Source organism: Lissotriton helveticus, chromosome 9, assembly GCF_964261635.1.
Source record: "Lissotriton helveticus chromosome 9, aLisHel1.1, whole genome shotgun sequence".
NCBI lineage: Eukaryota > Metazoa > Chordata > Amphibia > Caudata > Salamandridae > Lissotriton > Lissotriton helveticus.
Genome location: NC_136070.1, coordinates 902,234,953 through 902,379,131, shown reverse-complemented (window position 1 = coordinate 902,379,131; position 144,179 = coordinate 902,234,953). Strand labels below are relative to the sequence as shown.

The 144,179-nt window shown below is 44.8% G+C and overlaps 1 protein-coding gene across 1 annotated transcript; it reads left to right on the top strand.

The window, feature by feature from the left end:
* Window positions 1–25,487: 25,487 nt before the first annotated feature.
* Window positions 25,488–123,057, top strand: LOC144781974 (protein FAM98A-like). Its single transcript, XM_078661068.1, has 8 exons — window positions 25,488–25,646; window positions 56,711–56,859; window positions 59,119–59,253; window positions 76,671–76,855; window positions 97,339–97,419; window positions 114,587–114,703; window positions 120,587–120,757; window positions 120,975–123,057. The coding sequence occupies exons 1-8, from the start codon at window positions 25,606–25,608 to the stop codon at window positions 121,125–121,127; spliced, it is 1,032 nt and encodes a 343-aa protein (XP_078517194.1). The 5' UTR covers window positions 25,488–25,605; the 3' UTR covers window positions 121,128–123,057.
* The last annotated feature ends 21,122 nt before the right edge of the window (window positions 123,058–144,179 follow it).

Genomic DNA, 144,179 nt, shown 5'->3' with positions numbered 1-144,179 from the left:
AGCCTTATTTAACGTTTGACACCACCACCTATGAGCGCTTTCTCTTGATAAAATTCAGGCTAAACTTTTTCCATCGACTGATTGTATTTCCAATGAGAAATAACTGGGCAAGTGATTTTCCTCCTTGCCCATGTGATGACATCTCTATTCAGACAACCATGCATACTATTCTTTTTTGTAAGTTTTACACTGAGTCCAGAAAGAAATGGCTTATACCACCACTAAAACTATTGGGTTTCAGAAGATGTCGCCCTGCATTCCTTTTCTTACAGTTATTGGACGAGGAATGGCTGGCAAAGATCATTATCAAATTCCTGAAGTGTATCGTTCATCACAGAAATAATTTAGAATAATCAAATTAACTAAAAAGTCAAAAAGTAAAAAAGATCTGAACCACGATTGGGTTATAAATCCTCCATCACATAACAGCTTGTTCACAGCTTGATTTTAAAATTTGTATTATAAATTTTTATCATAAATTGTATTAATTAAGATGTCAAAAAGTTACAAAGTTTTTATACTAAATGTGCTTTTATGGTTTTGTACATAAAAAAAACGAATAAAGAAACTTTTGATTTGATTTGACTGGCATGGGTCCAGTGTGGAACTCCTTCGCACTTTACAGCTGTGGTAGTTACTAAAATCACTTGACGTGGTTTTCCCCACCTCGGTGCAAGGCAAGATTTTCGAGTGTGTTTCTTTAGCACTACCCAGTCACCTGGGTTCAGGTCATGTGCTGGAGTGGCTTGTCTGGCGACAGCGTCTTCCCCAACCTGGTGAGAGATAGAACGCACTTGGTCAGCCAGTTCTTTGCAGTACTCTAGTACCAAATCATCAGATATATTTATCAACTTGTGTCCTGGTACCCATGCTTGCCTCATTGCTCTTCCCATTAGTATTTCATGAGGACTCAAGCCTGTGTTCCGGTCTGGAATACTTCTGAGTCCCATCAGAACAAGAGGTATAGCATCTGGCCACTCTAGTTGGGTAGACTCATATATCTTTCCCAATCTTGACTTGATTGTGCCGTTCAGTTGTTCTACCACTCTAGAAGCCTCTGGGCGGTATGCACAGTGCAGTTTTTGTTTAACATTGAATGCTTCACAGATTAGGCCAATTATTTCATTATTAAAATGGCAGCCTCGGTCTGATTTAATTGTTACTGGAAAACCGAAACGTGGTATAAGCTCTCTGAGTAAGAGTTTGGCTACAGTGATGCTATCATTCCTATGTGTAGGGTAAGCTTCTACCCATTTTGAAAACAGGCAGACAATGTCAAGAATGTATTTTAGCCTCGACAAGGGGGTAACTGAATAAAATCAATCTGTAATCGTATGAAGGGACCCTCTGCCTTTCCAATCTTTCCTGGTAGCACTACAGTTTTCTTTCCAGGATTCATCTGTTGACAAATTAAACATCTTTGGCAAAGTGCTTCTGCTATGTTCCTTAATTTCACATTGAACCAACTCTGTCTGAACAATCTAATCATAGCATCTCTTCCCAGGTAGGAATCTCTATGGAACATCCTAGCCATAGGAGCAAGCATACAGTCTGGTAACACAGGCCTACCATCAAGGTAAACAATGACACCATCTTCAACCCTTCTCTGACAACCTATCTTTCTCCACTCTTCCTTTTCTTTTGGTTCTGCTTCATTTTGCAAGTCTCTCGCTTCTTCCCACGTTCTCACACCTTCAAGCAACATAAGTTGGCAGCTGTTTTCACCTACTTCAATTTTATTGTTTATAGCCATTTTAAATTTGGCACAATGTTGGGCTAACTGGTCAGCATATCGGTTACCAACTGTCACTTTGTCATTACCAGATTTGTGAGCAGCACACTTGACCACAGCCACTTCTTTTGGCAGTTGGATTGCTTCGAGTAAATCCTTTACATAATGTCCATTTTAATTGGAGTACCTGAAGAAGTCAGAAACTCTCTTTGCATCCATAATTGGCCATAGTCATGCACAACCCCGTAACCATACCGACTATCAGTGTACATGGTTACTTTCTAATTTTTCCCAAATTTGCAAGCTTTTGTCAATGCAATCAATTTGGCTATTTGTGCAGACTTGACTCCAGGTAAATAGGATGCTTCAATTGGACCCCCCAACGTACACACCGCAAAGGCAGCACTTAAACCTCCTTCCTCATGTCTCATGCATGAGCCATCTACAAATAGCTCATATTCAGAATCAATTAGTGGCTCTTCTCTTATGTCAGGACGTGGTTTTGTACTGTATTCAGTCAAGTCGATAGAATCATGTTCGACTTCCTCCTTCACCGCTGCAAAATGTGAATTAGGTAGCAATGTTGCTGGGTTCAGAATATTACACCTGGCAATGGTTACATTTCCTGCACCTACAAGAATACGCTCATACTTAGTCAGCCGACTAGGAGTGAGGTACTGGGTTTTTGTTCTGGTCAATAATATCACGACGGCATGTGGAACATTCACTGTTACAGGATGTCCCATAATGATTGCCTCACTTTGCTCAAGACTCATGCAAGTTGCAGCTACTGCTTTCAGGCAACCTGGTAATGCAGATGTTACTCGGTCTAATGTGGAAGAAAAATTTGCCACAGGTCATCTCATCAGACCATGAGTTTGGGTCAAAACTGAAAGTGCACAATTATCCTGTGTGTCACAGAATAGTGCAAAATCTTTCGAATAGTCAGGCATCCCTAATGCTGGAGCTGTACACAGACATTCTCGTCATTTCAGAAAAGCAGTCATGCTTTCGTCATCCCATTCTACTGGGTCCTTTGCTCTTTTCTTTGTCATTTGTATTAATGGCTTTGCTAGGACTGCAAATCCCACAATCCATTGTCTGCAGTAACCTACTACTCCAAGGAACATTCTGATCTCTTTCTGAGTTTGGGGTAAATTCATGTTTCTGATTATTCTGATTCTCTCTGAGGTAACCCTACTGACACCTCTTTCTATCTGGTGCCCCAGATATTTTACTGATGTGGTGCAAAACTGTAGTTTCTCAGGTGACAGTTTATGCCCCCCTTCACCTAAGTGGTTCAGCAAGGCAATGGTATCAACAACACAGTCATTTCGATTTTTAGACGCCACCAATAGGTCGTCTATATACTGGACTAGGACTGACTACCCTGGCAGTACCAAAGACTCAAGGCACTTTTTCAAAATCTGATTAAAAATCGATGGACTCTCTGTATACCCTTGAGGAACGCGATTCCAAACGTACACATGACTGTCGAATTCAAAAGAATAAAGAAATTTGCTATCTGGGTGTAATGGAATTGAGAAAAATGCGTGACATAAATCAATTACGGTGAACCATCCAGCCTCCCACGGTATCTGATACAGAATCACTGTTGGATTTGGCACAACTGGACAACAATCTTATTAATCTTTCGGAGGTCTTGTACGACCCTGTATTTGCCACTCAGTTTCTTTATTCCAATTATGGGCGAATTACATGGACTGCTCATTATTTCTTGTAAAATGCCCATTTCAACCAAACGTTTTATTTCTGCTGCAACACCTGCTTTTATTTCTGGGCTCATTTTGTACTGTTGAGTATTTGGGTAAACTGCTCCTTCCTTCACTGCCACTTTTATTGGATCGACATTTGCCATTAATCCTACATCTTTTCCAGTAAAATCCCACACTTTAGGATCTACAGTTTGTCGTAATTCTTCTGGTAAGTCATCTATAGTCAACTTTTTATTTTCAGTTTCTGTTTTGCTAACATTAATTTATAAACTCCATCTTCGTCTGGGGTTTGAATTTCAACACCACTTGGTGAGCAAAATATAGTGCAATTCATCAGGCACAACAAGTCTCGGCCTAATAAATTTACTGGCCTTGAGTCACATACAACAAATCTATGCATTTCTTTAAAATTGCCTATTTTAACTTCCATTGGTTCTGTAACTGGGGTACTTGTTTGTTTATTAGAAACGCCCACTACTTGGATCTCTTCTCCTGGGAGGGGGAGGTTTGGAATGCCTGCTGTACTCACAGTAGAGCGGGTAGCACCAGTGTCCAACAGAAAGGTGACATCATTTCCTTCAACCTTTCCTTCAATGTATGGACCTGACTGATCTACCGGCAAGGAGGCGCCAAGTACGCACTCCTCGTCCTCCCCTCTCAGGCACCGTCAGTAGCTGTCCTCACTGAAAAACATGTCACTCAAGAGAAATTGTGATGTCGCTATGTCTCTCTTTTCACTTCCCTCCCAATTTGTGGTGTCTACACTCTGTTGTGCTTTGCTCCTATAATTTGGCATAGGTGCTAAGGGTAACTGGTTTTGTATTACCTGCTGCTGTGGCTTCCGTGGCACCTCATTCTGTGTCTGTGGATTCAAATCATTAGTTTGCATATTACCATTTTGCACAGCCTTACACTTGTTCTTCCAGTGCCCCAACTTGCCACACCCATGACAAGGAAACTTATTCTTTGCTTCCTCTCTATTGATTTTTCCCCTTGGCTTACCCCCATTTCCATCATTTTGATTCTGATTATTGTTTCTTTGACTCAACTGAAGCTCTTGTTGCTCTGCTAATTTCACTTGTGCCCACATTACTTTTTCTTTTAGTTCTTTTCGTTTATTGTCAAGTTCGTCCTCACAATACTTTGCGTATTTCAGGATTTCATAGATCGGTTTGGCCTACCAGCAAATCTTATGGTCCTTTATCCATTGTGAAATTTCTGGCCTTAATCCCGTCACAAAACGATAGATAAAATGCGTCATATCCTTCATGTCAACATTATCCAATCCACTGTACTGTTTAAAAACCTGTAGTAAACGTTCATAATATGCATGTACGGATTCATCTTTATTCTGAGTGGTTCAATCTATTCTAGTCCAGTCGGTTTCCTTAGCAGGCACCTTCCCTTTGAGGTAGAGTATTACCTGGTTGTACTTTTTCATTACCTCATCAGAGGGTGCTCCTGTCTTTGGGTCTTTAGGGTACTCATCACTAGACCAATCAATAGCTATTTTGCATTCTGTCCACAGATCTACAGGTACAACAATGTCAAATAATCCATTTAAGTCCTTCAATAGACATTTTGAAACCTTCACAAATATCTCGACTTGTCTGTACCATTCTACAGGTTTTTCTCAAAGTTTTGGGAAATCATTTGTAAATGACAAAATATCCTGTCGGGACCATGGGACATGTACATAACCTCCACCTCGTACTTCCCTCATGGGACACAACCTTTACACCTTTTCTGTTTCTTTTAGAACATATTCAGATGCAACTTTTGATCGAGCCTCTTCTTTTTTCTTTGCCCATCTAGTTCTCCATTTTTCTATATCACCCCATTTTTGCAATAAGGTCAAAAGCTTCCTAATTTGTACCTTTCTTCCTGACACATTCATATTTTCCAAATCTTTGTCAGAAAATTCAGCTCGATATGGTTTCTGTAACACTTTAGACTTGCCAACGTCAATTCCCATATTAGCAGCCATATCTGTTAGTTTTTTGTGCACCACTCTGGTAATGCTTTTACATATGAATAATAATTCATCTTCACTGAGTGTATTTAACCTGTCCACACCCACATTCCCAGCCATCAATTCTTCTAATTTCATTCTTAGTTTATATATATCCAATACTTTTGGCTGTGACTTGGGTTTCTCTATTTCTCGTGACCATCTCTCTATTTCTTCTGGAATTACTACTGTGGCACTTCTTGTACCTGAGGATGTCTCAATCTGTACCCCTCTAGAATTTGTAGGGGTAGTTTTCCTAGCCGAGTCACTTACTGGTTCCTTTATTGGTAAGTTCATCAGGGAAATCACTGACTCACATTCACTTGTATTTGTATTTGTATTTGTATCTGGGTTTTATATCGCGCCAACTCACTGACAGGTCTCAAAGCGCTTCTGACCAAGTACAGCAACAAGAAACAAGAAGGGAAAATATGGAATATCAGCCAATCTTACGGGGATGTGAACGCGTCCTTGAAAAGTAAGGTCTTCAGGGATTTCCTAAAGCGGAGAAGATTGGGTTCTCTACGAAGCACCTCCGGCAGCTTGTTCCAGATGGAGGGAGCTTGGACTGAAAATGATCTACCTCCTTTAGTTGCCAGTTTAAAGCGTGGGCAGGATAGCAGAAAGGAGTTGGAGGATCGCAGGGCGCGTCTAGGTTCATACATTTCCAGCCTATCTTTTATATAGGCTGGGGCCTGTCCATGAATTGCTTTGTGACACATGCACATGCTCTTAAATTCGACTCTCTGCTTCATAGGGAGCCAATGTAATCTATAAAGCAGGGGGGAGGCATGGGTCCGACTAGGAACTCCGAATATTAGGCGGGCTGCGTCATTCAAGATAACTTGAAGACTTGCCTGATCATTGACTATTAATGGTTCTTTTCTTGGCTGAACTACAGGTGTAGCCATAACAGGAGTTTTCGGACTAGCTTGCTTATTTCCGTACAAAGGGAAAACTGGGCCAATAGTTACCGGAATTGTTAGGGCTTTAGGACTTGTGTTTAATTGGGAAATTTTCTGAATTAACTCACTCCTTTGTTTATTTAATGCTTCTCTTTCTCTGTCTTGTAGTACTTTTTCTAACGAAGTTTCATGCACTACTTGCGGAATCAGAGGTGGTTTCAAAAACGGAGCACTAGGATTACTCGTGCTTGGCTCATCATTATACGGTGGTGGATTTTTCATTAACAAATCCTCCAAATAATCATCTTCTGGGTTATCATTAATCATTAGGTTTCCTGTTTTGTCTGTACTTTTACTTCCTGACGGTTTTTCTTGTGTAAATACACGATACAATCCTTCCACCATCATGGACTGTCTCCATTGTTTTATTAGCTTGTCTCTAGTTTCTCGTGGAAACTTAGGGTAGAACTTACTCAACCCTTTGTCACGTCTGGGTCTATCTCGTTCAAAAGCTTCAATCTCCCATTCTTCTAGTGCCTCATATTGCGTTAGTCTGGGCCTGGGATTTAAGTCATTTATACGTGTCCTCAAATTAAATAGAACTCTGCCATTCAAAGTACCATACTTGGGAAATGCCAAAACTCTGTCATCTTTAGTGTATTCCACCCAATTCTCTAACCATACACAAGTGTGGTAGCCCCTGTCAAACATCATGTATGATGCGGGCGTATTTGGTAGTGGAATAATAATTCCTTCTCTGGTTTTAATTGGTTTATCTTTCTTAAAGAAATTTTTAACTCTCTTAACAAATTACATTTTTCTTTCACCTCCGTACATAATGTAAGGTCTGCCCCTTATCATCTGTTCTCTAGCAAACCCTAAGTATCTTCTATCAGATCGATATGCTTTAATTCCGGGATCTAAATGCCACATATAATTTGGAAATTTAAACTTTTACGATAACACTCAATTGTTTACAAAATACTTCCAATACCAGCACGTCTTTTATTTTCCTGCGACCAATCAAAATTTTGAATTCAAATAAATCCACCCAATAGTTGCGCGGCTTCTCTCGTGAGACTAGTTCTCACGCTCTTGTACTCAACCCTCCTTTACAATGTATTACCTCAGCTACACACCCGCTGTTTCAACCAATACCAGCGCGGCTCTGAGTGACGTCATCGCAGCACCGCAACTGAATCCCTCCTTTGCAAGGTAATACGAAAACCTAATTCCTTTTATTTTAAAGTGCAAATTGTATTAATTAACAACGTAAAAACATTTGCCACTGAACCTGAGTGACTAAATCGAAGGAAAGATATATTTCACTCACTATGAGTAAATCTCTTCCGTTTACTCTTCATATACTACGAGTAGATCCCTTCCGTCTACGCTTCATGCAAGCATTGGAGAACCTGCTACTTCTTTAGACTTATCCCTTACTGGAATATACTAAGACCAAAGTTTCACCAGAGAACCGCTTTGCTATCAATCAAGCTCAGATGAACCTGCTACTCCTTCCGTGTGAGCCTTTCTAGGTGATATCACACCAAAAGTTTTGCCAGCAAACTCTTTGCTATCATTTATTCATACATTCACACAGAAAATACCTAAATAGTGCTTCCGGTTCTACCTAACTATGCACTAATTTCCTCTAGGTAAATGACCTCACTCAGTGTGGCTTCCATTTACCACCCGCTATTCTGCCCCCGGGGATTCCAGACAAAACATATAACAGGTACGAACAATTTTGGTTAATACATAAAATCAATACAATCAATAATACATTTCAAATATGTAAAATATTTTTCCTTAAACAACTAACTAACTACCTACCTATCCTAACTAAACCCTAACCATCATACTGCTACCAAAAGAATATACTGATAGAGCGCGCAGGTCACCCGACTAGTCTTTTATCAATATTCGCCTGGGCCCATAATCAATAAATCTCACAAATTATACAGGTAACCTTTGCTCTACTATCAGTGTATTTTATTAATTAGGACTTTTAACCTATCTATACCTTGACTTACCAATCCACGTCACCGGTACCTAAAGTCCTAATGGATCAAGGGTGTTAGCATAATAGGAATAATAACATTTGCACTCATATAATAACCACAAACTCTGGAAGTTTTAAAATCTTTATCTAAGTTTCTTAAATGGTCATGATCCAAAGATTAAACACCAAAAGACTTTCCATTATGAAGATCAGAATCACAATGTAACTATGCAAAAGGTGTATTAAACTAATTTTGATCATTTAGCAATAGGGAAGGTAAAGAAAGGGAACATAAAATACGATCAAAACGTCAAAGCATTCAACAAAAGGGAGGGGGAAAAAAAGGAACATATATCAAACTTTATCAATAGGAAGGGTAAAGAGAAAAGGAACATCGAAATGCAAGTACTATTATCAAACATGTAACATTTAGGGAGGGGAAGAGAAGGAAACAAGTTAATGACGAACCCACATAAATTTATATTTACTTAGGAATGGTGTGAAGAACTAACCCTGGCCACAGGTCATTTTGAAGGACAGAACCCCGAAAGTTGTGGCCGCCAGTAGGCTAGCAGGTGCGTATCAGAATCAGGAGAGGTAAAGCCAAGTTGGATCAGGACAGGACGACCAAAGGTAAAAACTGGCAACCGCAGTTAAGTTGCAACGGCTGCGCTACTCCCTCTCTGCAGCCAACAGCCAGAACCCCGATTGGGTTATCGATTTCCCCGACAAAGTGCTTCGCCAGCCCTCTGCTCTGGGTCACTTATTGAGTGCGTTGGGTCAGTGACAGGTCAGCTATTCTGACAAGTCGGACAAATTAACTAGCTAAGCCTACCCTAGTTATACTGTTTTCCAGGTCAGTGTACCACCCCCTAATGTTGCAAGTGTAAGGATCCCCAATTTTGATTGGGCAAGGAATGAGGAGAGGTCATCACAACATACCAAAATGAAACTTTCTGCGTGTCATATTTAAATTTTTGTCCCCATCCACCAATTTTATTTTCTCATGACATCTTTATTCCACCCAACAATGAATGTTCTATCATTTGTTACATTTTAGTTCATATTAGAATTCTGTTTCCCCTGTGAAGTTCAGGTGGTGAGGTTCCCAGGCGCATCCTGGTCAAGACTGTCCCTGGAACTCATTCAATGCCATGACTCGATGAATTTTCAGTCTCTTGTGCGCAGGCTCAAAGGTTTCAATATGGAGTTGAGCGACCAGCGTCAGGCCCAAAATGTATTTATATGTAAAAATAGAAAAGAAACAGTTTAAGAACACAGAATAAAAGAAAGCACTGTATACCACTTATTTCTACTCTATTCCCATTACTTTATATTTTGCTATTGCCTTAAGATTAATCAGAACGAACAGCTTAGCAAAAGCAGCAGTGCAAGCTTCATGCATGCTGTAACACATAGCAGCCATTTTAATTCTAGTGCGCAGCAGCGAAAGATTCCCTTCAAAGCAAAGAGTACGTCATATCACGTGAGTATGACAGACACATGCTCAGTAGAAAATCCCACGTATGCAGCGGCCATATTAATGCAAGCGGATTACGGTTAGTAAAAGCACATATGCAAGCTTCCCTCGTATGGTATGTAATGCAATATTAGTAATACGAACATGTTGATTAATTTATTAACGTTCTGTGGAGAGGGTTGAGTACAAGCAAGTCGCGTTACATGCAAATCCTTTCTCCATCAGTAGGATGCACACAGGAGAGGTTTTAGAAGGTGGGATGCGCACAGGAGAACTACTGACAGGTAGCTAGAGAGCTACCAGTAGCTCAAAAGCTACTCATTGTAGAAGGCTGGACTAAGTGTGTTGTAGAGAGTGCCTAAAAATAGACAACATAACGGATTTCTACCACTTTTGCCTGGAGATGCACATATCAATGATAGCTGAGTATCTGCAAGGCAGGCGAAATTAAGTTGTTGCTGGTACCTCAGATACAGCTGGGTCCCAGTGAATGGAAACTGAACCACAATGTCTTTGGGGCGCTGATGTCCATAGGCAGATTCCCTCTCTTAAATTATGTCATTAGGACAAGGTTTATAAAAGTTTATCGTTCTTAGATGTTGTAATAATTATAGTATTGTCATTGATGACGATGCTGTCATTGCTGAAATCAGATGTTGTCTATACATGGTGTTATTATACTTCATACAATTTTACTATTCCCGAGTTGAGATGACGTATTACATAACATAATACAAGTATACTGAAAGAACTAGATAATGGATGTAGTTTGCCTTATTGGCTCAGATCAGAAGAATGAACAGTGAGTTGAAGAAATGTAAGCATCTCCTCGCAAGAAGAAAGAGGTAGAGAAGGAGTTGAAAGAGTGCAATAATTAGAACTGCTTGCTGAGATTGGTGCACTGTATGTTTAGTTTTTTGCAGTTTGTTTTCTGTATGTTTATTGGTAAATGTGGTTGTTTACTATTAAACAAATGTACTTGGAAAAGACTAGAATATAAAATAAAGGAAGACTTGCATAATTCTATTCTCCATGTCCTTTAAGAGAACTGAATTTTATTTCTTGATAGGTAATTTTTTATTGTAGTTTACAAATTTTAAGCCATGGCATTAATCTCACAGTCCACAGCTCTTGGAAAGGATTCCTAGTTGGTATACTTTGGCCATTCCCCTTTTAGAGACCTCCCCGGTCGTTTTCATCCCACTACGTAACTTTGGCAATGCTTAGCTTTTGTTCTGAACCATACTTGCCTTCTTTAATGCCACAGACAAGTTAAAAATGGGAGAGACTTGTCTCACGGCTAGAGCTGCCGTCTTTGGAGCTAGGGATCCAGGTTCTAGCCTCGGCGTCTGTTCAACATCTTCTGATTCTGGTCACATTTCTTAATCTCCCAGTGTGTACCAAAAAATGAATGTGTCCTTGTGTAACGTAACTGTGGTTGTTAAGTATGAATAAGGCAATAAAAAGGTGAATAAAGTATATTTATTCATACAAATATAGAAGCATCAGGGATACAGATCAGTCTGCTAAGAAAGCCCAAGTCAACTGTCTAATTAAACAGCATCTCCTCAACGGCCCGATCCGAGTGAGGACAGAACACAGGGATCGCGCTCCAAAGAAGACACATTCAAAGAACAACAAACAAGTTAGGCACGGGATAAAGCTGTGCCTACGGCTTACAGCTAACACGCGATAAAACAATCAATCAATCAATCAATCAGTGACACTTATAAAGCGCGCTACATACCCGTAGGGTCTCAAGGCGCTGGGGGGGGGGGGGGGGGGCGCTACTGCTCGAACAGCCAGGTCTTCAGCTTCTTCCTGAAGGAGAGGTGGTCTTGGGTCAGGCGCAGGTCGGTCGGGAGGGAGTTCCAGGTCTTGGCGGCCAGGTAGGAGAAGGACCTTCCTCCTGTAGTCGTTCTTCGGATGCGGGGGACGGCGGCAAGGGCGTGGTTGGCTGATCGGAGGTGGCGTTTGGGAGCGTAGAAGTTGACTCGGCTGTTGAGGTAGCTCAGGCCTTGGTCGTGTAGGGCTTTGTGTGCGTGGGTGAGGAGGCGGAAGGTGATTCTTTTGTTGACGGGGAGCCAGTGAAGGTCTCTCAGATGTCCGGAGATGTGGCTGGTTCGTGGGATGTCGAGGATGAGTCTGGCTGAGGCGTTCTGGATCCGCTGGAGTCTCTTCTGGAGCTTGGCGGTGGTACCGGCGTAGAGGGCGTTGCCGTAGTCCAGTCGGCTGGTGACGAGGGCCTGGGTGACGGTCTTCCTGGTCTCGGTGGGGATCCACCAGAAGATCTTCCGTAGCATGCGTAGGATGTTGAAGCACGCCGAGGAGACGTTGTTGACTTGCCTGGTCATGGAGAGGGAGGAGTCCAGGATGACGCCCAGGTTGCGTGCATGGTCTGTCGGTTTGGGTGCGGTGCCCAGGGCGGGAGGCCACCAGGAGTCGTCCCAGGCGGAGGGTGAGGAGCCCAGGATGAGGACCTCCGTCTTGTCCGAGTTCAGTTTCAGGCGGCTGGTCGTCATCCACTCGGCTACCTCTTTCATCCCTTCGTGCAGGTTGGCTCTGGCGGCGGCGGGGTCGTTGGTCAGGGAGAGGATCAGCTGGGTGTCGTCGGCGTAGGAGATTATGCTGAGGTTGTGTTTGCGTACGATGGCCGCGAGGGGGCTCATGTAGACGTTGAAGAGGGTGGGGCTCAGAGAGGATCCTTGGGGGACGCCGCAGATGACTTCAGTGGCCTCTGACTTGTACGGTGGTAGGCGGACTCTCTGTGTTCTTCCGTCGAGGAAGGAGATGATCCATTCCAGTGCCTTCCCCTGGATTCCGGCGTTGTTGAGGCGCTGCACTAGGGTGCGGTGGCAGACCGTGTCGAAAGCCGCGGAGAGGTCTAGGAGGATGAGGGCCGCTGTTTCTCCATTGTCCATCAGGGCTCGGATGTCATCGGTGGCGGCGATGAGGGCGGTCTCGGTGCTGTGATTGGCTCGGAAGCCGGACTGTGAGGGGTCGAGGGATCCGTTCGTCTCGAGGAAGGCGGCCATCTGCTTGTTGACGGTCTTCTCGATGACTTTGGCTGGAAACGGGAGGAGCGAGATGGGGCGGTAATTCTTGAGGTCGGTGGGGTCCGCTGTTGGTTTCTTGAGTAGAGCGCTGAGTTCGGCGTGCTTCCAGCTCTCCGGGAAGATGGTGGTGTCGAAGGATGTGTTGATGATGTCTCGCAGGTGGGGTGCGATGACAGCGTCGGCCTTGTTGAAGACGTGGTGAGGGCAGGGGTCGGTCGGTGATCCGGAGTGGATGGAGTTCATCGTGCGGATGGTGTCTTCGGTGCTGATCGGGGTCCAGGCGTGGAGGGTGGTGGTGGGGGGTGGTTGTTCGGTCATGGTGTGCGTTGGTTGGTTGTTGAAGCTGTTGTGTATGTCCGCGATCTTGTTGTGGAAGTATGAAGCGAGGGAGTTGCAGAGGTCTTGCGATGGGGTGATGTCGTTGTTTCCTGCGCTGGGGTTGGAAAGCTCTTTCACGATGTTGAAGAGTTCCTTGCAGTTGTGTGCGTTGTTGTCCAACCGGTCCTTGAATGCTGTTTTCTTGGCGGCGCGGATCAGCTGGTGGTGTTTCCGGGTGGCGAGTTTGAAGGAGGTCCTGTTGTCCGGTGTCGGTTCCCTTTTCCAGACTTTCTCGAGGGCTCGACAGTTCTTCTTGGAGCTCTTGAGTTCGTCGGTGAACCATGGGGCCTTCTTGCTGCCGGGTCTGCTAGGCGGGGTCCTCAGTGGGGCGAGCTCGTCCGCGCAGATGCTGATCCACTTCGTGAGGTTGTCGGCGGCCTGGCTGGGGTCCGCTGAGCTGGCAGGAGGGTGCTGGCTCAGGGAGGTGGCGAGCTGGTCTGCTGTGATCTTGTTCCAGCTTCTGCGGGCGGCCTGTTGCTGGTGTTGGTGGGTCGTCAGAAACACACGACAGAAGCACGTGTAATAGTACACGATATACATAACACACCTCCCCCCTTTATAAAAACAAAACAAAAAACGTAATTAACAATTTTTTCTCTAACAAACGAAATAAAATCCGACATCCACCTTGGTTTCCTTACTACTCTTCTACTTAAAACATCAGTACCTACAACATCAGTATGAATAGTATTTTCCTGAGAAGCATTATCACATTCCATTGCATTAATGTTGTCAGAATCTTCATGAAAACGATCATCACGGATTAGACAAACAAAGATCTTCCACAACATGTTCATCTAATCCATCTAAATAACTGGAATCAGAACTGGTATTCCCATCATTCTCAGAAACAACATAAGTTTCTCTGTCTGCCTTGCGAATAGCAATTCTGCTTAAATTCCAAACTCTATTATCAGAAAATCTCACAGAATTCTTCGAAACATCAATAACTTCAAATGGACCCATAAATTGACTCTCCCCTTTTTTAACCTTCCGTGGTTTTTTAACCTTGACTAACATTCCAATCTCAACACATGGATCAAGTTGTGAACCTTTCCTCTTATCAAATTGCTCTTTATTTACCAAATATGTTTCCGTCAATTTCCTCTTTACATTATTCAAATCCAACGTAGAAGAAGTTGACGGAATCAACCATGAAGGATTAGATTTAGTTCTAGGTAACCTCCCCCTCATGATCTCAAAAGGAGAACAAACTGTCATTGAATTCATAGTAATTCTATACATCCAAACTGTTTTGTGCACTTGCAATTCCCATTTGTCACACTCTAACCCTGCAGATTGTATGGCACTTTTAAGTACCCTATTAAACCTTTCAATAACACTATTTCCACTAGGGTTATATAATGAAGTAGTAGCATGAGTAATGCCAACCTTTTTAAAATATCGTTTAGCCTTGTTCGAAAGAAATTGCACACCATTGTCAGTGATGAGCCTTACAGGTAGACTTCAGTAAAAATGTCATCCAAAAACAAGAAAACAGAGTCAGTATCAATCTTCTCTACAATTTTGATACTAGGCCACTTTGAAAAAATGTCAATAGCTGCTAAAATGTATTTGGAGCCGAGACCAATTGGACCCATAATATCCATTTCAATGGTGTCCCATGGACTTTCAGGAATGACATGTGTGCCCATATTCGGTCTGAGGGTAACAAGAGATTTATCAGAATTTGCACAAACAGTGCAATTCCTAACAATGCGTTCAATGAACATATCCATCCCAGGCCACCAGTAAAAACTCTTTATAGATTGTTTAGTTCTAACAATCCCACTGTGTCCCTCATGACTCTGTAACACAATAGAGCGCCTCAAATTCTTTGGAGGAATTGGCCGGTCACCTCTCCTAATTACACTATTGTCACATGATAACTCACTCCTGATTTCCCAAAAACTTCTCAAATCTGCACTCATGTTTTTCATACTAGGCCAGTCATTAGAAATGTGAAAGGCAACCTGCTTTAAAACCTCATCATTGTTAAACTCCTGACACCACAAATCACGGTCAATGGACATTGCCCCTTCATCATGCACCATTGCAATATGCAAATCATCCCACTCACTATGAAGATTCTCTTTAATGGGCAATGGCATTCTGGAAAGAAAATCTGCAGTGACGTTTTCTTTACCAGGAACATACTCAATGGTGTAAACAAAATCTTGTAAACGCATCGACAAACGTGCAATGCGTGCCGAAGCCTTCAACATACCTTCAGTGGTAAGTAAATGTACTATGGGTTTATGATCACTTCTAATAATGCACTCTCTACCCCACACAAAAACTCTAAAATGCTCCAAAGCCCACACGCATGCCAAAGTTTCTCTCTCTATTGTGGAATACTTCTCTTCTGCCGGGGTCAATGCTCTAGAAGCATGTGCAATAATACACTCTCTTCCAGACTTATTTTCCTGAGCCAGAACCGCGCCCAAACCCTTGGAACTGGCATCAGTGGTAATTATCGTCATAAAAGAGGAATCAAAAGAAGAAAGGGCAGTGGCAGCACAAATGGCTTCCTTAACATCCCTAAATTCTCTCTCACAATCATTAGACCATGCGAACTTATTAACATTTTTAACCAGTTGTCTAATGTTGAAAGTGCGACATGAAAAATTTGGAACATACTTCGCGTAAAATTCAGTCAAGCCTAAAAAAGATCTAACATCATCTTTTGACAAAGGATGAGGAGCCGCTTTAATCGCTTCAACTAAGTCAGATTTTGGCTTGACACCCTCCTTACACAATTCATGACCAAGATATGTCACAGAATGTACTCCATATTTACACTTTTCATGTTTAATGGTCAAGCCATTTTCACTAAAAGCATGCAACACACCCTCAAGAGCGGACAGATGCTCACCTTCACTGTTACCAAATACAAGTATGTCGTCCTGGAAGCAAACCGCAATTTTACAATTAACCAAAATATCCTGCATAACACGCTGAAATATTGCTGCAGCAGACGCCAGTCCGAAAGGCATTCTATTATACCTGAAACATCCAAACGGAGTAATAAACGCCGTGAGGTCCTTGCTCTTATCCTGTAATTCAATCTGATGGTAAGCCTGAGAGAGATCCACAGTGGGAAAAAAATTAGCCCCTCCAACAGATGCCAACATCTCTGAAATGCGTGGTAGAGGAAACTGATCAATTATGATGGCAAAGATCAATGCAAAGCCTAACCTTGCCGTTGGCACGCCTGGCTACCACAATGGGAGAAACCCACTCTGAAGAATCAATTCTTTCAATGATACCCTGCTTAACTAAACCATCCAACTCCAACTTGACTTCATCACGCACAGATAAAGGAATGTTGCGTGCTTTGTGTATTTTGGGACAAGCATTCTCTCTCAAGCGAATCTCATGCTTAAAATTGACCAACTTCCCAATTTCTGATTTGAAAACATTAGGAAATTTTTTCAACATCAATTGACCAATACCATTCTGTTCATCAACAAGCATTACTGGTTCCGGACTATTGGGATTAAGGATAATGTCCAATTTTCCCTGGTCAAACAACTCAAGACCGAAGGACCCTTCTTTGAAACATACAATTTGGCAATACATTCGCGATTTTTGAATCTAAATACTAAGGTCCTGTAACCAAGAATATCAATCCTCTCACCAGAATACCCTTCTGGATTGATATCCTTTTTTTCCAAATGATTCCCAACTCTGTTATTGAACTGAGATCTCAAAACAGACTCATTGATAATAGAATAGGGCGAACCAGAGTCAGCATACATATCTATTTCCACTCCCCTAAAAGTCATCTTGCACAAAGGTTTCTTTCTAATGACAGCATCATCAATATTCAAAACAACAGCATTCGATTCCCTCACATTGAGTACAAAGGAATTAAAGTTATTCTCATTAGAATCATCATCCTCATCACTCACATCATTATACTCAATACATTTGACTTTGTTACCCCCCATGTTCCTTTTACACAAAGAAGTAAAATGTCCAATCAAACCACAGTTAGAGCATTTCTGCTTTAGAGCAGGACACGATTTAGAATAAGCCAAATGAGTTTTACTACTGCACCTAAAACATCTCAACTCACTTTTACTCTCATCACTTTTACCCTTAGGATTAAAAATTTGCCTCTTCTTAGAAAACTCAATCCCTTTGCTTGCCGTTTTAGAATTAATCTTTGAAACAATATCCTTACTAACTGTGAGATCATTACTTTTACTGTCATTAGCTTTAACTTGTTGAGCGCTCCTACAAGACAGTTCTGATTTCCTCACAATAGCTAAAATAGTGTCTAATTTCTCATCACCGTTTACCCATAACCTCTCTTGAATTGTTGAATTATTATTGTGCATCACAACCTGATCTCTAATCAATTCTTCTTGAAGTTCACCGAACTTACAGTCAAGAGATAAGGTCTTCAGAGCTGAAACATAATTGTCTACAGTTTCACTACTAAGCTGTTTTCTTTTTAAAAACTTGTATCTTGAAATACCAATGCACACTTTGGGTAAACAGAATTTGACAAAATCAAAAATAGCTCTTTCAAACACATTCATATCCCCACCACCTTCCGTCTTGGGTAACTGATTGAAAGCTTTGAGGCCTTCAGGACCTAAAGATGGTAAAAAAATACCCTTCTTCTCAGCTAGTTTCCTTTTCCCATTTGCGTCTAGTGTCTCAATGTAATTTAAAAAATACGCTTTCCATTCAATCCAAGACATACAAGGCGAACTACCTGCTGACCAAAAACATTGTGGTGGGGCCAAGGTATAACCCTGAGCACACATGACTGTTCCCTTAATAAAGCTTCCCCTCAAACAAATACAGGTAAATACAGTGTAAATAACCTACAGAACAGACATAAAGATAATTTAAAAAAATTAATACATCACCAATGAACAAAACATGCTGTCCAGAAAGAGCAACTCCTGTTAATAAAACACAAACAAAGAAAATACTTATTATATATAATTATTTTTTTAATGTTCGATGAAAACAGCAAATCCCAAAAGAAACTCGTAGTCCGGGCTTCAAAGTGTGGAAAGTACTTCTGATGAATCTGTACTTAGTTCGCTGAAACTAAACAAATTTCTGAAGAAACTGCCAAAACGAATGTGAAAACACGTTCGCAGCAATCCTGTCGAAAATGCCAGTTCCGTTAAAAAAAATAGGTACGTCGGAATCCTTGACGAATCAGCGAACAACACCGAGGAAAACAAACCGCGCATGCACGAGTATCCTCCAAAAAGACACAGCACGGCTTGGACCAGAGAAATGCCGGTGAGTAACCGCTGCACTTTTCAAATGATCACACGACCAAAAGACGCAGTCTCAAAGTACATGTAATCGGCAAAAAGGTTCCCACTCAAACAAATAACCACAGCAAACCCACATCAAAGGCTTAGATCAGTAAAGTGTCGGTGAGCAACTGCTGCATTTTCTTTTAAACGATCACACGCCAACAGTTCATCAAGAAGGCGTAGCTCCAGAGCAGAAAAAGCCAGCTAAAGTCCTCAATCGACTTTAAAACTTCAGCAAATCCACCCGAAGAGAGCTCAATAAAGTATTTTGCTTCTGTGGATTAAAAAATATAACATTCCTTTCATTAATCCACGAATCCTCAATTTAAAAAAAAAAAAAAAAATTTAAAATCCAACTTCCTTTCAAAATCCACCGATGCTTCTTCAAAATGCCCAGTCCTCATCACCAAATTCTATTTCAGGACAGGAGGCTCCGATTATGCTATTCTCATTTCTTTATTAGAAATGCCCAGCAGCCAATAAAACAAGTAAAAAAACACAATACCCATGAACACAAGGGTAACAACCATAGAGACCATAGAGTATATAAGGTCTTGTAGAGTGTCTCACTTCCTCTTTCTTTGCTGCTCCGCAGCCAGTTAAGTGCTTTTCTCTTACCTTATGGCAGTTTTGCTGTGTTTTTTCATTGTTTGCTAATTGGCGCTTTGCTCGCGCTGTGTGCCGCGTTCCTGCGCTTATGTGCTGCTTCTGTACTGCTTGTCAGCTGTTCTTCCGTATTTAGCGCTTCGCGCGGTTGGGAACGTGTGTCACCTCCCTTGTGTCTGGGCGCGTGGTGCCCGTGTCGTTTTCTTTTGTGGAGTGGGAGTTTTGGGGGTTTGTGGACCCGCACGCTTGCAGCGCGAGCTCCTCTCGCTCATTCCGAGGCAGCCGGTGTCCACGCATGCGCGGTTGCTGTTTCCGGTGCTCCGAGTCTCCTCAAAGGACAGCAGCTTCAAAGAAGGACGTCTCTTGCAGCGTCTACGCCGACGGCCGCAGAGTTAACCCCTGGTGACGCCGGTTGCTGGCAAAAGCTTCCGGCTGTATAATATTGGCATAGGCTCTGCCTAGAGTGTTTTCTACACGGCAAGCCCTCCCTCCACCTTCGAATACTTTTGAGCTGTTTTTTCTGCTTGTACAGTGGCTTGCTGCGGGGTTTTTGTCACTCCCCCTGATTTTGCCTTTGGCAACTATTTATTTCTGTCATCTTGTGGGCATATCTTCACTATTTGTGAATCATGAGTGAATACTATTACGAAGATGACGGTGACTATGATGAGGAGGCCTCTGAGTCCCTTGAACACGATTTGATGGAAGCACTTGACAGGGGAGTGCAACATTCCATGAATAAAGCGCTGGTTCGCGCTATTACCCCTCTAAAGAGACATTTGACTCACTATGCGCAGCAGCAGGGTTGGGTGCCTGCTTCGCGCAAGTCCGCTGCGTCCCCTGGTAATCCTCATGCCTCTGATTTTCAGAGGTTGGCAAAGTCCCTGTCCTCTGGCATGTCCAAATCTACGGCGGTTGCCGCTGATGATGATGACCAACTTTCCTCCTCGTCCTCTGACCATACAGATCCTCCTCCGAAGAAAAAGAAGTGCAAGGAGCATTTTGTGGATGCCCCCACTCATCCTCCCGTCCTTACCTTAGACCCCTCGGACCTTGTCCATCCGAACTCGACTGCTTGGCTCCCGTCTCCGGCGGTGGCAGAGTATGTGCAACAGCACATCCGTCAACCCTTTGAGGAGGTCCGAGCGCGCCTCCGTTCAGAGTGCCCTAGACCGGATCTGGCGGACCATCTGGCAGACACTCCTGAGGTGGACCCCACTATGGTGACTTACCTCCGTAAATTTGCTAAGGATCCAAAGAAGGGGCTGGACCGTTCTTGGCGTTCGTGTCAAGACAAGGTTCTTGATCTGCTGGGCCCGCTTACGAAGATTTTGGATCTCGGCTTCCTGGCCAAGGAGTCGTCTGCGTTGGTGGACCCAGATGAGCTTATCAAGTGGGCTCAAAGGGCAATTTGCCAGCTTGGCAACGCCAACTGCGCTATTTCCAGCGAACAGCGCCGTTCCATACTCCTTAAGCTTGACTCAAAGCTAGCAGATATTTCCACTTCGGAATCTGGTCCAGCTGCACAGGGCTTGCTGTTTGGTCAGCCTTTTTTGAAGGAATTTACCCAGTTTGTCAGCACCTTCAGTGGTTTGGACAAGGCACAAGCCTCGCTTCGACGGGCGTTCCGTCCGGTGTTCAGCAAGGCTGGACGAAATAGGGGACGCTCGTTCGGCCGTGGTTCCCAACAACCCAACCAAAGAGGGTATCAGCCCCACAGAGGAGGCAATCAGGATTCCGGTTATTCCCAACGCTCCAACTTCTATCCCTCTAGGAAAGGCCGAGGGCAATACAAGAAAGGACGTTCCGGCGGATGCTCCGGTGGATACCAGGATTCCACAACTTCAGGTGAGCCTGAATTCCTGCTTGCAGTGTGGTTCTGGGGGGCAGGATACGATTTTTTTCTAGACAATTGGCGCTTGATCTCCAACGATGCTTGGGTGGTTACCAACCCCAGCGTCAAACCCGCCCACCCTCTCCTCTTTGCTTTTCCTAACGGGATCAAGAGTTAATTTCCGAGGAACTAAAGTCACTTCTCTTGAAGGAGGCGATTGTTCCGACCGTGCGCCAGCCGCAGGGGTTCGTCAGCACGGTTTTTCTAGTGGAGAAGAAGGGAGGAGGCTCCCGCTTGGTACTCAATCTAAAGGAGTTCAACGGAGGGGTAGTTCACAGACACTTCAAGATGGAAGGGATCTATCTGTTGCGGGATCTTCTGCGCAAGAAGTACTGGATGGTTCGTCTCGATCTCAAGGACGCATACCTGTCCATTCCCATCTTCCGTCCTCATCGGCGTTTCCTCCAGTTTCATTGGTAGGGGACTTGGTACGAGTATCAGGTTCTCCCCTTCGGCCACTCGTCGGCACCCTGGTGCTTCACGAAACTTCTGAGGCCGGTCGTCGAGTCCCTGCGCAGTCGGGGGGTTCGTCTGATCATTTATTTGGACGACATCCTCCTTCTGGCGGATTGTCCGCTCAAGTTACTGACTCACCTGGAGTGGTCCATAAGCCTCTTGCAATCCCTGGGCTTTCTGGTGAACGTTCAGAAATCCGTTTTGAGCCCGACTCAGGTCATAGACTTCCTGGGCTTCCAGGTCAACTCTCTTACGTGTCAACTTCTGTTACCCAATCAGAAAATTCGGTATATCAGAAGGGAATTGACTTCAGTTATTGCGAAACCGACTGTGTCATTGAGGTCGTCAGCACGAGTTGTCGGTCTGTTAGCTTCTTCCATTCAAGCGATCTTCCCTGCCCCTCTGCATTACAGAGCTTTGCAGCGTCTGAAGATACGTCATCTCCAAAAAGGCCTCCGATATTCGGATCAAATTCCTCTCTCGGAGGAGGCGAGGTGGGAGATGCAATGGTGGCTAGATCATATGGAAGCTTGGAATGGTCAAGCCCTTTTCGGTTCCTCGCCAGAGGTGGTGATCGAGTCGGCTGTCAGCCGTTGGGGTTGGGGGGCCCGGTGCGGCCCAGTCTCGACCGGGGGTCGGTGGTCTCCCCAGGAACTCTCCCTACATATCAACTGTCTGGAGCTCCTGGCGGGCTCCTTTGCGATCCGTTGCCTCTCTCCCCTTCAATCCAACTGCTGTATACTTCTTCGCATGGACAACGTATCAGCAGTCCGCTATATCAACAAACTGGGCGGAACTCGGTCGAAGTTACTGGCGGAGATTGCCAAAGATTTTTGGCACTTTTGTCTGCAATAGAAGATCACTGTTATTGCAGAGTATCTCCCCTGCAGCCACAATCTCATTGCGGATTGGAATTCACGACACCTGAGGGACTTCAGCGATTGGAGACTCCACCCCCGTGTGTTCCGTCACATTCTCCGGACTTGTGGCCAGTTTCAGATAGACCTGTTTGCCTCCCGTCTCAACACCCAGCTCCCGCTGTTCTTCAGTTGGAGGCCCGATCCGGAAGCCCTCGCCACGGATGCCTTTCTGCAACCGTGGTCGACGACTCTGTGTTATGCCTTTCCCCCATTCATGATGATACCCAGAGTTCTGGCTTATACGAAACGCTACCAGGCAGAACTGATCTTGATTGCTCCTCTGTGGAGAGCTCAGGCGTGGTTCCCGGTTCTCCTGGAGATGACTTGTGCAGTGCCGTTCCTTCTTCCCCAGAAGTGGAATCTCCTGCTAGATCCTCTTCACAATCGCATCCCCTGATTCTGTCAGGCTCTCTCCTTCTACTGGCGTGGCGGATTTCGGGGAACGTTGGTCGGTCCCAGGCCTTTCTGCAGACGCTTCCAAGTTCATTAGTGACGCCTGGTCACCCAGTACCCACAAACGCTACAGTGGATCTTGGAGGCGTTGGTGTGACTGGTGTGTTCAACGGAAGGTTGATCCCGCTTCAGCGGATGTCTCTGTGATGGTTAATTTTTTAGCCTCCCTTGCTTCGTCTGGTTTGGCCTATCGCACGGTGAACGCCTTCCGTTCTGCTATTTCTGCGGGCCACCTCCACGTGGATGGTAAACCGGCGGGTGAACATCCTTTGATTGCTAAATTGCTCAAAGGTATCCGTCTGGCGAATCCTCCACGCCCTAAATACGTCTCTTTATGGGACGTGTCGGTTGTTAAGTTTTCTGGAAGCCTGGCCGGTCAACTCTTTACTGTCCCGTAAACAGCTGTCGGCCAAGCTAACTATGTTGTTGTGTCTGGTTTCCTGCAAGCGGGTATCTGATGTCCGTGCATTAGACCTGGCCGGGAGCAGCTTTACTCCTGAGGGCGTCACGTTTCAACTCTCTCGGCGTACCAAGACCAATACTGGGTTCATTACTTACCCAGCCTTCCCCGCCCATCCCAACCTTTGTGTCGTTCAATGCCTCAAGGATTATGAAGTAAGTACTTCTTCTTTTCGTTCCGATATGCAGGGTCAGTTGTTGATTGCTTTGCAGAAACCTTTTCGCCCCGTTACCCCAGCTACTTTGGCTCGGTGGGTACGATGGCTCATGGCGGAAGCTGGTATTGATGTATCTGTGTTTGGGTCCCATTCTGCTCGAGGGGCCATGGCTTCTAAAGCTTTCTCGATGGGTGTCACCTTGTTTGATATTATGAAAGCCGCTGACTGGTCCTCTGATTCTGTTTTTAAAACCTTTTATTATAAGCCTATAGATCATGTTGCTTCTGTTGTGGTGGATCAGCTTTAAACAAGCATAATCGGAGCCTCCTGTCCTGAAATAGAATTCAAAATTTGCAAACATACGTGACAAGAATTTTCAATTCTATTAAGGACAAGGAGGCGAGGATTATCCCACCCATTGTTGTTTACTCTTATTACTACTGTGCACATGTTAAACGATCTATTTGATTTTGAAATGATGCAATTATCTTGTGTTCTACCCCCCCCCTTCTTTATATGCTCATGTTACACGGAATGTGTATTACGGCTCGATGTCTCTTTTCAGGATCTGATCCCAAGTAACGGATCGAGGATGTCTGGATTTTCCTGCCTGCTCTTTCGGGGACTGTGGATTCAGTTTTCTTCTGTTATTTCCGTCCTGGAGTCTTCTTGTTCGTCCTGGATGGCGATGGTGTTTTTTTCCTTAATTGACTTTACCATGTTGGATTCTGGTTTGCTGGAACTGTTTCCTCACCAAAGAAAGAGGAAGTGAGACACTCTACAAGACCTTATATACTCTAAGGTCTCTATGGTTGTTACCCTTGTGTTCATGGGTATTGTGGTTTTTGACTTGTTTTATTGGCTGCTGGGCATTTCTAATAAAGAAATGAGAATAGCATAATCTTCGCCTCCTTGTCCTTAAAGGAATTGAAAATTCTTGTCACGTATGTTTGCAAATTTTGAATTGTTAAGTATGACTAAGGCAATAAAAAGGTGAATAAAGTATATTTATTCATACAAATATAGAAGCATCAGGGATACAGGTCAGTCTGCTAAGAAAGCCCAAGTCAACTGTCTAATCAAACAGCATCTCCTCAACGGCCCGATCCGAGTGAGGACAGAACACACGGATCGCGCTCCAAAGAAGACACGTTCAAAGAACAACAAACAAGTTAGGCACGGGATAAAGCTGTGCCTACGGCTTACAGCAAACACGCGATAAAACACGCGACAGAAGCACGTGTAATAGTACACGATATACATAACAGTGGTGCTCATCTTGTAAGCGCTCCAATACCTTCGGGTCCAGTTCGCACTATATAAATCTGCAAAAAATAACAATCGAAAGGAAAAACGCACTGCCTCCGTATATTTCTCTATTTTTAATAATTCTAACTAAGGATGCTCCAATTCACGCTTTCTAAATCTGCAAAAAATAATAACCGAGGGGAAAAACGGTCAGCCTCCATATATTTCTCTATTTTCAATAACTCTGAGGATGTTTCGGAAAAGTCACGATTTACTACCATAAGTAACTTGATGCATTTATTAGGTTTCTGTGTGAGAGAAATTAAATGTCTTTGTTAAACAGCGCCAGCAGCACCGCGCAGAAACATATTTAATCCGCCTATTAATCACCAAAGGCACGACTGCTGCATGCCTCTCCGACGTTACATTTTCTTTTCTGTTCGCACTGGGTTCAGACTCAACGGAGGGCTTCACATGGTAGTTGCTGATATAAAGAGGAGCCGGTGTACCTTGAGAGAAGTTATTTTTTACCGGAACTGTTCTCGACTACAACCTGACTGTGTTGGTTTTAACCCTCACGCGCCGAGACGTCACGCTGCTGTTGCTTAGGAGATCGCTATAATTTCAGTGCGGAAGTTATGAAACCTGAACAACCAAGATATGGTGCGGTGCCTCCGTAATGGCAGTAGAAAATGAAGAAAGACTCTGACAGTTCATTAGGGGGTGGGGAAAGAAAGACTACCGTTCAAGGAAACAGCGTCTGCGAGTTACAAACTGATGTCGTAATTCATTTATTTCGCGTATCTGATCAGCAATGGATGACGCCCGGCTGCAGGGCACCTTGACAGCCCTTGGGTAAGTAGCCCCTCGTAAAAGAGATTTTCCTACCAAACTTTGCAAACCGTTTTTAGCCAGCAGCCCGAAAGGCACTACACTAGAAGTCAATCCATTCTTCTGATACATTTCATTTGGAAACTCCGCACCCACTATTAGAGACCGTGGAACCGTCCCTGTACGGGTTCCCTGTCCTTTCGTTCCGGGCCCCCAACCAGCTGTTTCGAATCCCTGCTCACATGTTTGAAAACAGTGGTCGAAAGACGGGCAGTATATGGAAACTGAAAAAGTACTGCTAGTCCTGTGAGAGGCGTGGCTAAAAAGCAACATTTTCTTAACTATTTAGGTCTTGCTTGGCAATGCGTACGAAGTACGCATGCGCTAGGAAAAACCTAATGAGTATAGTATGGGGAGACCGGAACGGCCCCCGTCTAACATTGGCTAGCTCCATAAATGGAGGCTAGCCATTGGAAGACGGGCCTGTCCGTCAATGCCGGACCAGATTCGGGGGCGTTCCCGAGAATTTTTGGCTTTTGGCGACATCAGTCTCGGGAACGCCCCCGAATCTGGTCCGGCATTGAAGGCACACGCCTTACTACACAGGCCGTGCTTTGAACGGGTGCGCAACGTTTTGCTGTGTCCCTGAGGCTGAGCTGCCCCTTTAACTGTGAAGCGGTGTACAGCATCGGAAGACACGGGTGAAAGTATGATGCTTTTCAGGATCGGCAAAAAGGGGATGGTTTCTGCCAAGGGGCCAGTGTACAGGAAAGTCAATATTGGACCTCTGTGGGCCCCCTCCCCAGCCCCTCGCTCCCTCTTTAACTCATTGTTCCCTGAAAGCGGATTACTCGACACCGTGACAGGGCGCAGGGTGGCAGCGACATGAAAGGCGAGCTCTGGGAACGGTCCGGGCCTGGAGGCCTCGGCCCTCCCGCCAGCCGTGGTCACTGGCCTGTGGTCGTATGCAGCCTTTGGGAGCCAGGGGAGCGTGAAGCCCTTCAGAGAGTAATTAATGGGGCCAGAGAGAGGTTCTGGGGCAGGAGTCCGCGATATTCTGCTGCCATTGGAATTTCGTGTCTTTAAGGGATGCCTTCGTGGTGTTGTGCTTTTTTGCTTCCGAGGCGAGCACTGTTGGATGTAACTGAAATCGTGTCTGAGTCCAACCCCTCCTTGGCGTGCCTCGATGCTCTGTACTATTAAGTGGCACATGCAGGCCCGCGCTCTGTCTGAGCAATGTGCAAGCTGAGAATTATTTCTCTGTATTTTAATCTGAATTTTAGTGTATTATATTTGCGTGTGGTCGATGTTGGCAGCAGTTTCTATGTTCTCTCTTCAGGTTTTACTTTATTTCACTTCAGGGTGACGCTGGGACGTATAGTAAAACAGATGCATCTTTAGGAAGTCAGCCATACAGTGAAAACATGTACGCACGCCTGATTATCGTTGAGCAGTTGGCTTCTGTAACAGTCTCCTTGTTATCAGTTGTCGTTAAACATTTACAGAACACGATACTTCAATGATAACCCCCCTCCCATAAAATTGGAAAACATTCTTGTATGTGAGCATGCGCTGTACACAATGTTTTTCCAGGGGTGGGAGGGTGATGGACCACAACGACAGTTCCAGATCAGGCACGGCGATAAGCATTCCTTGTCCGGGATTGTGCGGCACTACGTGAGCCAGCTGAGAGGGCCTGGGGTGGGGGTGCAGGAGGGAGGGGGAGTGAAGTTTGACAAGCTGCGGCTCCAGCTGAGATGCATACACTTCAGGGAGGGGGGGCAGCAGGCGGGGAGGGGCCCCACAGACGCCCACCCCCAGCACCACTGCAATCCGCGATCCCTCACACTGGGGAGCAGCCCTGCTCTGGGTAATGTGAGCCATAGGGAAACCAATCATGAGGCGAGGGACCGCGTGTGATCTTCGGCAGCCCGTCACTCACTCTTCCCTTTCACCACACTCTCCTTCTCTCACTGACTCTCTCTCTTCTGCTCATACTCTCATCCCGTCACTCACTCTTCCCTTTCACCACACTCTCCTTCTCTCACCGCCTCTCTCTCTTCTGCTCATACTCTCATCCCGTCACTCACTCATCCCTTTCACCACACTCTCCTTCTCTCACTGCCTCTCTCTCTTCTGCTCATACTCTCATCCCGTCACTCACTCTTCCCTTTCACTACACTCTCCTTCTCTCACTGCCTCTCTCTCTTCTGCTCATACTCTCATCCCGTCACTCACTCTTCCCTTTCACCACACTCTCCTTCTCTCACTGACTCTCTCTTCTGCTCATACTCTCATCCCGTCACTCACTCTTCCCTTTCACCACACTCTCCTTCTCTCACTGACTCTCTCTCCTCTGCTCATACTCTCATCCCGTCACTCACTCTTCCCTTTCACCACACTCTCCTTCTCTCACTGCCTCTCTCTCTTCTGCTCATACTCTCATCCCGTCACTCACTCTTCCCTTTCACCACACTCTCCTTCTCTCACCGCCTCTCTCTCTTCTGCTCATACTCTCATCCCGTCACTCACTCTTCCCTTTCACCACACTCTCCTTCTCTCACTGCCTCTCTCTCTTCTGCTCATACTCTCATCCCGTCACTCACTCTTCCCTTTCACCACACTCTCCTTCTCTCACTGCCTCTCTCTCTTCTGCTCATACTCTCATCCCATCACTCACTCTCCCTTTCACCACACTCTCCTTCTCTCACTGCCTTTCTTCTGCTCATACTCTCATCCCGTCACTCACTCTTCCCTTTCACCACACTCTCCTTCTCTCACTGCCTCTCTTTCTTCTGCTCATACTCTCATCCCGTCACTCACTCTTCCCTTTCACCACACTCTCCTTCTCTCACTGCCTCTCTCTCTTCTGCTCATACTCTCATCCCGTCACTCACTCTTCCCTTTCACCACACTCTCCTTCTCTCACCGCCTCTCTCTCTTCTGCTCATACTCTCATCCCGTCACTCACTCTCCCTTTCACCACACTCTCCTTCTCTCACTGCCTTTCTTCTGCTCATACTCTCATCCCGTCACTCACTCTTCCCTTTCACCACACTCTCCTTCTGTCACTGCCTCTCTTTCTTCTGCTCATACTCTCATCCCGTCACTCACTCTTCCCTTTCACCACTCTCCTTCTCTCACTGCCTCTCTTTCTTCTGCTCATACTCTCATCCCGTCACTCACTCTTCCCTTTCACCACACTCTCCTTCTCTCACTGCCTCTCTCTCTTCTGCTCATACTCTCATCCCGTCACTCACTCTCCCTTTCACCACACTCTCCTTCTCTCACTGCCTTTCTTCTGCTCATACTCTCATCCCGTCACTCACTCTCCCTTTCACCACACTCTCCTTCTCTCACTGCCTTTCTTCTGCTCATACTCTCATCCCGTCACTCACTCTTCCCTTTCACCACACTCTCCTTCTCTCACTGCATCTCTTTCTTCTGCTCATACTCTCATCCCGTCACTCACTCTTCCCTTTCACCACACTCTCCTTCTCTCACTGCCTCTCTTTCTTCTGCTCATACTCTCATCCCGTCACTCACTCTTCCCTTTCACCACACTCTCCTTCTCTCACTGCCTCTCTCTCTTCTGCTCATACTCTCATCCCGTCACTCACTCTCCCTTTCACCACACTCTCCTTCTCTCACTGCCTTTCTTCTGCTCATACTCTCATCCCGTCACTCACTCTTCCCTTTCACCACACTCTCCTTCTCTCACTGCCTCTCTTTCTTCTGCTCATACTCTCATCCCGTCACTCACTCTTCCCTTTCACCACACTCTCCTTCTCTCACTGCCTCTCTCTCTTCTGCTCATACTCTCATCCCGTCACTCACTCTTCCCTTTCACCACACTCTCCTTCTCTCACCGCCTCTCTCTCTTCTGCTCATACTCTGATCCCGTCACTCACTCTTCCCTTTCACCACACTCTCCTTCTCTCACTGACTCTCTCTCCTCTGCTCATACTCTCATCCCGTCACTCACTCTTCCCTTTCACCACACTCTCCTTCTCTCACTGACTCTCTCTCCTCTGCTCATACTCTCATCCCGTCACTCACTCTCCCTTCAACACACTGCTAACTCTCTCAAATGCACCACTCTCTCTCACCCTAATTTGTTTTTTTCCTTCTTGGCTCTATCACTATTCATTATCCCTCCCCGACTCCTCCTGATTCTATAGAGCACTTTTCAAAATTTTGTGTAACCATCGTCCATTTGCGTGAGATTACGCTATTGGCATTGTAAATGACAATGCCATTAATTTATCTATTTTTAAAACCAACACATACATAAAAGATTTGTCATTGACAATGCCAATAGCTCTAACTTTGTGTGGCTGTGTGTGTGGGGGGCTCTGTGTGGCTGTGTGTGTGGGGGGCTCTGTGTGGGTGTGTGTGTGGGGGGGGCTCTGTGTGTGTTTGTCTGTGTCATTTGCGAGAGATAAAGCTAGTGGCATTGTAAATGACAATGCCATTTATTTATGTTAAAAAAACATAAATAAAAATAATGTCAAGAGCAATGCCAATAGCTCTAACTTTAACAAAGGCAAAACCATTGCATTGTAAATGCTTGTTTTTTCTGTAGTTATTTGCTCAAAACATATTTGATAAAACTGCGTACTTTGACATTTAAACGTATTTTATGTGGTTTAATAAGCATCGAATATTGACATTCGTGAGATTATCTGCCACCATGTTATAAACTGGGCACTGGTTAGAACATTCTGGACAAAGGGTCCAAATTACGAGCACAAATCCAGAACAAAGTGCGAGCTTTTATGGTCACACCCGTTATATACAGCTAATTGAAACATAACTATGATAATGAACAATTGCCACAATAATTTACGTTTGATAAGAGTTTCATAAATGTACATTACCTGCTATACAGTAGAGAACTTATAGAATGTGCCACCTATAGTGTCTGTAGTGACCAGAGGCGCACCTAGAGCCACATTTCGGGGGGGGGGGGGCTGAAACTTTAAGCAGTAGGTAGAGTGGCGCTGCAGGGGCTCATAGAAGGGGTGAAACATCAACAAAGCCTCTTTAACATGCACGTGGTCTTTTAAAGACCTGTGAAGTGCTCGGGTGCGGCTGCGTGTGTGCCCGGGAGCAGTCTGAGCCCGGGCTGCCACACACGACGAGGGGGGGGGCTGAAGCCCTTTGATTCTAATGGGTGTTGCACGCCTGGTAGTGATGTGCAGTCAGCATACTAGTGTTTGTCAGTGTATGTGATACACTGTACACCCACCCACCACAGACGTCACTGGTCACGTGACGCTGAGATAATAAAAGTGGCCGAGCGCACGTGCTCGGGGCCAGTTGTACCACCCCACTACCGTGTGTTGTGTGCTCCTCATTTACTCAGCATGCGGCCCTAGGGCCCCCACAACTTTACATTGGCAACGAGGCGGAAGCTGTGCCCCCGCGTGCCACAGCTGAAAATTGAGGAAAAGGGGGAGAGAGCTGCCCGCCTAGAGGGCACCCCCAGAAACCGGCGCAGCGCGCCGAGAGGCTCGCGGGGCGTGTAACAAGCCCCGGGCCTATATGCATATGAGGAGGTGACCGGGAGCCTACCCCGCACCTCATGAGCCTGCCGTGAGCTGCCCCCCCCCCACTCCCCGGGGGATGGAAGAGACAAGCGGAGCCCACTCGCGTCAAAGCGATTATCAGCCGGGCAGGCAGTGAGCCCGGTGAGTGTGCGTGAGGCCGTGGTGGAGGCAAAGTGACCCCGCTCCTCAAGTGACTGCACCCCCCCGAGCGACCAAGTGCCGGACGCGCCGCACTGTCGGAGGGCGTGAAGGAAACCGAGCGGGTGCCCACCCCACTTCAGAAGAGCCGCTGACTGCTGTGGCCGGCGAAAATGCCAGCGGGAGCGCTATGAAGCCAGCGGGAGCTCACCCCGCATCTGCGGCGACAGGTGAACTAAACTGTGCCCATAACTCGGCCATAAGTAGGCAGCGCCGACCCTCCCCCGCCCCGCGTGCACTGAGAGGCTGCTGCGGGCGGGGAGAGCAACAAGAGAGTGGAGAAGGCTGCGGCGACTGCTTTAGGTGTGGGCACAAGCGGAGCTCACCCGAGATCGAGAGTGCCCGATGAAAGCACAGAAGCAGACAGCCTCCAGTAGCGCGACCCCCCCCCCCATGCAGCATGTGAGGAGAGAAGCTGCGGTGGTGAGGGGTGGAGGAGAGGAAAGGACGCAAGAGTGGGAGTAGCGTTTGCCCCCAGGACTTAGCGTTGAAGGAGGCTGCCCAAAACGGAGCAGGCAGGCAGCACTTACGTTTCGCCCCCGCGCAGCGTGTGAACAGGAAAGCTGCCGCGGGCGGGCACAGCGAGAAGGAGACAGCAGGCAGCCTGTGGCCATGCAAAGCGGCCAGCGTGAACAGAAGCCAGCCCCCCCAGCGAAGCAAACAGACTGGCGGTAGCAACGCGTGTCCCCACACAGCCAGCGAGGTGCAAAGTGCACCAAGGGACAGTGAGCACACAGCGCTGCCCAGACATACGCTGCAGAGCCCCCACCCCCAAACAGCACCGAAAACACTGCTGCAGGACCTGTGAACAGTGGCAGCAGAGAGAGGCGTGCCCACCTGCGTTTGAACAGCCAACCTAGCAAAAGTTACACACATAAAGAACAATAGGAAGGCGCCTACCTGACTGTGAGTGCCTGTGCTCGGGTGTAAAATAATAAGGACGAGCCCAGGTCACCAGAAGCCTGCACCAGCATTCCTCCAAAGGAAGTCAGAAGGCGACGGAAAACTCGGTGAGGAATGAGCAGAGGACAGCACTGGAGACAACGCAACCCTGCCATCTAGTGGCCATTTCCCGGTATTGCAGGAAAGTATGGAAAACAAGCCTGCGACAAGCCAAGGAAATACCAGCAGCAGCACAGGACCGACTGTTGCAGTACGTGATTAAAGGACACAGATCACCACGGAAAGAAAAGAAAGACCACAGCGAGCGCCTGAAGAGTGTGCAAGAACACTGCCATGCCCGAGTGGCGCCAGATCGCTACACAGCCTTTAAGTACAAAAGGGAACGGCGCAGGAACGCGCCAGGAGTGCAGCAACTCCACACGGGATACTCAGGAGAACGCGCAGCAAGTGCGCCCAAGAAAGTAAACGCGGAGCGCAGTCATCAAGGCGCAAAAGGGAGGGACCAGAAGAAGGTCGACGGAGCGGTGGCGCAACCCTCCAGGAACACTTAAGCCTCGCCGGGAGAGTGCAGCGATGCCTCGTGGCCACAGGCTATCGCTGCAGCAGTATGGCGAAGACAGGAGCACCACCACACGGACCGACGGTGATTCCGGAACTCGGTAACCGGAAAGTGCGAAGGCGCATGAAGCAAATGCGCAGCAGTGCAGATGACAATGAAGCACTACAGAGACACTAGGCAGGAGCCAAGACAGTAGCCCAAAGCAAGTCACGGAAGCGAACGAAGAGCACATTCAAAAGCCGACCCAGTCTGGTCGCAAGGGAAAAAAAACGACCACCCAGTCTGGTTGCAAGGGGAAAAAAAACGACCACCCAGTCTGGTCGCAAGGGAAAAGGAAGCCGACCACCCAATCTGGTTGCATGGAGGAAGAAGTCGACCACCCAGTCTGGTCGCAAAGGAGGAAGAAGTCGACCACCCAATCTGGTCGCACGGCGGAAGAAGTCTACCACCCAGTCTGGTCATAAAAGAGGAAGAAACCGACCACCCAGTCTGGTCGCCAGGGAAAAGAAGAAGCCGATCAGCCAGATGGTCGCACGAAGACGCCAACCTGACAGAAATCGGCAGAGTGGACCGGCAAGAGGTCCAAGAAGTTTGACCAAGGCGTGGTCCTCGAACATGGACCAACGACACCACAAGTTAGCAGAGTAAACTGAAGATGAAGTGAAGGTGGCGACGCTAACTCGGGCGGTTGAGTGAAAAGAAGACAGTGTCCTAGGACTAGAACAAGACCAGGAAGACACGTGCAGAGGGCGCGCGCTGCACGGGGAAGCCTGGCCAGAGAAGATGAAAGGAGATCGGTCTAGGTTACATCGCAAAAAGAAGGAAGAAGAAATCAGAGTGGCACGCCACCACTGCGAAAAGAAGGAAGAAGAAATCAGGGTGGCACGCCGCCACTGCGAGGAGAAGGAAGAAGAAATCAGAGTGGCACGCCACCACTGCGAGGAGAAGGACGTAGAAATCAGAGTGGCACGCCGCCACTGCGAAAAGAAGGAAGAAGAAGTCGGAGTGGCACGCCGCCAGTGCGAGGAGAAGGACGGTGACAGGCACTGGAACATCTGAGTGCATTGGAGGACAAGGCCTTGGCAAGAGCACCAGCAGCACAGATCAAAGACATCTACCTACGAGCCATCTATCCACATGGCGATCGCAGAAGAGAGCAAGCTGGACTGTTGGCGACATCTACCTCTGGGGTTGAGCAGAAGATTGGATGGCGAGAGTGCTCAGGCATCTGGAGGCTGAGGTACTGACCACTCCACACCAGCCCGTGGCACCCCATGTAGCAGAGGCCTCAAGGGACTCTGGTGGCAGCAAGTCCCGCACGGGAGACAGATCCACAGCTGCGCGTCTGAAGGTCCCACGAGGATGAAAGCCTCGTGTGCAAGGAAAGGAGTCAACAACTCAACCTTCAGGTGGAACTAAGGACACAACGGTGAGGCTCGTGGCGCGTCCCACTCACGCTCCCGAAGGCTATGGTGGAGCAACACGACAGAAAGCACCAGTCCAGTGGAAGCCTGGCAAAGAGGGCCTCCCGGTCATCTTGTGAGAGAAGAACACCGGCGAGAGGGGCATCCTAGTGAGAAGGATGTTTGCACCTACTCTTTTCACCTGCCAAGAGACACTTCGAAGTCTGCCCGGAGACATCACCAAAGACCAAGACTGAGTAGGGGAAGCTAGAAGACAGACAACACCCATATAATCCACCCTTCCCTCCAACTACTCATCGTCACCAGTTGAGCGAAGCAAAGCCAAGACTGAGAACAACGTCCAAGCTGCGCAGACAGAAGACTGGAGCCGCCGAACAACTGCGAGCCGTGCCACAGCGAACTGTTGGTCCTGGATGCAGTAACTACACAGCCTGCAAGCAGCCACAGAGACTCGTTTGAAATCATGAGTCCAATGTTATATTTTGGTATATTTTCTTTCCCACAGGTTTTGGACTCTGTCCTTGGTTTTGATTTTCCCCCAAGTTTGGGAGGGATGTGGTGACGTGCAGTCAGCATACTAGTGTTTGTCAGTGTATGTGATACACTGTACACCCACCCACCACAGACGCCACTGGTCAGGTGACGCTGAGATAATAAAAGTGGCCGAGCGCATGTGCTCGGGGCCAGTTGTACCACCCCACTACCGTGTCCTGTGTGCTCCTCATTTACTCAGCATGCGGGCCTAGGGACCCCACAACTTTACAGTGTCGGGAATACCCACGGAATGAGGGCATTGGAGATGTAGCTGGAAGGTTGTAGTCTTCTTTATTGCGAAAGGGAGAGCCCGCCTTAACAGTGTGCCAGCCCGCCTTGCACTCTTCTACACGTCACTTACTGTCCCCAAGGGCTGCCCCGGACGTGACGTGAGTTAGCAGTTAGGAACATCTAGAGTGCGACACCACACATCTCCCCCTTAATAACATTACAAGACATAACAACGAAATACATCTACGTGTTGAACGCGTATACACATAGGGTCAACAACGGATCAACATGAGACAGTTTCCAACCACTGGCAGAAATTTTGGGCGGAGGAGCAAGCTGCGGGAGGATGGGGAAAAGGGGAAGTGACTGCCCAAGGTGAGAGGGGAGGAGGGGGGAATGAGGCTTACATATCATACTCACTGTTTTTCCTGTGTAACACCACTGTCCTACCCGTGCGGGTGCGCGTGAGAGTAACTTGTGGTGCGTGTGTTTCCCCTGAGCGGGAACTGCTTTCTTGTGTGCTCCCTTCCGGGCTCTTGTTGTGTGGGGTGGTAGCCTCTTGTGTGATATCTGGATTGTCTTTGTCATTGGTTATCAGAGGTGGTGTATGTTGTGTGGACTCGGATTGGTTCCTGTCTGCCATGACCCCTACATCACCCCTGTCCCCCTCATCGTTCTGTTCCTCTGTGGGCCTGAGGTGACGCCTCCTTCTTCCCTGTCCGATTCCCCTCCAATGTATCCAGTTCTAGTGGTGGTATTGTCCTTGTTCCACCCGATGACCTTGTTGCATTTTGCCATCCTGCAGTGCGACCACACTTTGCCATCACTCAGCAAGATTTGTAGGGGCTTGCTGAATTTGCTGTCTCATTTCTTTCCTAGGTTGCCCAGTTTCACCCGGACCCATTCACCTGTAGTCCGGGAGACTTCTCGTACTCTATGCCTCCTATCATACTTGGTTTTATAGGTTTTCTGTGCTTTCTCTAAATTGCTTCTGACCACCGATGGTGACAATTTGCTTTGTAGTTGGAGGTTCATCCAGACATGGTTGTCTCTGGTGAATGGTTCCCTTCCTCTGAGGATTTTGAACGGGCTGTATCCCATTAGGGTGGATATGCCCACAACGTGTTCTTGATTTCCGTTTCCCAGTTTTTTCCTGCGCTAATGGCCGCTTAAACGGAACCCATAATCACTCTGTTAAATTTTTGCACTAGGCCATTTCCCACCGGGTGGTACACTGGTGTATGTTTAGCCTTGATACCATTCCTCCTGAGAAAGGCCGTCCACTTCTCCAAAGTGAACTGGGGACCATTATCACTTGTAATCACTCTTGAGATGCCTTTCCTTAAGAACGTGTTGGTGAGAAAAGAAATGACCGCATCTTTAGTTTCACAATCCCCAGGTGGCCTTCGTGTTTTATGCTGAGGATGCGTCCACCAACTCTCGCGGAGGGACGACTTTGCTGCCTCTCAACAGAAAAATGGTGTTGTAGCTAATGGACAGTTTATTGCGTACTTCCCAATATTTTCTGAGTTAGTTTCTTAGATGCCTCTTCTTGGGCCATCCACGTGTCACTCATATTTTCACTTGCGACAGTATAGAATCCTTGTCTTAGGCTGTCTCCCAATCCTGGGCACTGATGATGTCCTCCTGGTCTGTTGTGAAAGACACACTGTATTTGTCCCATTCACTACGGATTGGTGCTCTTTCCCAGGCCGCTGAATGGCTGAGATAATCCGCCACCATATTCCTTTGTCCTGGCAGGTACTCTACGTCGTAGACAAAATCCAAGAGTCTGAGTGTCATCTTAGCGATGCGTGGAGTAGCCGTGGCGTTGCCACTGGACAAGAGAACCTTGAGCAGAGGTTTATGGTCTGTCTGGAGTGTGAATCGGGAACCCCAGAGGTATTGACAACATTTTTCCATTGCCCAAACGGACGCCAGCGTTTCCTTTTTGATGACGCTGAATTTCTCCTCCAAGGGAACGTCAAGCAAACCCTTTGGTTGTCTCCGTGCCGTCCGCGGAGTGTTGAGACATGACCGCCCCAAATCCTTTGTCACTAGTGTCGGTGGTCAATATGCTGGGAGCTGAGTCATCAAAGCCGTGCAGGGGAATGGCATCGCAAATGTCCTTTTTGATTTTCTCAAATTCCACGTCAGACTCCGATGTCCATAGGAACTCGTTCTTTTCCTTCAATAGTTAGCGCAAGCTGTGTGTTTTTGTGGCAAAATTTCGAACAAACTTGCTGTAGAATTTCGCTAACCCCAGAAAGGAGCGGACATCATCCTTGTTACCTGGCTTGGTTGCAGACATGAAGGCTTCAACATTTGCCTTCTTGGGAGAGATTCCTTTGTCGCTGATCTCGTGCCCTAAGTATGTGACGGTGTGTAGGCCAAACCGGCACTACTCCAGTTCCGCCATAAGGCCATTCGCCGCCAATTTCAGTAGCACCGTTCTCAGTTTGTCGTCATGTTCAGCTTTGGTCCTACCCATGACGAGTATGTCGTCTTGGAAATATAAGACGCCGCTGAGCTCCTTGAATAACCTGTGCATACGTTTTTGAAATACAGTCGCGGCGGACGCAAGGCCGAATGGCTAAATGGCATTCGCCGAAATCTGTAGCAGCCGAATAGGGTGATGAAGGCGGTCAGCTTCCTGATTGAGGGGTGAAGCGATATTTGGTGATACTCTGCTGTGAGGTCGATTGCTGAAAACCATTTGATTCCCTTGGTCTGGGCTAACAATTCGTTGCTTCTCGGCAGCGGGATGTTGTCCACAACTATGTTCTTGTTCAATTCCCTGAGGTCTATAGAGAGGCATACTTTGCCACTTGGTTTCCGTGCTACAGCCAGGGGGGCCAACCACTATGCACTCTCAATGGAATCTATGATGCCATTGTCTTCCAGGCGCTGCAATTCCATCTGCACCGCCTCTCTACAGTTGAAGGGAATATTCCGGACTTTATGGCTGACTGGTACTGCGCTATGCTTCAGCATTATTTTGTGCTTGAATTTGGACAGTTTCCCTATGGTCACGCCGAAGGCTTCAGGAAATTCGTATTGCCACCGGGACCCTTCCTGCAGGGATAGGTCACTCATCATTAGTACTTGAGTTTCTCCACTGTGGTTGAGTTGAATGCCTAAGGCCCCTTGGTCAGCCCACCCGAGTACAGAAGGCACCTTTTCGGCAACGTACAACTTGCCCATTGTTTTTCTCCCTTTGAAGTCGAACTTAAGTCATCTGAACCCACTTATGGGGATTTTCTCTCCTGTGAAGGTTACTGGGTGTACATTGGTGGGGTGCAGGTGACTCCCTACTGTGGTTGTAAAGTCCCTTTCCCAGATATCTCTTTGTATGATAGTGTACAGGGACAATGAATCTGCTACCATAGAAATCTACAACCCCCCAATGGTCAACATGCAGGAGAGTTTTTTCCGGCTGGTACAATCAACGCCCATCAAATGGTCTTCAATACAAAGAATACAATCATCGTCCCCACCCTGCCCATCTTCTACATCAGATTCAGACATGACACATTTTACAGTAGAGTTGCTGGGTTTACGTCTGAAGACTTTGCCAAAGTTGCCTACCAGCCACAAAATGACCATTTGACATGAAATGCAGGGAATCTTTTGTCCTATGCCATGTGAGACTGGCTACCGCATCTATAGCAACTGCCTTTTGTGTCGCTGGGATGTCTGATGGGCCCGGCTCGCTTGTGCATGGGTTTCTTACTCTGCTTGTGCCCGGTGCTGTGGTTGGGCTTGTCATTGGAACCCTGTTTGTCACTCACCATGCACACTGTGGGCTTACGGTCACTCTCCTGCTTAGCTGCCGCGGCACAGAGTTAGGGCAGTTCGGCTATTTGACTATCGCTATGATGTCATTCAGGGGTGCTTCCCCGCTGACCCATAATTTCTCCTGCACGCTAGTGTGCGCTGTACGCATGATAATCTGATCACGCACAAATTCATTGTGGAAGTGGCCACATTTGCAATTCAGTGCTTGTTTTTGTAGCGCTGCTACATAGTCTTCCACTGTTTCAGTGTCGGTTTGCTGCAGCTGGAAAAAATGGTATCTGTCTATGGCAGTGCAAATAACTGGTTGATAATGGCAATCTAAATCGTATAAGGCATGCTGGAACGCGTCCGTGTCCTCCACGTTCCTTGTTTACTTTACCATGCTTTCGTAGACCCTTAACCCTTGGATTCTCTTTTTATGTGTGCTAGAGAAATCCTCCTCCCCTTCATCCTCCAGGGCAGCCAAGTAGTTGAGGAAGTAGCTCTTCCATTCGGCCCACTTCATGACCAGTTCCCTGGCTTCAGTAGGAAGGGGACTGGGTTGGTCAGGGAGAAGGTCTGTGCGCACATCGTGCTTGAGCCGCTGCAGTGGGTATATGGAGACTGCTCCAGTGAGATGGGGGCTATTCACCCAGTCCCCGTGCTTCTGGAGTGCTTGTCCTTTGGGTGCAGAGGCGTCCGTGATTCCTCAGGGCTAATTGCGCAGAACATGCAGCAGGGAATGTCTGTGGGTCAACCTAGTAGGGTGGCTGCTGTGGACACTAGCTGGAGCGTACACAATGGCTCACTGATGACCTGGATTGCTGGTGTGCTTGACAGGCATAATGCGCGCTCCCTTCCTGCGCGTCAGGGCCAGCTACCGATACATGGTGCAGATTGTGTAGCGTGGGTGGGGCACTTGCTTTCGTTTTGCTGGGAGCGGTCACCAGGGGTTACTGGTCGTGACTGCGGTGGCGCTCCTGAGGAGGAGATGCCAAGAACGCTCCCTGTGTGTTGCGGCGCTGCCGCTCTCACTCTTTGACTGACATTGTGGGGTGCCCGGGGCCGCACCTGCGTCTCGCCGTGGTCGCCAGCCCGGTGCTGGACTCGTCGTGACAGTGCGTTGTGGGCACGACGCGGAGGTTCGTTCGACTCATCGCCAGTTTATAGTGTCGGGACCACCCACGGAATGAGTCGTAGCTGGAAAGTTGTAGTCTTCTTTATTGCGAGAGGGAGAGCCGGCCTTAACAGTGTGTCAGCCCGCCTTGCATGCACTTTTCTACAAATCACATCCTTTCCCCACGGACTACACCGGATGTGACGTGTGGTAGGAACATCTAAAGTGCGACACCACACAACCCAATGACGAGACTATAGGAGAAAGTCCACACAGTCGCTTGCTCTCTGAAAGCAGTTTGGTTTAATACGCAGAAGTGTTGCAAATAGTGGGCAAGGGTAGCGAGCAAGGCTGACCGACGACAAGTTGATTTGCTTTTCAAAAGTGGAGCTAGATGATGCATTTGTTTTGCAGTCTATTCCAAACATACCAGTATACCCGTGGCACTTTGCCATCCCTTTGTATTTCCTATGAAGAGAAGGAGAATACCAATGTGCAATCTTCAGGCAGCATCATTAGTAGGGCTTCTGAGTTTGAATGGCTGCAGAACCAATTAGCTCTGGTGTTGACTTTCTCACCTCTGTAGGTCTTGCAAGGGCACCTCAGGGTGCAAAGGCGACACCCATCGCAGAGAATGTACTGCATGGTGTTCATACACAAGTGTCCTGAGAAAACACATTTCGCTTCGATGCTGGGAAGAAAGTGTGCAGTTCGGGAAGTGGGAAGCTTGGGTTCTGGTGGAGATCCGGCATGTTGGTGATTACCAAGCTAAAGAAGAAGAGAAGCAACTTAGGGCAGGCAGAGTCGTGACTGGTAGGGCATGCTGGACTCTGAGGAGAAGAGATTGGAGGCAGATGTGACAGGCTAAGTGAATGTGGGGAAGCAGGCCACACTCTTAAGCGAAGTGATCCTGGGCATACAGTTATGTAAATGGAAATAGGGCAGGCAGGCCAGGCCATGTCCGGAAATACTAATTTTTCCACGACTAGCACTTCCCCTCACGGTGCAACAATACGGGTGGAGAGGTGTGATGGGTCACTCTCCCCCCTCCATAGTGGACTTGCCTAGGACCTGGGGTGCCTTGCTCTAACCTAAAAGTACTAAGACAGGAGACAGCAGCTACTTTGTCTTTTCACATAGTTACTGTCTCACCATTGCCGCCATGCTCTGCTTCTCTGGTCGCATTCAGTTTTTTGTCATAGCTGCTAGGACTTATGCAGGACACATGAAGCATGGGTGCATGCCGTCACTTCCTACACGTAGTCCCCTGAATTTAATGACCTTAGATGTTATCGTTGAAAAGCATTATTTTTTTGTTTTGAAGTTGGCATGCTGCCCTCTCAGTCAACCCACATGTCAGAGTGGCATTCAAAAGCAAACTGCTTAGTCTGTGACCGGATTGGGGAAATCTCCACATATGCCAGTCTGCAATTACTTCGCAAGTTAAAGCAAACTTGCCTGCAATCACGGACATATGAAATCTATAATAGGCTATTTAATGTTTGATACACAAAGAAGCCAAATACTGGACTGTCAGTGATGATTACAGATGGATGGTCAGCCTAGTTAACTTTTAAATACAAAATGTGAGACAGACCTTTAACACAAGTAACATTTTCTACGCATTGCTGAGAGCCATCTCAGTAGAGTAGGTACCTGTGGCAAACATTATGTTCAAAACTCTACAGTAAGTTAATTAACTCACTTGCTTTTTCTTGATATAATTGTACCTGTGACTAGTATGTACCACACATATTAGACCGAGCTTTCATATTAGGATCCCAATCTGTGGTTTGCAGAATACACATTCATTTTTGCAGAAGGTGGATTCATATTCACCCACTAAGTTGTCTGTCGGGGATTAGATTGTTTGATACTCAGGCTACACAACAGGACTTTGAATTAAGAGGCAGTTGAAAGGTAAAGAGACTAAGAGTATGATGGACATCGGGGTAGTGTTGTTTGTACCAGCTTCAAATACAGTCTTCGAAGGCATGCTAGGATCTTGGGATCTAAAGTCCTTAAAGACTTCCCGTAAAAAGTTCTACTAAGGTAGCATGAACACCTGGCCCTTGTTCCTTAAAATTAATGTAGCACCTTCCACAGACAGTTGATGCTGCTCAGGAAAAAATTAGAAATACAGTAACTTTTGGCATACAAGGTATATATGCAAAACAAAATGATGCCATACTTATACACATTGTGCATGGATTTGGGGTGGCATATTGTTGGCCTTGGCCCTACTTGTAGGAACTGATTCAGGATTTCCGGGGCAATCTGTGTACTATGCTCAAATTATAACAATAATTTTTTTTTTTCAACTGGTGTAGTGGAGCTTTAGGCTACTGTTGAACCCCCAAATTGAGCACCAAGTGCACCTGTTTAGCATATGATCTGCTGGGCTGTGAACTCGGACTGTTGAAGGTTTATTCCCAGAGGTAGTGTGAGGTAGAATCTTAGAACTTAATTAACGTATTCCATACCAGTCAATAACTCCTTGTTCAGCCAGTGCTTGACTTAAGAAAAGAAAGTATCTTAATCCGGCATACAACTATTCGTATTCAGGAAATAGTAGAGGGCCAAAGGAAAAACAAGTACACACAATTTACAGGGGACTTTCGAAGGGAATTAACACCCATTAAACTGGAAGAAATCAACAAGTTTTAATCCATCCATATCCATCCATACTAATATTATAAAGAGAGAGCCCAAACCTTTGAGGCGGGTAATCTCAGTAACCACAGCACCAATCACAACACCCAATACAGCGTACAGCGTTGGAAAGGGCAGTTGCAGCAGAGGACATAGGCTATGCAGACGGCCACCATATTTTTATTTTTTTTGCAGAGTTTTATATAGCGCAAACTTGACCCCAACTGAAACAGGTATCATAGCGCTTTACATAGCACCAGTTACGTTACATGAGGACACGCATTCATTTTTGTTAGGCACGGGGAGATTAAGTGATTTGCCCAGAATCACAGGATGTTTGGCGTCGTTACCAAGACTCGAACCCAGATCCCCAGGTCCGAGGTCGAGCGCCTTAGCCGTTAGGCCAACTTCTCTATACATTTAAAAAGTAAAATAACCGTGCCAGCAAAGTAATCCCTTGTGGGCGTGTTTGCGTTGTACTGTGGGCGTGGGCTGGGGGCGTGACTAACGCTGGGGGGCATGTGGTACAGCCATCACATCGTGGGCCTGTGGGCGTGTGCTGGGGGCGTGACAAGCGCTGGGGGCGTGACAAACGCTGGGGGCGTGTGTCCGCCCTTCATGCCATGTGAATCGTACATACAAGCGCCAATTACGTTGCTGCGCAGCATCAAGGGGCACGCTGGGGGAGTGACACGCTGGGGGCCTGAGAAACACTGGGGGGGCGTGTGTCCGGCCTTCATGCCATGTTAACGCAATTGCGCCGCATCAAGGGGCACGCTGGGGACCTGAGAAACGCTGGGGGCGTGTGCTACGTTCCGCCCTTCATGCCATGTGGGTCGTACATTAATCAGAAGATTGTCTGCTGTGGCCGTGTGCTGGGGGCATGACAAACGCGTTCACCTGGAGGCCTGGTAAGTAACGTTACTGCAGCCTCTCCTGCGCGCTGTTACTGAACTCTCTCATTCAAAGAAATTACACGCGCCTGCTTCCATCAACCAGGGCTCTAGCCGGGCCCAGGCGGCTGATCAGTACACTAATTACACGCGCCTGATAACATCAACCAGGGCTGCAGCTGGGCCTCAAGCGGGGGAGCACGCGCCTGCTAATATCAAACAGGCCTGCATCTGGGCCTCAAGCGGGGGAACACGCAAATGAGCGTGTCTGCGGGGACAATTACTGCCGCCTCTCCTACTCGCTGTCACTCAACACTCTCATTAAACAGATTTACCCGCGGCTGATAACTCTCTCATTCAGCGACATTACACGCGCCTGCTAACATCAACCAGGGCTGTAGCCGGGCTCAGGCGGTGGATCACTACACCAATTACACGCGCCTGATAACATCAACCAGGGCTGCAGCTGGGCCCTCTCCATCCCTATTCTAATGAAACAAAAAATGTTGTCTACCGCGAGATTTTAAAGTAAATTGCCCTTGCCAAATACACACATTACACACATTCTATTTCATACCTGGACAACGTCGGGACGGGCTGCTAGTCTGTGTATGGCATAACATCAGTGAGTATTATATTTAGGCCCTCCCCTGTGCTGTTGAGCACATTATTCTGGCCCTGGGGCTGCTATTAGGTTAATATTGAGATTGTTAGAAGTTGCACGGTCATGAAGCTACAGGTGTAGCAGCCCTACTGACTTAGGAAAGTTATTTCCTTGGCAATTATGGTTTTGTACAGTACATTGACTAGTTGTGGGCTAATGGGCCTCTTCTCTGTTTGGGTGGCTGAGTTGGGGCACTGCTGCTGCTGATGTGCATGCCACGTAATGGCTCAGAGACCAGAGGTACTGATCGCCCTGTCTCTGCTGCCTTTCTCAGCAGTCTCTGTTGCAGATGTTGGGTACCTACAACAGCAGAGTAAGGATGGGCCTGAGGGGAATAAGTTTATAGACCTACTAGCATCTTGTCCCCCAACTATACTTTTCAACACACGGAAGATGCCACAGGTCTTAGTGCAATCCAGAAACAACTAGGAACCTATAAAGTATTCATAGGAGGAACTGGAATCAGAAGATTGTTAAAGAACAGGAAAGATACAGATGACAGGAGAATCTAAAGTGCAGTCCAGAATCAAGATTTAATCCAGACTAGAAAGTACCCATCAGCCCACTCAGTAGTGGAACTTCGTCATCTGGGATTTTCTGTTTGAAAATTGGTGTCCCAAAAGCACTTCCTCATGAAGAGATTGAGGCTAGCTCCGGACCCAATGGCTGAACCTTCAACCAGAGAAGACGACAGAGTCAGAGGCTGATAGGGCTTTGTTGCAGTGCTCAAAGAAAGAAAATGTGAAAAAGGAAAACTAATCCAAATGATTTAAAAATGCCTATCTTGATGTCAATGCGAAAACTTTATTGGGTGTGCCCATCAAGATGGTATGATTAAAAACAGAGTGATAGTAGCAGAAAAAATGGTTTGCTATTTACCATAGATGTAATCTGGTCAACATGTTTCAGCCTTAAGAGGCTTTCGTCAGGACCTTTGACTCACTACTGCAACACTTACTTCGTGTTCTGTGAATAACAAACTACAGACAATCTTACGGGTGGTATGTCTTCTCCTGTCAAAAGATATAAAAGAGAAAAAAGAAAAAACAGAACAGGACAAAAAAAGGACCACACAACAATAAGTTATGGTCATTATAACAGTCATCATGTACATATACATTGATTTGTACAATGTGTTCTTGTTGGCAACTTACCCAAATTTTAGGGATGAAGAGCCTCACCTCACCTGGCGACTGCTCAGGCTAAGAGAGGCCACGCACTAGAAAGAATTATTTAAAATGATATATTTCAGTCCATCAAAGGGTATTCCAGGTAAGATACAGGCAATTAACTTAAGTAGCCATAGGAAAAAGTGACGTTTATTATAAAAGATACATAATTCAATCACCATATCTATATAGTTGGAATGGCAATAAAAATGAAAAATGTGCATCCATTCTACTTAAAAAAACCTAAAAAACGTTTAGTCCTCAATGCATTATTATCAATTGTAAGCCCAGACATGTTGAGCCTATGCATCTTAAATTAGATGAACAATCACCAAAAGGAGGGACCCATGCAGTCAAACGCTGTCATCCCTGAGGATGATGTATTCCCCATAGTACAAGCTTACTTCAAATGAGCAGACACCCAAAAATACGGACACCTATTACAGCTTGGCGCGCACCCACCTCTCCGTCGTTACCTCGGGCTTATTCTGAGCCGAGGGGGAGGTGATGACCTGGTGCGAGTCGTAGGATTAAGAAAAGAACTAGCGGACCAGAGAGAGACTCCCCTCTAACAGCGCTCTGATTGGTTATACGCGATGTGCTCGCGTCGACCAATCATGTGTTGTAAAATGGAGAACACAGTATGCTAATGTCAATTCGCGTGTCGTTTCCTGTTGAGCCACACAATTGACATTAAGCGGACCGCTCCGAGAACGTAGAGCGGCTCAAACCTGATTGGTCCTGGTGTTGTGACCGGAGGTTGGATGGCCCGCCAATGCCCTTCCGTCTTATGATGTATACTGTTTGGAGAAACCGCCAATATCCTTCCATCTTGTGATATACAAACATTAGTTATGTTGTTCGTATGCAGTATGTAAAAGAAAAAAAGAAAAAAGGATGTCGCAAAACCTCTTGTAAGACATCCTATTTGTCATATTACCCTTTACAGAAAATGGCAGTCGTCTCAATTCTTGCCAGGATGTCGTATATAAACTAGTGCGGCGTGTGTTAACTGTTGGAAAGCCAAGATGACGTAAGTTGGCTTTTCCAAGACACAGGGCACAGTCCAGTCCTGTGAACACTGCAGGTCACCATTTAGAATACGACCTCCTACAGACAGTACCAATCATCTTATGTACTTGTCAGAAAGCTGTGGTTCATAGTGTGGCATATATACGATGTGGACCCGACCAATGATGGCACAAGTTGCCAACAGTGGCCGGTGGTCTCTGAAAAGCAGCACAAGGTCCACTTCTATTTGGTTTTGAATTTGCAAAACTGTGAGAAACCTATAAATGACTCAAAAAACAGAATGGGGAACCTACCATAGCTTACAGTAGTTCCTATTAATCATTCTCAGATCAATGATTCACGTCGCAACCGGGATATTCACAGCTGTAACCACGGAATATCATCGTTCAATCCCTCTGAGTCACATTTTAATTTATAAACCCATCTCTGTTCTTTCCTTAATAGGAAATGGGAAACATCCGTGACATGTAGGGGTATGTAAGGTTGTTCAAGCACCAACCACTGTAGCTCATCTGCCTGGTGTTTAGCAGTGAGAAAGTGGGATGTCAGACGGGTAGCTTGTTTGTTGCGCCTGATTGTGCTCTTATGTTCTTGTATACGTAGCTTGATCTTTCTTGTCGTCATCCCTATGTATCTCAGACTACATGGGCAGGTGATTAAGTAAATAACTCTCTCACTGTTACAGTTGGTATGGCGTTTTAATACCCATGGTCGAGTCGTACCAATGTCAACACTCAGAGTTCTTTTCGTCTGTGGACAAACTGAACAGTTCCCGCAGGGGTGGTGTCCCTGAACTGGAGGGAGGTTCCACAGAGTGGGGATGAGTTCCTCAGTGGTTTGTCGTGGTCTTGTGTGGACCAATTCGTCTTTTATATTGCTTCCTCTTTTAAATGAAAAAAGTGGCAGAGGGATGTTATCTCCGGTACTGTTCAAAATCCGCCATTTTTGTCTTATTATTTTCTGAATCTTGGAGGACGAGGTGTTGAAGGTGGTCACACATGCCAATCTCTCCAGAGGCGGTTTTCTAACCGGGGGAGCTAACAGTGCCTCCCGATGGTTGTTCTCAGCACGTTTTTTGGACTTTTTGATCAGCGTGTCCTGATATCTCCGAGTAAGTAATTTAGTTGATAGATCTTTCGCTTCGGAGTGAAAATCTGTTTTGTCTGAGCAGTTCCTGCGGACCCTCAGGAACTGGCCAAACGGAAGGTTCTCTCTGAGAGAACGAGAGTGATGACTGTCGAATCTCAACAGCGAGTTTCGTGCCATAGGTTTGCGGTACAGAGTACTGGCTAAATGTCCATCTTTTGGAAAAATTAGCAGGTCCAAAAACGGGAGTGCCTTTTTGCTATGGTCCAGGGTGAACCTTAGGTACGGATTCTGACCGTTAAGCCAGTCCTGGAAAGACAGTAGAGATTGTTCATCTCCACGCCATACTAGCAAAATGTCGTCAATGTACCTTCTCCACACCATCAACTGTTGATGGTGTGGATTGTTGGTATTGAGGACACATTGAGTTTCAAAATGGTGGACATATAGATTTGCCAAGCTGGGCGCAAATTTGCTGCCCATTGAGGTACCCGATATCTGAAGGTACAGGTCATTTTCAAAGGCAAAAAAATGTTCTGTCATTGCTATCCTAGCCAGTTCCATTATGAAGTGGATCGGTGTTATGGTGTCTGGGGCAGAGTCTTCCAGAAGTTCTCGTACTGTTTCAAGTGTCTCCATTTGGGGTATACAGGTATACAAAGATTCGACATCAAGGCTTGCCAAAATGTCTGAGTCTGTGTCGAACCGTACCTCTGGTAGTAAACGGAGTACATCCTTCGTGTCTTGTAGGTACGATGGCATCCTTTTCACCAGTGGACTGAGAAACACGTCCACAAACGAGGACAAAGGCTCTAAGAGAGACCCTATGCCCGAGATAATGGGACGCCCAAGTGGTGGTCTCGTTGGTTTATGAATTTTGGGCAAAGTGTAAAAGGACGGAGTGATGGGAAATTTGGTGACTAAAAAGGTTAGCCTTCTGCATTGTAATCCAGCCCTCTGTACTGGCTTCTTCCACTAGATTTTTGATCTCATTGGTCAGTCTCGTTGTGGGGTTTTCTGCCAGCGGAGTATAGAAAAGGGTATTTCCTAGTTGCCTGAGGCACTCAGTCCTATATGCAGTGGTATTTTGGACAACTATGGCACCCCCCTTGTCCGCTGGTTTTATCACAATGTTGGTGTCTCTTGACAAGGTTTCCAGTGCGCTCCTCTCCAATTTGGAAAGGTTTTGATAAATACCTTCTTTCGAGAAATCAAGTGACTTCAAATCATGTAGCACTGCTGCCTCAAAAGCACCTACTCTGGATGGTACTTGTTGGAGTAGGGGCATGAAGGTGGACTTAACCCTTAAACCTGTGTTTCTGTCGATGGTCAGATCTTCCGTTTCTTTTTCTTTAAAGAGGTAATGTAACCTCACGGTTCTGAAGAATCTCTCAATCTCCCCTCGAATTTGAAAGGAGTCTCCATTGTTGGTAGGCACAAAACCGAGCCCTCTGTTAAGTACCTTCTGTTCATTCATGGTCAGTGTTCGGGTGCTAAGATTCACCACGAGGTCTTCTTCTGCTTCCGGACCTGTTGTTCCTGACCTCATTTGTTGCGAGACATTGGATTCTCTGGTTCGTCTGCCCATTGGACTTGCCCTTGTCCTCTCCGTCTGCCTCGATTCCAGCCCCGGCCCTGTCCTAAAAAAGCCTGGCTGTCAAAATATTGAGGCTGCATTGGATAGTGTGACATTGGAGGAGGAAATTGAGGATACCCCCATGGGGCTGGTGGCCACCATGGTCCTGGTTGGTACATATTGCCTCACCCATTGTATCTGCGATTGGCTCGAGTCTGGCGACCTTTTCCTCTCCATTGATTGGTGTTACTTCTCTCAGTGTCAGATGATTCAGAATCTGAGGAAGTGGCATAGGAGGAACCATTTGTTTGTTTCTGTTTGTTTGAGTCATTTGGGTTATAGTTCTCACTTGTATATGGATATATCTTCTCATGTGAGAACTTCTCTAGGTCTTTTTTGAATTTTTCTATTTTCGCGAAGAATATTGGGTCTCTGTACTCTTTATTGGCTTTATTTGAGTCTTCCTGTTGTTTCTCAAATTTTTTAGTTGTTAGAGTGGTTTTTATCTGCCCCTCTAGGACTTGTATTTCAACTAAGATGGCATCTGCTATTCTTTTGGCCGTTGTGATAATTAAAATGAGCCAGTCTCTAGTACAACGCCACGCTATTAGTGACCAGTCTTTAATAAAGGCTTTATCTGTTAAGAAAAGCCTAGGTGCGTTCGTTACTATCAGTCCTGTGGGTGCGCATTTACCATGTAGATATTCGGCCATTATCTGTCCATGTACTGATGTTCTAGAGAGACTCTTTTTAAGATTAAGTACTGTTTCCCAATCTCCTATTACTGCCGGGGATGTAGTCGGGAGTTGGTCTAGCATGCTAGGGTTCTCGCTTAGAATGGATGACAAAATCTCATCGTCATAACCTAGGCCACCGAAGTCTGCCATGGTATCACTGGAAAAAGATGGACAGAGAGATCAAAGTACTTGATTACAAGCACATTGGTTTTATACAGAAGGCCCGCAGCCGAAGCTGCACGAAATTACATACAACAGCAGAGTAAGGATGGGCCTGAGGGGAATAAGTTTATAGACCTACTAGCATCTTGTCCCCCAACTATACTTTTCAACACACGGAAGATGCCACAGGTCTTAGTGCAATCCAGAAACAACTAGGAACCTATAAAGTATTCATAGGAGGAACTGGAATCAGAAGATTGTTAAAGAACAGGAAAGATACAGATGACAGGAGAATCTGAAGTGCAGTCCAGAATCAAGATTTAATCCAGACTAGAAAGTACCCATCGGCCCACTCAGTAGTGGAACTTCGTCATCTGGGATTTTCTGTTTGAAAATTGGTGTCCCAAAAGCACTTCCTCATGAAGAGATTGAGGCTAGCTCCGGACCCAATGGCTGAACCTTCAACCAGAGAAGACGACAGAGTCAGAGGCTGATAGGGCTTTGTTGCAGTGCTCAAAGAAAGAAAATGTGAAAAAGGAAAACTAATCCTGTATCTTACCTGGAATACCCTTTGATGGACTGAAATATATCATTTTAAATAATTCTTTCTAGTGCGTGGCCTCCTTTAGCCTGAGCAGTCGCCAGGTGAGGTGAGGCTCTTCATCCGTAAAATTTGGGTAAGTTGCCAACAAGAACACATTGTACAAATCAATGTATATGTACATGATGACTGTTATAATGACCATAACTTATTGTTGTGTGGTCCTTTTTTTGTCCTGTTCTGTTTTTTCTTTTTTCTCTTTTATATCTTTTGACAGGAGAAGACATACCACCCGTAAGATTGTCTGTAGTTTGTTATTCACAGAACACGAAGTAAGTGTTGCAGTAGTGATTCATAGGTCCTGACGAAAGCCTCTTAAGGCTGAAACATGTTGACCAGATTACATCTATGGTAAATAGCAAACCATTTTTTCTGCTACTATCACTCTGTTTTTAATCATACCATCTTGATGGGCACACCCAATAAAGTTTTCGCATTGACATCAAGATAGGCATTTTTAAATCAATTGGATTAGTTTTCCTTTTTCACATTTTCTTTCTTTGAGCACTGCAACAAAGCCCTATCAGCCTCTGACTCTGTCGTCTTCTCTGGTTGAAGGTTCAGCCATTGGGTCCGGAGCTAGCCTCAATCTCTTCATGAGGAAGTGCTTTTGGGACACCAATTTTCAAACAGAAAATCCCAGATGACGAAGTTCCACTACTGAGTGGGCTGATGGGTACTTTCTAGTCTGGATTAAATCTTGATTCTGGACTGCACTTTAGATTCTCCTGTCATCTGTATCTTTCCTGTTCTTTAACAATCTTCTGATTCCAGTTCCTCCTATGAATACTTTATAGGTTCCTAGTTGTTTCTGGATTGCACTAAGACCTGTGGCATCTTCCGTGTGTTGAAAAGATGTTGGGTACCTGTCTTCTGAGTGAAGAGGTGGGGCTGCACAAACCAAGCTGTGCAGAAGGCGCACTCACTTGTGCTTGATGAAATGATAGTAATTGCTGCAGTGAGTATAGTGAATGGTCTTCTATGGAAAAACACTGACTGCATTTGCACTGGTCTCTAAGACCAAGCCATCAGGGCTGCTTTGGCTGCGTGTGAGGTAACTACCGAATACTCCCACATCTTCTTTGTAACACCAAGTTAAAGTGCTTCTGGCTATACTGAAAAACTCGGAATGCACTGGCTAGTCTCAGGATTATATTCAGGGGAGTCTGCTGAACCTGACCTACTAATTGCTTAAGATCTTATAATATTGGATTATGTGACATGGTGAATTTTGTTAGAAGTCGATTTTGCTGATAGTAACCTGGGGTTTCACTGGCACAGGAGGAATGTGAAAATGTTGAATACTAGGCTTGTTAGGTCTCGGCTAAGCGCGCGGAAGCGCGTTCTCGCCAGAGACCTTTTGTCGGCGTGTCTGCTTTCCAGGAGACAATCCTGGCCGCGCGCATCTCCTTGGAGGCGATTTGAAACTGGCACGCGCACAAGTACGAGCGCTCAATTGACTTTGTTGCAAGTTTCTTGCAATGAGCGTTTAGAGTGCGGCAATGCGCATTTATAGTGCGGTTAAACGTGTAACTTTCAGTTTCTTTTAAGCAGCGTGTTTCATGGCATGATCGAAAGTGCTCCATATCGTAAGGTGTTCCGAAAGCAGCGTGTTTCAGGACATCAGCGACGTTGTTTAAGGAAATGCTGCGTGTTTGCCTAAAGGGTCTGTTCTTTAATAAAAGCAGCATGTTTAATGGCATGATCGAAAATGCTCTATATCGTAAGGTGTTCCGAAAGCAGCTAAATGGCATTATCGAAAATGCTCCATATCGTAAGGTGTTCCGAAAGCAGCGTGTTTCAGGACATGAGCGACGTTGTTTAAGGAAATGCTGCGTGTTTGCCTAAAGGGTCTGTTCTTTAATAATAAAAAGCAGCGTGTTTCATGGCATGATCGAAAATGCTCTATATCGTAAGGTGTTCCGAAAGCAGCTAAATGGCGACGTAGTTTATAAAGACGTAGTTATATAGTGTGACGTTATTTGAGAAAATGCTGTGTGTTTGCTTTAAAAACACGTGCTTTAATGTGTGCAGAGGCAGAGCAGAGAGATGTGCTTTAAGATGACACGTTGTTTAATAAAATGCAGAAGCAGAGAACATAGAGACATGCATTGAATAGCGGCACAAGTCATGCATTGAATAGCGGCACAAGTAGAAAACAGTGGCATAAGCATACTATTGAAGCATAAGCAGGGAACAAAGGTACATACAAAGAACAGATGGTAGGCAAGGACTAGTGGACAGTAGAGGGACAGCAGAGGCACAAGCAAGCATAGAATGGAGATACAAGCATGGAATAGAGGCACAAGCAGAAGCATGGAATAGAGGCACAAGCAGAGAACATAGAGACATGCATTGAAGAGCGGCACCAGTAGAAAACAGTGGCACAGGCATAGTATTGAAGCATAAGCAGGGAACAAAGGTACATACAAAGAACAGATGGTAGGCAAGGATTAGTGGACAGCAGAGGCACAAGCAGTGGTCAGTGTGGCAACTGATTGCGAATAGTGGCACAAGCATACAATAGAAGCATAGAATGAAGATAAGTAGAGAATATCGAGACATGCATTGAATAGCTGCAGAAGTAGAAAACAGTGGCACAAGTATACAATAAAAGCATAAGCAGGAGACAAAGGTACATACAAGGAACAGATGGTAAGCAAGGACTAGTGGACAGCAGAGGCACAAGCAAGTATAGAATGGAGATACAAGCATGGAATAGAGGCACAAGCAGAGAACATAGAGACATGCATTGAATAGCGTCACAAGTTATGCATTGAATAGCGGCAGAAGTAGAAAGCAGTGGCAAAAGCATACTATTGAAGCATAAGCAGGGAACAAACGTACATACAAAGAACAGATGATAGGCAAGGACTAGTAGACAGCAGAGGGACAGAAGGTACATACAAAGAACAGATGGTAGGCAAGGACTAGTGGACAGCAAAGGCACAAGCAGTAGTCAGTGTGGCAACTGATTGCAAACAGTGGCAAACACCACACACGCATGCGCATACACACAGACACACACACGAGCGCCCATGCACGCACGCACATACAGACACACACCCCCGCACACATACATACACGCGCGCACACACACATGAGTGCACCGCCCCCCCCGCACACATACACACACACAAGTGCACCAAGACCCCCCCCCAGCCCTTTTTAATTTACCGGGCCAATCTCGGGGGAATCCGCCCTCCGCACGCGGCAGGGGCAGGCACCGGGCATGTGCCTCGTGCCCCCTCCGCATAGTTCACGCTGCGGCTCTTGCCAGCTCGTTTCCCGGGGCTCCCTCTTGGTCAAGGGAGCCCCCCAACACTTGAGCAACCTCCTGCTGGCGACCCCGGGGCTCTCCACCGCTCACAGGAGCCCCGGGCCGCGATACGCATTTACTCCGCCTGCTTCCTCTTCCGGTCCGGACGCGGCCCCGCCCCCGTCACAGGCGACATTGCCTGACTTCCGGTGCGTGCGCGGCGGGATTCCAGCGGCATTTTCTGCCACACAAACCTTGTTTTTATTTAAAAACGGCCACAGTTATCTGGGGACTCTTGTAGTTCACTATCCCCATGATTGTGACCAGTCGCTGGTACCAACCTTAAATATTGATTTCGTGAGCTTTCTTTTGTGGAAAATAAGTTTCTGTTCGCCGATAACACATAGTAGTACATCTAGCGTATTGTTCGCAAAAGAGAAGTCGAAAAACACAAACACAACCCCAGCGTTATTGCATGAAGAGGAGTGTCTCAGGTCAAAGGTGAGTCGGGGTTGCAGGCATGGTTCATGACACCAACAGTCCTTGAACAGCAGTCTTGCCAACACAGACCTCATAAGCGGCGAAAAACACAAACACAACCCCTGCGTTTCTGCATGAAAAGGAGTGTCTCGGGTCAAAGGTGAGTCGGGGTTGCAGGCATGGTTCATGACACCAACAGTCCTTGAACAGCAATCTTGCCAACACAGACCTCATAAGCGGCTGTGGCTTGTAGAGAACACGCATCCTGTGCGAGGATAAGGACCACTCGGCTTCGTGTAATAATTATGTAATCAAGTGTCTGGCTAAATCAAACTATTACCATCTGTGTCAGCTGTTTCTTGTCCAACCTATACCAGAAGGTCAAGGAAGCGCGGGCCTAACTTACATTCTTATACAAAGTACCCAGCTTCCTAGTTATAAGACCATACTCTCACCTTTGACACCGTGAGCCCTACAACATATCTGATCTGGAGAAGTTGCAGACAGAGCCAAAGAGCCGTAGTGAGTGTCAGGATGAGAAAACAAGCATTTGCAATACAATAGGTCTCACATTTGCGAGAGTTTAAACTATTGGCATTGTAATTGACAATGCCTTTTATTTACGTTTTAAAAACCAACACATAAATAAAAGGCATTGCCATTTACAATGCCAATGGCTCTAACTCTAACAACTGCGAGACCTATTGCATTGCAAATGCTTGTTAAGTGTTGTCTTAAGTAAAGATAAAACCGGAGCTGGAGACATCATAAAAGATGCACATGAAAAGGAGATCCTTGGACTCTGTTGGTTCCATGAAGTATGTATATGAAAACACTGTACTGATGCCAGTAGGTGAAGAGAGAGGCTAGGGAATCTAAATTGGTTCCCGTCTAGAGAGAAGCTGATATTAGACTAAGAGCAATCGAGTCAAGGATGTCTCTCCAGATAAAGTGATATGAAGCATAAACACTGAATCATTTGTGGCCTGCACTGCATATCCCAGCTTATAAACTTAACTGTATGTCTCCCAAAACATGTTGTTAGGAAACATTTTGCTCGGAACATGAGGCAAAATGGAGCTCTAAAAGGGTTGAACCAACCTTCTCTGTCATGTTCACTGAAAAGGAAAGGGCCACGTTCTGATATAGAGGTAGCCTGATACTTTAAAGAGTCGGAAACAGATGCTGCGTATCCCACAATTAATGTAGATACCAAATCATGTCATGCTTTTCTTTTCTGCTGCTTATCAGTTCTGTCAGACGTTAACGCCTTAGAGTTGTTGCTGATCCATTTATTCAAATTAGAGAATATAGCTTGTCTGGCACCACAGACTTGAGACTGTTCCTCTGACTTGTTGGAATGGACGATCGATGTAGCTGGAGGGGTATGTACCATTTTGGTAATGATGCAGTGTAGCATTACCTGATACCCTGGTGGAATACGATTCTTTCTGCATCTAGGGTGTCCACCATGGACCATCACTCCGACGTTAGTGCATGTCAGTACTTTCTTGCGCATGTCACTAGTAAGTCTTTGAGGCATCTCAGTCCCACTTCTAATATGGTCTAATAGTTCCTATAGGTCATGCCCCAGTGCTAGGCTCTGTGGGCACCTTAAAGCTAGACCTGATGATGGGTTGTGTGCAAACTGTGGAAAGCTCCAAGACATTGTAGGAGGTTCATGTTTGAGCTTCTAATGAGATGGCACGTCTGAAGAGAACCAGTAACTCCAATGCAGAGCCTGGGAAAAAAGAAGACTACTTGGTCTCATCTTCTTTTGTTTCTTAACTGCTGAACCTATGCAAGTCCCATGGGCCGGCTTTGAAAGCTGTCTATCCACCAACCAAGTCTATTCTGAAGAATCTGCAATGAAAGGGAATCTTGTGAGTGGGCTGAAGAAAACTGACTTTGCTGCATCTGTGGGTAATGTGAAAGGAAGAAGGTGAGTGGGGGTAGACCACTGTGATACTATATTCCAACGAGCACCCATTAAAAAGAATGAGCATGCAGTTACTCGCATCTCTTGTTGAACAGTGATTAAATACTGTGCAATGGAAGCCAACGAGGGTGTGGATTAGACAAGGCTGCAAATATTCTCAGGCATATAATTGTTGAAATCATTTACTTTGCACAAAATGTGCTCCTCTTCCTCCTTTTTTGCTGTATGGATATCACAGGAATCTAAAGGAAGAAGGACTGGATTACAAGTTCATTACATGGGCTGGTGGGAAAAGATTGATAATCCTAATATTGATAATCTTTTTACAGAACCCACCACAAACAAAATTATTTGTGCTTGGAACCCATCACTTTTTTACCACCATCAGAAGTTAAGGCTTAGCTGCCCCTGCTACAATTCTATCTTTTAATCCTCATTCTACATACACATTCCTTCAGTGAGACAATCCCAACTGCCATGGCCCTCGCACATGTTCATCCAGTGTTTACCATATGTTTTTCTTACTTCCATGTTTCCCTAAAGATACAAAGGACCACTTTTGGAGGAGGCTGACCTTCATGGAGCAGTTACGCTCGGAGCCACATGCCAGAACTTTGCCAGTTTGTGTGTATGGCTAATATCGGAGATGAAAGCGGTTTGTCTGCTGGAGGAAGATGTCAGTCCAACTAGTGGTGAGCATGGAACAAAATGCATTTGTTTTTCTGAATTTTTATAAATAGCCTGCCATCTACTCGCCTCCTAAACATCACACAATACTACCCCATAAACAATATAAGTGACCCCATATTTTAATAAAATAAATTTTTCCTTCTAGGCGTGGTGTCCAGCTAATGTCCTCTGAATGGTAAATTAATTGCCTTTCTTCTGCAAGGGATAATGCTTGGTCATTTTTTCTTTATGAGGGCTATTCGTGAGATTATTATTTTCATTGTGGACCATCTTGCTTTTGTGTAAATTTGATTTTTGCTACATTAGAGAATTTCATCACCCTACTAGTATCACTTGTTTTAAAAAAAAATCTAAATAATCGTGATCTGCATAGCTAGGGTAGACAGGTCAGAGTTCACAATCAATTGTTTATACTAAGTTACAAAGGGTGTCAAACAATTTGTTTATTTGTGGTGTTCTCTTGGGATTTCCCCGCTGTTCATATTGACGGTACAATGTGCAAGTAGGCTGAATTTGTTTGTTCCTATTACATCCAGAACAGATGGGAGCCTTGTGATGGCAGGGATATATTTGAGAATTCCTCTAGTTTTGGTATTTGGGAAATCCCGCATTCCTCATCTGAAATTATAAATAGCTTGCACACTTTCTTTCTGCACCAGGTCCATTCTCTGTCAGATCTTGCTTCACTTGAGAACCTTTTGGCTTTCCAGAAAATAAAGACTGCAGCCTAGGATTAGTATGGATGTGATCTGGAAGCTGAGCTGCCGATTTAGATACATGGAGACCTGGGTACTGATTTTAGATTTGGCTTTTGACTAAAATAATGTAATTCTGAGCAGAACACGTATTTTCAAAGTGCCTAAAATTGTAAAGTATGTGAAATAGAATTGTAAATATGTGAAATGTGTAATAGAAATATGTAAACTCCCTATTTGATGTCCATTACCTCACAACCAGCTTTGCTCTTTATAAATAAAATAATTTATGTACACATATTACTAGTATCTGAGATCTAGTACTGTTTATCCCAAGTCCATTCAAATATGATGGACTTGGGCAAACTGATCATGCTGTCTTTTCCAACTACAAAATCTGAGGGTAGAGTGCATTCAATGCCTCCGAAAAGAGGTAGTATAAAGAGGACCAAGAGGAGTACAGCTGAACTAGTTGACCAGGCTAGAGCTGTATCAATAATTCCCACTCTGCATATATGTCATGGCCCAGTGACTCAAATCATCTGCTTGCGGACCTTCATGAATCTGACTTGAGGTTAGCTTTGCAGTAGGGCACTAATGGACAGTCAGCGTGCGAGGCATGGAAATATGAGCCAGACTGCATGATTAAATCAGAGCCACTAGTTAAGAGAGCTTGACAAGTTTGACTGATTTTAACAGGCTGCAACAGTTTCTACTACTATCTGAGAATGTTCCTTGTTTCTATTTATTAGCTAAGTAAGTTAATGCAAGGAACCATTTGTATAGTTTAGGTCTCAATGAGTCAGGCTGTTCTCTTCAGTGCAAGCCAAGTCAAAAATGCGGAGATGTACTTTTTAAAAAGTGAACCAGTTGTGAGTCTTGCATGCCTCTGTGTGACTAGTGTAGGCTTCTCTTCTCTATGTAACTAACAGAAGCCGATTTCCAAGATGGGACCTCTATCAGATTGCAAACGTTTAAAACACTTTAGGATTTAGATGGTTTTTGTAGGAATCCTCCGTTGAGTTTTGTTCCTCATAACTCACCAAAATCAGATTTTCCATGATTGTATGCATTTCAGATTTTCAGTCGCTCTTTACAACTATTGCTTTTTTGCTGTTTACCTGCATCCTAATATTATTTTCATATTCTCTCATACTTTCCTGTATATTTAAGCCTGTTATCCTTGATCCATTTCCACAAGTACTCCCACTTTTTAAATATGTATTTATTATTCAATACATACTCTCCTGAGTTTGCATCATTCTGGTTTAAACGTTATCGAATTGTGAATCCTTGCTATCTTCTGTAAAGAAACCATGAGCTTTGCCCAACTACTAATAAAAGTGAGCACCATTGTAACTTTTGGAATTTACAGCTTACCTAGTGGAGGGCTGTCATCACGGACCAATCTTGTTCACTTATACTTTGTACAGATTGAATACATTTCTCACACTATCCCATTCAGTTGAAGTATTGTATGGATTATATATTGTAGAGTGTGAGAGTGCCTTCAAGTTTTGAACGTTTCTTGCACAGTCTTGAAAGTAATCTGCGTTCTCCCAACAGGTCCAGAGGATGCGGATACCTTCCAATTGGAAATGAGTGGTGTACTCAGTGAGTTGTGCTGCCCGTACCCCACGCTGACCACAGGGAGTGTTACTTCCAGGCTCACCACTATGGAGAACTGCCACATACTGCTGAGTAGGTGAAATTTAACTTCTTTACTGTAACAAAACCGGTGTGGCGAGGGGGGATAGGAAACTATTAAACAACAAAAATAATTGCAAGGGCACATGGTACTTTCCTAGAAAATTATTATGAGTTTTATCATGTACTGATCTTTTGAATCTCCATGTGAGCTTTCTGTCACACCCAGTTTCAAATCCACCTAAACTAAAGTGGTTTCCAGGCCCTAACACGTTCCTTAGTCAAATATTGCTCTCTATATATGGAACCAAACAGTAAGGTTTTCAATCCTTTTTTGTTGTTGTTGTCTAAAGGAACATTTTGAGACTCTCTCATCTCAGGGCAGAGCCTCTTCATATTACACCTCAGCACTGTCTGAGGATAAAATCAATTAAATATCTACCTGCAATGTTCTCTGCAGTTGTGAAGAGCGGCTTTGTATCCCAATGACAAGACTTTGAAGTCTATATGGGTGCCATTAGGCAATCAATGGAGGCTTCATCGTATGCGACTGATATAGATGTAATGCATTATCCACGTTGCCGCCGTTGTTAACTAGTTTCGGATTCTTTAGAGTCATGTATCTCTCATTTTGTTGACTGAATTGAAGAGAGAGTTGCTGTATTATAAGCCCGAACCCAAAATAACTGTAGTGAGAAAGTTATGTAACTTCACCAGTGCCTTTATGTAAAAGTTGTAGTTTTTGCTCAGTTGATTTACATATTTGCTGGGCTGAGAGTAAAACCAAATCCCATTGTCTTCACTTTCTGAGAAATCTAATTTGGCCTTTCTCTTTTTATTACATGTCACAGTCACATACTGATTTGGACAAGATATATCAGAAACTGATTAATAGCAGTACAATTTATTTATTTTTAGTTCAAAAGAATTTTATTGGTAGTTTCAGACATAAAAAGAAAAACATAGCAACATAATAAGATGTCTGATGGCAAACAGAGGAGTGTGGTACATACAGTGGTGAGCAAAAGGTTCCAAGGCATACAATTGAGAAGTTAAATCGAATAAGAGCCAGAATGAATGATAAGAAGTACCCATCAGCAAACATAACAATAAATATTACAGCATAAAACAATAAGATAAATGAAGCAACAGTTACATGGTACAGCACATAAATTAGCAGAGTCAGCCATAGTAACACTTGATTAGTCCACAATTTGTCGTCTCGAAGGGAAGTGAACAGCAATATGTACATTCCTGCAGGAAGGTGAGTCCGTCACGGGGGTAATGAGGCATGTGAGGCCAAGACGTCGGCTAGATGGTCGAGGTAACGAGGGATTGGCTGAGGGAGGCTTGTGTGCACTAAAGTAATTGTCAAGAGTGGTCCATAAACGTCTGTGCGGGGGGCGCCAAAGAGATTGCAGAAGGGCCGTATTTTCTGCTCTGCGGAGACTAAGTACCCAGTTTAACCAGCCAGCATAGTTTGCTTTCCGTGTGTCCTTTCAATTATTAAGGATCACTTTTTTTGATTGCAGCGGTGAGTAGAAGATCAAGCAGGGCCTTATCATCGTCATTGAGGGATTCACTTTTGAGAAACCCAAAGACTAGGTAAGATAATTCCCTAGGTGGGGAGAAAGCAAAGACTTTATCAGTAAACTCAAAGATTTTATCCCAGAATGGGGCTACACATTCACATTGAAGGATAAGATGTTCCAGGTCGCCCTCCGCACAGTTGCAGTTCCAGCAGAAAGCGTCAGGCCTGATATTGTGGGCAAAAAGACACGCCGGCGTCCAAAAGGCTTTATGGAGAAGCCAGTATTTAGTTTGGGATAATGTGGGGCTGATTTTGTGACGCATGCAGGAATCCCAGGTTTTGGCCCAGTCTGTATCTGAGATAGGGAAAGCATGATGTCCAGAACTGTTTGATAGGAGTAGTGAGATTGGAATGCCGTGGTCGTAGGAGTTTATAAATCCATGACACTTGGTGTCCAAGCCTGTTTAATCTGGTGAAATAAGACGGAAGGGAGGGAGGATTAGAGGAGAGATTTGCTTTGGTGATTGCTCTTTTTATGTCCAAAAAGTTATAGAACTCAAGGGAGCTAAGATTAAATTTGGATTGAAGGTCCTTGAACGATAGAGGGTCTGCACCTTCGTAGAGTTGGTGAGGAAAATAAATGCCTTTTTCCACCCTTAGGCAATTGTATAGTGGCTTGCCTTTGTAGAGCACCGTGGGGTTATTCCATATTGATTCCCATCTTGAGCGCCTGATGGAGGCCTCAAGCATTTTATCCACTTTGAGAAGGGCTATTCTTGTATTTCTAAAAATAGGTCTTGAGCAGATGATTGAGTTCAGTTTAGTGAACAGGGCAGACGCTGGTGCTACATTCTCAAGGAGGGCCTTCTCTATCTCAAGCCACACAGGGAAATAGCCCTCTGGTGGAGATAGCCAGTAAGAGCCCTGTTTGGCAAGAAATGCAGTTTGGTATCTTTTGAAGTCTGCTAGGTTGACTCCACCTGCAGATTTGTCTAGGCGAAGTTTCTTCAAACTAATTCTAGATTTCTTCCCTCTCCATATAAAATTTGTGATTGTGACGTCTAATTTATGATGAAATTCCGGGGATAACGTAAGAGGCAGCATGGTGATCAAATAGTTGACTAAAGGGGAAATCATCATTTTGGCGGTTTCAATCCTTCCCCACCAGGTAATAAAGGGGGGGTTTCCACCCGTCTAATAGCGTTTTAATTTTATCCAAGGTTATTTTTTCGTTACGTTGAGGGGTTTCAGCAAGCGTGCTCCTAAACTCAACCCCAAGCTATTTAATGAAGCCCGGTTGCCAGTATAGGCCCGAGTTACCCAACATGTCCTTTGTACTGAGAATGTTTAACGCTTTAACCTCAGATTTATCCCGGTTCAGTTTGTAACCGGAATGTGAGGAATATGTTTCTATGGTGGACATGAGGCCCTCAATGGAGGATTCTGGCTGTTCAGTGACCACAAGGATGTCATCTGCGTATCCCGCCAATTTCACTCGCAAATTACCGAATTCCACCCCTTTGATGTTTTCGTTACTCTTAATGGCAACTAAGAGGGGTTCAAGGGCAAGAAGGAAGAGGGCTGGAGAGAGGGGACAACCCTGCCTAGTACCTGGTTCCAGACGGAAAGGTGCGGAAAGGGAGCCGTTTATGGCAATACGGGCTGATGGGGAGGAATATAGAGCCATGACCATATCTATAAAGGGCTTCCCCAAGTTAAAGGATTGCATACAGTGTTGAAAGAATAGCCACGACACCCTATCAAACGCTTTTTCAGCGTCGAGGGTGATGGCAACGGAAGGAGTGGCAGTTATTTTGGCTTTCTCTAAGACATGCCAGAGTAATCTGGTGTTATCATTGGATAGCCGGTGTTTGAGGAACTCCACTTGCGAGTTACCAATTAGCTTGGGGAGAAATGAATTCAGTCTGGTGGCTAGGATTTTAGCATAGATTTTACAATCTGAATTTATAAGGGAGATTGGTCGATAATTTTTTGTCAATAGGGGGTCTTTCCCTTCTTTTGGAATAACAATTATGGTGGCCTCGCTCATAGAATCAGTGACAGCACCCTTGGACATAAAGGATTGGAAGAGGGTCAAGAGGACCGGGCTAATAGATCCCACAAATTCTTTATAAAAATTGTCTGAGAAGCCATCAGGGCCAGGGGCTTTATTGTTTTTAAGGGATTTGATGGAAGTGGAGATTTCCTGTACTGTGAATGGGGATTCCAACTTGGGGCGATCCGCCTCGGAGAGTCTAGGGAGGTCTAACGAATTCAAGTATTTGGTGCAAGCATAGTTTCAGTGCCTTGAATTTGTTTATCCATACTCCTGCTCTTTGGCTTAGAATTGCATTATATTCATACTTTGACTTAGTGAGGCGGTCTAAGATGGAGTTATTATCAAGTTCAGCTGCGTGAGAGATCTCTAGAGCTTTAATATCCTTCACAAGGATTTCCAGAGCATGATTCGTTTTTTTGTTCATTTGGGCTCGGATTCCAATGATAACACCCCTAATCGTGGCCTTAAAAGCATCCCAGACGACCGAGATGTCTGAGTCTGGAAAAATGTTCAAGGTAAAAAATTCCCGAATGGCGGTCTCTATTCTAGTCTTATTTTCAGGGATGGGCAGGATGTCGTCATTGTAACGCCAACGCTTCGGGGGGAGGATCGAGTGTGAGCCTATAAGCTTGGCATGGATACAAGAGTGATCCGAGATTAGTTTGGGGGCAATGTCAGTTTCCTCTATGAGGTGAGTGAAAGGGCTGGAAATTAAATTGTAGTCGATTCTTGAGTAGGAGTTGTGAGGGGCCGAATAGAATGTGTAGTCTCGGCCGTCTGAATGCTGTAGGCGCCATGAGTCGTGTAGATTGTATTTGGAACACAGACGGGTCAGAATATCATGGGAGCGAGACGCGTGGTATGAGCATTTGGATTGGCGGTCTAGGAGGGGATCTAGGGGAAGGTTAAAGTCACCACCGACTATTAAAAGTTCCTCTTGGGGGATGTTCTCCAAAGTATATGAGACAGATTCCCAGAACTCCGGGACATCCGAGTTAGGACCATAGATGTTTACTACATGAATGGGGTCGTCGCCTCTCATGAGGTGCGTCACAAGCAGTCTGCCATCATCGTCATGAGTGTGTGAGGAAATAGAGATGTGTGATTTTTTTGCGATAAGGGTAATCACTCCTCTCTTTTTGTGAATCGCGGATGAGCAGAGGGTGTGCGAAATCCAATGTTGGTTAATGAACGCTGCATCATCTTTTGATAAAGAAGGATGACGTCGCCCTTGGATTTAGCTAAATGTCAAGGATTTTTTTTACGTTTAACTGGGTGGTTAAGACCCTTGACGTTTAAAGAAACAATGTTTAGATTTTCTACCAGTGATTTGTTGTGAGTCATCTAGACTGCGTTTATCGCAAGGGAAGTGGCTAGCACATTACGACTGGGGTTATGCGAACCAATGGGCACATGTATTAACAGGCGGGGGAGTGACCAGGCAAAATCGGGACCTGTGAGTTCCAGAAGACTTCTGAAAGCAACGAGCGTGTGTACTGGTGGGCTAAACACATGAAACAATTGTGATACTACTTTTGATGTCTGTGCTGTACAAAACAAAGGAATAAAACAAAACCATACTGAAACAACCAAATTTACAGAAACCCCTTGCTCCTCAAACCCACCCCCCACCCTCCCCCCAATATCCCTAGCCCCAATATCCCTAGCCCCCTTCTCCCCCTGGTACCGGTAACTTATAGCTCCGGTAGGACTGTAAAAGAGCGATGTAGTAGAACAGTGTGTACAGATGATGAAACAATATGAAAATCTGGAGGTGCGAATGGTGCTGTCAGCAAGAACAGTGTTGGTGTAGAGAAAACCAACTGAACCGGCAGACCCCAATTTAAACAACCAAGATAAAACCTGCTAGAGGTCATGACAGTGTATAACGTGCAGGAGTTGAACATGAGTACACAAAAGCACAAGGAGAGCACCCCAAGGGGTATGAGCCCCCTACTGGAATCTTACTATGCGGACCAGTGGAGACTTTATAAACAGGATTTAAACAAACCATTGACAGCGATTACAATACATGACCAATCGCCCGATTGAACTGTCTTGAACAGCGATGATATCTCACCAGACCATGATAAATAACGTCAACGGTGAGCAGATTCATGTGCTTCCGTTTTCCGTTTGTTGGAGGCACCGCTTGAGGGGTCCATGAATTGTGGAGGTGAGTCTTCCAAGTAGCATGAGAGGTCATGGGGGTTTGAGAAGAAGCGAGGCTTACCATGGTCCGTGATGTTAAACTTCGCTGGGCCTGCAAATGAGAATTGAATATCTTTTGACTTTAGTCTATCTCTCAAGGCCAAGAAGCCTTTTCGTGTCTCGACCGTCTCTTTGGAGAAGTCCTGCGTGAAGATTATGCGGTGGCCTTCCCAAGTGATGTGATGGTTCTTCCTTGCAAATTGCAGGATGGCCTCAGCATGCTGAAAGCGAAGAGGTCTGCAGATCAGAGGGTGGGGGCCTTTTTTCCCATGGGATGGGAATGTGAGCTCTATCCAGGTCCAGACCGTGAAGGAAGTTAATTCCGGTGATTGATGGGATACAGGCTTCCAGAAATCCCACGCAAGATTCAGCGTCTTTTTCTGAATCTTCTGGCACGCCCAAAATTCTAATATTACCCCTCCTATTACGATCTTCCAACTCCGCGGTCTGTCGTTTCAGATCTATTGTGGTATTTTGTAGGTGTTGTATGGCTTTGCATGACTGCAATGATTTATCTTCCACGTCTCTTATCCTTTGTTCCGCTTCCTTAATGCATTGATTCATAGAGTTCATATCCGCTCTGATTGCTGTGAGTTCTAACTGCATAGAGTCGGTTTTGCCTTTTGTGGATTTGGCTAAGTCATGGACCTCCGCCAATTTCTTAAGGATCATGTCTAATGTGCTCGTGATGTCAGCTTTAGCTTTCATAGGTGAATCAGACAGGGTAGGGTCCGGTCTTACTTTCTTATTGTTCTTAATGTCCCTCTCCGCCATCTTGCAGGATCGCCTGAACCAGGGGAGGTCAGGAAGAGACAGGGGCAAGGCGACACCAAGGACACTGAAAATTAATGACTTCCGTGTAGTGAGTTGTAACCTCCGTGTTATGAATTCCGATTTAGTGAACTTTGGAGCAAGGCGAGGAAAGGAGCAATACTGTGGATATGTAGCTCGGGAGGATATCCACGTCACTGACGAAGCTGACCGACGTTGATTTAATAGGATCGGCTGCAAAATTCACTCGTGTGCCGGTGTGTGATCCCCACTTTGCTGGCGTGGAAAAGATGTAAAGCACAGCTTCCTCAGGCAGAGAATCTACAAAGAGACCTGTTGTTGGACTGAAATCCTGTGTTTAGAAAAGTGATGCCTGGACACAGGGCAGAACAGAACTTGGCAGTCAGGTTATGGGCACAGGAAGCAGGCCACAGTGAGCTACAGACACTAGTAGGCTCTGGCAGATTAGGTAGGCAGTGATAAAGTGGGGAAAGCAGTAATCAATGGCTGGGAAAAAAAAGAAAACCTGTCTGCAGAGAAGGCAGATTAGGCACTAAACAGCACTTTTGGTGAGAGTTGTAGCCCCTCCAGGATTTAAATTAATAAATGTCAACACTTCGTTTTAGGGGCACTGGGCGTAGACAACGATCCTCGGCTTAGGCCGACATCAGTATTCTTTGTGCTCTTCGTGCCTTCTTTATGCGCTGTAGCCGCCATTTTGGAATCAGGCAGTGAGGAGCAGTATCACGCTCGAGGGACAATGCAGCATTGAAATCAGCAGCGATGGGGCATCAGGCACTGGGCAGACAGAAGAGGCACAAGGGTCAGCTCAAATACAGGGTTGGAGCAGAAGCGGAGTCCCCAGCCGTGTGGCCGCCATTATAAGGTCAGGCCGGGCAGTTCTTCACTCCGTGTGTGAGACCTATTTGGGGTAAGTCTTTGTCAGCGGATCATGTGCGCGTTATGTGCGGGCCGCGCTCACCTTTATAGGTCTGTCCGTGGCTTAGATTGGGGCCGGCAGGCAGGCAGGCGGTCCGGGCTAAGCTCCCGTGCATGGCGGCGCCATTTCTAGGGCTGCCTCGTTGTAAGAGTCGGCTGCTGTCCGTCTCGTTTCACCGCATTGCCAGAGCACCAATTCACTCCTGGGTGCGCTAGACAGTATAGCGGTATCGCGGAGCTGCAAAACCGATGTAATAAGGCTCCTGGGAATAGTAAAGTCGCTATACTGTGCGACGAGCGACGGCTTCAGGCGGCCATCTCCACTGCCGTCCAAGCCACGCCCCCAGTTCAATTTATTGAGCGTTAAGGATAAGATAACTGTCAGTCTTGCACAGACTTAATGTAATTCATTTAATGCATTGGCATCCTCTTAAGTACTGGTCCAGGGCAGAACTATTTCCAGCAAATGTATGGAATCCCATACAGGTTTTTTCTTTCAGGCAGAAGGACATTTTACATGTTTCAGACAATAGCTTTTGTGTGCTCTTGAGTCACTCAAATATAAGTTTTATGAATCGGATCTGAATCATAAAGCACATTTTGGGCACTCCACCTAATCCATTCTTAGTTTGAAAGCCCCCTCCCCCCCACCACCACCACCACCAATCACCCTTTTCCCTTTGATCAAACTCTGTCAAACATGTCCAACTAATACTATAAATGTTATGGTTGCCTTTCCCATTCAGTGCTTTTTTGTTTTGGTGAACTTGCATCCAACTGTGAAGTAAAAGACAACTTGTGGGTTTTTAATGCATGTGCGCCAGTGTAATACATCTGTATTTTTCCTCACGACCTCAAGACAAAGAAGGAGCATTGATTGAAGACAATTTTTTTTTTTTAAAGAGCAGGTATCCTTTAGACGCATTTACAGCAGATACTCGCTTCCACTCCCTCTCTAAGTCTGCAAACAAAGGAAGTAAGATTTTAAAAAAGCAGCACAGCTTGGAAGCTGATGCTGCAGTATACATAAGTGGGTAGGTCAAATCTCATCTACTTACATATATCTCTCCTCAATTTGTCATGCAGATGGGACCGAGATATACTTGCAAAAATGTATTTACAAGCAGTTGCATGGCATGGCCATGACCAGATTGGTTTAACATTTATATACACCAGGCCTGTGAGACTAGGGATGGGGAGGAGGAAAATAAATGTAACATTCGTGGTGTTGTACAGTAACCAGGAAACAAATGTGTACAACTCAATAAGGGCCAAATGCACAAAGGCGTTTTCTGTCGCAAATGGGCCCCTTTGTGAATGTTTGTAAAACATTTTTAAATGACGGCAGTGATCCCAGGGACCACTGCCTACTCTTAAAAAAAGAAAATTACACAAAAAGTTTAAGAAAACTTTTCATTCTTAAACTCATCCCGTTTTTCTTAATGAAACGGACTACATATCAACAAATATATATTGCTTTTTTAAAAGCAATCACAGACATGGTGGTCTGCTGACCCCAGTGGCCCACCATCCCTGTGATTTTAGCGATTCCCAACCATACCTATGCACGCAGTATGATTAAGGCAACAGTACCAAAAGGCAAAAAACATTCAATTCTTGAAACTTACCTAGCTCCAAGACTTTAAAACTCCATCCCAGACTACCAGGCTAGGTTCTAACCTTCTTGCATTTCATAAGGGTCTCAAAACTCACTTCCTCAGAATTTAACACCCCTGCGGCCCGATTACTGATCAACATCTACCTCCTTCCCTGCTCTAGTCCCAGGTTTTATGAACGCAGTCATAGGCACAGTTATCGGAGTGAAGTTCAGACTTTTTTACCTCTCTGCTTGATACTTCCTTTCCAGACCATTTTCCTGTTACAAACATATTTTAGGTAGAGTCTTTGCCCATTGTGTTCTCTGTAAAGCTCTCTTCATTCCCGTCGGTTAAGTCTGCACTGTACAAATAATTTAAATACATAAATATTTCACCCTTGACTGGAATCCAGGCAGCATTAATGGTATTGGATTATCCAGTTCTTTAAGTGCATCCCGGAAAAAGGAATACAAAGCCCTGCAATACATACAGACACATAGGCAGCATCACCATCTTGACCAATGCAGTGTGCCTTTCATAGACAATGACAGTGTCACCCAGAAGCCGACTAAGCAACCTAGACCCTGTAGTACTCTTCCAATATTCAGATCTAGCTAATTACATGTTTAATACTTATGCCAAGATTCTAGAATTCTTTTGGCTGCCACATGAGATCAGGTTCATACGTTGCTTCCTGGCATGCCCCATCAAAAACCTACTGACAAGTCAGAACTTATGCCAATATGCGTGGAGATGATACAAACCTCAGGTGAGGCATGGAGGCCACTGCGTCCCATAGGCAGATCAGGTAGATCATTGTAATGTTGGCATAGAGAGTCACATCATGATGGGTTTCACGAATACAGCTTCTCCCTGTCTTAACTACAGCAGAACACATATGCCAGCAGTTCCATTAGTAGGGTGAGCAGCTGTGGCCACAGCAGGCAACCCTCTTGCCTGTCCTGCTCCATTGTCCATCTCTCTGAGATTTCACTGCCCATTTACAACCTGGATTTTGGCAATATGGAGAAGTTTCATTCAGTTTATGAAATAAGGCTCAAATAAATTCGTGCAGGACTTGCAACAGGAACCTCCGAGTGAGTGTATTGAACCGTTTCTCAAAAACAGGCGATGTGGTCCTTCTGGTCTTGAACGCTCATTAAAAGCAACACAATAATATCAATCATATATGATCACATATTCCTTCAAATTCAAAGGAAATATTCAGATTAAGGTAGGTTAACATCGCTGGGCTTCTAAATTCCTGAAATCAACTGGTTAATTAAAGAAAGTGAATATGGCTACTATCGGGTGTAGCTGATGCTTCCCATCCTTCCACGATTCAGAAAAGGGGGTGGTGATGAACAGAGTGTCTGAATTAAGCAGACCACTCTTACCCAGTCCAAAGATCAGGGCTTGATCCATCACCGTTATTTATCTCACTGCCCCATCCCAGCTCAGAACCTGGCTATATGCAAATTAGTCTGTCCCTGGCCCAGTGCATCATGGGAACAGGGCAGACCAAACTACCAAGCCAATTCTTCACCAGAAAGGAGACAAGCTACCGGGGACCGGTTTCTGGCATTTCAGCCTCTTCGGCCCGGCTTGCTTGAATCCTGATGGAGCAGTGAGAAAGGGACTCATGTCTGAGTATACCCTGCCACACCTGTAGTGGCCAAAAACGATTCAGAAAAGGGGGTGGTGATGAACAGAGTGTCTGAATTAAGCAGACCACTCTTACCCAGTCCAAAGATCAGGGCTTGATCCATCACCGTTATTTATCTCACTGCCCCATCCCAGCTCAGAACCTGGCTATATGCAAATTAGTCTGTCCCTGGCCCAGTGCATCATGGGAACAGGGCAGACCAAACTACCAAGCCAATTCTTCACCAGAAAGGAGACAAGCTACCGGGGACCGGTTTCTGGCATTTCAGCCTCTTCGGCCCGGCTTGCTTGAATCCTGATGGAGCAGTGAGAAAGGGACTCATGTCTGAGTATACCCTGCCACACCTGTAGTGGCCAAAAACGATTCAGAAAAGGGGGTGGTGATGAACAGAGTGTCTGAATTAAGCAGACCACTCTTACCCAGTCCAAAGATCAGGGCTTGATCCATCACCGTTATTTATCTCACTGCCCCATCCCAGCTCAGAACCTGGCTATATGCAAATTAGTCTGTCCCTGGCCCAGTGCATCATGGGAACAGGGCAGACCAAACTACCAAGCCAATTCTTCACCAGAAAGGAGACAAGCTACCGGGGACCGGTTTCTGGCATTTCAGCCTCTTCGGCCCGGCTTGCTTGAATCCTGATGGAGCAGTGAGAAAGGGACTCATGTCTGAGTATACCCTGCCACACCTGTAGTGGCCAAAAACGATTCAGAAAAGGGGGTGGTGATGAACAGAGTGTCTGAATTAAGCAGACCACTCTTACCCAGTCCAAAGATCAGGGCTTGATCCATCACCGTTATTTATCTCACTGCCCCATCCCAGCTCAGAACCTGGCTATATGCAAATTAGTCTGTCCCTGGCCCAGTGCATCATGGGAACAGGGCAGACCAAACTACCAAGCCAATTCTTCACCAGAAAGGAGACAAGCTACCGGGGACCGGTTTCTGGCATTTCAGCCTCTTCGGCCCGGCTTGCTTGAATCCTGATGGAGCAGTGAGAAAGGGACTCATGTCTGAGTATACCCTGCCACACCTGTAGTGGCCAAAAACGATTCAGAAAAGGGGGTGGTGATGAACAGAGTGTCTGAATTAAGCAGACCACTCTTACCCAGTCCAAAGATCAGGGCTTGATCCATCACCGTTATTTATCTCACTGCCCCATCCCAGCTCAGAACCTGGCTGTAAGAATTGGTTGTTGTAGTCTGGTCTGCCCTGTTCCCATGATGCACTGGGCCAGGGACAGACTAATTTGCATACAGCCAGGTTCTGAAACTGGGATGGTGCAATGAGCTAAAAAACGGTGTTGGATCTAGCCCTGATCTCTTGACTGGGTGAGAGTACTCTGCTTAATTCAGAGACTCTGTCCATCACCACCCCTTGTTGTAAATAATTTTGTCCACCCTAAGCGTGGAAGGGTATACTCAGATGTGAGTCCCTTGCTCATTGCACCATCAGGATTCAAGCAAGCCGGGCCGAAGACGCCTGAAATGGCAGAAACCGGTCCCCGGAAGCTTGTTTCCTTCCCAGTGTAAGAATTGGCTGTTGTAGTCTGGTCTGCCCTGTTCCCATGATGCACTGGGCCAGGGACAGACTAATTTGCATACAGCCAGGTTCTGAAACTGGGATGGTGCAATGAGCTAAAAAACGGTGTTGGATCTAGCCCTGATCTCTTGACTGGGTGAGAGTACTCTGCTTAATTCAGAGACTCTGTCCATCACCACCCCTTGTTGTAAATAATTTTGTCCACCCTAAGCGTGGAAGGGTATACTCAGATGTGAGTCCCTTGCTCATTGCACCATCAGGATTCAAGCAAGCCGGGCCGAAGACGCCTGAAATGGCAGAAACCGGTCCCCGGAAGCTTGTTTCCTTCCCAGTGTAAGAATTGGCTGTTGTAGTCTGGTCTGCCCTGTTCCCATGATGCACTGGGCCAGGGACAGACTAATTTGCATACAGCCAGGTTCTGAAACTGGGATGGTGCAATGAGCTAAAAAACGGTGTTGGATCTAGCCCTGATCTCTTGACTGGGTGAGAGTACTCTGCTTAATTCAGAGACTCTGTCCATCACCACCCCTTGTTGTAAATAATTTTGTCCACCCTAAGCGTGGAAGGGTATACTCAGATGTGAGTCCCTTGCTCATTGCACCATCAGGATTCAAGCAAGCCGGGCCGAAGACGCCTGAAATGGCAGAAACCGGTCCCCGGAAGCTTGTTTCCTTCCCAGTGTAAGAATTGGCTGTTGTAGTCTGGTCTGCCCTGTTCCCATGATGCACTGGGCCAGGGACAGACTAATTTGCATACAGCCAGGTTCTGAAACTGGGATGGTGCAATGAGCTAAAAAACGGTGTTGGATCTAGCCCTGATCTCTTGACTGGGTGAGAGTACTCTGCTTAATTCAGAGACTCTGTCCATCACCACCCCTTGTTGTAAATAATTTTGTCCACCCTAAGCGTGGAAGGGTATACTCAGATGTGAGTCCCTTGCTCATTGCACCATCAGGATTCAAGCAAGCCGGGCCGAAGACGCCTGAAATGGCAGAAACCGGTCCCCGGAAGCTTGTTTCCTTCCCAGTGTAAGAATTGGCTGTTGTAGTCTGGTCTGCCCTGTTCCCATGATGCACTGGGCCAGGGACAGACTAATTTGCATACAGCCAGGTTCTGAAACTGGGATGGTGCAATGAGCTAAAAAACGGTGTTGGATCTAGCCCTGATCTCTTGACTGGGTGAGAGTACTCTGCTTAATTCAGAGACTCTGTCCATCACCACCCCTTGTTGTAAATAATTTTGTCCACCCTAAGCGTGGAAGGGTATACTCAGATGTGAGTCCCTTGCTCATTGCACCATCAGGATTCAAGCAAGCCGGGCCGAAGACGCCTGAAATGGCAGAAACCGGTCCCCGGAAGCTTGTTTCCTTCCCAGTGTAAGAATTGGCTGTTGTAGTCTGGTCTGCCCTGTTCCCATGATGCACTGGGCCAGGGACAGACTAATTTGCATACAGCCAGGTTCTGAAACTGGGATGGTGCAATGAGCTAAAAAACGGTGTTGGATCTAGCCCTGATCTCTTGACTGGGTGAGAGTACTCTGCTTAATTCAGAGACTCTGTCCATCACCACCCCTTGTTGTAAATAATTTTGTCCACCCTAAGCGTGGAAGGGTATACTCAGATGTGAGTCCCTTGCTCATTGCACCATCAGGATTCAAGCAAGCCGGGCCGAAGACGCCTGAAATGGCAGAAACCGGTCCCCGGAAGCTTGTTTCCTTCCCAGTGTAAGAATTGGCTGTTGTAGTCTGGTCTGCCCTGTTCCCATGATGCACTGGGCCAGGGACAGACTAATTTGCATACAGCCAGGTTCTGAAACTGGGATGGTGCAATGAGCTAAAAAACGGTGTTGGATCTAGCCCTGATCTCTTGACTGGGTGAGAGTACTCTGCTTAATTCAGAGACTCTGTCCATCACCACCCCTTGTTGTAAATAATCCCATCCTTCCACTTCATATCTGACAGTTCTGGCATGTTTAGCTCTTGATTGCACTGTTGAACTGGGTTCAATACGTTAGGGTTTTAAACTTTAGTAGGCGTGACGGGTAATGTAAATCCATGCCCAGGCAAGGCGTTAGACAATCCTTTTTTGGAAAACATTTACTATTTTAATGTAGCACAGCCCAGAAGTACCTTGAACAACCGTACATCTATGTCGGAATGTTCCAGACCCTCAAATTGTGGAATAAGCTGCAGAATTGTCCTTACATGTGGATGTAAATCACAGTCTTTTGTTGACATTCTCAGTGATTGGGTTGTTAGTGAATGCAGTCCTTAAATTGTGGAGGTGGTGGGCACCAGCATTAATTTTTGGGTTTGCGTCTTTTTTCCCATCATCAGGCTTTGGCATGGAGCAAGAGAGGAAATCACAAAAGTGAAAAAAAAAACGTTACAAAGGGAGAAAACTGGGATGAAAAACAATCTGCAAGCATGAGATAGAGACATGACTTTTTAGGTGGTGGAAAAAAAGAGGCATGGGTGGAATAAATGCTGTCTAGCCTTGGTACTCGGCGATCCTGTCGTTCAGCAACTCCAGCATTGGCCAGTGCCAGTGGCGTGCCCTTTCACTTTTTTTTCTTCAAATTCATGTCTATCTAAACAGGACAGAGTTGGATGCTATTTCAGAATTAAGGATCACACCGTCTTCAGTGACTTGACTCAGATCTTCAATCTTCTACCGTTGGTGTGCTGCCTTGATATTCGTGCACTAAAGTCCGCTGTGCTCTGTGCTATAATAGGAAAGAGGTTGTTGTTCAATGACAGACATAGGGCATGTCTGAACAGAGCCCTAGTGATGCTTTGGGGAGGTGTTTCTGAAGTATATATGCCATCTTGACCTAGGATAGGGTCCTGCCATTCTTTCTGTGTTCGGAATCTTACATTTAAGTGCTGGTTGTGGATAAATAGTTGCCTTCTGGAATGTGGAACTTGAGCACCCCAGTTTGAAACTGTGTTTCACCTTGGTTCCTCTTGGGCTGGAGTACCAATGTCTCTGGATTTGATAAGTGCACCAGGCTAGTAAAAAATGTCTTTAAGGACCTTTTGTATGGGATTTTAGACAAGGGCGCTAAGCTTCAAAATGCTGTTTCATTCTGTTATAAACATGCTCTTCACATTCATTTTAAGTTTTTCGTTATTATGATGGTTCATCCAGATAAACAAACATGTAAATATTGCAGAAGAAATACTTTAATTCTTGTGCAGAGATGCATTTGACACTAATTCAGCAATTGTGACACTTGAAAACCATTATCAAGTAGTTGTTTTGTTGGCATTCTATTAACTTAGGTTGTTCTTGAACCTAGCGTTTAAAATATGTTTCAAATTTTATTAAAAGTACCACTGAAAACTGCATAAATAGCAATGTAAGGCTGTCCAAAATGCACGATTTTGAAGGTTAGCTTGAGGCCCTATAACCCTGAAACCTCTTTGATTAAAAAAACATATAGACCTCGAATAATCTAGAAACTAAATGGAGCAGTAAAGGAATTTTGGCACGGTCAGGATGGCATATTTATGTTAAATGTACAAGTTATACATAAAGAAAGGTGTGTTTAAAATCATTTTAAACCTTAAAGCTACCGCAGCACAGCTTCTTTAATTTTAAACTTTATTCCTTAATATGTGCAAGTAATTTACACATGGATTTGGAAGCCTTCAAAGGGTGGTTAGATACTAGTTCCTAATTTGTTCCTAAATTATGTTAAGGTTTGGTTTGTAATAACTTTGTTGTGTTCTTATAAAAGTGTCTGTGTTTAAAGCCTTGATCACTGTGAGTTCACCTTTGAATGTCTAAACGGTTGCAGTACTCGCACTGAGAAAAACACTATTCTTTCTTATTTGTAAACTTGGAGGTGGGCTTCAATGCATTTATATCAGCCTGTGGAAATTAACTTGCACGGGATAAATCCCAAACGTGTTATTTAGAGACATTTCCGACTGTTGGGGATTTGAATTTTATGATGTACTACTTATTAGTTGGAGCTTATGACAGGGACTCTAGCTAGATACCTCTATTGCAGTTTGCTGATTGTTTGACTAGACAAATCTCGGTCAATCATAACAGTCAGGTGGCTTTCATGATGGGTTGGATGTTATTATTTAATTGTACCCTGTTTTAGCAGAAAAAGGTAGTCTCCTCTCTCCAACGCATTGCTTTTATTTTAGCATCCAGATTTTGATAATGTGGTAATAAATTTTGGGGGAAGTCATGAGCGACCTTCAAAAGTATGTCCCCATCACCGTCCACGGTTCATGGTGACCTGTGTAGAGCCAAGTGTGATGATTGAAACCAAGACTATAGCTGAGTTCATTTAATGTTCCTCAGCATTGACTGCGCAGCTATCGCACATTACCTTTGAGCAATCAGGGTGTGGATTTCCCAAAATATGAAGTACACTTTGTGTTGATTCACCCAAAACACTATGGTGGCTTTGAATAGGGTCTGAATGCCCCAACCGGTGTCGTTATGGGGCACAGGCATATTTGTGGGAAGACTGTGGACCACAGGTGAGGTTTGGCTCTGAAGGTGATGTTGTTGATGTACAGTTCACCTGTTTCTTATGTTAAATGGCAGCTGTATTCTGTTGAGGGCTGTTTAGCAATTTAAAGATTTCATTTTAAGGTCCTTTGAGGATGTGTGCTGTATGTAGTGGGTTTCTGCACTCCTTAAACGAGACCAAGTCATTGTAAAAAGTGTCTGTCGGTGTTACATGAAAATATACTGACTGCCATGTTTCTGTGAAACGTGCAGGTGTGAGTATTTCTGATACCTTTTCATGTTCCCGTTGCAGCTGATCCATACCCTGAGTTATGTCATGTTTGACTCTTTCAGCTAGGTAGTGTTTCCTTCATCCTAGCTCATGAGCATGATGCCTTGGGAGATCTTTAAAATATTATTTTAACATTGAAAAGCATTTTATTCAGGGGCACTGAATGAGCTACGTCATGAGCGTCTCTCCGCGTGAATGCCTGGGCGTCTCTGTGGCACACAACCTTTATCAGTAGTGGGCATGGACCCAATGTTTTGTGAGTGCCCTGGAAGAGAATGAAGTCAATAAGTCTTCTTTGCTGCACTTTAGCCCTCTATAAGGTGAATTAATGCAGTAATGCAAGCTTCCCAACCATTGCATAACGGGTTTCACAGTGCATTCTCTCTTCAGCCTTTCTCTGTTCAGAACTGCAAGCTGCCAGGCTGCTGTACAGTCGACAGGATGCTCCGCCCAAACAATCAGAGGAGAAAAATGATGTTGTCCATGAAGAGCTACGGCTAATCCGAGAGGCTCTGGGCATGCCATCAGCCCCAGACACTCCTGAATTACAACAGCTCAGTGAGGTGGAAGCCAAGGTAAGAAAAGTAGAATCCATAAAGCAAAGATTGAGAGTGAGTAGTTTGTAATAAACTTAAAATTGAAATTAGAATATTTGCAAGGGCTCCGAAGTAGTGCCAATAGGAACTACTTACGAGAAACACACTGTGTCCTTGAAAAGGAACTCCAGTCATTAGAAAATAAATAGGGAGCACTCCTACCCGCAGCGCCCAAAGCAAGAATTTCCCTTATTTGTTCAACTAAGTTCATGTTTTAATAAAACATTCAAAGATTCATAAGCTCCAATATGTTTTTATGTATTTTTATGAATAATGTTCATATTGCCCAGACCTCATAGAGGTTGTTTGTTACTTACTAAAGGGGTGTAGTCAGTATGTTGAAATGGGTATTCTGTGGATCATGTTACATCCGGTGACAGAAGACATTGAGCAATAATTTTTATTGGAGTCCCATAAGCTACCGTCGATATAACTGGTGAAGTGTAGCCTAAGGTGTAAGATATTGTCTAAGATTGTGTCCTCTTACGTATATATTTATATTTAGAGAGAAATATTTTCTTCTTAATGTTAATATCAACCACCCAGCAACAGTTGCACTTCATTAAGGGCGAAATATTCTTCAGCCAATCTTCACTGTTGTGTGTGGTTGGAGATACATTCGCACTTAAGTGACGTGAATGTCTGGAGATTCAGTCAACAGTACCACTTCCATTTCGTGCGTGGTTGGAGATACCGCCACTCTTCACTTTTCTCTGTCGCTGGAGATGCATTTAACGGTCACATTTTACTCCTGCTTGAGCCTGGATAAACAGCCACGCTTCACTGTTGTTCATTGCTAGAGATACATGCTATACCTTGACTGGAGGCAAGGATTATGTATATTCTTCCTTCACTTTTTTAAACAGCAGTTGTTCCAAAGATCACTTTTCTAACACAATCATAAATACATTTCCAAATAACATAGGGAAGAGGTAAACAACAAAGTACCAAACAGTCCTCCAATCATGTTCCTCTGTCCATAATAAACCTATATTCAAACTCTGCCTCTATCTTTGCTGCTTATTCAAGAGATATTTTTAATTCTGTCTATGTGATGTGCCTTGTTACTGTTTTTTTCACTTTGTGGACTGTATTAAGTGACTGTCGTTTTTTGGCACTAAAATGTGTGAGGAGCATCCTATTGAGCGGTGAGACTAGCATGTTAGATTAGATTAGATTAGATTGTATAAAGCGCGTAGTCACCCGTAAGTATCCCAGCGCTAAGATCCGTACATCTGAGGGTCACTGGGGCGAAGGGAGAAAGCGTGAGAGCTCTAGCTTAAGTAGAAGGGCGCACTGTAGAGCAGACTCTCAATGTCTTTCCCTGTTAGTGACCACCAGCTCCATGCTCAATGTGTAGACGTGAGGGGCGGTCCCTCTCAAGCAGTCAGACGTCCCGTGTGCACCGGAGCAGAGTACTCCAATATTTAGATATGGTAAGAAATCTTATGGCAGACACTCAACTCTCAGTAACTAGTTTAATTAAACGGATTCTACTCCTGATGACAACGCTTGCACGGTAAGGTTAATCTTGAGCTTCTGCATTTGGGGAGCAGAAAATAGAGCTGATCAGTGGATTTAAATGCAAATAGAACAATTGATGGACAGAATGCAGAAAAATGTCATATATTCACCCCAGTACAGAGATCTGGGCCTAAATCCATCATTATTTTGCTCACCATGCCATTCCAGTTTGCACCCAGCCATACGCTAATCAGTCTTGGCTCTGTGCCCAATGGGAACAGTCCAGCCCGAACTGCCAGGCCAGGTCCTCCCTGGACTGGAAACAAGCATCCTAGAACTGGTTTCAGGTTTTCACCCCTCATCAGCCAGAATAGCTTGACTCCAGTGGCATGGAGAGCATGGGACCCACGTCTGGGCATACCCGTCCCATTCGGGGTGACAAATGCAAAAAGAACAATGACTGGGTTCAAATTGGAGTGGTGTGGTGAACAAAAGAATGATGGATTTAACCCAGATCCTTGTGACTGGGGGTGAATGTTTTATTGTCCAGCATTCCTTCCATCAATTGTTTCTTTTGCATATGTCACCCTAAGTGGGAAGGGTATGCCCAGACGTGGGTCCCGTGCTCACTACACCACTGGATTCAAGCTAGCCTGGCTGATGAAGGGTGATGCCCTGAAACCGGTCCCAGGATGCTTGTTTCCAGTCCAGGGAGGACATGGCTTGGCAGTTCGGGCTGAACTGTTCGCACAAGGAACAGAGTCAAGACTGATTTGCATATGGCTGGGTCCAAACTGGGGTGTTGTGGTGAGCAAAGGAATGGTGGATTTAACCCAGATCACTGTGACTGTGGGTGAATGTTTGCATTGTCCAGCATTCCATCGATCAGTTGTTTCTTTTGCATATGTTGCCCTAAGTGGGAAGGGTATGCCTAGACGTGGGCCCCGTGCTCACTACACCACTGGATTCAAGCTAGCCTGACTGATGAAGGGTGATGCCATGAAACCGGTCCCAGGGTGCTTGTTTCCGGTCCAAGGAGAACCTGGCTTGGCAGGTCGGGCTGGGTTTTTCTCACAAGGAACAGGGTCAAGACTGATTTGCATATGGCTAGGTCCAAATTGGGGTGGTGTGGTGAGAAAAAGAATGATGGATTTAACCCAGATTCTTGTGATTGGGAGTGAATGTTTGCATTGCCCAGCATTCCATCCATCAATTGTTTCTTTTGCATATGTCACCCTAAGTGGGAAGGGTATGCTCAGACGTGGGTCCCTTGCTCACTACACCACTGGATTCAAGCTAGCCTGGCTGATGGTGTGGTGAGCAAAAAAATGATGGATTTAACTTAGATCCTTGTGACAGGGGGTGAATGTTTGCATTCCGTCCATCAATTGTTTCTTTTGCATATGTTACCTTAAGTGGGAATGGTATGCCCAGACGGGAGTTCCGTGCTCACTACACCACTGGATTCAAGCTAGCCTGGCTGCTGAAGGGTGATGCCTTGAAACCGGTCCCAGGATGCTAGTTTCTGGTCCAGGGAGGAACTGGCTTGGCAGTTCGGGCTGGACTGGTCCCACAAGGAGCAAGGTCAAGACAGATTTGCACATGGCTGGGTCCAAACTGGAGTGGTGTGGTGAGCAAAAGAATGATGGATTTAACCCAGATCCTTCTGACTGGGGGTGAATGTTTGCATTGTCCAGCAATCTGTCCATCAATTGTTACTTTTGCAGACAGTGGATTTAAATAAAACAATTTTAATGAAGGGCGACCTCAGTAAATCTGCATTAAATGACTGATCTATACAGGTGAATATCCTACTAGTTCTAAAATGACCTCTTTCAAGGACTATTCATATTTTCAATGCCAGGAAGAGTGGGTGGCAAAGTTGTGCCCAGCTGGGCTATCTTTCCCAGAAGATTTAGAATGGTCCCTATCATGAGCAGTTTTGGAGACTCTCAAGCCTATCAATGATAAACTGCTGATTCAGGCAGCAGGGATAAGGATCAGCAGGAAGGTGCTGAGAAGGCACTCAAATACTAAGCGGAGCGCCCGGAAGAGTTCGGCAAACTCAAGGAAACATTCCATAAGAGAACATACATGTTTAAATATATATCTTTCTCCTGGGAGGCTGATAAAACCAGGGAAAATGACAACCGGGCTCTCCCAAACACCCACCCCATGATGGGGTCCCCAACCAGCGAGGATGTGGATGTGACATCCGGTGTGGAACCAGATTAAAGTTGTGGGAGCTTTTGTGCATTAATCAGATTTCTATATTATTAATAGAGTGCTAGATATTAATCTACACTTGTATTAACATGTGTACATTGTGATTATACTATTACCTATAAAACAGTTTTGCCATTACCTGTTGAAGTGCATTTTCCTGGTCTATTCTAACTAGGCCTCAGCTAGGATACATTGCCATCTTGTTTGCGAAGAAGAATCTCTAACATGTGCTTAGTATTGTATTTTTTTCTTCAGGTGCCTTCTGCTCTCTTGCAATATTGCATTCATTTACAATGGTTCACTATTTGTTATGTAACTAGTTTGTTCTGGCACCACCGGATGATATTAGGTCAGAGGGGACTGAATCCATATCCATATAGTGGGTTAGCGCTTCGGTGGTAAGGCTGTATGATGATTCAAAAGTCCTATTTCTGTTTTGTTGAAAATCTTTTTCTTTTGCCCACACCATGATGAATCTGCACTTTCTATCCTTGTCTATGAGGACATTTCCTACATAAACTCTCGAATTTGTGTGTGAGCGTGATGATTTCAGGTGCTATTAAGGATGCTGTCCAATTTCTTGCAAATGTTGCTGCAAATTGGGGATTTTAATCTAGTTTTAGTTTTGCCTGTTATTCTACATTGTCCTATTACAGAAAGTCTTCATGGTTTTTTTCATGCACCAGAATTTTATTTAACTCGTATTGTACCTTGTGAATTTTAGGAATCCTTATGAATGGCTAATTCTGCTCTAGAACTCACTTATTGAGTCTGTCTGTATGTATTTTACTGTATTTTTTGATATGCCGATTTTGCACCTTATCTTGGGGCACACTGCAACTGTAATTGAGGTTAACACCGTCCCTGGTCAACCCATCGTGGGTGTTCAGTTGATGTAACTTTTGAGATGTAAGATTTTAGGGGCACACTGAACCCACAGATGTGACGCCCATCACCACGTTGCAGCATATTTTGGTGTCCGGGACTTCCCCCAGCCTTAGAGGCTGAGACTAATTATATTAACACTTCGGACATGTTTGAACCAGCTTTACCAACCAAGATCCTTGGAGTGGTCACCGATTTCAAAGGTAGCAGAGTATTGGGCAAAAAAGATTAGGCAACCTATGGATAAAAATGTCAGAACACAAATTCGAGCTAAATGCCCCAGACCATCATTGGGGGACAAACTGACGTCGACACCATGCATCAACAACATGTGCACTTTTCTGGCAAAGTACATGAAAGTCCCCCAAAAAAGAGATCAATTGTTCAAAGAGGGCCTCACAGGATAGGCTTATGAATGTAGGCTGGCCTCTCACAAAGATTCTAGAACTAGCTGAGGAGCCCATGTCCTCAGAACATATCGTGTTTGCAGACATAGTGTCAGGATATGCTCAAAGAGCAGTCTGCATGTCGTGGAATGCTAATTGCACTGTATCCATGGAGAGTAGACAATCCCACCTAATTAAGGTAGACCTAGTTACATCAGAGGCTGGCTCCATAGCCTAAAGTAGCGTGTTTGGAGATCTCTTGAACTTTGAAAGTTCATGGCAACCTTCTCAGCCTTAGAGAAGGCCCAGACCTGAATAACAAAAGTCTCTAGAGAGAAGGTTTAACCAGGTCCATAAGAGGCAGGGGATGCTCCTCCAGTTGTCCCTTTCATCAAAGCCTGCTAAGAGGACAATCAGGGCAAAACAAAGAATGGGAAGACAAACTGCAGTTCAGCACTCTTCCCGTCAGATGGTCATGCCAGAGGCCGAAGAATCAGGGAATGATTCAAAAGACGAGCGAACACCCCAAGAGGTTATACAGGTAAAGAATATGCATTTTTCCCTGCCAATATTAGAAAGGAGACTGACAGGGAGAAACCAGAAATAGAGACCAAGGGAGCCATTTGCAGATGGGTATTGCACTGCTAAGCGTTTTGAGCCAAAGCTTCTCAACGAAAAAAGATGAATGGTGTAAACCAGTTGTAAATGTGAGACAGTTCAACAAACTGCTGATAAACTTCTGTTTCAAGATGAAGGGAATTCATCTGTTATGAAATGTACTCCCCCTGGGAACTTCAGAGTCAGGCTGAAACTGAAGGACCCCTACTTAGCTTTTCCCATCATTGCTCCACATACACATTTTCTTCAATTGACGCCGAGCTATCGGATGTACAATTGTCGGTTTGTTCCATCTGGACTGTAATCGGCCCTGTGGGGCTTCACTAACCTCCTCCGACTGGGGGTAGAATACTTGAAAATGAGAGACATCAGGTTCATTGTCCTCCTGGGTGACATCCTTCTCATGGATCACTGCCCACGGCAATTAAAGTACAACCTGAACTGCACTATTGCATTGCTTCAGGACCTGGGGTTATTAATAAATCTGAATTCAGACCTAATTCCGAAGTGATCCATGAGTTTTGGTGGCAGATATCAGCCATCCTGTGAAGAAGATGGCTGTAATCAAGAAGGATTTGAGGAAAGTTCTCAGAAGAACGATAGTGTCCCGCAGTTGACTGGCCAGGGTTGTTGGGATTCTGGAGTGTTCCATTCAAGCCATTTTTCCATGACCCATTCACTACATTGCCCTTCGGAGGTTGAAGGCAGCTCATCTTAGAAGGGGCATGAGGTAGTTGGAGAAGATACAACTGTTGCAGAAGGTTAGCACGGAGATTCATTGGTGGCTGGAGCATATGGGTGCCTGGATTGGAAGGACAGTCTTTGGCTCATATACAGACAAAGTGATTAAATCAGATGCTATTCTGGAGAGGGGGCTGGATGCAGCAACATCTCCATGTGGGAAGTTTGAGAGATGTGAACTGCACATCAACTGTTTGGAGTTACTGACATTGGAAATCAGGTCTTTGACGAAGGACAAGTGTCCTGTTTTGTGGTGCTAAAGATGTAAAACATGTCTTCAGTGAAGTACATCAACTGAATGGAAGGCCAGAGATCCTGGATTCTGGTAGAATCGGCAAAATATTTAGGCATTTGTACCTTGAGAAGCAACTTCCTATCTCGGCTGTGTACCTACTCGATCAGAATGTAGTGGCAGACTTAAACTCCAGATTAATCCAAAAAGTAAGCGAATGGACGCTGAACCATGAAGGCACTGATGCGGAGGAAGGGTTCCCTGCAAAACAGCCCTCTTTACTTCCAGTTTGAACAATCAAACACGAGAGAACCTCAGTTGGAAACCAGATCCAGGGGCAAGAACAGTGGATGTTTTCCAGAAGATTGGAGTGGGGCTCAGAGGTATGCTCCATGCTCTCCCCCACCTCTTTCACCCTGATAGCCAAGATATCTTCCAAATGACACGTCAGGTATTCAATCTGATTATGGAGATTCTCATATGGAGTTCACAAGCCTTTTTCCCCAGATGTTGCTGGGCTATTGTGGGATTTTCTCGTAGCTCTTCCCCATCCTCCCAAACATTCTGACAGATTAGCAATTACACACTTTTGGTTTGAGGAGGTTTTCTGAGACTAATGGTGAGGAGGATTGTAAGGGAATACTGAACGGCCTAGAGCCTTTCAGATTGTGCAGAAGCACTCAGCCAGCGGGCCTTGGCAGAAGGCACTGCAAAAAGATACAGGTCTGAATGGAGGAGATGGGTATATTGCTGTTTGGAAAGACAATTGGATCTGGTAGGGTTAGGAGTTGTTCATGTCCTGTATTTTTTGTCAGCACTGATAATTAACAGTTTGGAATACAGACCTGTTAACACTTTCATATCATCTGTGCATGCATAGCACCTTCCAGTGAACAATTCGCTGGTGGGTGAACACACCTTTTGGTCTATAGGCTAATGAGGAATATCCAGCTCACTAGACGCCCAAAGTCTAGATATTCCAATATTTGGAATGTTAATACAGTTCTTAACTTTTTACTTTAATGGCAGAACAATGATTTCTTATCCTGAAAGCTGTTGTCAGCAAAACCGGCGATTTTATTATGCTTAATGTCTTGCAGACACATAGTTGTGATGCTTGTGTATTGGACAAGTTGGCCCTGTGCTTACTTCAGATGAGGGTCACCTTTACTATCACCAGAAGGGCCAAAACAAATAAATGATCCATGTATTTCCCTGCTTTTGAGGAAAAGCCCAAACTGTGCATGGTCATTTGTATTAAAGCTTGCGAAGAAATAATAGCAGAGTTAAGACCAGCAGGGGAAACCCAACAGTTGATTGCTGTGAGGGAGCCTTTCGAGGCAGCTTTTCCCCTCAGTCGCTAGGTGGGTAAAGTGGATCATGTAGGAAGCAGGGGTACATGAGTGAAAGTTTTGCAGAACACTTGGCTAAAGGTGCAGTGTCTTCTAACACATTTACTCTGGGGGGTGCCTTGAGGATATTATGAATGCAACAAATTGGTCATCCAAATCAACTTTCGTGAAGTACTATTTTAAACTCACTTTGGTAGTAGCATCTTTTATGGTAACTAAGCTTAGAACATGCATAAACCTCTCCCCCGATCCTAATGCACAATGTAAAATTTCCTCGTTAACAAGAAGGAAAGTTTAGTTGGGCGAAGATTGTACCGCCCAGGGATCTTTGGAGATAGGTCAGATCCTCCCACTGGAAAAAAAGCTTTTTGGAGTGAGTCATTTATGTCAGTAGACCTGGTTTCACTCACGAAGGGCCACCTGTTCTTCGCCAGGGCGACTGAGTAAATTACTCCATTGCCCTGACAGAGTTACCGCCTGCCAGGTTTAAAAATGCCCTCTGGCACAGCAGACATTTCTAGCGTTGACAGGAACCGCTGTCATGCCCGTTCCTGCCAATGCATTGTAATTTTGCTGTACGGGTCCCTAAGCAAGACAGAACTGTATGGCAAATTTACCATATTTTTAAAATATTCAAAAATAAAATCACGAAGCTAAATGTATTTTTGGAGAATAAAAAAAAACAATGCCTTCTATCCTTGGGAGATTCCTCACATGTCGAGGGGGGCATTGAAGTTTGACCGTGACAGAGATGGAGTAATTACCGCCGTTTTCAAACTGTGGTCCGCCTACACTTAAATCGTCCATTATGATGGAGTTCCCTCTTCGCCAAGATGTAAATCGATCTCAGTATTTGGTTTTATCGAAGCTTGCTTATCTGAAGTGGTAAATGGAAAGCAAATCCATATCCATACTAATATTATAAAGAGAGAGCCCAAACCTTTGGTGCTGTGGTTACTGAGATTACCCACCTCAATCACAACACCCAATACAGCGTTGGAAAGGGCAGTTGCAGCAGAAGGACATAGGCTATGCAGACGGCCACCATATATATATATTTTTTTTTGTGCAGAGTTTTATATAGCGCAAACTTGACCCAAACTGAATCAGGTATCAGAGCGCTTTACATAGCACCACTTACTTTACATGAGGACACACATTCATTTTTGTTAGTCACGGGGAGATTAAGTGATTTGCCCAGAATCACAGGATGTTTGGCGTGGTTACCAAGACTCGAACCCAGATCCCCAGGTCCGAGGTCGAGCGCCTTAGCCTTTAGTCCAACTCCTCTATACATTTAAAAGGTAAAAGAACCGTGCCAGCAAAGTAGTCCCTTGTGGGCGTGTTTGTGTTGTGCTGCGGGCGTGGGCTGGGGGCGTGACTAACGCTGGGGGCGTGTGGTACGGCGATCACATCGTGGGCTGTGAGCGTGTGCTGGGGGCGTGACAAATGCTGGGGGCGTGTGTCCGCCCTTCATGCCATGTGAGTCGTACATACAAGCGCCAATTATGTTGCTGCGCAGCATCAAGGGACACGCTGGGGGCGTGAGAAACGCTGGGGGCGTGTGTCCGGCCTTCATGCCATGTGAACGCAACTGCGCCGCATCAAGGGGCACGCTGGGGGCGTGAGAAATGCTGGGGGCGTGTGCTACGTTCCGCCCTTCATGCCATGTGGGTCGTACATTAATTAGAAGATCGTCTGCTGTGGCCGTGTGCTGGGGGCGTGACAAACGCGTTCACCTGGAGGCCTGGTAAGTAACGTTACTGCAGCCTCTCCTGCGCGCTGTTACTGATCTCTCTCATTCAACGAAATTACACTCGCCTGCTACCATCAACCAGGGCTCTAGCCGGGCTCAGGCGGCGGATTAGTACACTAATTACACGTTCCTGATAACATCAACCAGGGCTGCAGCTAGGCCTCAAGCGGGGGAACACACGCCTGCTAACATCAAACAGGCCTGCATCTGGGCCTCAAGCAAATGAGCGTGTCTGCGGGGACAATTACTGCAGTCTCTCCTACTCGCTGTCACTCAACTCTTTCATTAAACTCTTTCATTAAACGGATTTACCCACGGCTGATAACTCTCTCATTCAACGACATTACACGCGCCTGCTAACATCGACCAGGGCTGTAGCCGGGCTACCAGATTCCATTGTGTAAGCCGGAGTTACAAGTTGACACAAACAGTTCCCAATGACGTTGCTATTGCCGATTAGCTTTTTTCAGCTTTGTTGCAGTCAGTGCCAAAAATGTTACGAGGCGGCAGTTTAGCTGTACTAAAGATGGATTAAAGCACAGCATAACTGCCTGCCTACAAGACCTGACACCGTGCTGATTGAAGAATGGCTTCAATAAAGTTTTCCGTAGGTCTTTTAACTTCTCACAGATGCATATGATGTGGATAAGGTTCTCCACACCACTGGTGCACAAACGACCGGGTTGGTTACCAGCCCTCCTTTCCCAAGGTGGTAGAAGCGAGTTTATTGCGCCCACTCCTATACGGAGCCGCAAAAATCTTTCCATGGTCGCAATTTTTATACCAGCTTTGAGATAGGGTTAGGGTTTGAGAACGTTGTAATTGTTTAGCACAGCCCAACCGTGAGCTCGTTTAGATAGCACTTTCTTGTCCTCTATTGATGAAATTAGTCTTGTTGGTTTGTGAGACTAAAGATAGTATTACTACACTGTTGTGCATTACTGTAGATACATTTAACTGTCACATTCCAGAGATGTGCGTGGTTGGAAACAGATGTGCAACATGTTAAAGTTTTTTTATTGTAATTTAGACTAAAATGTTATTGTTGGGTGCCTCACCTCATGTCGTTTTCAGAGATAACATGATAACAGCAGGAGAGTTAAAGGGTGAACTGTGAAGCAAAACTGAATGCCTTTGAAATACAGCAGCTAGCCATAGTGATGGGGCACATTAGGGACCAAGAGTAATTGGTGTCAAAGTCTTGAGAAATTCCTATTTTCACACTATTCAATTGATTGATATCTTCCTTGTATAAAGTGGTGTGTTTTCCTCATCTAACTCCGCCATGACCGGTCCCATGCCCAGCTGCACAAGGAGAAGAGTTATGTGTGGGGCTAGCTACTCCACCATGTAAAACCAATTCTAGCTATAGAAACATCAACCAAAAAGCAGAAAGTCATCCAGGCTTTGGGGAGAAAGGAATCTCCTTCACAGGGAGCTAAGATGCCTTGTGGTGAAAGCTAGAAATCCCTGGAAGCCACTAAGCCAATCCACCTTCTTTTGATCACGAGCATCACCATGTGAAACATGGAATGTGAGGACCATGCACGAGAGAGGCAAGACTGCCCAAGTGGCAGCGAAGATGAAAAAAAATAATCTTGCCCTGCTTGGCACAATAGAGACCAGATGGACACAGTCAGGACAGAAAATACTGGCTCCAAGAGGAACCCTCTGTATTCTGTGCTCAAGGAAGAGAACACCCCACATACTCGGGAAGTAGTACTGATGCTAATGCCAGTAGCCAACAGAGCTTCCGCACAAAGAAAAATAGGTTCAACATGAATGTGATCCAGTGCTATGTACCTACAAATGACAGTAAAAAAGAGGAAAAAGAACAATTTTAGAAAAGACTCCAGTCCATCCTAGAGAAATGCCTTGAGAGAGACATCACCATACTAATGGGGGACCTCCGTGCCAAGATTGGAAGCTACATCATTAGATACGAAGAAGTAATTGGCAGCCATGGCAATATGAACAAGAATGGTGAAAGGCTCGTAGATCTGTGAGTCTGATAATAGGCGGGAGTGTATTCCCACACAAAAGAATATACAAGGCAACATGGCTGTCACCAGACCATTCAACAGAGAATCAAATCGACCATGGATGCATTCCAAGAAGTTCCGGAGGTCCTTGCAGGATGTGCGCGTGATGAGTGGAGAGGGCGTGGCTTCCGACCATCACCTTGTCATGGCCAGGCTACAGCTGAAGAAGCGTGGATGGAACCGACAAACCAACACCAGCGATATAACTCCACCCTCCTCAAAGAGGGACAGAAACAGACTGAATACTGTCATCCTCAGTTATTTCCACTTCCTGTGAGAACTAGAGGACGACAAAGACTCAGTAGAAAGTTAGTGGGAGAAGATCAAAGTAACAATGACATCAACCTGCCAGGAGGTATGGGACCTAAGAAACACCAGCATAAAGAATAGACCCTCACCGAAACTCTCCACGAAATCCAAGAGAAAGAAAAGGAAAGCTGCAGTCAACACTAGCCGTACATGGACAGAAAAAGCAAAAGCTCAAGGCAAATATACCAAAATCAACAAGGAAACGAAGAGAAGCTTAAGAGCAGATAAATCAAGATTCATCGATCGTCTTGCCACAAAAGCCCAGGAAGCGGTAAGCCATGGAAACTTGAAAGAACTCTACAACATAACAAGGAAACTTTCCAGCAGATGTAGCAAGCCAGAAACACCTGTTAAGGACTAAACTGGGAAGACAATTGTGGGTAGCGAAGGCCAACAGCGAAGATGGGTTGTGCACTTTGAAGAACTGCTGAACCAGCCCCTGCCACTAGACATACAGGCAGCTGATTAGGACTTGCCAGTCGACTGCAGCAAACCAACCAAGGAAGAAATACAAATACAGAATCGGCAAAGCAAGGGCTGCCTTTAATCAGCTAAAGATCTGGAACTCCAAGGATCTAATGATGCAAACCAAGATCCGGCTTTTTAACACCAAAGTAAATTTGGTCCTTCTGTATGGAGCAGAAACTTTGAGAACAACAGTGGCCACCATCAACAAAGTCCAGACCTTCATCAACACCTGCCTAAGGAAAATCTTCCACATTCGCTGGCCAAACTCCATCAGCAACAATGACCTATGGCAGTAGACTTTCCAACTTCCTGCTCATGAAGAAATCATGAAAAGACACTGATGCTGGATAGGTCACACCCTTTGCAAGCCTGCATCAAACACCACCATGCAAGCCCTGACCTGCAACCCCGAAGTAAAAAGGGAAAAAGGAAGACCAAGAAACACCTGGTGCTCAGGCCTCGATGCTGACTGCACAGAGGTGTGTTACACCTGGATTCTGATTGAAATAAAGGCCCAGGACCGAAGTGGCTCGAGAGTCATGGGATGGCCTATACCCCAGAAGGGTTCGTAGGCATAACTAAGTATCTTCCTCATTTGTTCGAAAATGAATTCCAAATGTTAGAATCAGCATGGTTGGAATATAAGGGCTGAGGTGTTTTTAGAGTTTGGTATTAGTCTAGTAAGTTTCCTGTGAGCATGTACAATCTGAAAAACATTGTCAAAGCATGCTGGATCTAAGTTAGTAAGAAACGTATACAGTACTTCACAGCAGATTTTGAATTTTCTGGTATGCCAAAAAATTCTAAGGTTACCCTATCTATTTCTGCCCTCTAGTGCAGTGGCCTCTCTTTCCACGACCTCGACCTTCTTTGCAAGTATGTCCGTTGTCTTTTGAAAAGCCAGCTGAGATGCCTTTGTTTTACTTATTCTTGCTTTAGCCTCATCTGTACTTACTGCCCACTGGCACTTTGGAATCTCATCTCTGACCTAATATTTAGTTTGGCAGAAATTCAATCTTCAATTTCTTGCCTTGCGTAATGTCATGTAGGTATTCATTCTTTGCAGGATAAGTTATTTTTTCGTATTCAAGTCTGGCTTAAATTTGATAGGTAAATCAAGGATGGGCAGCGCTTGTTTGGTTCTCTTGTTACCATGCAGTTTTCTCTGCATCCAGCCATTTTGCTGTTCCACAGCGTCATTGCCAGGGGAAATTGAATAAAATGGGATCATCTGAATTGCCTCTAGCTATCCTCCAGCTTAATCCAGGCCATAAACAGACACCTCTGATTTATGGCAAGTCGTAAAGTTCAATGGGGGAATGAATGCAACGACTTTAAAAGGACAGAGTCGCAGCATGCACATAACATTAAGGCATCCAGCAACTGTCAGGGGGTTAAATGGCATATGGACAGATCATTAGGAACTGCTGAACTTCTACTCACGGAGTCCTACACAGTATCACCTCAATGCAGAAAGAGCGTAGGTGCAGTTTGCCGAACAGCACCCAGACAATGCATGAAAATATTCTAATGGCGAGTGAGATTTAAGATTCGTCCCAGAAAAATCAGTGGCAGCTGCAGAGGCTCACATAAAGAACCATGCCCCCAGATCTGGTGACCAGCGTATCGTCCCAATACCAATCAGTTTACCATTGCTTGAATATGTTTCTCCCGCACCCCTGAGTGTGGCAGGTCACAGATTTATCTCGGCGTCAAAGAGCCAAATGCCTCTCTTTGTTCTTTGTACTGGGCCGAGTGATGCCGTTAAGGATACGGGCGGACGGCGTTTCGAGTTTACAATTGGGTAACTTCCTGCTGAGATGTTTGAAGGAATGGGCAAAGTGGGCTCTGGTCCAGGACCCTAGCCTTTTAAAAGGTCCCAGATGGGGGTAGCTCTGTTCAGAGTCTTGCCCGGATGACCTTGAATAATTCTTAAACCGATTGTTTTAAATACCGTTTTCCTTTCATTTATTTTGAATATGGGTAATGAGGGAGAGTCTGTTACAGAGATTTTGCAGAGAAATGTTATGTTTGTTTCATGCAGCATCAATAAAAAAATCTTTTAGATTAAAACGGGAACTCACATATGAGAAATGGGAGGGTGTCCCAGAGATTACTTACAGTAATGGAGAGCTGCTGCTGCTTTACAATATTCAAAATACACATCACTATCCCTGAATATTAGATGTGAGCACATTTAGACCAGTATGCTTGTGCACTCTCAGTGACATGGCCAAAGAGTGCATGAAAGAGCTAAAGTTGGATTGTGAATTCAAACATGTTCCAAACTGGGGTCCCCAAAATACACTTGGTCCAGGTGCCCAGAAAATCGCTAATATGTCCCTGGCTTTCTGGAGTGAGCCTGGTTCCCCGGTGTATCCTATCATATTTGAGGGTCAGTATGGGTTCATTTGGAGCAATACAATTAGTTTGTTGTGCCCGTCACCTAGAAGTTTTACACCTAAGTTGCAGTCTTGCTGGGCGCAGACCAAGCCCCAATCACCCCTCCGTGGTTACCATTAGGTAGCTTCCTGGAGTGACCCAGGCTCTCCAACAGGGGTGCAACTAGACCCAAATTTTCTTGAGGGTTGTGGGCGGCTGACACTTCAAACGCTGGAGGCGAAGCCAAATTCAGCCTTGGGCTTAAAATAGTTTCGGGTGACCCTTCTGCGTATTTTACAGTTTCATATAGGGCAAACTCGACCTGAAGGTATTGGAGCACTTTACATGATCACCAGTTACATTACACAAGGTCACATTAATATTTATTTTTTGTTTGAGGCATGAGGAGATTGAGGGCCCCATTTGCCATAAATTCAAGCAACGCAGCAAGTCACCTTACTGCACTGCGTGAAAGGACAGGAATAAGCCATATTTAACATTGTATGACGCATTCTTGTCTTTCCTAGCTCTGGTGCACTTTTGACTGTCTAGCAGCAATGCAGACATCCTTGCGCCATGGTGCAAGGGTGCCTGCTTTGTAGGCATGATTGTTTTTTTGCAGGAAGGGCTACCATCCTGTACAAAAACAATTGAGAGAGGCATTTTCCTCTTTCAATGTGTGCTGCAGAAAGCAGCACACTTAGAAAGCAGAAAAAACAAGGAGAAATAGACACATAGCTCCTCGTTAAGCCTCCCCTAGAGAGTGTAGGATTTTGAAGCATTCCAAGGTCTACCACTAATGGTAAATCTAGGAATGCCCCAAAATACATGGGTAAATGTGTCGGAACACCACCTCTCCGCCCATGTAATACCTCCCTGGGGCGTAGTAACACAGGGCAACAATTTGTGCTGACTTGTAGTACTCCACATTTACCAAGCCATGCAGGGCCATGCAAGGTGGCCTTGCTTGGCCTGGTAAATATCCTTCAAGGTTTTGTGCCACCTTTGCGCGCCTTTGCGGGGCAGAAGCGCAATGCAAACCCATGATAAATATAGGCCTAAGTGATTTACCCAGGATCACAGGATGTTAAGCCAATGCCGAGACTTGAACCTGGATCCCCAGTTCTTAAGCTAGCAGCTCTGGCCCTAATGATACATCCTCTCCTTGTTATAGTTATTGTACAAATGTGCATAGGGGTCAATTTGTGGCTAATACATGGCAGATAGTGCATTTTAAAGCGCACTGGACCTCTAGCAAATCGTACTGGAAGATTATGGCAGTCATTTAAGGAGTTTTAGCAGTACAGATGGTAAATGTTGTATTTGACTACACATTAAAAAGGTTTAGCTCGTATGACGTGGCATTTCTGGTTTTAATTTAAATTTCAACCACAATTGTTAATAAATTATAACAATTCTTAGTCTTTCAGCACACTTCACAATTTCTCTTCATTTTCTCTATAATAGTTGAATTTGGCTTACAGTCCCCCGTATAGCTGCATCTTGCAGCTCTGCCTCCATCAGTTTCCATGTGTGAATACTCATGGGTACATACCACAGGCTAGTGTAACGAAGAGCAGGTCTGATATGGTCATAAGTACCCTGCTACAGCCATTAGCTTCATCTGCAGGGAATGCTTCCGGTATGTCTGTGCCACCACCAGTTGCCAATGAGCTGTCTCCTGAATCACTGGTGCCATCCAAGCTCAAGGATTCATGAAGTGCAACCACTGCTGCAGCAATCCTCTCAACTTGTGCAGAGTAGAGTATGGTCTGCCAAGGTACTGTGGTTTTCTCCATTGCGATCACACTTTTATCCTTCAATGGGATTAATACATAGGTCTTCCACAGTTTGTAAGTGCTTCTTTTTTTAAATTTTTTAAGAGAGTTTTATATAGCGCCGAACTTGACTCGAATCTGGTATCAGAACGCTTTACATAGCACCAGTTGCGTTACATTAGGACACATTCATTTTTGATAGGCACTGGGAGATTAAGTGATTTGCCCAGAAACACAGGATGTTCAACGTCATTGCCGAGACTCGAACCCAGTTCCCCAGATTCGAGGTCGACAGCCCTAGCCGTTAGGCCAACTACTCTCCCCAAGGGCTTCAGCCCATGTCCGCTCTGTTGATGCATCTGTAAAGAAGTGAGATTTCCTAATGTATAAGACTTTCAGGTTTCATGGCAATTATAACACGTGCTTGGCGTCTGATTAAAGAAGTAATTTCTTAACTTCCTGAAACATTCTCTTTTGTTGTTGTATCGCAAGTCATCAGTAAAAATCAGTACTTCTGCATTGCCAATTGTGTAAGCAATACAACTTAGTCTAAAGGTTTTGCAGGGGACCCAAGGTAAAAACTAGTTGTGGTGCCCTGACCAACAGAGTCTGGTTTCCCAGCTTGACCAAACTGTGTGACCCTGAAAATAGTTTTTCTTTATTGTTACTCCTTTTCCATTATCATCGAATTTAAGAGTGCCTTGAGATGAATCCGTTCAGAATGCTCTCTGTACAAAATCCGTTAATGTTCCCCTGCTATGACAACAATGAAAACCTTAGGAAAGAGGCACAAGATAACGGACTAGCTTTTTGGGTCAATTCTAAAAATGTCATCAAAGCAAAAGATGGAAAAATGTGATAGCTATGCAATGCCAATATTGTACAATGTCCAATAATGAAAACTGGTTTCAATCCCAGCTTCGCAGCTTGATAAAACTATGTGACCTAGGCAATTATTTTTTCTCTAAACTTCCTTTTCCATAAGCATACCATTTGAGCGTGCCTTGAAATAAATCAGTTCAGGATGCACACTGAACAAATATTCTAATTGTATATTGCTTAGTAGACAATGTTGTCAATCTAGAACAGTAAAGGTTTATACAGAAAGCACAAGACAAGTTACTTTGCTCTTGAGTCATTAATAAAATTTCCCCTTCAGAAGGGGTGTTGTTGAATTTCAAATCCAATGAAGGCCACTCAGTGCAGTGAAGTAATCAAGTGTGCTTAACATTTTAATTTCAAACCTTTGTACCTCTGCTTTAAACAAAGTGACATTCAACCAGCAACACTAACAGTAAGGGAGTCAGAAGGACGAGGCACAGATGAGCCGGGTCTGGTGGCTCAGTGGACTAATGCATCCACTGCAGGGGCCTGTGTTCGACCTCATGGTCACAGATTCAAATCCCGACAGGTCCACTCAGCCTTTCATCCATCTGAGGTCGATCAAATGAGTTCCATTGAGTTGGGTAATAATAAACATGTTATTCAGCGCCAAGATGCCTAAGGGTGAACGGGCGCTTTACAAATACACATGCTATGAGAGCTATTCTCTCTGGCACATCTCTGCTGTGGAGATTCATGCGACTTGTCTAGACCTCTCTACCACGCCCTACTGGTGCTGGCTGGCAGTGAGCCAGGAGATCCTTGGATGTTGGGCGTAAGATGTTCATACCTCACACTTTTTTGCAGAATGACGTCTCTGTCGCCATAGTTTCTCAGTTTAGCAATTATAGCTGTGATTGGTGCTCTTAGTGGCAATGGTGATACCAAGATTCTGTGTGTCCGTCCAACTGAGTAGAACTAAGTAGGACTTGGGTATAAATATTGTGCTGTGTCACAGTGTCCAGCTCCTGCACTAACCTATGTGGCTATCATTTATAAAGCCTCAGGGTGTACCAGATTGCACTATCATCTTTGTAGTGATACAGCAGTCTTTGGTACAATATCCGAACCTCACTTCCTTTGCAGCAGTTTTTGTAAGGTGGTGACCAATCTTTACGCAGTTGCAAGAATAACGCCCTTTGCTCCTTTCCCAAAGAGATTCTTGCTGAGGACGAGGAGTGTCTCAGGCAATAATCTATAAAGAATTCCTCTGGCCTCTCTCTGCCGAGCCTCTTTCCTTCTCATGCTGGTTCTGTCCCCTCTTCTCCATCTACCTCTCTCCTCCCACCAGCTTCTCTTCTCTTGCTGGTTCCGCCACTCTTACATCTACCTCTCTCTTCCCTCTCTTTTTATTTTTTCCTGCTTGTTATAAACTCTTCTATATCCACCTCTCCCTTCAATACCCTACTCTTTAACTTGTCACCTCTCCAGCCTCTCATCTTATGTCGCTGTTTCTGCCCATCATACAATACAGGTGGTCATGCCATTGAAAGCACGAGCCAAACTCAAACCTGAAGCCTGCTTCTGGCTCAGCTCAAGGTCCTGTTGGAACCTCGAGCCCATACCAAGCCAAGCTTTCATGCGGCTTTTTCCTGTTTTCCTCTTTCCAAGATATGGTGTTACGGTAGTCTCAAGGTTGGTTCAATAGCCTGTGATTCTGTGTAAATCACTTAGCCTCTCTGCCTATAAATAGTACATGTGCTGTTGTTTAATGTATCTGTTGCTTATGTAACATGCTTCACTACTTTTGGGTTGAGTTTTAAAAACTGCAGAAAAATGCATTCAGAGGTAAAAACAAAGCCTAAATATAAGGAAAGACAAATAGATGCTTATTTATTGGCTGATTTGTGCAAAGTGAAACCAGAACTCATCGATAAATCGCAGCTTCCTTACTTAAAAAGGGTGATCTTTGATAAATATTTTATTTCACCAAAGCTTGCTTTTCTTCACTTCTTGTGCCTGAAAGCAAAAATATGTGAGTTGAGACTACCAGTTGTACAAAATTATCACTTTGAACAAGTACTTCTCAGTGCAGTGCTATAATGTGCTCTATAATCTCATAGCTTCCAAATGTTAACGAAAGATATATGTTTATAATTATGAAGAGACTTTATCATATCTTACGTGATGTTTGTTGTATGATGGGGCCCCCTCTAGCCCTCCCACCACAAAAAATAATTGACAAAGCCAAATAGCTCTCACATACTTTGACAATTTGTTATAGCTATGTTGTACAGCAGCATGGCTGCTGTGCAGCATGGTTGTAAGTAAAAAAAAAAGTAAAAAACTATGGCGTAGCCAGCGTTGACCGCATCATAGCACTTTTTATTTCTTTCAGCCATGCTGTGTTCAACATGGCTAAAAAAAAGAGAAAACCAATAGATCTGGCATAGGAGAGACCTATTGGCTTTTACCAGTGATTATTTTGTTTGCATGCACAGCAAGTTTCGTTACAAAAATTGTCACTATGAGCAAAGGGCAGATTCTGTGTTTGAATTTGGGAAATCCTGTGATTTTGAGCTGACAACTCCTCCCTCGATTGCAAAATGTCTGGAGATGAGTAGATGTCAATGTTTGTCATAGTGGCTGCAGAACAGGCAATCCGAATAGTCTAACCATAGACGCTCTTTCTGATTGGTGGGGTTGGTGGGGGGCAGCCAATCCGAATTCCTGAACAGAAGGCTAGCAATCACACAACCATTTATGGTCTAAAGTTAGATACTACAGCAGTTTTTTTCCTGTCTCTGGGAACATGCGTTAATCCCAGAAATAGTGGCTTTGTTTGCATTTCTGAAAAAAACCCTCCATTCCTTCCTGTTCAGATTTTCTGAAATATTATTAGTTTGCTTTCTTACTTTGTCGCTTTTAAAAGTATTCTTTTTTCTGTTTTGTGTTTTCTTTTCCTTCGCAGCAACAGCTAAAATGTGCATCTTCCCCTTAGATATCCGAGCTACTGTCCATTGAGCCACTAAGTCCAGTGCTACAACCGCTGCTGAAAACACCGCTGGAGCCTCAGCAATGGGTACAAGGGGAGCGGGCATATTTTTACTTCTGTTTTTAGTTTGGCTGCTGTACTGTCTTGTGTCTCGCTAAATGTTCTGTTTCTTCACAGTTAAGGTTTGCCAGCACATTTAAAAATGACATCAACAAATAATGTTACTTACATGTAATAGGAATTATCCTAATTTGTTTTCCCTCGAAGGTTTTTAATCTATATTGTCCTTTTAAGACTCTTAAGCAAGGAAAAACCAAGAGAGAGAGAGAAAATAACAAAGGGTAAAGCTTAGTTATAGTTAGGAAAACTGTATTTATTCTTTCTGTACAAACCAAACTTAACCCCTTCGCTGCTAGGCCTTTCCCCTCCTGTGCTAAGCCTTTTTTTGGCGATTTGGGGTAGTGCGCGCTTAGGCCCCTGTAACTTTTTGACCACATAAGGTATCCATGCCAAATTTGTGTCCTTTTCTTCCAACATCATGGGGATTCTAAAGGTGCCCAGGGTGTGTAGATTCCCTCGGAGCGGTCCCAGAAATTAAGCAAAATACAGTGAAATTTTAGTTTTTTTTTCAGAAAAATTGGAAAAACGGGCTGCAAATGAAAGCCTTTGGGTATTTCCCTGCAAATGTTATCAAAAAAGGGTTTGTGGGGCTGAAATCTCCATTTCCTCAGCTTTTAGGGAATGACAGTCTTTTGTCAGAGAACCAACATTTTTCACACAGTTTTGGCATTTTTCTGGGACATAGCCTATTTTTGCTATTTTTAGAGCTTTAAACCTCCTTCCAGTTAATGGTAGAAATGAGTTTGAAAGCAATAATGGATCCTGGAAAGCTATACATTTTCGAAAAGTAGACTAATTTCTGAATTCAGAAAGGGGTAATTTGTCTAAATCCAGGTTTCTTTATAGAAACTAACAGTTAAATATTGGAATAATTGAAAATCTGTTGAAAAAAACAGCCTTCTGTCTCAACATTTTCACCAATAACTTCTTGTAATTTTGAAAGCTCTTGGAAAGCGATATACCGTTACATCCGTTTGACCTTCCTGGTTGTGGGGATATATAGGACTTGTAGTTTCACCAAGAACCCGACGAACCCAGAGCCAAAAACTGAGCAGCAACTTGCAATGGTATTTTATTTTTTACTGGGTATAGAGCACTTATTCTTGGAAAATGTATACATGGAAAAAACGGTATGAAAGACACCTATGTATTTCTGAATTGGGTACAAATTATAGAGTTTAGAAACAGTATATATTTGCACATTTTCAAAATTGGGAATACTCATACTAGCATGAGAATTATTGGTCATTTTTCAAAAAGATTTTTTTTTACACAATGTCTTTCATTGGGAAAGGAGAAATGCATGAAAACTCAATAGGTAATAACAATTGATTTACAAATCTGAATTACCCAAAGTCTCCCGATACAAACGGTACCTCACTTGTGTGGGTCGGCCTTGTGCCTGCGACAGGAAACGGCGCAAATTGCAACGTGGTCACACCTCAATTTTGCAGTTAAGAATTGACCCTTTTATGGCGAAGTGCCTAGCTGTAGTTTTTATACCCTAGCTCTGCCGGCACCTAGGGAAACCTAGCAAACCTATACATTTTTGAAAACTAGACACCCAGGGGAATTCAGGATGGGGTGACTCGACTGCCTACCACCAGGTTCTGTTACCCAGAATCCCTTGCAAAGCTAAGAAATTAACAAAAAAAACGCATTTTCCTCACATTTCTGTGGTGGAAAGTTCTGGAATCTGCGTGGATCAACAAATTTCCACCCACCCAGCGTTCCCCCAGGTCTCTCGAAAAAAATGGTACCTCACTTGCCTGGGTCTGCCTAGTGCCTGCGACAGGAAACAGCGCAATACGCAACGTGGTCGCACCTCAATTTCACAGTGAAAACGTGCCCTTTTTTGGCAACGAGCCTACCTTTCGTTTTTTAACCCTAGCTCTGCCGGCACCTAGGGTAACCTAGCAAACCTATACATTTTTGAAAACTAGACACCCAGGGGAATTCAGAATGGGGTGACTCGACTGCCTCCCACCAGGTTCTGTTACCCAGAATCCTTTCCAAAGCTAAAAAATTCCACCCAGAGTTTCCCCAGGTCTCCCGAAAAAAATGGTTCCACACTTGCCTGGTTCTGCCTAGTGCCTGCGACAGGAAACAGCGCAAAACGCAACGTGGTCGCACCTCAATTTTGCTGTGAAAACGTGCCCTTTTTTGGCAAAGAGCCTACCTTTTGTTTTTGAGCCCTAGCTCTGCCAGCACCTAGGGAAACCTAGCAAACCTATACATTTTTGAAAACTAGACACCCAGGGGAATTCAGGATGGGGTGACTCGACTGCCTCCCATCAGGTTCTGTTACCCAGAATCCCTTGCAAAGCTAAAAAATTGACAAAAAAATGAATTTTTCTCACCTTTCTGTGGTGGAAAGTCCTGGAATCTGCGTGGATTAACAAATTTCCACCCACCCAGCGTTCCCCCAGGTCTCCCGAAAAAAATGGTACCTCACTTGCCTGGGTCTGCCTAGTGCCTGCGACAGGAAACAGCGCAAAACGCAACATGGTCGAACCGCAATTTCGCAGTGAAAATGTGCCCTTTTTTGGCAAAGAGCCTACCTTTTGTTTTTGAACCCTAGCTCTGCCGGCACCTAGGGAAACCTAGCAAACCTATACATTTTTGAAAACTAGACACCGAGGGGAATTCAGGATGGGGTGACTCGACTGCCTACCACAAGGTTCTGTTACCCAGAATTCCTTGAAAAGCTAAGAAATTGGCAAAAAAATGCATTTTCCTCACATTTCTGTGGTGGAAAGTTCTGGAATCTGCGTGGATCAACAAATTTCCACCCACCCTGAGTTCCTCCGGGTCTCCCGAAAAAAATGGTACCTCACTTGCCTGGGTCTGCCTAGTGCCTGCGACAGGAAACAGCGCAAAACGCAACGTGGTCGCACCTCAATTTCGCAGTGAAATCGTGCCCTTTTTTGGCAAAGAGCCTACTTTTTGTTTTTGAACCCTAGCTCTGCCGGCACCTAGGGAAACCTAGCAAACCTATACATTTTTGAAAACTAGACACCCAGGGGAATTCAGGATGTGGTGACTCGACTGCCTACCACCAGGTTCTGTTACCCAGAAACGCTTGCAAAGCTAAGAAATTGTGAAAAAGAATGCATTTTCCTCACATTTCTGTGGTGGAAAGTTCCGGAATCTGCGTGGATCAACAAATTTCCACCCACCCAGCGTTCCCCCAGGTCTCCCGAAAAAAATGGTACCTCACTTGCGTGGGTGGCTCAAGGACCCGCGACAGGCAAGGGCCCCAAACCTAAGGAGGCGACATCAAAATAACCTATCACTAACCAACCTGGTTTTGCAAGGGGGTTCCCATGAGTTTTTGGCCCGGGGCTCGGCGGCCATCTAGGGAAACCTACCTAACCCACACATTTCTGGAAACTAGACATCCGGGGGAGTCCAGCGAGGTATGGCATGCGTGGGTACCCCAAGGTTTACCTACCCAGAATTCCCTGCAAACCTTAAAATTAGGGTAAAAAAACACTTTTCCATACATTTTTGCGTGGGATCTCCGCGCCGGCAAAAATGTCCTACCACCCAGCGTTCCCCTTGTTCTCCCGAGTAAAATGATACCTCACTTGTGTGGGTTCCCCAAAGCAGAACAGGCTAAAAATGAATTTTTAAAAATTGTAGTGTTTGGGATTGACAAATTAAGCACCTCACCTTAGTCACAGGCCTTTGGCCCACCCACACAAGTGAGGTATCATTTTACTCGGGAGATCAAGGGGAACGCTGGGTGGTAGGACATTTGTGCCGGCACGGAGATCCCACGCAAAAATGTATGGAAAGGTGTTTTTTTAACCTACATTTAAGGTTTGCAGGGATTTCTGGGTAGGAAAACATTGAGGTACCCACGCATGCCATACCTCCCTGGACTCCCCTGGGTGTCTAGTTTTTAGAACTGTGTGGGTTTGGTAGTTTCCAAAGATGGCCACCGAGCCCCGGGCCAAAAACTCATGGGAACCCCCTTGCAAAACCAAATTGTTTTGAATGAATTACGTTTTCAATTTCAGAGCGTGCGATTCTTGGGACAATATTGCATGGAAATTGTGACAGACATTTTCAAGTTTGCAGGAGATTGTGGAGAAAAAAAAACAATAGAATTCACCAGAAAGACATGACCATATACTCCCATGGTTTAACAATAATATCTAAATTTAGTAAGTTATTTATAGCTATAATATACACCTTAACAGAGTTACTCAAAAGTCAAACATTCAAGCACAGCTATCTATTCCTCAAAGACACACACATACAGGTTGGATTTGGCACGAGGGCGAGTGATGGTTCAGTACATAAAATTTTATTAACAAGATATTTCAACAAAATGAAATGCTCTGTCAATAAATAAATGCATAAAAACCGAACCAGTGACTCGCAACTCGTGAGCTGTAAAGCCACGACAAGGCACCAACCGTTTTACAGGCCAGTCACGCACCTTTCATACCTGATACACACCAGACCATTGACACCATCCGGAAGGAAAAGCAACACATTCCAACATTCACAAAAAGGGAAAAGGTACACCCTACTTCAGAAAGAGAAAAAAGACAAATATTACTGCACAGCCATCTAATCCGCAAGCACACACACATACTGGTTGGATCTGACACGAGGGTGAGTGATGATCCAGTACATACAATTGTATTCACAAGTAGTTTCACAAAAATGAAATACACTGCGTATAATTGAAAGTATGATAAACTGAACCACTGACTCACAGCTCGTGAGCTGTAAAGCCACGTCAAGGCACCAACCTCTTTACAGGCCATTCATACACCTTTCGTACATTCACACCGCCAGCCGCGGACCCATCACATTACAACACTCACACCAGCAGACAGCGCCATTCAAGGGCCCATCACTTTCACACGCCCACATTTCTGACACTGCAACTACACAAAATGATGGACTGCGTGGAGTGTCACTCAACTAGCAGTGTGTGTAGTGACCAACAGAAAGTAACTACTCATACACCGCCAGCCGAGCGCCAGTCCACCCACACCACCATCCAAGCACCAGACCATGCACACCGCCAGCCAAACACCACTCAGCGCATACCGACAGCCAAGTACCACTCCACACACACCACCAGCCAAGCACCACTCCACGCACACCACAAGACAAGCGCCACTCCACACACACCGCCAGCCAAGCACCACTCCGTGCACAGACAGCCAAGTACCACTCCACGCACACCACCAGCCAAGCGCCACTCCACACACACCACCAGCCAAGCGCCACTCCACACACACCACCAGCCAAGCACCACTCCGTGCACAGACAGCCAAGTACCACTCCACGCACACCATCCAGCCAAGCGCCACTCCACACACACCGCCAGCCAAGCACCACTACGTGCACAGACAGCCAAGTATCACTCCACGCACACCACCAGCCAAGCGCCACTCCACGCACACCACCAGCCAAGCGCCACTCCACGCACACCACCAGCCAAGCGCCACTCCACACACACCACCAGCCAAGCTCCACTCCACGCACACCACCAGCCAAGCACCACTCCACGCACACCGCCAGCGAAGCGCCACTCCACACACACCACCAGCCAAGCACCACTCCGTGCACAGACAGCCAAGTATCACTCCACGCACACCACCAGCCAAGCGCCACTCCACACACACCACCAGCAAAGTGCCACTCCACGCACAACACCAGCCAAGCGCCACTCCACGCACACCACCAGCCAAAAGCCACTCCACGCACACCGACAGCCAAGCGCTACGCCGCGCACACCGCCAGCCAAGCACCACTCCGCCCACACCGCCAGCCTCCGCACACCATCACATTTTGAACTTTTTATAAAAAATAAAAAAAATAATTGCAAATAGTTAAAAATCTAGTATGACAAATTCTGTAACTAAAAACATTGCACAAATGCCAACCTTAAAAAAGAATACAAATTATTTAAAAAACACAGACCAGGCAGTACATTTTACCACTCATGGATACTCCCAAAAATTCTTTTGTGTGTGGTAAGCTCTATAACAAGCAGGCACACACAGCCCAGGGCTAGAAGGACACCCAGGGCAGTAAAGACGAGTCTCCTTCCGCAAACCTCTTCGCCAACAGACTCTACATCTCCTAGTGGGAAAGTCTTTTGTAGATGTGGGAGGAATGTAATCAGGAAAGTGGCGATCTTTAAATCGAGCCACATCCTCCACCACTCCAAATCTAGGAACACTTACTTGCTGCACAACAACAAGGCTAGATATCACAGAGTGCTGAAACTGAAGAAAGGTCAACTTTGACCCAGGAGAACACGCCTTGAACACAATAAAAGCATTGAAAGTTGCTAAGTTGAAAAAATGAATGGCCAACTTCTTATACCAAACATAAGCCTTCCGAATAGCAGTGTAAGTTTCCAACCTCTGATCTACTCTGTCAACACCACCCATGTACTTATTGTACTCCTGAATGCACACAGGTTTGTGCACTTCAGCAACCTGACCCCAAACTGGCAGAGGTGAAGTACTCTCATCATGGATGGTACTCAGCATGTACACATCCCTCCTGTCCACAAATTTCATAGCTAGTAGTTCGCCACACAGGAACTGCACTGACCCCTCTGAAGTTTCTTGCAAACAAGCTCCTTTGGAAAACCTTTGCGGTTAGAGCGGATTGTGCCACATGCAAAAGTGTCCACTTTAAACAATTCTTTAAACAATTGCACAGCAGTGTAGAAGTTATCAAGGTACAAATGGTGGCCTCTGTTGAACAGTCTTCTAGCAAGATCCCACACAATTTTCTCTGACACTCCAAAAGTGGACGGACAACCAGGGGGGTCAATAGTGGAATCTCTACCAGTGTACACACGAAAATTAAAAACATACCCTGTCTTACTCTCAGACAACATATACAGTTTAATTCCATAGCGTGCCCTCTTGCTAGGGATGTACTGCCTAAAAACCAAACGACCCTTGAACAAAACCAAAGACTCATCAATAGAAATGTCTTTCCCAGGAATGTAAATCTCTGAAAAACGATCAACAAAGTGATCAAGAACAGGCCGAATCTTAAAAAGACGGTCACAGTCAGGGTGACTACGTGGCAACGCCTCAGAATTATCCACAAAATGCAACATGCGTAGCAAAAGTAAATACCAATCACGAGTCATAACAGCTGGAAATATGGCTGTTGCCATCAAAGGACTGGTAGACCAATATGAAGCCAGGTTCGGCTTCTTTAACAAACCCATCAATAAAGTCAATCCCAAAAACTTCTTCAGCTCCTCCAGATTTGTGGGAGTCCACCGGGTAGCTCTAAAGTGGGGCCTAAGTTTGTCACTGTTGACCCTCAAAAACTGTTCAGCATACAAATTAGTCTGCTCAACAATCTCACCCAAAAACACATCATCCATAAATAACTGAAAATACTGTATAGGCAAAACGTTTTCACAATCCACTCTAAACCCTGCATCACTGCTAAAGGCAGACAACACTGGCTGCACCATGTTCGGATCAACCCAGAGCCCAACACTTCCAGTAGGAAGACTAGCAGCCTCAGGCTGAATCCAGCTGCCTCTTGCACCATTGGCACAGCAGTGTCCTCCTCTAACACAGGCCCTTCATCTGCACTGCGAGTACCTTCATCATCCGATGATTCCATGTGGAGAGAAAACTCACTGCCAGAATCTTCCCCTCCCTCCTCTCCCTCAGACACACTGTCAGTGTCATAATCCGGCTCAGAGGAAGATTCAAGAAGCATACCTACCACCTGCTGAGCAGTCATTCTACGGCTAGCCATAATGATTACTAACAAAGGTAACTTGACACACAAGTCAACAACTATAATCACTATGTGAACTAAGCAATGCACAAAATTCACCTTTATCAAAAATAACTACACAGTGCAAAACAATACCACTCACTTGCTAGAAGCAACTAAACTCGCCACCACGTAGTCTGCACTGACACAGTATGGATCAACAATATCCCACTAAAAAAGAAAGAGAAAAAAAATAGACATAAGACAATGCAAAACACATCACAAAAATGTTCATGCACAAAACACTAACTAAATGCCACTAAGACACCACTTACAAAAAATAATCCAAACATTACAATATTACTGAGTACATACAACAAAAATAATTTTCTTACCTACAAAAATGCAAATTCACAAAACGGCAGAACAACCACTGTCGAAACCGCAAACAGGAATCAAAAGCTTGAGACTAGATTTAAAAAGAAGAAAAAAAAACATTAGGTTCACATACACAAAAAATACACTAGTCCAACATGCCAAGTTAAGGCGTAGGTGGGCCTAACAGTATAACATCAATAGGGGAGCAACCCTTGCCCTTGAGGCCACCCCTAAAAAGAGAAAAACTTTAAAAATTCTGGTGTCTACTGGCTTCTGCCCCCCTTGGGAACAGATGGGACTGCTACTCTGCCACTCAAAGAGGGCAGAAAAGGGCACAATCATCCTCCCATAAAGGAAGGGAACCGACCCATGACCATGGGGCGGATCAATAAACCCTGGTGCCCTAGTGGCCCTTAAAAAAAAAAAGCAGAATTGCCCTTCCAGGTGATACCAAAGGGGATGACGGACGGAGCGCATATCTAACACTCACCCCCAGGCAACTGATCTTGAATTAATCCATCATCATTGTTTAGCTCACTACACCAACCCAGTTCAGACATGGCCATATGCAAATCAGACTGACCATTATGGTTATTTTTCTAAAAGTTTGCTCTCCCCCCCCACCGGGGGCAGCCATAGCTTACAACATGCCCCTGAGGCTACTCAAAATGGCCCCCAAAATGAAAGTGACCCTTGCCCAAGGGGCCAGTTTGCCCCAATGCATGGATTCTATGAAAAAAATATTTAAATAATGCCCCCCCCCCCCGGGGGGCAGACAAAGCAAACCTAATTGCCCCCTAAAGGGGAGCAACCCTTGTCCAAGGGGTCGCTCCCAAAAACTAAAAAAAACAATAGGGCCACACAAGATAGCCCCCAAAAAAAGTGGCCCTTGCCCAAGGGGCCACTCCACTGTTCTTTGCCCCAGGGAAAAAAAATATATAAAATGTATATTGCCCCTCAAATACAGGAGCGTCCCTTGTCCAAAGGGGCGCTCCCCAAAACAAAAGTAAACTAAAGGGCTGCACAAAATGGCCCCCATAATGAGAGTGACCCTTGCCCAAGGGGCCACTCCCCGAACGCACAAACAATGCCCCAAAATACGTATTTTTTTTTTAAAAAGCCAACTTCTGCCCCCCCCCTGGGGGCCAGAGAAAGCGAAACTATGTGCCCCCAAATAAGGGAGCGACCCTTGCCCAAGGGGCCGCTCCCCAAACCAACAAACTTTGCCAATTTAAAAAAAAAAAAATAATCCCTGGGGTTTAGTGGACATTCCTGCTGCACGATTGCACGATCGTGCAGCAGGAATGCAGAAAGAGACATCGAGGGAAAGGAAAACCCTTTCCTTTCCCCCGATGCCTCTTTCGTTTAAATCCCCCCCCTCCCCAGACCCAAAACTCACCTCTTTCTCCAACGACACGCAGGAAGCAATTGGCTTCCCTGCGCGTCGGTGGAGAAAGGGAACCTCCAATGACGTCAGCGCGCCTCGCGCGCTGACGTCATTGATGACGCGGGGGGGGGGTGGGGGGAGGCAGGGAAAGGTCTTCCCCTTCCTCCCCCGTGAAAACGAACTAGATCGAGCGCCAGCGCTCCCCCCGCGGGTGGGGCTCATGACGAGCTGAGCTCGTCATGAGCACCCGAGCACTGTATGCCTTGACGAGCTCAGCTCGTCATGAGCATACAAGGGGTTAAACTACACAAACATTAGAAATTCTAAAATTATAGTTATATCTTAAATTTATATTTCACACACCATCTCCGAAATACTATAAACTGGCACACCTCTGTACAAAGTGTTCTCAAATCGTTGACCACTCTACATTAACTATAACTCGTTACAGACCATACCCTCTGTGCTCGCAAATTAAGTAATTTGAGATGTCATAACTGTTATGGATGCTAGGATTTCACACAGTGTAAGTAATGTAGTATGAAAAGGTATAAGCAGTAAATCATAAAGACAGAGTTATAGTTAATGTACTGTACTACTTTATTAGAAGTGCATAAGAAGGAATGAAGCACTTTAGGTAAATCTGTAAATGTTGGGTACAAGTAGTTTTATTACTTCATTTATTTAAAAAAAAGTTTACAGAGTATGGCGCTAGTACCTAAAAAGTACAGCAATAGTTACCAAAATTAAAATTATATAAATGTCAAAATTGCAAAAATACTCTGTAGTATGCCATAGGTGGGTTTTAAGCGAAATATAGTGTAGTAAAGTGTGTGTGTTTGTTTTCAGATTTCTTTAAAAAAAATTGTTACAAAGTATTTTCTAGGTAGTACCGCGTACATTTTCAAAAATATATATACTATTTTTCTCTACCTTTACAGAGTTCGCTAAAGTGTCTTAATCCTTCCTATGCACTTATAAAACACTAGTACACAATATTTCCACCTAAACTCCACAATAGGTGTGGGCTAAACAAGATAGCTGTTTTAAAATGTTGTAAGGGCTTTGATTACCCAATCATATACTGCCTTGTCATCAGCATGTACCGTGGTATACAGCAAAAATACCATGGTATACTGCGGTCCAATATATCACTAAGTTTTTGTGCTTTAGCTAAAAAAAAATAAAGAGGGTGTCAAAGTGCTATTCACTTTTTTTAATTGCCATAAGATTATTTATCTGTTCGATACAGACAAAGAGGATAAACAGAATTACAAGAAATGTGACACGAATGTAAAACTTTTCCCCGGGAATGTATCTTTCTTGGTTTGGTCTAAAACTGTACAGTAGTTTTTGAGAAATGTACATTTATACAGATGCTCGAGTTTGGCATCAAAAGGTTACAATTTAGGGATATCTGGACTGTTACCAGTCCTCCGCAGCCCAAAATGAATAAGAAAATACTCTCATGTAATTGGCTGCAGGAGATTTTTCTCCTGTTTGCCGGTTCTTTATCATGGGTGCAAGGATAGATCCCCTGGACAAAAATGATCTGATTGACTCGCCGTGATGTATATGAAGAAAACGTGCAGCCTCCATTGCACAGGATGCAGGGACTTGAGCACACCCTGACACATAGGTCCATGTGGATGGACGGATGGAGGGGTCCAAAGAGGACCTCCTGGTTTAAAATTTAAAAAACATAATTTTGCCACCGATTTGTGGATCCAGAGGCTGGAACAGTGGTTTCCAGTGATTCTCCAGGTTTGGCAGTCCCTCACTGGGAACCTCAAATTTAGGACAAGGGTCATAACCTTTGTACCACAAATCCAAGGCCAGCTTTGCAGGACTTTGTTGGCCATTGATGTATTTTGGTTCATGAATCATGACTACATCACAGATCCGTGAACCTTGCCCTTGGCTTGTGGTACCAGGCTGAGAAGTTTGGTTCTGCAGATGAAATTTTGGAACCGCTCTGGTTAGTACAGGCTGATTCCTCCTTACTCAACTAGGGCCTCACACGCCCACATACAGTAGAGTATTCCTCTCCGGAGTACGGGGCCCATTTGCATTAAGGTAGAGCTGCTTGGAGCAAATGCACTAATTTGCTAGCCTCAATCCTCTGACTCGCAGTTTCACCACTGCATCAACCTATATAACAGAGAGACTGTATGGCATACATGATGGGCATCATATTGAGGAAAATATAAGAATTCAGACAAGACGACATGAGACATACCCATTGTTTTATCATAACTGCAGCTATTTTATAAATGAACTCTAGACCGCATATTACTTATGCCTCCTGCCACTGCCAACTGTCATGTTTAAAGTACTTTGAGCTTTAAAGCTGCACAGTGTGAACCCTTGGTGCCCCTTCCCTATAAGACATCCCTCCGACATTAACATTTAGGGGTACATAAAAGTATTCTCTAGCACCATATATGTAGTGGAATTCTTAAATTGTCTATATTGTAATAATATATATATATATATATATATATATATATATATATATATCTACGCTTCACAGCACCAAACAATTCAGCGCACTCACAGGCAGGTGCGAATACATGGGGGGGTGCACCCGCATTAATATTCCAGCTCCACTTTCTCTCCGCCTCGGCTTCCACCAGGAAAGAATCACACTCGCGGGGACTTTTCGCCATCCCCGCGAGTGAGATTCTTTCGTGGCGGAAGCCGAAGCGGAGAGAAAGTGGAGCTGGAATATATATATATATATATATATATATATATATATATATATATATATATATATATATATATATATATACATACACACATCTATACATCTAGAATGGAAACCAAGAGAACCTTTCTTCAGCAGCTTCATGAGATCCACCATATTTAAAAGAGAACACTAGACCACTGGGGATGGCTATCATATTGTAAGAATTATAAACTTCCCGATCTGTTACACATCCAAGCTGCATTTTCACTATTACAACAAGAGAACCCTTTGGGAATACAACTTAATTTATTCAACCAAACAAGAAACTGAAAATATTCCGGAACGGAATGCACGCATTGCAGTAAACCTCACATTACACTCATTCCAGGCTAAAAATACTGTGCTTAGATTCATGTTGCATCAATCAATCAGCTTATTTATATAAAGCGGCAGGCCATAGAGGAGTGGCTGGGCACTGTTTGATGGTAAGGATAATTACCCAAATATGGGTTGTTTAAACTTTTCTGAATGGTCATGGTTGGTGTATCGGCCTATGTTCATCCAGAAATGTATTGCACATAAAGCTTGCAGTGGCTGGAAATGATTTATTCCCGCATTTTCCTTGACATCATGATAAGATTGTTTACCAGATTGTCCATGGAAAGCAGCTCATAAAAGTACACTCCAAGATTTTCTCTATCTTTGAGCAGAATATTGCAATAAACCTATACCTCATACTGTTTTTAAATTATAAAAACATATCCATCCACCTTCTACATACCTCTACCTTAGTTCAGGCAGTTTACCCTCAGGTAAATCATTGTTATGGCTCTCGGTTTTATGGTACTTCTTATTTTTAACATTTTTGTCTGTATTTCCACATATTTATTTTTGGGCCATCTTATTAGTATTCGTCCATATTTATTATGAGTTGTGTGAAAAAATCAGGTGATAACTTGTATATTTCCACAGTTATTTAACGAATAAACGTGCATTCCTACTTTGATGCATGTTAGCTTTTAGTACATTACACAGCCAAAAATAATAATAAAATAAACCCACATTTAAAAATGAGCATAATAGCACAAATACATGTTAAGATATGCAGTAATTTAAGCAAATCTCATGAGCGTTGTAACTCCCCATGCTACCATATGTGCAGCTATTGGCCATGCTGCCAGTATGTACAGCTGTTGGCCATGCTGCCAGTATGTACAGCTGTTGGCCATGCTGCCAGTATGTACAGCTGTTAGCCTGAAAACCATCAATCTCAGCATGGGGAGTCAGTCAAAAAGAATCCAAATTATCTGCGTTTTCCGCTTTTAAAAATAAATACAGACCGGAAACACCATGTTTTCTGTCTGTATTTATCTGTAAAAGTAAGCTAAAACGGAAAACAGTGAGCCCCAATCTTTGGCCATGTCCTAGTACTGGGTACGCAACAGGCTGACACGTTCTGTGCATTTCCAAAGGTAGTCGCTGAGCAACTAAAATTAGTAGTATGTATACACTCTCACTCCTGTATAACTTCAACAATGTTGCTAAAACTTCCCCTCATGAGATCAGCACACCAGAGAGCAAACATATTCTATCATGATGTAATTTCCATTTACATACCCATCCTTCCATGTGTCCAAGTACAATAAAAATTGTACTTAATAGTGTGCGAAGTAAAACGTTGGTAAAAGAAAAAATTTAGGTATGACATACTAATTGACCAAGCATCTGAACCAATTTACAAACTGGCAGTTACACATGTGCTTTATCCCTCCAAAGGCAAGCTTCGTACTTCATAAATCAATTAACACAACACTGGATTTGTAATTTGTGATTTACAAATAAATATGATTTTTAGGGGGTGAAACATCCATTCATTTAGTTAAATGCTTTGCTTCTCTGTTCAGAAAAGCATTCTTGTTGACTTTCAAAACTTTATTTTTTTGTAAATCTTCAAAAAACCCTTCAGCATCATTGCGATCCTTTTGCCTAACGGGGTTGATTAGATCTGTATCAGACCGCAGGTTTAGATTTGGTTGACTATTTTTGCCCTTGTTACAAAATCAATATGTGTCTATTTATTTAAGTTATTAGCATTTTTATATAGCATGGACTACACCCTGAGAGGGGGACTGAAAACGTTATACATGGGCAGTTGACCATTTGATTTTGAGGATGTAAATCCAAAAATGAATAGGGAAGAAATAATATGTTCAGAGGAGCTTGCAGATTCCTGTTTTCTCTTACATAAAGCGGCCAAGTTGCAGAGTTAGCACTGAGACAAAAAGTGTGTGGCATGAGTTTTGGAATTTAACAAAACACTTATTCTTAATTGACTTTATAATAGGATTAATAACTATATGAAAAGCAATATAGGTTGTTTTTATAGGCAACTCATCGAAGAAAGTCTTAATGCAATAAGAGGCAAATGGAACAAAATACTCAAAAGAATTAAAGCAGAACACAAGCAACACTGTCTTGTAATTGTTATGTCTTTTGTGTTCGTAAAATAATAATTAGTTTATATATTGTGCCCATTACCACAGTTTTAGCTATTTCTAAGTGCTTCAAGTAGCAGGTGTTACTTTTAATTAATGTAATGGTGCTCAGTTTCTCAACCTCGGAAGCATGAATGAAGGCTTTGGACTTGCAGGGATCCAAACTCAGGAGCATCAGGTCACAACAGATGTTAGCACCGAATGCCTAATTTGGTGAGCCCCACTTTAGGACGACATAGAACAGGCTGCAAAAGTGATCACTCATCCATTTAAAAAATTTATTTCTCTCCTACTCTGAGGATGAGTTTGTGGCTCTTTTGTCTGTTTCTATTAAGGGGCCAACCACTCTGAAACTCAGAATTGCCTTTAGGTTTAGAACTGAACATCTGTGTTTTGCCTGCTGCTGTTGCTGGCCCTCTGGCAGCTTCCACCTTCAGACTGGAATATTTGAAATTGGGCAAATGTGCAAAGTGGGCCCTGATGGTTGTTGCTGTATAGCTATTTGAGAGCGAAAGAGATTAACTAGTATGTCAGTGTTGGGTGATTTTGTGTGAAGTTACAGCTTTTGCCCAAACAACGCGGCCTTGCCGAGCGAAGCAGTGTCGCAGGATCCTGAAGATTTGCTAGAACTAATAGAAGACATGAAGAGGCACTTGGCCAAAATGAAATGCTTTGAGACCCTCACGGGTGCTTAGTGCGCTCTACAAACCCCTGATTGATTGATTGGAAGGATGATAAACACACTATGAGTAAACAAACATTGCAAAATTAAGCAGTTGGTGTAGTTGGGTAGACAGACATTTTCTGGCCAGAAAGCTACATAAGATGAGAAAAGAGTCTCATGTGAGGGCAACAGAATACATTACCAGTGAAGGACATTAAGGAGTTACTCGGAGAGTTAGAATATGATTCTTGTGAACGTGGCATCTACTTGGACAAAACTCTTCTTCGTGTATTCTTAATAAGCCACCAATAGATGAAAGTCATATGTATTACGTGGGGCAAATAACAGAAGAAATGTAATCAGGAGTGTAAAGGAAACAGTGATGTGACAACCAGAAGTATCAGCAAAGTCCCTAGTATTCCGGAGTGAAGTATGGAAATGAAGGCAAAGAATAATCCTTGCTGCCATTTTGATTCTACCACTTACAGATCACTACTGGGTTACCAACTTCTTCCAAAGGCTTGGAAAGGATGGTAGTTTCTTGGTGGCAGAGTTGTGTGGCCCATGAATTGTAGAACCTTTTCCAGTTTCTTTTCGGAAAATGACTTGGTACAGAACGTACTTTTCTGTCATTTATGATGACATACTAGAGAATTCCGGCAAAGGGGCGATACCCTTGTTGCTTGTTACTGTGGTTTAACCTTAGTAAAGCATTGAAATGTGTGGCCTTCCTGACTTTAAAAATGCCAGTGGAATTATGATCTGGTCTGCATGATTACCTGTCTTTCATAACTAATTACCGAAAGACAGTTCAGCTAGGAGCTCTTAGTTAATCTTTTCCAAAGTCAACAGTGTGGTACCTCCAAGATCTCAACTTTTCTCAATACTGTTTAATGCGTACGTAATACTCCATTCATGCTCTAAATGTAAGATTCAAATTAAACGTCTATGCATAGCTAAGTGAAATACGTAATTTAGATATAAAATATCTGTATGCAGTACATTTGTTTATACATTTGATCACTCAGTAGGTTACAATAGTATTACTAAAAAACCTAAATTGTGGTACGGGATTGGGGCTTTTTAATCAAAACTAAAATGTAATTTATCACAAAACAGTATGTTCTTAAAAGCATCCCAAGGATCTAGTTTATAAAATGGTTTAGTTGTATTTACAGAATGGCTCTTTGTTTTTGTTTTTGCTTTTCCACAACAGACATGAATTCAACCAGTCCACTGATGTCCTTATCTGTGGAACTCTGGTTACATTGTTTTACAGACTGTTCAATCGTATGTCTTCCTGCCTCTTTCGTTGACTTTTAAGAACACTTTCCCTTCTGTTGGCAGTACTGGGCAAAATGTTCTATTTTTTTCCTGAAATTGACCAGGTAGGCGATATGCCAAATAGCCATTCTGACTAGATTGTCATGCTCCATCAAACTGTAGCAATGAGGAGTACGACATTTTGAATCCTAGGAAGTCATGAGTCTGAAAAGTATTCCCGACTCACAAAATGGGTTTAACAACTCCATCCAAAGCACAGTTAAGAAGGGGCATGAAAGGATCATTACCTCCTAATTGCGATTTGGAATGGTATGTTTCAATGGTTTGCAACTGCACTTTCAGTCGCAAACAATGGAAATGTTACTGTTTCCTCAAAAGCGGTGGTAAAAAGTCTCAAGCAGGAAACTCTCCAATGTAGCACCATCTGTTATGGTTCTTGTGCATTTCTTGGCTTTAATGTCCTTCACAACTTGTTTTCTTTCCTCTGTCATGTGCAGGAGGAGCTCGCACGGATCAGTTGGACCCTGCTAAGTGAATATGAATGCCGAATGCGGATGTTGGTCACTCGCATAGATGTAACTGTGACCTCCTTCCATTGGTCCGAAAGGGCCAAGGTAAGTGGTCTTCAAAGAGACGCATTTTGTGTTTAGGCCAGAGTGTGACAGTAATTGGCATTGTTGTGATGGCAAATCTAGTAAGAAGCACCACCTTGTTTCGTATTCAGAAAGTGTGTTGATCTGTCTTTTTTTCAACAACAAGTAGAATCTTACTTTTTTCACTGGGCAATAGTATGAGTGTATTGTCCCATAGCTCTTATCAATCAGCCGATTCATCTCGTACTGTGCAAATACCCATGATGTGATTACATTTAGGAGCGTTTTAGTTGTCCTTGTATATTCCATCTTGAATGTTGCAAGCCCCTCAGTCTTTCTATTGCATAATGTTTAGCAATTGTATTGGTTATTATTTGTATGAATTATGTGCAATTTTGGGGATGCCCTTCTTTTTTCACTGTTATTTTTGTAACTGCAAGTATTTCACTGATCATTAGTGACCTGTGGTATACCGGCCATGGGCTCTGTAGCTCTGAGAACTAAGGGCCATATGTACGAAGTGCTGGTCGCAATTTGCGACTGGTATTTTAGTGACCAGTGTGCTTTTTTGCAAACAAACTTCTGTTTTGATAGATTGCATTACAAAAAATAAATTCCTAGCGAGTTGCAATTTGACCTACCTCATGAATATTAATGAGGTAGGTAACAAATTACGACCCTCTAGGAATCACAGTCATAACAGGCATGGTGGCCTGCTTAGGTCAGCAGATCACTATGGGCCTGAATACGATGTCGGGCGGACTTGGGTCCAACTGACACTGTTGCGGATTGGAACGGCCCGACCATAGGCTGGCGATTCGGACTTCAAAATTACAATGTGACTGCCCGTTGGGCAGTCTGAAACATCCAGTTTACAATGGGAGCTTTTGGGGCAGGCAGAAAAGGCCTGCATCACAAGCTGCCGTTGCTAATGGATGTTTGTGAACATTCCTGTACCGTGTGGCAGGCAGGACGGATGCCTGCCACACGGTGCAAGGATGTATAGGGAAGACCCATAGGTGCCCTCCAGGTCCCTTAGTGGAGGGCCGGATGTAAGGGGATCCTACTAGTGGCCTCTAAAGTCATTTTCCGACATGCTTTCCATGTCGGAAAGGCCGTCATGGAAAGGCTGTCGGAAAATTACATCATAATCCTGACAGTGGAGCAGAGGCTGGCTTCGCCGTTGTTATGGGATTGTGAGCATTTCCGATGTTCCGACAATTTTGTGCAATTTGGGGGATGCCCTTCTTTTTTCACTGTTAATTTTGTAACTGCAAGTGTTTCACTGGTCATTAGTGACCTGTGGTATACCGATCATGGGCTCTGTAAACTAAGGGCCATATGTACGTAGCACTGGTCACGATTTGCGACTGGTAATTTAGTGACCAGTGTGCTTTTTTGCAAATCAACTTATGTTTTAATAGATTGCTTTACAAACTATTAATTCCGAGCGAGTTGCAATTCGACCTAACTCATGAATATTAATGAGGTAGGTAACAAATTACGACCCTCTAGGAATCACAGTCATAAAAGCATGGTGGCCTGCTTAGGTCTGCAGATCACTATTGGGGTTATTACGATGTCGGGCGGACTTGCGTCCAACTGACACTGTTGCGGATTGGAACGGCCCGACCATAGGCTGGTGATTCAGACTTCCAAATTACAATGCGACTGCCCGGTGGGCAGTCTGAATCATCCAGTTTCCAATGGGAGCTTGTGGGGCAGGCAAAAAAGGCCTGCATCTCAAGTTGCCATTGTAAAATGGATGTTTGTGAACATTCCTGCACCTTGTGGCAGGCAGCATGGATGCCTGCCACACGGTGCAGGGATGTTTAGGGAAGACTCTTAGGCGCCCTGCAGGTCCCTTAGTGGAGGGCCAGGTGTAAGGGGATCCTACCAAGGGACTCCAAAGTCATTTTCCGACATGCTTTCCATGTCGGAAAGGCCGACATGGAAAGGCTGTACAAAATTACATCATAATCCTGATGGTGGAGCTGAGGCTGGCTTCGCCGTCATTATGGGATTGTGAGCATTTCCGATGCTCTGATGGGCTCAAGGAGCCCGTCGGAACAGCAAGAGACAGTTTTCTGCCTCAATGCCTCTGCTCGCCACATCGTAATGCGGCAGGAGAACCGCAGGGGCAGATGTCGGGCAGACCACCCGACATCGTAATCGGGCCCCATGTCTGTGATTGCTTTTAAATAAAGCATTTCTTTTAAGTGCCATTGAACGAAAACCAGGTGTGTTTAAAAACATTTTTAAAAGTAGGCAGTGGTCCACGGGAGCACTGCCTACTCTTTTTTAAGTTCAAGAATAAGTTTATTAGAGAAAATTAATGAAATAACAATAACAGTACTTCATAAAAGTAATCATTAAATAGTTCATAAGTACAAGAGAAGGAAATAAAGGAGAATAATATTATACAATTGCAATTGAAATGGTAAAGAGATTTATTAAGAAATAGAAATACATTAGGAATATAAGGATCCGATTAATAAACTTAATGCAGTATGATGCTGTTGAAAATATACAATCATATACATATTGCAGAAATAAGATACAGACAGTGTCATTTTCAGTATAAAGGAAGTCACAGAAGCTTAGTAACTTCTTGTAGTAAAGGGATAGGTGCAAAGGATTTCTTTGGGCTATCATCTAAGACTTGTGTGATCGGGAACCACAGTTGTAATTGTTTTTTAGCAAGAGATATGGGTTGTACAAGAGCTGTGTCTAGTCTATGATATGGCAGACGGCATACCACCGTGCTAGATAAGATAACTTAGATGTGTCCTTCCAATTTTTTGTTATCTGCTGAAAGGCATCTGCTAATGTGATTGTCTCCTCCCTCAGTCAGTGGATAAACTTCCCAAAAACATTTGTGAAAGAAAAGGGGGCTGTAGTGCTAAAGATGGTGTTAATTTGAAGCCAGACCTGTTTCCAAAATTGAAGGACATGTGGGCGTGTGAAGATCATATGTTTCAAATCAGCACCTTCATGAGAGCACGCCCAGCGTGTACTGGGAGTTGTGTTATGTATCTTGTGCAGATGTACGGGTGTGAGAAGTAGCCTATTTATGAAAAAACTTGTTTGTGTAGTACTTGCTGCTCTAGATGATCTCCTGATCTTTGTCCATATTCTAGTCTATAAAGAGATAGGCCAATCTATATCCAAATCAGTCACCCAAGAAAGTTCTGTCTTGGTTTTATCTCTAGTTATGGTAGGTTGTGTTAAGTGAGAATAAATGGTTGAAGCCCTAGGATGTGAGCGTAGGAGATTTGTCCATGTGGAATCAGGATGGGAAGATGAGGGCATAGGTGTAAACTGAGCACAGGCTGCAAGTATTGCATTTCGTAGGATGGAAAATTTATGTTGAAAGGAGGAAGGTAGGTGATCAAGGGCTTGTGCCTGGGAAAATTGAATAAGTGTGCCTTGTCAAAGAGCTGATGAACCCACAGAAACCTTTATTTCTCCATATTTTCCAGTAGATAGGTTTCTTTTTTACAAATATACATTTGTTCTGCCAAATTGTGGATATGAGAAAAGTGTCCAAATCACGCAGAACCAGATGGATGGTAGCTTCTAATAACTTACAAGAATGTTTGATGATTGGTGTAGAGTTTTTTTGCGCTTTACGAGTGAATGAAAGATATTCCTTAATTGAGAAATGTGCTATAAATGAGGTCTCCAACTCACCCCATAATGGGCTATCTGTTGATTGATAGGATATCCAATTTGATAATTGCTTTAATTGAAAAGCTCTAAGATAGTTAGGGAAATGGGGAAAGTTTACACTGCCTTCTGATTTGGCCCGCGTCAGTTTCTGTAGCGCCATTCTTGATTTGTTGTTCCATAGAAAAGATAATAAGGTAGAATTAATTTTAGGAAAGAGTTTAGCTGGTATGGATATCGGTATATGATGACATATGCATGGACACATTTCAAACACTCATTACTAAGTGACATCCTCTTCATCTTTCTTGGTGGGTCCGCTTAGACACCATTAAAATGATGCTTACCCCTATAATACTTAACATTATAGCACTGCATACTCTTAAAGAAATATTTTTTCACACATTCACAAATGGGAAGTGTCCCTTTGACCGCTTCCCTTTTATGAAGGTCTTACTACTACCTTTCAGTAGCCGGTGAGGTATTAACATTTTACATACATATCACTCCTACTCGAATTTGGAAGGGACGTCCCAAACAAGCCATTTCCAAATACCGATTCGGACTTTGGTCGCACACCCAAATTGTGATTCTGAAATAAATGACTTTGGGGTTGCAAATGGCCCGATTCTGTGAATCACACACTGCACTAAGAAAAATAGACCCTTTAAATGAAAGTGTTTATTATGAAGGAATAACCTGTTTGTCAGTGCATCTAAAACAACTACACAGGATATCATAAAAATAGTAAGAAAGCATGTTGTGAGTAATGAATATAACATTTATATTTCTAAGATGGTTAAAATGTCATCTGAAACCTTACACCGTAAAACATAATTTTTATGTGGTACACTGAGAGAGCTTCGAAAGCAGAGCAGCGTGTAGTCTGAGGTTTCTTAGTATGAAGCGATGCACTGCATATCTTGTTGGCAGCTAAAGCTGTTATAAGCGGAGGCATAAAGGTAGTGTTCCATGCAAAAGGTACACACGTACTATGGTAGCACCCTTCCGACAGGACGTGGCTCTGTCAGCACTGAGCGAGGTGTCACATGTTCGAAGTGCGCCGGCAGTGGGGGAGACCCTCTTCTAGCAGTTTATTGAGCGATAATCTGGGTGAAGGATTTCTCGCCTTCAAGATCAAATGGCTATCTTTATATATTCAATCTTAACAGTGATTGGAATTTTTGACAAAAGAGGACATCGATTCAGACCACATTATTTTGACTTTGTGTCTAGACTTTGTTCTTATTTGACCTAGACATTGTGACATGTCGACCCTTGACCCAGACTTACGTTGCTTCAGGTGTTCTATCTATGTCATCAGTCGGACGACCTGACACTTTCACAGTTCTTGAAAAGATTAAGGTCAGATGACATCTGCATCAAATGGCAGACAAGGCAATGATTCTGCATGAATGGAGATAGATGGTCACCTCCATGATTTAAAATAGCGGCCTCCTTATTCTAAAATGGTATTGGGGCATATCTAGAATAAAGTCAGAGAAGTTGGACCTTATGGGCTTTATGTTGGATCCATTTCCTCTTGGGTTTTGCTGCTCTGTAACTAAAAGCAATGAGATTTACTCCTGCAGTTAAAGTCTGGAATAGTGCTTGCTCGAAAATGTGAATCCACCAGTTGATGTGGCTTTCTCCTTTAGATAAATAAAGTAGAATCAATCGCATCTGGGTAAATTACTTTCGTTCTTGCATCAAGCTTTAGCTTGGTTATGTCTCAGCTGTGTGGCGTCTTGATGCAGGCTACAAAGTGAATGGCTGTATTAAATGGTTTTACTAAGTTTCTATGCAGCCTACTTCTGTTGTGCTGTACATGCAATGTGGGTTTCTTCGTAAGGAGAATGAATGGTGGTTACTTTGTGGCATGTTGCTGCTGTAGTTGTTTCCTCATATAAATATGTAGTACTACATAATTGCTCTGAAGTGTCTGGCTTCTATGCTGTTGGGCTATACCATGCGGCATCGCTCAGTGACGAAGGGACTCAAACTTGGGTCGCAATTCGGTTATTACATGCACATGAGATAAAATGTATTGTATTTGTTGTAAAAATCAGCCTCCAGGGATAGGAACCTTAATTTTTGATTTTGTGCATGGTCTTGCACAGTAGGCCTATCAATAGTTTGGTTTCATGATACTGGAAGCAACCTGAGGATTATAAAGCATTTCCAATGTAGCTCACTACCCACTGTGTTGGTTAATTTTCTCTCTTGGAAGTCCAGCAGGGAAAGGAAGCAACCATGGAGAAGCTGTTCAGTCCCCTTAGAAAACTGATGAACACCAAGTCACAGGTCACTCTGGCCCACCTACTAGCTGCCCGCGAGGATCTGTCACGTATCGTCAAAACCAGCAGCGGCTCATCTCGCGTTAACACCAGCAGCGCTGTCCACAAGGTGAGCATCTGGGTAAAGCTAGTCAATGCCATCACAAATTACTGCCATAGAAATGCTCTGATTTACAGTACTTGGAGGAAGCTACTTGCTGGTAGATAAGATGAAACTGGTAGCTTGTGAGCTCCTAGTGTAAATGGTTGCTAAACTGCATATAGCTTGCCACTGTTCCACCAAGTGAATGAAAATAATATTTTGCCTATTTGCATTATCTTGGTAGGTCATTATGGGCAGTGTGCCCGACCGAGGGGGCAGGCCTGGTGAAATCGAGCCCCCAATGCCAACATGGGAGAAACGGCGAGAAGGTGGAGGCCAAGGTAGAGGTGGAGGCCGCCAGAAGTATTCAGGCAAGCACAATAAGAAGAAGCGTTAACACCTGGTGTCTGGACAGAGCTCTTTTCATGGAGGGCCAACATGCCAATAACCGAAACCCTTTCGTGATTGGGGTGCGTACAGCTGGCTTTGAACTTTGTGCGGTGTGAAATAGGGCTTGGTGATGGTTTGGTCAGCACAGAACAATGTTCTTAAGCTTAGCCATTGACATGGATGCAGTCAGTAATAGACTCTTCTGGGCATCGTGACGGCTTCATAAAATTTATAATCATATACCATTTATTAAGAACTTGATGTGTTTCAGTGGCACAAATCCTGCAGGATAAGGGCTCCTAAAAATAGCCATGCCTTTTTAAATGGAAGCCAAAGTCCAAATAATCATCCTCAAAGTAAAGTGGAGCTACTCTCACCTCTTTCCTCTTATAACCGTAACACTATGCCGAAACATGAAATCGTAGATTTATAAGCTTCATTCAACCTTATTGTTATCTTCGACTGGTTTCTTGTTCATATGCCCCATAACTCGCATTCAAATCAAGTTTTGTTTCCGGAGTGTAATATGTTTACATATTTTTCATCCAAAATGTTTCCGTTTACGTGATTTCCAGAGGTTAATATCTTTGTTTTGTTTAGTTCACACTTCAGAATACTATGATTCTATAGAGGTGTGACTAATCAAGAGCTTAATCAGTGTTGACTTAATCATAAGTATAAGACAAGTAACTTTACACAGCGCAATTTATAAAATCACATCGCAGTCAGACACTAACACACCACATCCAATATGGCTGCCAGCCCATCTCAGAACATAGTTTTACTTGTCTCTTCCTTAATTCACTTAAAATGAACTCACTTTTTGTACCTTGATTTGCGAGCTGTTTCACGTGGCACATTTTTTAAACCCCTTCGCGGAAGACCAAGAAAGCTTTAGCAGGAGCAAAAACCTTAAGATATACTTCATTTTGAAAACTCTTGCAAGATTGTCGGAGGCCATTTACTAATCATCTCAACCAACAGCAGTGTATAAAAAAGTGTATGCCTTCTGCCTGTACAAATTCATTAATAGTGGTGTGGCACAACATGCACAAGAACGTGCGCGTTTTCACTACACAATAATGATAACATCCATTCAAGCACATGAAATCCTAGTCCATGCAGCGTTTAATGTAGGTAGCCTCGTCATTCTAGCCAGCAATCAAAACGAAAATGGCTGTTTGAAAGTTCCTTTCCATCATTTGACATCCTTGGGTTCCATTCAACGTGGCAAAGTGCAAGCAGGAGTTGTCATCCTGTATGTCAGTGCAGTGTCAATCAAAATACTAAATATTCCGCATAATATTTCATATGCAGACTACAGTGCATCAAAGGTACTGAACTTTGATGAATACAATTCCCAACTTCTAACAGGGACAATGGTATTTGCTACTCAGCATGCCTAACAGCAGAAGATAGCTACTCTTCACTCTTACCTGCCAGATTCAGAGTTGTCCACCACGGCAGGCAGAACCTTATTTGTTGTATACATTTAAATGTCCCTCATGCCCTGTCCTGACGTTCCATAAAGCTGGAAACTGGCTCCATACATTGTTTCCTGAAATGCGTAAGCATGGGACCTATGGAATGGAATGGGAAAAGTCTGCAGGTAAAAGGCCTGTGGGACACATTAACTTGGCCCAGGGTCCTGGCCGATCTTTAAATCACATAGATTAAAATGTTCGCAGTTTTGGGGAGGAACTAAGAATTACAAAGTGGGACAGACTTGATTGGAAGGTAATCGCGGAGAGCAAAAATGTCTTCTCTGATCTTGGTGCCCAGATGTCCCCCATCGACGGGAGACTTCTCACTGGTCCTGCCTTATTAGCACGTTGGCTCCGGCGAGAGGCCTACTGTTCATGATGGCTTATGTAAAGAGTGGTTTAGCAATGGTATATATTTATGGGGAGTACCTTTTTCAGGGTGTAGATCTGATCTAATTTACAGCAGCTTGGTACATAGGGAAGCTCTTGGAAGTGTTGAACAATGAGGTCTCTCTTGGAAAGTGAGAGGCAGGGGGCTGCTTCATAGAGTGACATTTCGGTTTTGACTGCCAGAGGGGTACGATATAAAAAACAACAGATGACCCCCATTCCCTGTTGTATTGCAAACTGATGCCCTCCGCGAATGTAGTGAAGGGCCCCCTCGTGTTCCTTCCATATCTTCGAGATATGCATAGTCCGTGGGCTGAAAAGGGGGCCCCTGAAAGGAGCCTATTTCTCTGCAGGTGCTGTTTGGGCATGATTTTTGTACCTACTCCAAAACATTATCCAACACCCTATTTTTGTTTCTTGCCATTGACAGACCGCCCCGTAAATCCCACACTTATTCATCATAAAGTATCACGCCTCCTAAGCCAATACGATATCTAGACTGAGAAACTTGCCACAGTGTCTTTTTTCGACCTTGAACCGGGCCGATGCCTAGCCATTGATCCTGCCTTCCATGCAACGCACTCGCCTATATAATATTATTTGAGAGATCGACACAAATGTTTGATAGAACTAGCAGCGTGTAAGTGACCTGCTCGCCACAGTGTAACTTCGCAAATAAGGTACAAATGTCTTAAAAGAATTCCTCTGAAAGGACACCGTTGAGTGGTGTAGATGGACAACACTGACATCTTTTGGACAAGGAGGGTACTGTGCGAAAACAAAGCGGTTTTATTGTGCTATGTCTAATAAGCTTTCTCCTTAAAACCCTGTGGAGTCGATTTAAAGATGAAATGGAACAGGATGTTTTGTTATCAACGGATTGTGAGGTTCAGTGAAAAGAAAGCAATGTAAATATTCCCTTTATCTGTCACTCCAGAACCACCCAGTGCTGTGACGTCTCCTTTCACAGGAGTAACTGGATGCTTTTTTTTTTTTTTAAGTACGGAAAAACGGGGTTCGTGAACCACCTCATACCGCACCCTCAGAGTTTTCACCTTATAAAATATGTCGACAGTTTACTGAATAATGCACTTACTGCCTTCGACCATGAGGTGGCGCTATTGTTTACGTTTTTTAAAAGAAAAAAGATTGTGTTAATTTATTTTTCTAATTTTGGGCGACGACTGTAATTGTACGCACTAGTACGAAACTTAATGAGCAGCAGGGTGGGGGCAAAGTGGGGGATATTCTGTTCATTTTTGCATTTCCTTTTCTTTGACTGAAATTTAAATAAAAAAACTTTATAGTGTTTCTTTATTTGTACACTTTAATCGCAGAAATAAATGTTTTCATTATTGCGGAGAAATGCAAGACTTATTTAGTTAAGCCTCTGAGGAGGAGAAATGTTCTAAAACATAATAAAAAAATAACTACTCTCTGTACAATTTGATGTCGAGTCTCCTTTCAAGTTCTGTGAACGCGTGCAATGCGCGCGGCTCTATATGTGGGTTTCATTTGTGTGTGGGCTGACCCGAAAATCAATCCATTGCACCATACAGGTTTGTATGCAGTTATTTTCCAAGTTGTTTATTTATCAAACAGCGGGGCACGATCAGCAAAACAAGCATTTACAATGCAATGGTCCCGGCATTATTAAAGGTAGAGCTTTTGGCATTGCTCATGACATTTTCTTTTTTTTTTATCATAAATAAATGGTATTGTCATTTACATTGCCAATAGCTTAATCATTAAATAAATGGCATTGTCATTTACAATGCCAATAGCTTAATCGCTCGCATATGCATGACCTATTGCATTTACACCCACACAGAGCCACACACACAAAGCCACCCACACACACATACAGAGCCACCCACAGAGTCATTCACATAGAGCCACTTACACAGAACCACCCTCACACAGACAGAGCCACCCACACATAGAGCCACCTACCAAAAAAGCTATTCACACAGAGCCACACGCGCGCACACACAGACACACATACAGACAGAGCCATGCACACACACAAAGACAGAGCCACGCACACACACACACAGCCACGCACACACACACACACAGAGCCACGCACACACACACACACAGAGCCACGCACACACACACACAGAGCCACGCGCGCGCACACACAGAGCCACGCGCACATACACAGAGCCACACACATACAGAGCCACGCACACACACACAGAGCCACACGCGCACACACACAGAGCCACGCACACACACATACAGCCACGCACACACACATACAGCCACGCACACACACATACAGCCACGCACACACACATACAGCCTGCACACACACACAGAGTCACGCACACACACACACAGACAGAGCCACACACACACACAGACAGAGCCACGCACACACACCCACACAGACAGAGCCACACACACAGAGCCACGCACACAGACAGAGCAGCGCGCACACACACACAGACAGAGCCGCAGACACACAGAGCCGCGCAGACACACAGACAGAGCCACGCACAGACAGAGCCAAGCACAGACAGAGCCACGCACAAACAGAGCCACGCACAGACAGCGCCACGCACACAGACAACATAAATGCAGTGTGTATGTGTTAGCTGATCACTGCATAAGTGAGTTAAAGAATGTGTTGAGGATTTCACTTAACTCATTCAACTGTAGTGCTTTAGGGACGAATTCTACTTGGAAGAGGTTTGATAACGTTCTTTAGACCCCCAAAAGAAACGTTTTGCTTCATTTGTGGGACCAATAAACGCTATTGCTACCTACACAATATAGATTTTTCACAAAAACCGAGCAAAGAGGCGGGTTTGGCCGATATACAGTATGGTTTTAGGGAAAAAAGAGGCACGATAGAACAGTGCTCGAACTTGCATCTTTTGATTGCCAAGTATACGGTGGCCAGGGAGGGGTCCTTGTATTTAGCATTTATGGACCTCTCCTCTGCCTTCGACTTGGTCAATAGATCCAAGCTATGGGAAATCTTATTGAAGATGGGGATTGATGCAGATTTGGTGGCGTTCATAGCATCCCTGCACCGGGATCTATTTGCCTCTGTAAGGGTTACCAAAGAGGGCAGATGCACTTCACGCTTCAGCTCGCTGCGGGGAGTAAGGCAAGGCTGCATACTAGCCCCCCTGTTATTCACCATATATATAAATGACCTAGGCAAGCATTTACTTGGGGCAGCAAGTGACGTACCGCGTGTAGGAGAAGTTAAGATCCCTGCTCTCCTATACGCGGACGATGCTGTACTCATCGCACGCACAGGGGTATGCCTCCAAAAACTGCTAGATGCATTTGGGATCTTTATGGACCGGCTTGACCTGAGGGTTAATGCCTCTAAATCCCACACCATGGTCGTAGGCCCACAGGGGAAAAAGGCTAAGACGAAGACGAAAACCTTCTTTTGTAAAGGAGAGGTAGTCTCGGGAGTCCCTGTGTTCCCCTACCTGGGAGTTCTTTTCGATAGTAGGGGCACCTGGGGGCCCCAGATACGTGCCAAAAGCCTAGCGGTCACAAGGACATCTATGGCCATCTTAGGTTTTGCAAAAAGATTGGGTCATAGACCTATGAAGGCCATCATCAATGTATATAATAGCAAATTCCTCCCTGTGGCCTTATATGGTGCATCTCTATGGGGCTATGTGCGCCTGGATAACATCCAGGTGGCAGAGAATAGATTCTTACGATCCGTTTTGTCCCTCCCCCAATCCTCTCCGGTTTTTTCTATTCATACAGAATTCGGTTTGGATTATGTTCAGGATAAACTAAGATTGGCACCACTAATATATTGGCTTAAGACTTGGCTAAACCCCGAATTAATGTTAAATCACATGATCATGAGGGACGTGATGAGTCAGGAGAATAGTCACACGATTCCTTGGTTGGCGTATTTGAAAAAATCTTTTACTGACCTGGGACGCCCAGACCTATTCACCTTCCCTCCTGGCATCACAAAGCAGGATGTGATTTCCACAAAAAAACAGTTTATGTCTAGGGTACGCCTGTTGCGAGAAGAATCAGAATTATCAAAGCCGGCTGTTAGAATGCATTATTTGTCAATTCAGTCATTAGCAATTGAACCTTATTTATGTTTTGTCACAAACCCCTTTCATAGATTTTTGTTAACTAAATTTAGATTTAATCTTATTCATTTTTATTTGGGTAATTTTAATATGTGGATGAAACCTGAGTTAGCTTCCCCTTGCACTTGTGACAATTTTTCAGTTCAGGACACCATGCATTTTGTTATGTTTTGTGATTTCTTCTCTGCACAAAGGAAAAAACATCTGCTACCAGTCTTAAGAGAAGCTGGCTTCTCCCAGGTGAGACCAGCCATGCTATATTTAAAATCCCTAGGAAATATATGTATTACTTTTGCCATGGCCAATTTCCTAGTGGCGGCATCCAGATCTAGAAGACTTATGAATTTGCCAAACCAATGCATATAACTCGCTTTTAAAGATTTTAATGGAAAATTATGCCAAATTAACTTGTTTACAAAGTAACTGTTTAATCTATTTTTAATTGTAAATAATTCTGTTTTTATGTACTTTGTATGATTTTATCAAATCGAATAAAGTTAATTTGACTGACTGACACAAAAACTACAAAGCTGGTGCTTTTTAGTTCGTCAGTAAATGTGCAGTTTAAGTTTTGCCAGGCAGGAGTGTGCTTGTGCCCTCCGTCGTGCTGTGTGACTCTAAAAGGGGACGGAAGTGGTATTCACGGTGGTTGTCGGGTGTTCTCCGGGATTATTGTCGCCAGCACGAAGGCCCCTTCCTCCACGGTGTCGAGCAGCATGGCGGCGGCCCGCAGCTGGTCACTGGCCGTCAGGTCCCTCCACGCACCCACGGCCTGCAGCTGCAGGAGGTCGTTTACCAACTCCACCATGGCTTGCGGAGCAGAGGAAACAGGATCTGGACAAAAGTCCGGTGGGCCCGCGCGGGCTGTCAGACATCTACTAAAACATTCTGTGTGATATGACTAATAATGTAGGGCTTAATAATCGGTATTAAACCCTAGCCTGCTCAATGCTCATCATGCCCCCAAATCAATAGTCCTGTTCCCGGCAAGTCTTTTAAATTCTCGTAAACACAACGTTTCTCAAAAAATCCCTCTATGCAGGACAACCACCCATCTCTGTCAGCACACACGAGGTAGCTAAGGATGGCCAAGGCACGGGCTTGTCCCCCTACCCTCTGCTCTCTCGGGCAGTGGAGTGCCACAGAAAATGCACTCTTGAGTAACAGAGAAAACAAGAAAAACTAGTGCAATCAGGGGACAAAAGGCAAGAAAAACAAGTGCAATCGGGGCAGAAGGCAAGAAAACGAGCACAATTAGGGGAGCAGAGGCAAGAAAAACTAGTGCAATCAGGGGGCAGAAGGCAAGAAAAACGAGTGCAATCACGGGGCAGAAGGCAAGAAAACGAGCGCAATCAGGGGGGCAGAGGCAAGAAAAATGGCACAATTAGGGGAGAAGAGGCAAGAAAAATGGCACAATCAGGGGAGCAGAGGCAAGAAAAACTAGTGCAATCGGGGCAGAAGGCAAGAAAAACAGGACAAACAGGGTTGCAGAGGCAAGAAAAACGGCACAAACAGGGTGGCAGAGGCGTCCCTCACAGCTCTCACAGCCCACACAGCTCTCACAGCCCACACAGCTCTCACAGCCCACACAGCTCTCACAGCTTCCTAGCTTCACCACCCTCAGCCTAATGTGTGATCCTGGGCAAATCCCTCTGTCTCACAAGGCCACTGATACCTTCACAGACAAATATAGATTAGGACACGTAGAAACTGGATGAATATGGCATTTACTGAGAAGTAATTGGAAACTAAAAGTGCCATTGTCAGATCTGTGCATGTTGATATTCCCCCACCTCCCACCCCCGTTGAGTATGTCAATAATTTTATTTAGAAAATTATTGTAACTCGGTGGGGGCTAGGAGAAACCTTTGAATTAATTACCAGGTGATTAAACACCTGATTCCAGGCCGGGTCTTGCTGTCAGCCAAAGGGGGCCGATCCCACATTTGACGGGTGCTGTTGGTGCGGCATCAGATGCGATCCCTCAGTAAATAAGCCGATAGCAGGGTGTGTGACGAGCCGCTCCGCGCGCTCCGGGCCGGGTCTTGCCGGCAGCCGCCAGGAGGCCGAACCTGCACCGGAGGGGGCGCAGCCGGAGCTGAGGGCAGACACTGGCACCAGCGGGCTGAGGGCAGACACTGGCACCAGCGGGCTGAGGGCAGACACTGGCACCAGCGGGCTGAGGGCAGCCGGGGTGGCAGCCGTGGGGCCCGAGCCCCGGAGGCCTCTGAGGGGCCTGGGAGATGGGAGATGGGACCTGAGGCCAGCGCAGCCAGCCCCCCCGAGAAGATGGGGCCCTTGTCTTCACAGAAGCCCAGCTGTCCCCCAAGTGTCAGGGGCAGGGGGCAGCGGCTGTCAGGCTGAGCCCCCCCAGCTATCAGAGGGGGGGGTCGGCATCTTGGTGTGTGCACAGGAGCTCTCTCGGACCTGCCCTCCTATTGTTCCCCTCTCCTCCGCCCTGTCCCCCACCCCTGTCCACACCCACCCCCTCCAGACAGGCTGCCAGGCAGGGACAGGTGCTGGGGGTCCGTGCAGGAGCCGCGGTGGAGGTCGCAGTCAGACTGGACTGCTGCTGCTGGTACTCCTGTGCAGGCTGCGCGCGCCAGCAAGGGACCCCGATCTGCGAGTGTGCCAGTTCTATAGGAGCAGTGTGTGCACTGTGAAGGAACCGTATACTAAATAAAAAACATAGTACTCAGCAACATCATACTTCCCCGCATATATTTTGAAAGTTTTAAAGGGGTCGCATACGTTTCAAACAGGGATCGATAGGACACCCATTAACAGTTCGAGGTGCCAAAGAATCCTGCACTCAAATGAGGAGCCCCCAGGGTACACACTCACTTCGATTAAGCAGGGAACATCTGTCGGCCCCTAGTGGCACACGCAAGCAGTGTGATGCTCAGGATTACAAATACCTCCGGGCCACTGAGAGAACAAAATGCAAGGCTTCGGTGCCCGTCGCTCACACGCCATCGGCGGCCTCCGACCTCTCTAAACCTGCGATGTCCCTTACAGTCCCAAAGTGAGTTCTCACCTTATCGGTAGACATGTTCGTCACGCATGCAGATGCTCGAACTGACTGCCCTCCGGGTCTTGCAGCATCGGTAGCATGGGAGCCGCAAAAGGGGAGCAGTGCAGGGGGTGGAATCAGTCACACTTGCTGCTGGGCAGACGATGTTCTTACTTGGGCGGCAATCAGGAGAAGGCCGGAGACCGACCAACCAAAAAAAAAACATGGCGGCCGCAAGCTTCTGAAATTTTCGGATTCGGGGGCGTGTTTGGCGTTCTAAAAAGGGGCGTGGCTAAAAAGTGGAAGAACAGCACGAACACGCCCCCGAATCCGAAAGAGACGGAGCTTCTTTAGAGGGACGCCTCTCTCCTCCAATGGCTGGTCTCCGTTTAGGAAGCCAGCCAATGGAGGAGAGACCGAGCAGAGAGGCGGGTTAAACTGCCCTACTGAAGATCATTAAATCTCTGACTTTCGGCTGTCAAGCCAGCCGTCGGTCCGAGACCTAAAAACTAACCCTTTGGGTCTTAGTGTCGGCCGACGACGAACCATTGAAGGTAGCAACCATGTTAAACGTTTTTACCTTCACTTGATTGGTTGCCCATGTATAGCAAAGTAATCTTCAAAGTCAAGATTTTCTTTCATACGTTTTTTTTTAACTACTTAGTATTTTTGTACATTTAAATGTAAGTCTTGCGTCCCAGAACTGGCTCTATGCTCAAATCGACAGATGCTACTCTATTTCCAAATCAAGGATAGTCCGACATGGAGTCGGAACCTTCCCCTAAGCCGCAGCCAACTACTGGACCTCCCTAGTATCCCTCCGAAATGAACCCTGTCTGCTTACTTTTAGGAATGCTCTTTAATTAACATCCCTGTTTGTTCATAGGCTACCTTTGCCATTGATCAACTTTGTATTCTCTCTCCTGTGTGCACCTTACCTTTCGTTGTAATGAAGGTGTGTATGAGTGATTGTATTCTAATTGCATTTATATAGCGCTTACTACCCCTGATGAGGTGTCAAAGCACAGTACTCCGGAACCCATAATGGATTAGTGGTGAATTAGTGTAGTGAAATATGAAATGAATTTGAGCGGTGGTTTTGTTAGTCTATTATTTGGATTGAGAAGGATAGAGTAGTGACAGAAGAGGGAAAAGGTTTGCATTTATTTAGTGTTTGCTACCCCTTATGAGGTGTTAAAGTGCATTTCGGCGAGTAGGACACTACTCTGGAACCAAAAAAGGATTAGTGGTATATTAGTCTATAATATATCAAATTAATTTGCGCAGTGGAAATGTTAGTCTGTTATTTAGATTGAAGAGGACAGTGGAGGGATGAAAGAGGGAAGGGTTTGCTTTTATATAGTGCTTGCTACCCCTGATGAGGTGTTGACATGCTTTTTGGCAGGTAACACGCTACTCTGGAACCCAAACAGGATTAGTGGGGAATTAGTAGAGGAGAATATGAAAGTAATTTGAGTGGTGAATGTGTTAATCTGTTATTTGGAATAAAAAGGAATAGTGGAGTAATAGAAGTGGGAAGGATCTAGGAAGTTTTTTTTCTTCTTTTTTTGGAGTTTATAGCAGGAGGGAGTGTGGGGTGAGCAATGGGGAGGTGGAGGAGGAAGAGTCGGAGGGAAGGGCTTAGAAAGGCTTCTTTGGGAGATCTGAATAGTAAAAGAGGTATGCGATGATGCAAGGGGGTAGAGGAGGGAAGAGTCTAGAAAGGGTTATTTTGGGGATCATAGTAGCAGTATGGGGTTTGGGATGAATGAGAGAGTTGAGGTAGAGGATATATTGAGAGCAGTATAGGGTGAGAAATAGGGTAGTGCATTGAAGAGAGTATTAGAAAGAGGTTTGAGATGCGTCGGATGTGAAGTAGAGGCTCTATTGCAAGAGGTATAGGGTGAGATATAGGGTAGTGCATTGGATATGCTGAATTAGAAGCAAAATAATACATATAAAGTACATAAGTACATGGAAGGTATATATATCCATAAGGAAGGTAATATATGTAGATAAAAGTTGCATTTAATAAACTCAGACTTTCAAGTGTTGTACTTTAAATACATGTATTTGTTTTTATTTTATTTTTGTAATTCAATAGTGAAGCAATTGTAGATAGTTATGATAAAAGATGTACTTATTTATGCAGGCACTTATATACATGTTAAACATACAATAACTTCACAACAAATCAACAAATAATATGTACATTTATAAGCAGAACTAATGAATATCTATATCTTTAAAAATATAATTATTATACACGTTTATTCAAAGCAATACCCATATGTTGTATACAGATATATAGTTCAAATAAATGCTTATATACAGAGGGATATGCTGTATAGTTATGTTTGAGTATGGTGGTTATGTGGGGGAGAGCCAACTCTTGAGTAGTTTTCTGATGATAAGGTGGTTATCCGTGGATCTTATGTTCATCTTTAAAGAGTTCTATAGTTTGCTGCTTGAACAGAGAAGGATGTGCCACCCATGTTTCTTTTTCTTGTATAAGGGGATTTTGAGGTGAGGTGCCACTCTAGAGTGGAGGTTCCTTTGTTGAATGTATTTTGTGATTTAATTCCTGATGAAGAGTGGTCCTGTTCCATGTATATCTTTTGTGGTTATACAAAGCAGCTTGAATGTGGATCTTGTGGCAAACATTAACCAATGTAGGGCTTTCAAGGCAGGGGAGATGTGGGCTTGTGGCTTTACATATAAAAGTAGTCTGGCAGAAGATTTTCGAATCCTTTGTAGTCTTTTCATAGATAATCCGTGGTAGGGGCTATTGGTGTGATCGAGTTTGGACAGAGCAAAAGAGATGGTGGCCTGTACCTTGTGTGGAAATCCCAGGTGGGGGAAGATGTGTTGCAGAGTTTTTATAGTAACCAAGCTTGATCTTACTAGCTTGTCCACTTGGGCATTCATTGATAGCTTGGAGTCCATGGTAATTCTGAGGTTTCTTACTTAATTTGATACTTTAGACGGTGTTCACAGATCATCAGGCCATGCAGCAAGTGGGTCATCATTTTTCCAATTCCCACACCTGAGTATTTCCGTTTTGGAAGCATTCAATTTGAGATAACTCCATGTCATTCATTGATCCACGGCTCTGAAACAACTGAATATTGGTGAGTTCCCAATGTCTTTGAGGCATTCCAGTTGAAGGAATATTTGCGTGTGATCTGCATAGTTATAGCACTTGAAGTGAAATTGATTGATCAGTGATGGTAATGACTTAATGTAGATGTTGAATATCATGGGTGAGATGATAGAGTCTAGAGGAACCCCTGTTTTTCTTTGGTTTGGAAGATAAAGGGGGTATGGGTGACATTAGTTCTGTTGTGAAGGTAGGATGTGATCCAATCTAGAGCAGTCTGAGAGTCTTTGTGTCAGTGTCATGGTCAACTGTGTCAAAGGCAGCTGAGAGGTCCACGAGAAGTAGTGCAGCAACCTTGTTCCGTTCAACTGCATTCTTAAGGTTATCCCAGATGACAACAAGGGCAGATTCTGTGCCTCTTCGTGGACGGAATCCCATTTGGAAGTCTGAAAGTATGGCATTATCTTCAATGAATTGTGACATCTGAGCGAATGCTGCTCTTTCTATCAGTTTGTCCAGTAAAGGCCCATTAGTAATCGGTCTGTAGTTGTCGGGGTTCAGTGGGTCCAGGTTTGTTTTCTTTAGTAATGGGCATATAAATGACTTTTTAGTTCTTTTGTAAATATTACTGTAGTTAAGGAATTGTTGATGATTCTTCTTACTGGTGTGGCATTAGAGGTTGTTAGAAGATTTCTCTTGAAGGTTTGTGGTGGACACGGGTTAGAAGGGCTGCCAGCAGACCTGCTTGCTTTGACCAAGTCCATAAATTCATTGTGTGAAATTTGTTGGAAGGAATGGAGAGGCTGGGTTAGAGTATTCTTGGATTGTTGTTTTGGAAAAGGGGTGGTGCTGGTGGGTTTTCTTTGTTTTAAATAGGAGTCTAACGTGTCTGCTTTGGCCATGTAACGATTTGCCAGTTTGTCTGTGAAATCTTGACTAATGGATGAACTTCTTCTAGGCAATTTGGTTTACGAAATTCAGTGAGAATTGTATAGAATTCTGTATTTGCACAGTTAGCATTTTGAATTCTGTCTGAATAGTACATTTTCTTATCTTTTTTGTTAGGTGATTTGTATAATCTGAAAATTTCTGTAGGCAAAGTTTGTCTTGATTGGTGTTTGTTTTGATCCAGGCACTTTGCAGCTTTCTAATTTGTATTTTTATCTCTTTTATCCCTACATCTCTCCAGAAGCCTGTTTTCTTTTGCTCTGTTGTGTAGGTTTTAGTGGTATTAGGATATCAAAAGCTTCCTGTAGCCACTCATATCGTTTTTAACAGAATTTATTGTATCTAGACCTGTACTGGATGTTAGCTGTGCTTCAAAGTGTTCCAAATTGAGTTGGTTCCAAGGTCGATGGGTGATGCACGTAAGATGGTTATAGGTGTGTTGCTCTGTGTTGATTTATGTTGGAAAGCAAGTAAATGGTGGTCTGACCATTTGAGTGGAGTTTTTGTTTGGAAAGTAACTAGTTCTGTATTTGCAAAAATGACATCTAGGATGTGTCCAGCGATGTGTGTAGGTTTGTGGACGATCTGATGTAGGTTCACTGCTTCTAGGCCAGTGATAATTGCTTTCAGATGGGGCATATTGGGTTTGTCAAACCAAATGTTGAGGTCACCCATAATGAATAGGTTGGAGTGTAGTGTTATCAGATTAGAAACAGTGTCTAGAAGTGTGTCTGGGAATGTTGCATTGCTAGGTGGAGGTCTGTAAAGGAGCCAGGAGTTACAGGAGGAAGATGATGTAGGATTGCATGTGGTGAAAAGGGCCTCACAACCTTGTATGGAGACATCGTCATCTTTAGTGATATGTAATGTTTGCCTGAACCCAACAGCTAGGCCACCTCCTCTTTTCCCTATACAATTTGGCGTGATAGTTTGATAGCCTAGGGGAACGGGTTCAGGAAACACTGGAGCCATATCATTTCTTAACCATAATTCAGTTATGAAGAGTATGTCAGGTTTTGTGTCAATGAGAAAATCGTAGATGTGATGTTTGTTATTAGACCACAATTCAGCATTAATTAGTAGGCAGTTTAGAGAATGTGCTTTAGTGATAGTGTGACTTTGTTTTGTAGAAGAGTGAGCAGTATTTTGTGGACTTGTAGCAGGTGTGTCGTTAGTGTTGGTATTAGTGGTATGAGGATAGCCATAGTGTAGCTGTTCTGTATCTTGTTCCTCGCCCACCAGGCTAAGAAGGAATTTTGTTGGGACTGCATTTGTTGGTGGTAGAGATGGTGGTTGAGAGTGAGTTGGTGAGCTGTGTTGTTTTTGTAGTGTAACCTTGTTGTGCAGTAGACATGGAAAAGTGAAGTTGTGAGGAGTGGCATGTTGCTTATTTTGTTTAAATCCATTTAGGACGGAAGGTGTATGAGTTAGGGGTGGTGGTGCAGCATGTGGGTCATGTAGTAAGGTTCTAAATTGTCCGATGGATGAGAGGTGGTTAAAAGAGTTGCTGTGTGTGTGGTAGGTGTGGAGGAAGAGAGAAAGCTTGCCATTGGAGTTTGTTCTTGGAGTGTATTATTTGTGAAGTCTGGAAGGTGGTAGTGGGTGTTTGTTTGTAGATTGTGATGGAAAGTATTATGAGGTGCTGTGCATGAGAGATTTTGATGTGCTGGTGTGTGTTATGTTTTGTTTTTGAGGAGTAGTGAAAGGAGGTGCTGATGTATTTGTTTCTGAAAAAGATGTGTATGTACAGCAGCCAATCGCGCCCTGTTCCAGGCAGTTCAAAGAACATGGACTTCAAGACGTATGTTGATGCACACTATTCCTGGAGAATACCTTGTCGCCCAATTGGCCACAGAGGCTTTTGTGACTGCAGTCACTGTGGGTTGGAATGGTCGCTCACTCACCACTCTACATATACTCCCATGAAGATGTTGGAAAGTTGTTCCAAACTTGCTGTCTGGTCACCCATTTCTCCTACCATATTTGTAGGCTGCTGATGGTGGGGTATTTCCATCTGTGTGTTGCAGGAGAAACTGCATACATCCCTTCTTCTAAACGTGTGGCTCCCACAGCAGGTGTCTAGTCCTAAAGGATTGCATTCTGTTGGTCAGGCCCATCCTTGTGAAATTGTGATCCAAGAGCATACTTTGGTCCGTCAGCTGGCAGTATAACAGTGGGTGCCGGTCCCCTTCAAGGCAATGTTTCTACTGGTATTCCACATTGATAGACTCCAACTATTAAGGCAATTTCTTCGATTCGAAACATCTAATTAGGAATAGGAAGAGAGGAAATTAACAAGCCCACTGCCAGTACTTCCACACATCCTAACACAATTTGTTCACAGAAAGACTGGGGGCTCATGCAAAATTTTAAATAAGAATATTCCTGTTAGCTTTTTTTGTTTTGTTTTTTTCCAGAGTTTTATATAGCGCAAACTTGACCCGAATCAGGTATCCGAGTGCTTTACATAGCACCAGTTGCATTACATGAGAACATATACATTTTTTTTGTTAGGTACGGGGAGTTTTATGATTTGCCCAGAATCACAGGATGTTCAGCGTCATTGCTGAGATTCAAACCCAGTTCCCCAGATTCAAGGTCAACCGCCCTAGCCGTTAGGCCAACTCCTCGCCCCTCTTCTAGGGCGATCCTTAATCACAGTAAACTCAGAATCGTATAGAGACTTCTAGCAGTATTCCTGCGCGCTAGTTGGTGGCGTCTGTCAGCACCAAGCAGTGTCGTCTGCGCTGAAAGTGATGTCCCCGTCAGCTATATATGTGCCACCTTGGCATGCTGACGTCAGTTCTTTTCTTTCCTTGCCAGTCAGCTCTGATCATAGAGAAGAGCTACCCCTCTATCAGTTTTTGACAGAATTTTTGAAACATTTTGTCAACGTTTTTTGAGAGTTTCTTCCTCCTGGTGTTTCGAGGATGTCATAGAGGGAAAAAGGTTTCAAACCCTGTGGCGCCTGTCACCACACCATGTTGGTGACGGGCTCACATCTTGTTTATGTTGTCTAGAGCGTGACCACGACTTCAAGTTGTGCTCCAATTACTAGGCCATGGTGTCAAAGGCTTTTAGGGAGCATTCCTGAAGCTGCTAGCGGCCCAGCATGCGATTCCGCAGAAGTCTTGGTCAAGAAGAAAGGTCCCGGGGCCATTCCAGGATTCCGAAGTCCGCTTCTTCCTACTTGAAATCGTTGAAGCATTCAGGTAAGAGGTACAAAAAACACAAGAAGTCAAATCGTGCTTTAACTTCTCCTTGTCCGTCGGCCAATGCTTCGAAGGAAGATTGGCATTCGAGGCCTGTTTCAACAGACCCTGTGCTTGGGCCGACTCTGGGTCTACCTAGCTTTCTGGGAGGCGGAGGGACTCTCGCTCAAATTAAAGATTTATGTGGCCATGCATCTCACATTTAAGTGGCCCGACCCCTCTGGCATGCCTTCGGGCCCCACGGGGTCGGACAGGGCCCATCAGGTTCTGCCTTGGCAGCTCCGGCCCCAATGGGCCCCCATGTATCCGTTCATGGATCCTGATTGGCGCCGGTCATGCCACTCCGACCTTCCCCGGCCCCATTGCCAATGCTCCCTGCGGCGCCAGCCCCATTGTGATCCCCAAATCCAACACAGAGCTGGAGCTACGTCTACCGATGCTAATTATGGGCTGACAGTACCCCGTGTCCTAGATCGTAGGCTAGGACTAGGCCTAGGGGAGGAATGGGGGTGGTCACTGGACCCATTAGAATATCAGCCTTATGATCAGGGTATGGACTGGTGTGAGGAATTGGGTGATGCCAGCATACTGCTTAAGTCTCAGGATACCGGCATGCTTTCTCCCCCTACATTCGCTACAGAGAAGGGAGCTAGATACGCAATGGTGGTACGGAGGGCATCTGAGGTCAATGACCTTCGGTTGCCCTCGGTGACAGTCCATGCCAACATCTTGACAGATGTCCTGCAACCTGGAGTCTCCTTCTCTGAACCCCTACTCCCGTTCAACGAAGCCCTCACCTACATCCTTCTGGGGATCTGGTCCAAACCCAGCAGAGAAGATCCTGTTGAATAGGACGATTGCCCGCCACCGCCGTCCTGCTCCAGGAAACCCACATTTCTCACTGTACCCCAGAGAGCTTGGTGGTTCAATCTTCCACTTCCATGGCATGTTCCTTGCCACTCCCCTGGACAGGGAATCCAAGAGGCCGGACAGCTTGGAAAGAAAAAAATTTCTTTCGTCAGCCTTGCATTGAGGTCAGTGAAAACCACTTATTGGGCCGTTAATTCCACACGCTGTGGGAAATGGTTGAACAAGTGCTGGTGAGTTTTGGTGTGTGGTGACATGGGGCTGGTATGTCACTTCTGTAGTTCGTTTTGAAGATGGATTTTAAAACTATGAATATCACGCATGCCTGACGCCATGTATGTCAGCTAGAGTTGCGTTGAACATACTCTAGCAGCAGTAATGAGATTAAGGAAACACATCTATTTTTTAACATTTGGAACCATAATGTGGATAAGGGGCATACTGATTAACTAATTAGATGCCTATGGGGGCATTCAAATATTTTCAATGTATGGAAGCTATACGTGGATGGAGGGCACGTTGATTCAACATTTTAATAAGGGTATGATATTTGTTTGGATCACGTTTCTAGAATTATTTTTATCTCTCCGCAGTATGTAGATTCCGTGTTGGCGGAATTCCCTCCACATGGGCCAGATCAATTTGATCACCTGTTACTTCTTTAGCGCCTGGCTAAGGTAAGGGGGCATAAGAGACTGGGACTGATAGATGCCCTGAAGAAGAAGACCGACGTGACCTGTTGAATGGGGGCACTATAAGGTCGAAACATGTTGACATTAGCAGTTTAAGGAGGGGTGTTACAGGATCCTGATTTCCTCCCTTAACACCACCATCCTTCATTCAATTTTTAATCCTGACCTTGGAACCTATGAATAAAGGTATGACAGGTATCCATGAGCCAGTTTTAACTTCACTAGCCTGACTGCACTTTGTTCTATCACTGTACCCAGTCTTGGGTTAACACTTTCTGTTGTGAACACTGTTTGTCACTTCTAAGTTTGTTTCTGTCTCTGTGTTTTGTGTTCCCCCTCCCTATGCGCGGCCCTGTGTGTGGCTACGCCAGGGCGTTTTGTAAGCAGACCAGATGATGCATGTCACACACATTTGTGTGTGAGTGAGGGCAGTTTTTCAAAACGCATATTTGTGCCACTGCTTGTTTTCATCCTTACTTGTGGTCGTTTCCTTTCCACCCCTTTATGTGTGTATATGTAGACTCCAGGGGGTTCGGGGTGGTAGAGTTGTGGTTTGACCCTCTCCCCTTTCTTGTGTGAGATGAACAAGTGCTGCCACAGGCCCCGGAGGAGGCCTGGGCCATTCTCTCCCAAGCAGGCACAGACAGGAGAGACGCAGCAAAGTTCACTGTACGCTGTGGATTGGACCCAACTGACATGCTGGCAGCGTGTTTTCATCAACAGTGACCTGCAGACACCACGCCTGACTGAGAACATCTGGCTTTTCGGGGGATGCCCAGGCTTCCCTCTTGGGCATGCCCTTCAATGGCGCCCATCTCTTCGGAGATGAGGCAGACTCTGCGCTGGAGCGCTTTAAGGACTCTTTGGTTAAGACCAAGTCCTTGGGCCTCTCGACTTTCTCACATCATCCCCTGTCTAGCTTTTGCGCTTTTCGTGGCCACGGAAGGGGTTTTGAACCTCGCCAACCCTATCCCAGCCATCTAAGCTTCCTAGCCTCTGTGTGGACGAGGGCATGGTTCCTATTGGTCTCGTGGGTCGGGTAACCAGCGGACTGGTCCAGCCCTCTCCAGCAGCTGCAGCCTACAAACCTACCTAATATTGCCCTTTTAGATCATGGGTGTATAGTTGGTGGCAGGATCTGCCATCACCTTCACCACTGGCAGTCCCTAATATTGGACAGGTGGGTTTTTCAGATCGTCCAGGGCTACTCCCGCCCCTTCAAAATTACCCATCCCTCATGCCACCATCTTACGACCGGCTGATGGAGGATCACTTGTCCCTGTGGCGCGAGGAAGTCATGGCTATCTTGGCCAAATGAGCTATAGAGAAGGTTCCGGTGCCAGGAGTAGGCTTTGGTTGCTATTCCCGCTACTCTCTGGTTCCCAAAAAGGACAAGGGTCATTGCCCTATGTTAGATCTCCAAGTCCCCAACTACTTCCTCAAAAAGAAGTTAAAGATGCTCACATTAGCTCGGGTCTCGTCTGCCCTGGACCCAGGTTGGATAGTAGCGTTAGACTTGTAGAAGTCCTAATGTAACATCCCGCCCTGTCTGCCAATCTGCACTACAGGCAGTTTATGGTAGGCCACAAGTATTTTCAGTTGACTGTGCTCCCTTTTGCCTTGCCAGCACCCCTCGGTGTTCACCAAGGTGATGGTAGTGGTTGAAGCTCATCTTTGCAGGTCAGGGGTGCCAGTCTTCCCCTATCTCAACGCCTGGCTGTCGTCTCCCACCTCCAGGCTACAGCAAACCTCCTGCATTCGCAGGGGTTCCCTTTAAACATGCAAAAGTCACACCAGACTCCCTCATGGACTCTCCCTTTCATCAGAGCCGTTCTAGACACCGTGCAGTTTCTGGCTCATCCTTCCCCAGCTGCAAGTCCAGGATACCTAGGCTATTATATCGATGTTTCAGCCTCTATCCTGAGTTTTGGTTTGACTGACTCTGAGGCAGCTGGGCCTCATGCCCCCCTGCATCCTGCTGGTTACACATGCCAGATGACATATGCAAGCTCTGCAGTAGGACCTGAAGTTCCAGTGCGCGCGGCATCAGGGAAATCTCTCCAACATGGATCAGATTTCAGAGGGAATTGTAAAGGATCTGTAGTGGTGGCTATCGAACCGCGATTGGGTCAGAGGTAGGCCCATTTCCCTTCCCCAACCAGATCTCACAGTAGTGATTGGGCTACCTGGGAGAGGAGGAGATCAGAGGACTTTGGTCTCCAGAGGAATCTGGACTCCACATCAACATGTTGGAGCTCCGTGTGATCCGACTGGCATTAAGCCTTTCTACCCTCCATCAAGGGAAGTTCTAGCGCAAGTGTTCATGGACAGCACCACTGCCATGTGGTACTGCATCAAACAGGGTGAGGTGGGATTGTGAACCCTATGGCAAGAGGTCCTGTGACTCTGGACATGGCTGGAACAGCAAAATATATAACTCAGGGTAGAACAACTGGCAGGTTCCTTGAACGCCAGGGCAGACAATCTCAGCCGTCGATGCCTAGTGAATCACGAATGGCATCTCCACCCGGAATTGGCACAAGGTCTCTTTCAGTAGTGGGGAGAGCCTTGGTTAGATCTGTTTGCCTCCACCGAGAAAGTGTAATGTCAGCAGTTTTGCATGCTGAAGTTTCCAAGGCGGCTCTCGCTCGGAGATGCTTTTCGTCTCCAGTAGAGCTCAGGCCTCATGTACGCCTTCCCCCCATACCACTCCTGCCCAGAGTTCTCAAGAAGATCAGGAATGACGGGGCCCAAGTAATCCTTGTGGCTACGGACTGGGAACAGAGAGTCTGGTATCCCGAGCTCCATTCGGGAGGATGTTCTGTAGCAGCAGAGAAGGGTTCTCCATCCGCACTTGTCCACTCTCTGCATTCTTGTGTGTAGATTGAACAACGGCAGTTATCAGCTTTTAACCTTCCTCCCAAAGTCTGTAACGTTATTCTTGCAGCCAGGTGTCCCTCCACCAAGACCGTATGTGCCTGCTTTTGGAAAAACTGTGTTCATCCAAACAAATTGATCCTCTTTCTGCCCCTCTTTCTGAATTACTCTTATTCATTATTTCCCTTGCTCAGCAGGGTTGTGCTCTTGGCAGTCTCAAGGGCTATCATTCGGTCCTGCAGGAATTCCTAGTTTAAATTAGTCTGCAGGCCCTCCACTGGGGGTGGTATTGCTTGGGTATCTTTATTCAGAGGTAAGGAATCTGTGGCTAAAAGTCTCTTACCAGATGAACAAGTTACTTACCCTATGTAACACCTTGCCTGATAGAGACAATATCTAGCTGCAGATTCCTTACTGACCCACACATCCTCCCTGCTCTGCGAAGAGATCTCTAGGATCAGAGCTGATCCCTTATAGGGCCCTAGTTTGGACTCGTCAGTGCCAGTGCACTTCATGGCTCTATGCTTCTGGTGTGGAAAGTTGTGAAAAGTAACTGCCATCAGCGTGCTGAGGTGGTGCCTACATCGATGATGCAGACGTCACTTCTGGTGCAGGCAGCACCAGGGGGAGCCGACTGACGCCAACTACCGACACGCAGGAGTACTGCTCATGAAAAATCATCTGAATCCAGTCTGATGCTGGGTAAATTTAAAAATCTCTACCAGATAAGGCTTTGCCGAAGGTAATTAACTTGTTCTTCAGCTTTGTTTTAGATACTTAGTCTCACTTGGTTACATGCATCATCACAGGAGCTTCCTTCGCCATCACCCTATTAATGTAAGATAGACTTTTCCTTGGCTCTTAAAGAAATGAAATGCAAAGGTCTGTTGTATGCCTGTAAGTGGTGACTCTTGAATCTTAAGAGTGAATTATCGCATGTAGACTTTTTTATCCTGGTGTTGGCAAGTTTTCCCATCTGTTGCTGTAATCATTAAATCCAGGAAAGCTATAGATTGTTTATCAACTGTCATGGTGAACCTAAGATGTTTGTCCTGTTTGTTCATTCATTCTAGGAATTCCTGTGTCATGTTTTCCTCTCTTTCCAAAATTATAAGTATGTAATCAGTACATGTTTTGAATAGCCTGATATGTTCAAATATTGATTAGATTTGTTGCGTTTGTGACAGAGTAACCCGTACAGCAAACTCTAAATCAGGCCTATAGTCTACAGCTGCGACGAGCCTCCAAAATGGCATCCATAGTTTGTTACAATCTTGTTCACCCTGGTTTTCGTTTTATAGACCTTATAAATCTAAGTTCCAAAAGAACAAAGTGACATTCAATGCAGGTTGTACATCAGCATACTATGAGAATGATATCATGCGAAAGTCAGTAAGGTTCATGTGGCATGCAGGGATTGACGCAACTCCTCCATGCTCCCACTAACCTATAGGGACCCCAATCTAAACCCATAAATCATGTGGTAGTGCAATACTTCATCAGTTCATATAGATCTAGGCCACACCCCCACACCCCTCTCCATGTCAATGACACAGCAAGGACAACACACAGATGCACAAAGGTTTATAATCTGTGAGGGATCAAGTCCATCATCTGACTACCTTGCTTGTCCAGAATGTGCTTTGTGATCCTCAAATGTCACTGGAGCGCAATGCTTCTAGAAGGTTCCCTCCGCAAGGACAAGGCTACCCTTCTGTTTATCATTTTCCCCAAAACATCCTGCCCCTACCCCATACGGCCGGACATGATTAAGTGTGTGAAATCTCTACCCTGAGTTTTTGTCAATGCCACAACTAGGTAGCCAGATTTCCTCCACTCTTGTGTGAGCTTCATCATGTCACACCTGCACTGAAAGAGGGAAATCCAAAGTCTCTTTTGTACATGAGGGCTGCAAGGTTGGCTGGTTGAGCTATCAGCAGAAAGTGGTGTTGTTTATCCTTTAAAAGGAACTTGCTTTTAGTAGGAGCATGCAAGATGAACAAGCAAAGCCTCAGACGTATCAAGTGAGGAGTATGGAACATGGTAGTCCTTGACCCAGAAACCAAACTTTGCCTGCGAGAGTTCTGAAAAACCTTGCTCAGTGGGCCATCATGAGACCTTTTCCTGGGGCTACTGTAACTTAGCCCATGTGAGAGATTTTCTTTTGGGCCCCAGCTGACAGGTTTCTGTCCTGTCTACGTGTCTGGATGAAGAACCTTGACCGGGTATCGAGACAGAAATATCTTCAGAACTGCTGTAGCAGAAAGAATAAATCCAGTGGTTCTATATAAAGGACAGTGTCCTCCAGCCAATGGCGTAGCTCCGCCCGCAAGGGTCAAAATCGCAATTCATTGTGACTTCCAAGGAACAGCTAGAGTGGTA

Bases quoted from the DNA above. Each gene is read 5' to 3' on its own strand.
- LOC144781974 (XM_078661068.1), top strand. From the start codon at position 25,606: ATGGATGACGCCCGGCTGCAGGGCACCTTGACAGCCCTTGG. The intron at 25,647-56,710 runs GTAAGTAGCCCC...GTTTCCCTAAAG, and splicing joins GGCACCTTGACAGCCCTTGG to ATACAAAGGACCACTTTTGG. The intron at 97,420-114,586 runs GTACAAGGGGAG...TGTCATGTGCAG, and splicing joins CGCTGGAGCCTCAGCAATGG to GAGGAGCTCGCACGGATCAG.